Source organism: Adiantum capillus-veneris, chromosome 18 (assembly GCF_014529385.1).
Source record: "Adiantum capillus-veneris isolate H3 chromosome 18, ASM1452938v2, whole genome shotgun sequence".
Taxonomy (NCBI): Eukaryota; Viridiplantae; Streptophyta; class Polypodiopsida; order Polypodiales; family Pteridaceae; genus Adiantum; species Adiantum capillus-veneris.
This window is the reverse complement of record NC_140948.1, coordinates 128184572-128328750: the sequence shown is the minus strand read 5'-3', so window position 1 is coordinate 128328750 and position 144179 is coordinate 128184572. Positions and strand designations below refer to the sequence as shown.

The 144179-nt window shown below is 44.9% G+C and overlaps 1 protein-coding gene and 1 pseudogene across 1 annotated transcript; one reads left to right on the top strand and one right to left on the bottom strand.

Moving 5' to 3' along the window:
- Positions 1-24543: 24543 nt before the first annotated feature.
- LOC147436387 (uncharacterized) lies at positions 24544-25087 on the bottom strand (annotated as a pseudogene).
- A 16832-nt stretch (positions 25088-41919) lies between these two features.
- Positions 41920-119797, top strand: LOC147436386 (ER membrane protein complex subunit-like protein (Protein of unknown function DUF106, transmembrane)). The gene is made up of 8 exons (XM_086489296.1): positions 41920-42150; positions 42237-42330; positions 118004-118123; positions 118219-118267; positions 118346-118445; positions 118532-118593; positions 118680-118750; positions 119393-119797. Exons 1-8 carry the CDS (start codon positions 41999-42001, stop codon positions 119498-119500), a joined length of 756 nt encoding a protein of 251 aa, XP_086345422.1. The 5' UTR covers positions 41920-41998; the 3' UTR covers positions 119501-119797.
- Positions 119798-144179: the final 24382 nt, after the last annotated feature.

Below are 144179 nucleotides of genomic sequence, written 5' to 3'. Positions count from 1 at the left end.
AAAGCTCTCTGAGGGAAGTCCTTTTGTAAGTAGGTCAGCAAGATTTTCTGTGGTGTGAACTTTGACGAGCTGAAGTTGCTTATCCTCGAGCATTTCCCTGATGAAATGATACTTCACATCCACATGCTTTGTCTTTGAGTGATAAACTGGATTGCGAGCCAATTCTATAGCACTTTGACTATCACAATATAACACAGGCATCACTTCTTTGATTCCCAAATCTGTTACTAGTCGATTAAGCCAAATTGATTCTTTGCATGCCTCTGATGCTGCAACATATTCAGCCTCTGTAGTAGACTGAGTAACACAATCTTGTAATCTAGAACGCCATGATACTGCTCCACCAGCCAATGTAAAGACATACCCTGACGTAGACCTTCGGTTGTCTAAGTCACTTCCATAATCTGAGTCTGTAAAACCCTTTACACTTAGCTCCTGACTCCCATAGCATATACGCATACTCTTTGTAGCTTTTAGGTATCTCAATATTCCTTTCACTGCCTCCCAATGTTTCTTGCCTGGGTTTGACATGTATCGACTTACTACTCCCACTGCAAATGCAATGTCTGGGCAAGTAGCAATCATTGCATACATCAAACTACCAACTGCAGACGCATATGGAATCTTATCCATTTCAGCCTGTTCTTCCTCAGACACAGGACAATCTTGTTCGCTAAGTTTCACATATGGTGGCAATGGAACACTCAGTGCCTTTCCCTTCTCCATATTGAAACGTTGCAAAACCTTGTCAATATACTCTGTTTGAGATAACCAAATCAACTTCTTTGATCTGTCTCTCTCAATGCGCATACCAAGTATATGACTTGCCTCACCCATGTCTTTCATGTCAAACGATTTTGCCATCTTTGACTTCAAAGCTAAAATTTCTTCCAAGTGCTTGCCAGCAATCAACATGTCATCCACATACAAAATAAGGATCAGCCAACTACCATCCTTAGCCTTCTTTGTATATAGACAGTGATCGAACTCACTACGTTTGTAGCCTTGAGAAAGCATAAACTTGTGGAATTTATGGTACCATGCCCTCGGTGATTGTTTTAAGCCATAAAGACTCTTTAACAACTGGCATACCCAATCTTCCTTGCCTTTCTCAACAAACCCTTCTGGCTGCTGCATGTAAATTTCCACATCTAAATCACCATGCAAGAACGTTGTCTTGACATCCATTTGGTGCAACACCAAATCTAATATGGCAACCAATGCAAGAAAGCATCTCAATGTAGTCATTTTGACCACCGGAGAGAAGACTTCATCAAAGTCAATGCCTTGTTCTTGCTTAAAGCCCTTGGCAACAAGCCTTGCTTTGTACTTTGGCTGACTATCATGAGCGGTGATCTTATACCTGTAAACCCATTTACAGGGTAGAGCCTTTTTGCCCCGTGGTAATTTAACTAGCTTCCATGTCTGGTTTTTATGCAGAGCTGTCATCTCTGACTGCATGGCCAATTGCCAATTCCCGGAGTCCTTCATTTGCACTGCTTCCTTGTAACATGAAGGCTCATTGCAATCAGTCAACATGACATAGTTCATGGATGGAACAAACCTATCAGGAGGTCGCGTGACACGTCCAAATCTACGCACAATAGGTGGCTCAGGCTCAGCCACAACCTGTGGTTCCACTCTATCCTGTCCTTGCTCCTCTTGAGCCCTGACATTTTGTCTTGCACGTGCAGGTCCATCTTCTTGGAAGACAACTCTTCTAATCTCCTCAACCCTCTCTGGTTTAGAATGATATTTGGATTCATTAAAGTGAACATCATTGTTGCGGACAACCTTTCTGGATTCGGGATCCCAAAGTCTGTACCCCATCTCACCAGAATTACCATAGCCTAGAAAGATGCACTTTCTACTCTTTGGCTCAAGTTTGTTCCTAAATTCCTTTGGAACGTGAGTATATGCCTCACAACCAAAGACTCTGAGATGCTTGTATGAGGGCATTTTGCCTGACCATACCATCTCTGGCACTGAATCCTTCTGCAAAACCTTGCTAGGAGATCTATTTACAAGATGAACAGCTGTTGATACAGCTTCAGCCCAAAACCCATTTGGCAGCTGTGCATTAGACAACATACTTCTGACCTTCTCTTGATGGTCCTATTCATCCTCTCAGCAACACCATTTTGAGGAGGATTTTAAGGAGAAGTAAGTTCACGTTTTATACCTTTTGACTCACAAAAGTCCTGAAAGGCCTTTGAAACATAATCTCCACCATTGTCAGTGCGTAAGCATTTAAGCTTCTTGCCACTCTGATTCTCCACAAGTGTCACAAACATTTTGAAAACACTAAACGTTTCATCCTTGTGCTTGAGAAAGTAAACCCATACTTTCCTCAAGTAATCATCTATAAATGTCATAAAGTAAGAAGCTCCCCCTAGAGATAGGTTAGGCATAGGTCCACACAAATCACTATGAACAAGTGCCAACTGTGTATCTCTTCTACTGCTTCTATGCTTATGTGGCTGTTGTGTTTGCTTACCATAAAGACAATGTTCACAGAATTCAAAATCATTAAATGAAAATCCAGGCAAATAACCAGAACGAGACAAGATTTCCATTCCCTTCTTGGACATATGTCCTAACCGGCTATACCACAAAGAAACGTTCGGCTGCTCGGTTACATTGATTACATTTTTAGAGACATTTGATACATAAATCATGTAAAGTCCTCCAGACTTTACTCCATGTGCTACTGTCATAGAACCCTTGGATATCTTCCACATGTTCTGTCCAAAAGTGGTGACGTAGCCAGCATCATCAAGTAAACCTGTGCTGATCAAGCTCTTTGTAATTGCGGGAACATGTCTCACATTCTTCAGCGTGAAAGAAGAGCCATTCTGAAACTTCAATTGAACATCTCACATGTCTGCCCATTGCCTAGCCGAACATGATCTTTAGTGGTCACATAAGAGGTAAACCACTCCTTGTTTGGAGACACATGAAGTGATGCCCCTGAGTCTATAATCCAGTCACTCAGTGCATTTCCATCAGATGCTGTAAGAAGAGCTGAGTCCATTGTATTCTTCAAGAAGTAGATGTCTACTGACACTAGACTGTCATCCTCTGCAACAGTGTTTGTCACATTTATTTCTTGAATCTTCGCTGAGGACTTGTTCTTCTCACCATGGTCTTCAGCTTTCTCTTTGCCTTTTTCTGCTTTCCATTCTCTGGAGTCTCTTTTCATGTGACCCTTCTTGCCACAATGGTAGCATTCTATGTCACTCTTGCCTTTAGCACTGCGGGACTTGCTACGAGACTGATTCCTCTTTCCACCTTTGTACTTTTCATTGGTCCTTCCCCTGACAACTAAGGCTGTTCCTTTGCCTTTGTCCATTGTCTTTCTATTGGTTTCTTCAGTAAGCAGACTTCCTTCTACACCTGCTATGTTCAAACCATCTGGAGGTGCAGAATTACTCAAAGCTGTGCGAAAAGTGTCCCAACTTTCCGGCAATGTGATCAACAGGAACATAGCTCTAACAGGTTCATCAAACTTGACACCTTGAGCTAACAACTGACTGTAGATTGTGTTGAATTCATTCAGATGATTGGACATAGGTGTCCCTTCTTTCATCTTCAAGTCAACAAGCTTCTTAAGCCAGTATACCTGTGAAGCTGCACTCTGCTTCTCATAAAGATCACTCAGCTTTAACCATGCTTGATAAGCCGACATCTCGTCTGCTACATTGAAGTAAACGCTTTCTACCAAAGTCAGCATAATGGTAGAAAGTGCCAATTCATCCATTTCGCTCCTTTCATCTTCGTCCATATCTTCTGGTTTTATCCCCTTGAGCTTTATAGGTTTTATCTGCTTCTTTTGTACCAACACATGCCAAATCTACTTCTTCCACAATGGGAAATTGGTTCCATCCAGCTTCTTGATATTGTAAAGAGCAGTGTCCTGTGATCCAGCCATAGCTACGCTTCACAATAGTTTACTTTCCTAGGAAAAATTCGGCAGAGTTTCCCCTGTAAACTGACCTCTGAACCAATATCAACCTGTCAAATGAACCAAGAAAGCTTCAGATTCTGCAGAAATTTTGGCAGAGTCTCCTTTGTAAAATGGCTCTGGTGTACTAAAAATAGACCAAAAAACATCTCAAAAAACCATTGTCTCTCTGACACTGTAAGCTACGGGTAAACCTGTCCTGCACCTGTATTGTCTCTCACTGTCCTATAAGCATAGACTGCGACAATGCCTCAACGGCAGTAAAGCAAAGATGCAATCCCAACTGTCTAACTCATAGTAAATACATCCTAGTTGCCTATCTAAGGGTGCTCGAGGGATCGCTCCAAGACCAGTATCATCGAAAGGATCTCAACATTCGAGAATCCTCCAGCTCAATAAAACCTCACTCGACCCTCAACAAAGGCTGCAGTAAATCTGACAGTACATAGACTTCCCACAAAGTCATACATCCACAAATTTCCCACTGTATGTTGTAACCGCTGCGGCGGTTGTTTGCTGCGTGACTCACAGCCAGCAAACCCTCAATAGACATACATCATCTCTGACAATACATCCCATGTGGAAGTACCTGCAATGTCAGGATGAAATCTGGAATATCAAGCAGCAAACACAAGCTACCTGATGAACTAGTGGATGTCGCCTATAGACTGTGTGTAGATGCGCCCGTGTCGTATGTGACACGCCTCCAAGAACTGTGAGCCGTCCTTCGATGTGTAGACAGCCACAAATCAACACTCTGGGAGTGTCGATATCCTCAGCACCTGCAATCGTAGGCCGAAAACCCCAAATTTGCACAGTCGGATCTGCACCCGCCGAGACCACGTAGTCGAAAATGGCCTGTGCAGACCTTTGTCGAAGCCGAACGGTGGCCGAGATGACCTCATAATGAAATTCTGAGAACACCGACGCCTTTGGGCTCTCCCACAGGATTTGGGGCCGTGTCTTCGCCTGTCGAATTTCACTCCAATCTGAGCTGGTGACTCTAGCCTCCTACAGTGCTGCCCTGAGCCTCGATCTGAGCTCTGATACCAGTTGAAGGAGTACGAGCGGAAGTGCGACGCGAGAGAGAGTGCGAGAAGAAGAGCATGACGATATGGTGAACTCGCTCTACTGTAATGTGTAGAGCATAGTGAGTTCTTATTAGGTTTTTACAAAAGAATATGTGTACATACCTGGCGGCCCGCCCACTTACCTGGGTGACCACATTGGGCTTTATACCCCAACATGCCTTAGGTTCTTAATCCGATTTAGGCAGCATTGTGTGAAATGTACTAGGGCTTTCTAGTGGGCTTGACCCTATTGACCTTTACCTTAAGTATTATAAAGGGAGTTTACTAGTGTGATGAGCCTGCGGAGGTGTATCAGTGTTATATGACCCCCCAAAGTTGCAAAATTAAAATGATGAAAATGAACAAACAAAAAATCAAAGTGCCACATTGTAAAATCTTAAGCTGGAAGAGAAATCTCAGCTTGATTGGGTACTTCACTCACATGTATCGCCTATGGTACTAGAGCCCTAGAGGTTCCCAGTATGGGCGCTTTTTCTTGAAAAGCAAAAAACCCAAGGCATACAAAATAAGCACACACATCAAAATTGAATCACTGTGAAAAGAATTTGGGGGGTCAAAGAAAAAGTAATCAGTCAGGCGATGATTTCATGAGAAATTCCTTTTATGGTAGCTTAACTACAAGGTCTTCTAGATATAGCCTCTAGTCAGCCCTCGAACATGAATACTTGGCTCTCGCGATTAAACAACTTAATTGACCACAGAAAATTAAGAAGCTTACCCATGGTATTAATATTCGATCTCTAGTGCCTTTCGACCATCAAATTAGCGACCCCAGACTTGTTTAATTTTTTACCTTTACATCTGTTTATGCATTTGATTACATTGCAATTTAATGTTCATTGCTGACAAATTGTTTGAAATTCTTTTACCAATCAATTTGTCTACCTAAAATTGCATATGCTTTTTAATCACTTATGAGAATGCAATTACTGTGCCAATGTTGTTTGATTTTGCAGTGACTGAAGAAGGCTAAGGACATTCATCTCAAATGCTCTTCCACCTCGACGAACGAGCTTCAACTCAATAGCTTCCGAGGACGGAATCTCCATCAGGAAGGGGGGCATGTTAACCCTCACGGCTCACGGACACCCCATCACCTACAACGGACGTGTATTATGTATTTGGTAGAGTCAGGTACCGGGCTTGTCGGACCAATAGGAAAAGGGTAAGAGTGATCGCCGATGAGAGGCGCACTCTAACTGGGACATTCAAGGGATTAGTTGGCTAAGCATGGGCGCCCAAGTGTGAATGGGGTGAGCTCATATAAAAGCCAACTAAACCTAAAATTCACTTATTCTCTCATTTGTGCAATAGAAGAGTGCTCTTGCTCCATCTCCATCTCCACCTTCTTCTTCTTCACCTCCTTGTGTGTGTGTGTGTGTGTGTGTGTGTGTGAGAGAGAGAGAGAGAGAGAGAGAGAGAGCGCGATCGAGCATTGCGGCGGCACGACGGCGGTGAAGCGGTTGAGCACAACGTAGCGGCATCTCCTTCTTCTTCGCGGCGAGGAATCCTCCACGGCAGGAGCATAGAGCGGTGAGTGACACACCATTGCCCTCTTTTGAGCTTACTAGTTAAGCTAGTTGTGTGCTTGGAGCCGTCTATGGCTCGCACACAGTGTTAGGCAAGGCCCTTGCTTCGACAGTGCGGCAAGGAGCGCACATGCATTGTCAGTGGAAACAAGAGGAAGGCCTAAGGAGAGGTTCAAAAACCAAAAGGGTCGTTATCGCTCAAGGCGGAGTAAGTCACGCACAAAGTCAGTTCTTGAATGTTGGCACTGCGGCAAGAAGGGCCACGTGAAGAAGGATTGCTGGTCCAAGAAGAAGAAGGAGACCGAGTCTCAAGAAAACAAGCCAACATCAGAGGCCAATGTGGCAGGTAAAGTAGAGCAAGATGCTCTAATTCTCTCATTAGACAATGTGTCTAATTCTTGGATAGTAGATTCCAGGGCTTCATTCCATGCGACACCACACAAGCAACATTTCCAAGATTACACCAAAGGTAATTTTGGGTATGTATACTTGGGAGATGATGAAGCTTGTGAGTGTTACCATATACATGTGGTAGTGATGTGTGTGAACACACTAGGATCATCGGGGCATTTTTTCCCTCTTTAGGAGGTTTTTTCCCCCGTGGATTGTATATACGTCCATCACTCTAGGGCTATCTATCTTTCCATTGCACACTAAGTAACATACTCTCTATTGTGTGCCTTGAGCTTCCTTCGTCTTCTCCAAGATGTGTGTGTTTCTCTGCAACCCTAATTCCAACAATTGGTATCAGAGCAGGTCACGTACTCCCAGGCTTAGTCGCCAGCTGCTCGAGCACACGCCTGCTCACTTTCTCCGATTTCAGTGAGCTTTGGTGAGCGTTCGAAGGTCGACAAATATTTTGGGTAAGCTCAAAGAGCTTGGTCTGCTCAGAATTTTGATTTGGGCTCATTTCGGCCTCTGTTTCCACTACAGGCAGTACTGCACAGGAAATTTCATCATTTTGTGCAGAATTTCTGTCAGTGTCGTTTTCTACATAATAGGTGCTTTATAGTCTTCTACAATTTGTGCTATATAGCACAGGTTGTTCCCGCTCCATTTCTCCTATTTTCGGGCAGTTTTCACATCAGGTGCAGCATTTACCATGGCTGACAACAACAACACAGATGTGTTCAAGATGTTTGCTGCTGAGGACAGGTTGGATGGGGACAACTACCCTATGTGGGCTTATATGATGCAGCATGTTCTGGTGTCAAAAGGTGTCTGGAACATTGTGCAGGGCATTGATGTACGTCCTGGTTCTGAGGATGTAGGCGATGTTGAGGATGTTGCAGGTCTTGCTGCAAGGATTGCAGCTGTTAGAGTTGTTTTGCCTATGGCAGAACAAGCTCGTTGGGATGTTAAGGATGCGCAGGCTCATGCATTGATTGCGTTGATTGTGAAGCGCACCATTGTTCCTCACATCGGTTCAGCAAAATCAGCAAAACATGCTTGGGACATTTTAGCAGGTCTTTATGCAAGCCACAATGAGGCTAAAATTGCTTTGCTGCGTAAAGAGCTGGAGTCGAAGATTATGCATGAGGAAGATGATATGGACACTTTCCTTGCTAGTGTCAAGGATATCAATGAACAGCTTATTTCTGCAGGTGAAGTCATTTCAGACAGTTCCCTTGTGCAGAGTGTTCTTGATGCCTTACCAGATTCCCACCAGACTTTTGCTAGTACTTGGAGACTATTGACCCAAGGAAATCCTGAAGTTGTCAAGTTTGATGCATTATGCACATTGTTGTTGCAAGAGTCACTTTCCAGAAAAAACAGGACTAGGCAGCGTGCAGTTGAACATGCTTTTATTGCTTCTCAAAGAAAGGGTGGTAACAGTAATGCAGCCACTTCTTATGGTTCTGCTGCGAGTGGCAAAAATTATGTTCCTAATGCTTCTGCTGGCAGCAATTCGTCTGGAAATTCTGGTGATAAGGGCAAAAAGAAGATGCGTTGCAATTATTGTAAAGCCAATGATCACTTGATCAAGTCGTGTCCTAAGTTGAAGGCCAAAGAGGCTAAGAAGAAAGCGGGTGGTTTCACTGCAAATGCTGGTTCCACTACAAATGCAGCCATTGTTGAGTCTTCTGTGAAAGGAGACTGTGTTGCTGATGTTGATGCAGAATGGGCTTTTAGCGCAGAGTGCACTTACAATCCTGTTGTCCATGATGCATGCTTGTCAGTTGTTGCTACAGATTCACATGTGTGGTATTTCGATAGTGGTGCTACAAAGCACATTACCTCACATCGTGAATTGTTTACCTCTCTCGAGTCTGTCCCTCATGGGAATTCAGTCACTTGTGCCAAAAACGCCTCTTATCCAGTTCAGGGAGTTGCAAAGATTGTGCTCACTGCTGCTAATGGCAATTCCTTCACACTTGTTGATGCACTTTATGTACCTGGGATCAAGAAGAATCTCTTGTCTGTATCCGCACTTGCTAGACTTGGACTTGTAGTCAAATTTGTGGATGACAGATGTACAATTCATGATCTCAGTTTTGGTGATGAAATTGTTGCATCTGGCCTTTTGTGCCGTGGGCTGTATAAGCTCACTTTGTATGACAAGTGTGGACAAAATTTTGCAAATGCTGTTGCAGATTCAAGGGCTATTTTAGATGCAAATCTTTGGCATGCCCGTTTTGGTCATCTGAATTTTGCTAGTTTGCTGCGTTTACATAAATCTGATATGGTTGCTTCTTTACCGCCTCTTGAAGCACCTGTCAAACATGCTTGTGAAGGCTGTATTTTTGGTAAGATGCAGGGTTCTAAATTTCCAAAGGATGGTTCAGTTCGGGCCACATGCAGGTTGCAGCTTGTGCATAGTGATGTTTGTGGGCCCATGCAAACTCCGTCCTTGGGCAATTACCTGTACTTCGTGACTTTCATTGATGATTACTCCAGGCATGCTTGGGTATTTCTGCTTAAAGCGAAGTCCGAAGTTTTTATGTGCTTCAAACAATTTATGGCTATGGCTGAAAATGTCTCGAAATGTACTATAGGCACCCTCCGTTCCGATCGAGGGGGGGAGTACATGTCTCATGAATTTAATGCATTTTTGGCTAGTCGTGGGATAAAACACCAATGTACAGTGCCTTATACACCTCAGCAAAATGGTTTTGCTGAGAGGAAAAACAGGTCACTGACGAAAATGGCACGATGTATGGTCAAAAGTCAAGCTTTGCCGCATTCTTTTTGGCTTGAGGCAATTATGTGTGCCACTTATGTACTTAACAGGTGTCCTACGAAAGCCTTGCAGTCTATTACTCCATATGAAGCATGGCATGATAGAAAACCTTCTATTGAGCACATGCGTGTTTTTCGCTGTTTGGCATATGCTTTGGTGCCACAAGTGTAGTGCAGAAAATTGGATGATAAGGCTGTCAAATGTATTTTTGTTGGTTATAGTGCTGAAAGCAAAGGTTACAGGTTGTATCATCCGCAAACAAAACGTTTTCTGGTTTCTCGGGATGTAGTGTTTGTGGAAGATTCTGTTCAGCCCTTGCTGTCATGTACTAGAGACAGTAATGTAAGCTCACAAGACATTTATGACACTTTGTTGCCTCTTTTCAGTGGTGAAAATACGAATGTAAGTTCCAATCAGGCAAATGTACAGCGTATGGGGGTTTCTGAAAATGTTTTAGATCAGCCTATTACTGATGCAGATGTACATCATGTACTTGATGAGGAAAGGGCTGAAAATGAGCAGGCTAGAGGTATGCCAAAATGGCTGGTGCACACTTTGTGTGACAGTAAATTAGATGCACCTTTGTCTAGGCGTACTCGTTCAGGCTCTCGCCATGCATCTTATGCATCAGATTGTTATGCTTTGGCTGTGTCTAGTTTACATGATGTTGAGGAGCCTCTGTCTTTTGATGAAGCACAGAATTCAGAAAATTGGATGGCTGCCATGCAATCAGAATATGATGCACTTATAGAAAATGACACATGGACTTTATGTGATTTGCCTCCTGGCAAAAAGGCCATTGGCACGAAGTGGGTTTACAAGTTGAAACGCAAGCCGGATGGTGAGATTGATCGCCATAAGGCTCGACTTGTTGCAAAGGGTTATGCACAGCAAAAAGGCATAGATTATGAAGAGACTTTTGCTCCCACTTGTCGTATGACTACTGCGCGTTTTCTATGTGCATTGGCAGCTCATTTTGGTTGGGATGTACATCAAGCAGACATTGTTACTGCTTTCTTGAATGGTGACATATTTGAGGAAGTTTATGTAACGCAGCCTCGCGGTTTTGTCATAAAAGGACAAGAGCACAAAGTATGCAAATGTAACAAGGCTTTGTATGGGTTGAAGCAATCTCCTCGTGCTTGGTATGAGAAATCTGACACTCATTTGGTCAAACAAGGCTTTTGTAACAATCCAACAGAAAGCACATTGTATGTAAAGCGTGAGGGTGATGTATTTCTCATCGTGGTTCTTTATGTTGATGATTTGCTGATCACTGGACCAAATGAGAGACATATTGCTGAATTTAAGGCTGATTTGAATGCTACTTTCAAGATGAAAGATTTGGGGCTGTTGCATCATTACTTGGGTATACAGTTTAAGCTTTGTGATGGTGGTATTGCCTTGTGTCAGAAAAGTTACATAGAGACATTGCTATGTAAGTTTGGACTTGAGGATTGCAAACCTATTGCCACTCCCATGGAAACAGGTTTGAAGTTGAGTCTACATGATGCTGGCAATCCTGCTGATGCCACTCTTTACCAAACTGTTGTTGGCTGCCTCATTTATGTATGCAACACAAGGCCGGATATTCAGTTTGCAGTCTCACAGGTCAGCAGATTTATGCATAGCCCAGGGTCTAAGCATTGGCAGGCTGTCAAGAGGATTTTCCGCTACCTTAGTGGCACTTTACATCTTGGTTTGTTTTATCCCAAGGGGGGATCATTGCCGCCAGACTTACATGCTTTTTCGGACTCAGATTGGGCTGGTTGTTTTGACACGCGAGTGTCCACAAGTGGTTTTTGTTTCATGCTTGGAAGTTCATGTATATCATGGTTGAGCAAGAAGCAACCTACTATGGCCACTTCGAGTTGTGAGGCTGAGTACAGGGCAGTCTTCACAGCTACGGTTGAGTGTGTATGGCTCAGACGCCTTATGGCTGATTTGGGTGTTGGACAGGACACTGCCAACACTATCTACACTGACAGTCAGAGCCTATTGGCAGTTGTGAGGAACCCAGTTTTTCATGCTCGCACAAAGCACATTGAGGTGCATTACCACTATGTCAGGGAGAGGCTCTCAGCAGGAGAGATCAGCTTGGCTTATGTGCCAACACAGGACAACCTTGCAGATCTTTTCACAAAGGCATTGTCTCGTGAGAAGCTTGAAGCTTTCCGCAAAGCTTTGGGCTTACTCCCCTTTGTGGACAGATCCTGTCCTCAGGGCATGGCACTTCCCTTTACTCATGTGCCAGCTCTCGTTCACCGCATCACTCCAGGGGGGATTTGTTACCATATACATGTGGTAGTGATGTGTGTGAACACACTAGGACCGCCGGGGCATTTTTTCCCTCTTTAGGAGGTTTTTTCCCCCGTGCATTGTATATACGTCCATCACTCTAGGGCTATCTATCTTTCCATTGCACACTAAGTAACTTACTCTCTATTGTGTGCCTTGAGCTTCCTTCGTCTTCTCCAAGCTGTGTGTGTTTCTCTGCAACCCTAATTCCAACAGTGAGATTGTCGAAAAAGGTACAGTTTCTATCAAAACTGCTAACGGAAATGAATGGAAGCTTAAAGATGTTAGGCATGTTCCTTCTCTTCGCAAAAATTTGATCTTTACAGTACAATTGGACGATGAAGGTTACAACATTGGATTCGGAAACAAACGGTGGAAGATCTCAAAGGGATCTTTGGTGGTTGCCAAGGGAGAAAAGGTCGATACACTTTACTTGTGTATTGTTAGCACGCAACCTTCAGCTTGTGCAACAACTACAAAAGTTGAAAGTGCGGTGTGGCACTATCGACTTGGGCATATGAGTGCCAAAGGAATGCAAATCCTTCAAACAAAGAAGCTTCTACCAGGTTTGAAAGAAGTTGACTTAGAGTTCTGTGAAGATTGTGTTTATGGTAAACAAAAGAGGGTAAAATTTCACAAATTAGGAAATGAAAGAAAAAATAAAAAACTTGAGTTGGTTCATTCTGATGTTTGGGGTCCTGCAAGTACACCATCACTTGGTGGCTCATTGTACTATGTAACATTCATAGACGATGCGACTAGAAAAACATGGGTTTATGTCATGAAGAATAAATCCGATATATTTTCCATATTTCAAAGGTGGAAAGCCTTTGTGGAGAATGAAACGGGTACCAAGGTTAAATGCCTCAGATCTGACAATGGAGGTGAATATTGCAGCCAAGCTTTTGTGCTAGCAATGGCATTCGGAGGCAAAGGAAAACCCAAAGGACACCTCAACAAAATGGGATTTCAGAAAGGATGAACAGGACAATCATGGAGAAAGCACGAAGCATGCGGCTACATGCAGGCCTACCGCTTGAGCTTTGGGCGGAAGCTGTAAGTACGTCTGTGTACTTAATCAACCGGTCACCCTCGACGGCATTGGATGGGGGAGTTCCAGAAGAGGCATGGACAGGTAAACCGGTGAATTATGCATTTCTCAAAGTGTTTGGGTGTGAGGCTTTCATGCACATAGATAGAAGCCTAAGATCAAAGCTAGATGCAAAGTCCAAAAAGTGTTTCTTCATTGGCTATGGAGAAGGTGACTTTGGGTATCGCCTATGGAATCCTGAAGATGGTAAAATCTTAAGGATAAGGGATGTAATTTTTAACGAAAAAAATATGTACAAAGATTACTTGGAAAGAAAACAAAAAAAAGAAACAGGTGATGAGTACATGGAGCTTGAGGACGGTGAAGACTCAAGGACTGCAAAAGGTGACAATGTGCAACAACGTCAACCAAATGAGGAGCCTCAACCTATTCCCCGAAGATCTACAAGAGCAAGTAGACCTCCAGAAAGGTTTGTTCCTTCCTTCAACCATCTCTTAATCTCAGATTCTGGAGAGCCGGAATCATACGAAGAAGCTATGCAACATGACTCCAAAGAAGAATGGACGAAGAGCATGCAAGTGGAGATGGACTCACTACATCGCAACCAAATATGGGAGTTGGTTGAGTTGCCTAAAGGTAAGCGGGCACTTCAAAAAAAATGGGTGTACAAGGTGAAGGAAGAAGAAGGTGGGAAGAAAAGGTACAAGTCTAGGCTTGTGGTAAAAGGGTTTTCTCAAAAGAAAGGTATTGACTTCAATAAAATATTTTCTCCTGTTGTAAAAATGCACTCAATTAGGCTTGTCTTAAGTCTTGTGGCTGCTCATGATCTAAATCTCAAGCAAATGGATGTAAATACGGTATTCCCTCACGGTGACTTAGAGGAGGAAATCTACATGCTTCAACCAAAGGGGTATGAAGTAAAAGGTAAGGAGAAAATGGTTTGCAGATTAAAGAAGAGCTTGTATGGTTTAAAGCAAGCATCAAGACAATGGTACTTGAAGTTTGATCGATGGATGTTGGATCATGGATTCACAAGATGCAACTCGGATCACTGCGTCTATACGAAGAATTTGGGAGATGGGAAATTCATCATCCTAATGTTATATGTTGATGACATGTTGATTGCAAGTGCTAACATGCAGGACATCAAAGACCTAAAAGAGGAGCTGTCTAAATCTTTTTCAATGAAAGATTTAGGTGCTGCAAAGAGGATACTTGGTATGAAAATATCAAGGGATAGGACGAAGAAGACAATAAAGCTATCTCAAGAAGATTACATCAAGAAGGTACTAGAAAGGTTTGCAATGCAAAATGCAAAACCAGTTTCTACACCTTTGGCTGGTCATTTTAAACTAACGAAGGATATGTGTCCAAAGACACAAGAGGAGATAGCCTATATGTCTAAAGTTCCATATGCTGCAGCGGTAGGTTCTCTAATGTATGCTATGGTCTGGACAAGGCTAGACATTGCACATGCAGTGGGAGTTGTGAGTAGGTTCATGGACAACCCAGGTAAAGAGCATTGGCAAGCTGTGAAGTGGATACTTAGGTATCTAAAAGGGACAACAACAAATGCTTTGTATTTTGGAGGAACTGATATTTTTCTAGAAGGGTATGCTGATGCAGATATGGCAGGTGACAAAGATACTCGAAGGAGCACTACTGGCTATGTGTTCATGGTTGGAGGCACAACAGTAAGCTAGGCTTCAAAGCTGCAGAAAGTGGTTTCACTTTCTACCACGGAAGCAGAGTATGTAGCAATGACGGAGGCAAGCAAAGAAATTCTATGGCTTCACAGATTCTTAGAAGAGCTTGGATTCAAATAAGACGATTGTGTCTTGTACAGTGATAGCCAAAGCGCTATCCATCTAGCGAAGAACTCAGCTTTTCATTCAAGGACAAAGCACATTGAGGTGAGATATCACTTCATACGCACTCTTTTGGAAGAGGGACAGCTAAAGCTAGGAAAGGTGCATACAAGTGAAAATCCTACAGACATGTTTACAAAGGTGGTCAACAAGGAGAAGTTGAGCTTTTGCTCATCTTCAATCGGCATTCAAGGATAAGAAGCCAGGATGAAAACCAGTCACAGGCTTGGTTTGGAGATCAGTCTCCAAGTGGGAGATTGTTAAGTATGGAGCCTGATTTACCCTTGTAATTTTCTGTGGTAAAAGCGTACATTTGTAAGGCCCCCATTATGAGGAGAAGCCATCGTGCGTGAAAGAAAATCACTCACCGGAAACCAAAATTTTCATGGACAAGAATCACGGGCAACTTTAGGGGCCTCGGGGGCGGAGGCCCCCGAGACTTTTTTTTTCCCCTCGCCGGAATATTATGGCCGGCCGGCGGCCGGAAAGTGGTCGGAAAACAACCGGTCGGTTGGCCGGTAGTCAATGGCCGGTGGCCGGTGGTCGAAAGTCAATGGCCAGTGGCCGAATTCAAAAGCGGACTTGTCTTCTCAAGGGCGGCCACACATGGGCCGATTGGAGGGTCCGATTTGGACTTATTCGCACAAGGGCGGCTACACATGGCTACCTCTCATAAGAGAGGGCAGCCCTTTTGGCCTATAAAAGGAGGCCATTTCTACACACATTTCATAGTGTGAAGTTGATGCAACAAGGTGAGTGTGAGGTGTTGAGAGTGAAGTAAGGCAGGAGCTCCATTAAGGGTATAATCCCTTTGTAAACTACTTCTTGTTTTGAAGTACTAAAGCCATTGAGTGGTTGCTTTTCCGTGGACGTAGCCCACATTGGGTGAACCACGTATATCATGTGTACTCTCTCTCTCTCTCTCTCTCTCTCTCTCTCTCTCTCTACTCTATAATCTCTTGTGTGTGAAATCTATCTCTCTCCATTAAGTAATCTACTCAAATATCTATTTAGCTACGTCTTATTTCCTAACAGAAACAATGGGAGGAGTAGGGACTACATGAGTACGAGGACCCATGGGTGTATATGATTGGTACACACTTGTAGGTACTATTGCAGGCATTGAGCTACCATGTAGCGGTGCTTTACTAACAAATGAGGTCCATGGCATGTTTCTTGGCATGCCCATCATTGGGTAGGCATGGTAGTCGTGGTGTCATCAAGGGAAAGATGAGCTAGACTTAGAAAGGTAAAGCTATCACTTGTGGGCTCAGATTGCACTGAGACCCCTGGAGAAACAACATATGGAGGATCTATCGGACTTACCGATGGAGTCTCCATTTGCGATAAGGTCGGTTGTTTAGCCTTTCCTGTATCCAAGAATCTCATGAGATGCGTTGAAGGCATGTTGATCCCCTTGTTCTGTCTCTCTAACTCAATGACCCTATGGATGACCTCACAAACTCTTTGTTGTTGATCCTACACACTAGTAGCGCCCATTGTGGATTGTAGGACGTCTAACCAACCCACGTGATAGGTGTGACCTGTGTATAGGTCGGTCAGAGTTTTTGTTTGTAATTCGTACTCCCAGTTCTCATTTAAGAACGCTCCATCTAGGATTGAGGTGCTAGGGGTGTCCTTTGAGCTAGACGCAATGTTGCTTTCTAGGGGTTGGCCCTTAGCGGTTGCTAAGTCAGGAGCACTCGATTGCTCTCTTAGCAAGGATAGTGACATAGGGGCTTTTAATTTTAACTCTCTTCGTTGCTCTGCCTTGCGTAAGCTCTCAATTTCCTTTTCCCTCGCTGCAAGGATATACCGCTCAACCTCTTGCACTTCGGCAAGGCTTCTACCATCGGGTAATATGATCTCGGGGGGAAACAACTCTGAAGAGTCAGGAGGTGCAGTGAATGAAGTATTCACATGCACATTCTCTAAGGGCATAGGGTCTACTTTGTTCATGAGTGGATAATTTACTTCCCCGCCCCCCTCATTTACATCATTAGCTCCATGTTCGGAGCGAGTGGCTCTACTAAAGGTTTCCTTCAAGCGGCTAAGCACACTCGGCCCGGACCGTGGGCCCATGGCATGCATGTCTTGGCTTAAGCTATCAGGATTAAGCATTGGGAAATCCTCCATGACATCGTAGTCAGATGAAGTGTCACTAGCCGCTATGTTCAGGTCTTGGTTTGTACTACCTTGGGTCCCCGTCGAGGGCCCAGAACCTAAGGTAGGTGGATATTGAGAACTCGCGTAAGTTGAAATTCTCTCTAGTTGCTCCGTCTCTAGCACACGACTAGAGCGCAGATGCATGTGCCTTTGGCACCCTACAAGCGTCGACGAATAACCTCGAAGGTTAACCGCTTACTTTTTTAGGCATTCGTCTTCACTCGTTTTTTTATGTTTTTTTTATATTTTTGAATGATCGGTTTTTTATTAAAGTGTGTGATAGCTCAAAACGAGCGTATCACTCAGAGGGTCGCGGTGTGCTTTACAACACAACGTTCAATCACCTGAAACTCCGTTGGTCCTTAAAAAAAAGTCAATTTTTAGCTACGTGTGAAGCTAAAATACGTGATTTTAAAGGGGACTGAGGTCTGAGCCTAAGCGTGAGCTTGGGCTTCGGTCTAGGCTTGGTTCTGAGAGATATTCCCGATCCCAGTCCTACCTTTAAAATATATATATATTTATTTTTTTTTGGATAAGGTCGCCGCAGCCTCTGCACGAGCACACACACACTCTACCTACCTACTTCCAACTAATACACCTATTGTTACACACTAACACACTCTATTAGCTCTCACAGATCTACTTCCCACTTACTGTACTTTATATTACACAGAACTAACAACCTTAATACTAACACCTTACACAGAGAAAAAACACAGTACCTTTGAAAACTCCATTAACAAAAAAAATACACAGTAGCAACACAAAATCCTTCTTCTCAACACACACATCCTCCTTTCTTACCTTTCCTACAATTGAAATTGCACCACAAAAGAAGCACAGAGTGCCCTTCAAGCTTAGTATATGGCATTCCCCGGCAACGGCGCCAAAAATGTGCGCGTATGTTGCACGTGTCAATGCAAGAAACTTGCCGATACACTGTGTGCAAGCCACAAATGGCTCCAAGCACACAACAAGCGTAAACTAGTCAGCTCAAAGATGGCGTTGGTGTGTCACTCACCGCTCTACGCTTCTTGTCGTGGAGGATTCTTCGCTGCGAAAAAGAAGGAGACGCCGCTACACCACGCTCAACCGCCTCACCACCGCAATGCTCGATCGCACTCTCTCTCTCTCTCTCTCTCTCTCTCTCACGCATACACACACACACACAAGGAGATGAAGAAGAAGAAGATGGAGATCTAGCAAGAGCACTCTTCAATTGCACAAATGAGATAATGAGTGAATTTTAGGTTTAGTTGACTTTTATATGAGCTCGCCCCATTCACACTTAGGCGCCCATGCTTAGCCAACTAATTCCTTGAATATTCCAGTTAGAGTGCGCCTCTCATCGGCGATCACTCTTACCCTTTTCCTATTGGAGTGACAAACCCGGTACCTGACTCTACCAAATAAATAATACAATGTCCGTCGTAGGTGATAGGAATGTGCGTGAGGGTTAACAGGAAAAAAGGGCAAAAGGATATAGATTAAGCCTATTTGAATTCTAAAGTGTAAGGTCCCCGTCCTAAAAGATCGGGGCGACTTGGAAGATAGCCTTCTTTATCCTCTAAATTTGTTGACTACACCCTACTCCGATAATGTGAAGCAAGGATATGAGCAACGAAAGAGAAGAAGACTTCCACCTAATGTGTTCGTAGTTGCAAGACCCTACGCCACAAGCCAGGTCGATGAGGTTAAAGGTTCTATGGACTCTAGATCCTACATTATAAGAGAAGAAAATCCCTTTCACATATTAAGGATCCAAAAACAACGCATTTTTTCCCGCGTTTAAGAGGCACGGCCGCCATCCTTAAATACGCAATATGACATGAGATAAATCTCTAACTAACTAAGACAAAGTGAAAAGTACTCGACTAATCGAGTCCACCCATCCTTGACCGGCAACCTGAGCCGGTCCCCACTTTCCACACCGCACTCACCCGTTCTTTTAATGTTATCTAATTACTACCATGATATATACAACAATGCTCCTTAATTAGTTTCTATCACAAGTTCTTTAGTACCATCCTTTCAAACATCATCAAACAATTCTTTCATAACAGGAGTTAAACAATTCTATAATCCGCAAAAAACAAGAGTCTTTAGTTTCTATACAAGTTTTACCGCTAACCACGGACTTTCTCTGTCTTACCAACAGAGCCTTTGCAAAGGTTTTTCTTAATCGCTAACCGCGAGATGTGCATACTTCCCTATTGCTAACCGCAAGGGACATCTTGCTACCCGCAAGGCATCTTGCTAACTGCAAGGTAAAAAAAAGGAAGTTGATGACCTCAACTTTAATTTCCGCTAATTGCGGATTCCTCTCGCTAATCGCAAGTTCCATCTGCAAATTTTCTTTCAGTTTTTCATATTCTAAATGTTTCTTTCAACAATATCAATCAAAATCATATTCTCAAACCATAATCACTTATCAACAGTATTTCTTTATCAAACAATAACAGTTTATAAAAACAATACTTTTACTACTTTATGAAACATATGCTCGTTTCATGTGATTGAACAATCACGTTTCCGGCCGGTTTAAGGTAAGGTCTAAGTTCATCTTACCGGTCAACATGAATACTATCCATAATTATAAATTTGTCTTACCGAATTTGGAGCGCATGCAGCTAACTCCTGTGTTGGAGGTTGGACGGCTTCGACTTATTCTTCAGTTGATGCCTCCCCATGAGATACGTTCGGAGTAGACACTTTTCTTCCCACCTTCCTTGGTGGTGCAATGGCATGGAAATCCTTAGAACTTCGCGTTACACGCTTCGGAGCCATAGCTTCGGAATGGAGAAAAGAAAAGCGCATTGTTGGAGAGAGAGAGAGAGAGAGAGAGAGAGAGAGAGAGAGAGAGAGAGAGAGAGAGTGTTCACAAATCGGGTGACGGCACGTCGACAATTGGAGATGGAAATGGCTTGAAGGTAAGAGGTTAAGAGAGAGAGGCTTCCTCCGGCGCATCGTTGTAGAAGAGCTTCCGCTTTCGTAGATGTGTGTGTCAAAAATGAGAGGAGAAGGGTCCTTTATATAGGCCCTAGGGGGTGCTAAGAATACTTAGAGGTTTCAAGGATAGGAGAAGGAAAAGCTCGTGCGTCGTCGCGGCTCTATCTTTATTTTTATTTTTTTATTTATTTTTTTGGCGTTCGCGAATCCTATGCGCGATTTTTAAAAAGCTCTATACTTACAAGTTCCGATTCTATCTTGAGAGAGAGAAAGAAAGAAGTATCCTAATTTTGACTCACCTCTCTTTTTTTCCTAAAAATACTATCTCTAAGCTTTTTCTTCACTCATAGATTAGGTTCCCATATAAACCTATTGTTCCACATAAAGAAAGATCATAAATAAATAGATTATGAACCCGATTTTCAATCCGATTGCTCTTATAAACTCATGATGACTCACAAAATTGATTATCTCAATTACTTTGCAAAATAACTGAAATGACTTATATGGATAAATATCTTCTTCAGGGTAATCCTACCATTGAACAAGGTGTTCTCTAAGGATTCTATTCCGAAGAATCTTCTCTCGGGACTCCAGAATCCTGGATGGTTGGAGTTCTAAGATACTTTGGGTAGGCATGACAATCTGTTCATCATTTAGAAGTTGATCATCACTGGGGATATAGGGCTTCAATAAGCTCACATGAAATACATCATGAACTTTAACATGTTCTGGTAACTTCAACTTGTAAGCTTGAGTACCGATACACTTGATCACTTCATAAGGACCACAATGACGTGGGCTAAGCTTCTTGTACTTTCCAAGCGATAAGCTACTTCTCTTTGGATGAATCCGAAGAAAAACTTTGTCGCCTTCTTTGAATCTTCGCTCGGACCTCTTTCCATTTGCATACTGTTTTTGGCGATCCTGAGCCGCTTGAATATCCCTCCGAATGGATTTTTGTTTGGCTTTCCATTTCTTCAAGCATCTTCTTAGAGACTTCTACTCTTATGGTAGGATCTGAAAAATTAAGCGGAGAGATATAATCCTATCCATATAAGGCACAAAATGGGGTCATACCAATGCTTTGGTGATAAGAAGCATTGTAGGAATACTCCACTAGAGGTAAAAATTGAATCCATCGCTTAGGTTCCCTACTGCAATAAGCTCTGAGAATATCTTCAATGACTTGGTTGACTCGTTCGGTTTGTCCATCTGATTGAGGATGGTATGCGGTACTAAAGTTCAATTCTGTTCCAATTGCCTTGAAGAGCGAAGTCCAAAAATTTAAAGTAAACTTCGCATCTCGATCGCTTACAATTCGCTTGGGTAATCCATGCAATCTGAAAACCTCTTTAACAAATAGTCGTGCAATATCAGAGGTAGTAAATGTTGTCTTGACTGGGATGAGATGTGCAACCTTCGTGAGTAGATCAACGACCACCATAAGTGAGTTGTACCCACCTTGTACTATAGATAATCCTGTGACAAAGTCCATGCTTATACATTCCCACTTCATTTGTGGAATGTCCAGAGGTTGAAGTTTACCGGGAAGTTTAAATCTTTCAACCTTAATCCTTTGGCATGTTGAGCACTGGCGAACATAGCGTAGTACATCTGCCTTCTGTCCAATCCAATAGAAGCTTTTACGTACTGCATTGAGAGTCTTTCCATAACCTGGGTGTCCTGAAGTAGGGCTATTGTGGGCTTCAAACAAAATAGCCTTCTTTAAGTTAGGATCCCTCAGTACACATAACCTATCTCTGTAATAGAGACAAAGTCAATCTTCTGAGAAGTGTATCATTGAAGGTATAGTCTTTGACTCTCCAGATCGAACAAGGTTAAGCTGCCTTTGATACTCTGGATCAGATGATGCAGCTTCCTTAATCCTTTCAATAATCAGGTTTTTGGGTATAGATATGAGTCCCACAAAAGGTTTCCGACTCAATGAATCTGCAACCATGTTTTCTTTCCCAGGGCGGTAGAGAATATCAAAGTCATACTCTTGTAAAAGCTCCACCCATCGCCTTTGTCGCATATTCAAGGTTGCTTGGGTAAAGATCCACTTTAAGCTCTTATGGTCGGTTATAAGTCAAAACTTCCTTCCCAATAAATAGTGTCTCCATAGCTTTGTATCATGAATGACTGCCAACAGTTCGAGATCATGGGTCGGATAGTTCTTTTCATGAACCATAAGCTTACGTGAGGTGAAAGCTATTGGTCTGCCTTCTTGAGTTAACACTCCTCCAACTGCTATTCCACTAGCATCAGTGACAACTTCAAGGCTTGATTGAAATTTGGTAGCTTTAGACATGGGGCCGTAATCACATATTGCTTGGTCGAACCTTTCTTGATGTATTGGTTCCCAATTGATCCTTGCTCCTTTCTTCAAAAGGTCTGTCAAGGATGCAACGATCACTGCATAATCTGTTATAAAGATTCTGTACCAGCCTATGATTCCCAAGAATCCTCTAAGCTCACTTACATTAGTTGGCCGAGGCCATTCAACAATGTCTTGAACTTTAGAGGCGTCTACTGAAATTCCTTCTTGTGAATTAATAAATCCCAAGTATTCGATCCTTGGAGAGAAGAATGAACACTTGCTCATCTTTGCGTATAGCTTATGTTGTCGAAGAATGTCTAACACGTTCCTTAGGTGAGCTTCATGTTCTTGTTTATCTTTTGAGTAGATTAGAATATCATCAAAGAAGACAAGGACAAAATGACCACAATGGATGCTAGCCTGATTCTTAGATAACCAATCCATCCCAATAATCCCATCATACATTCCAACTGGTAGGGTTCTAAAGAAAGCCGAAGTAGTGTGCCCTCCTAGTTCAAAATCAAAGATTCCCACAGAATGTCAAGATACTACGGTTTTCCCATTAGCCAATTCTATTGTCATAGGTTTATCTTGTTTTTGGTTTAGGTTCAACTTTCGTAAACATTTTGGGGATAGAATAGAATGGGTACTGCCACAATCGATGAGGAGGTTAAAAGATTTACCTTGATGAGTGGTTGGGGTTTGAATAACAACGAATTTCCATTGAGCTCCAGGGTTGTCAATAGCTGCATAGATAGTCGCTCTTTCTTCTTCTTCACCAATGGTAGGTTCTTCTATGGTTACATGTGCATGTGCATTCCTACCTTGACCTCTTCCAAATGCCCTTGATGCTCTTCCTCGCCCTCGTCCACGTCCACCACCTTGTCCAGTGTTATTTCCAATAGGGTGGTGTCTTCGGTCTGCCTCCATTGCTACTGCTTCTCTGTTAGATAAGTGTGGACATTTGTTTCGGTAATGTCCCAGTTCTCCACACTCAAAGCATCAGACATCCAATCTTGCAGGGTTTTGCACATTTGCAACATAGGCTTTTTGTGGCTGCCTGTCATTATTGGGAAATCTTACTGGTCGTCTAGCACCACTCCTCCTTATGCCTTGCTCCTTCATCAAAGGTTTGGCTCGCAATAAAGCATCTTGCACAGTGGTAGGTTTCATGGCTTCGCGAGCTAATTGGTTCTCTTAAACCTTGGCAAAATCGAGCTCCTTGTTGCTCTATCGTCATTGGTGGTGCATAACGCCTAAGATTTACGAACTTGAGTAGTACTCTTCCAGGGATAGGCTGTATTGCTTCAAACTAAAGAACTCGTTCATCTTTAACGCTTCATGGGCAGGGGGTAAGTATCTTTCCTTCGCTGCTTGCTTGATTTTCCTCCAATTCTAGGAATTTTCTAACACTCCCATGTCACGGCAATGTTGTTTCCACCATAATTTGGCTTCACCCGTAAGGCGAAACATCCCCAGCATCGCTTGGTTTGCACGTGTAGTCTTGGCAGCTAAGAAATAATTGGCCATAGCTTCAATCCAAACTTTTGCATCCTTTTCTACATTGGCGCCTTCGCTCTTAAAAGAAGGTGGTTGCATTTGTTTGAGCAACAATTTCTTCTCCTGAACTTCCATGTATAAAGCATCGTTCCGAGGATTCTCCACTATAGGAGTAATTTAAGGGTTCTCCTGCAAATTTTAACACCAATGCTTATAATAACTTAAGTCATTAAAGTATTGGGCTTATCTAGTCCTTTAGAGTTGAACACATGATTCAATTAATCATGACTTACCCAGTCCATCAAACTCAAACACATGACTTATCCAATCATAACCTAATCCAATCACATGACTTAACCAGTCATGGCTTTTCACCAACACTTAGTCAATGACTTGACCAGTCAATCAATTATTTTGAACAAAACAACTAAGTTTATTATTTGCAGCACATACGCATTAACAGGCTTTCTATCCATAGCACTAGTTGCATCAATTACTACCATGAAGCATATAGGGATCACCAAATCTTAATTAAGCTCAAGAGTAAATTATCTATCAAGAGTCAGTTTCTTTTCCAAAAAAAATCAATGTCTTCTATTGATGTAAGAATACAAATGCCCTTATTACAAAATGTTATAGTAACCCTCATCCTCAGGTGTATATTTGAAGTCGTGATATTCTTGGGCACTCTTTAGGAAGAAGCGCGGAGGATTTTGTATTAAGGGCTAATAATCGATAAGTGGCAGGGAGTTGTGGTAATCCTGTTGTCCATCCCTTGCCCAAGAAGTGGCTAGTTCTTCCCATAACAACCACTCGGTCTTTTGGAACAACTGCAATGACCTTGTCATAGACCCACCGATTGAGGTTGACGCTTCCATCTGCGGCCATTGTTTTGACATCGGTTGGCCAAAAGGTATAGTAATGCACCATCCTTAGCTCCTTGCACCATTTGATACGGCAGAGATCATTATTCAAATTCCCTAAGCTTCCAGCCCTGATGGTAACAGCACTCCCTCGAGACCACCAGGCTCGAGACCATCCTCGCTGGGTTCGAAAATCCGACGGAGTGGTCAATATCTCAAGGATCCTCATGACTGATGCCCGAAAATCGTAGTCGTTTGATCGGCACGCGGACATGTGCATGATGTTGAACAACTGAAATCGCATGTATGTCTCATGCTGACCCTGAAACGTGTTATATATATAAATACGTAATAATATAAGGTCAATTTAATAGAGTAATTTAGAAACAAAAGCAACAATAGTGGAAAAAGAGAAAAAAACACATTCTTCCCCTACATTCCCCTCTTAACGTTGGGTCAACCTCTGTTTATCCTTGGCTCTGATACCAACTGTAAGATTCCCATCCTAAAAGATCGGGACAACTTTGAAGATAGCCTTCTTTATCATCTAAATCCATTGACGACACCCTACTTCGATAATGCGAAGCAAGGATACGAGCAACGAAAGAGAAGAAGACTTCCACCTGATGTGTTCGTAGTTGCAAGACCCTACGCCACAAGCCAAGTCGATGAGGTTAAAGGTTCTATGGACTCTAGATCCTACATTATAAGAGAAGAAAATCCCTTTCACATATTAAGGATAAAAAAAAAACGACTTTTTTTCCACGTTTAAGAGGCACGGCCACCATCCTTAAATCCGAAATATGACATGAGATAAATCTCTAACTAACTAAGACAAAGTGAAAAGTACTCGACTAATCGAGTCCGCCCATCCTTGATCGACAACCTGAGCCGGCCCGCACTTTCCACACCGCACTCACCCGTTCTTTTAATGTTATCTAATTACTACCACGATATATACAACAATGTTCCTTAATTAGTTTCTAGCACAAGTTCTTTAGTACCATCCTTTCAAACATCATCAAACAATTCTTTCATAACAGGAGTTAAACAATTCTATAATCCACAAAAAAAAGAGTCTTTAGTTTCTATACAAGTTATGCCGCTAACCACGGACTTTCCCTGTCTAACCGACAGAGCCTTTGCAAAGGTTTTTCTTAATCGCCAACCGCGGGATGTGCATACTTCCCTATTGCTAACCGCAAGGGACATCTTGCTACCCGCAAGGCATCTTGCTACCCGCAAGGTTTAAAAAAGGAAGTTGATGACCTCAACTTTAATTTCCGCTAACCACGGATTCCTCTCGCTAATCGCGAGTTCCATCTGGAAACAAGATTTTCTTTCAGTATTTCATATTCTAAATGTTTCTTTCAACAAGACCAATCAAAATCATATTCTCAAACCATAATCACTTATCAAGAGTATTTCTTTATCAAACAATAACAGTTTATAAAAACAATACTTTTACTACTTTATGAAACATATGCTTGTTTCATGTGATTGAACAATCACGTTTTCGGTCGGTTTAAGGTAAGGTCTAAGTTCATCTTACCGGTCAACATGAATACTATGCATAATTATAAATTTGTCTTACCTGTGGTGGAGGTTGGACGGCTTCGACTTCTTCTTCGGTTGATGCCTCTGCATGAGATACGTTCGGAGTAAACACCTTTCTTCCCACCTTCCTTGGTGGTGCAACGGCATGGGCGTCCTTAGAACTTTGCGTTACACGCTTCGGAGCCATAGCTTCGGAATGGAGAAAAGAAAAGCGCGTTGTTGGAGAGAGAGAGAGAGAGAGAGAGAGAGAGAGAGAGAGAGAGAGAGTTTACAAATCGGGTGACGGCATGTCGACGATTGGAGATGGAAATGGCTTGAAGGTGAGAGGTTAAGGGAGAGAGGCTTCCTCCGGCGCGTCGTTGCAAGAGAGCTTCCGCTTCCGTAGATGTGTGTGTCAAAAGTGAGAGGAGAAGGGTCCTTTATATAGGTCCTAGGGGGGTGCTAAGAATACTGAGAGGTTTCAAGAAGAAGAGAAGGAAAAGCTCGCGCGTCGTCGCGACTCCTTTTTTTTTTCTTTTGGCGTTCGCGAATCCTATACGCGATTTTTAAAAAGCTCTATACTTACAAGTTCCCATTCTATCTTGAGAGAGAGAAAGAAAGAAGTATCCTAATTTGACTCACCTCTTTTTCTTTCCTAAAAATACTATCTCTAAGCTTTTTCTTCACTCATAGATTAGGTTCCCACATAAACCTATTGTTCCACATAAAGAAAGATCATAAATAAATAGATTCTGAACCCGATTTTCAATTCGATTGCTCTGATAAACTCATGATGACTCACAAAATTAAGAATCTCAATTACTTTGCAAAATAATTGAAATGACTGATATGGATAGATGTTGGGTACATTACATATAGGTTTATTGAGCAGTGACCAGGGCTCGATAACAAGCACGTTCAATGCTAATTGTATGCCAGATGTAGCTTTAAAGGGCCAAAATGCTATGTTATGGTTCCTGTCAGAGGTGCATGGTTGAAAGATGCAAAGTGAAAAAATGGGAGTGCCAAAGGTGGTCCTTAGTATGTTCTACAAGTTGGCCTAAACGGCTCTTCAAATGGAGCTACAGTATGAAAGTTACGACAGTTTGAAGTTTGGAGTGGTTTGTAGATCCATAATGGATTGGACAGTCGCAGATGATGGGGCAAATCGAAAGTGAGTGCATGTGCATGAAGTCTTTTCAAATCAGCGACTGTCTTTTCAAATGGTGCACGTTAGTCTTTTCAAATCAGCGATCGGAGTACAAATGGCTCATACACGATCAATTGCAGTTTCATTGGCGAGGCCTAGTCCTCTTCCAGTTTGGTCGCCTCGATCGGTGTGCCATTTGAGGATTGTTCAGCCTCACAAGGGTTTGTATGCAAGTTATATGGTGTATGAAGGCCATAGAATTTGTCGGCACGTCAAATTGGAGTCCTGATTGACAGATACAGATGGTTAAAGTCGGTGGCACTTGCCATCGGGGTGATATTAGATGACTTTTGTCGAGTTTGGTAGCCTCTATTTGCGAGGTTGGGAATCTCATAATGCGGTGCAGATTCAAGAGGTCAAAGCCTAGAAGTGGGAGTTTTAGGGACATTTCACAACTTGGGAACTAGGGTACTATGCACCGAATGGAAGAGATTTGAATGTGGGGGGAAATTTGATTTTGTCACAAGTTTTTTGAAGAATTTGTTGAGGCCTTGAGGGGGAGGTACTCTCAATGTTGCCAAGTGGCACCTACAATAACCCACATGCACGAGCAAGTAGTAGGGCTTTGGGGTATATGTACAAGAGTGTGAGCTCACAATAGGCAAGCAAGGGGGGGAGAGCCCTTGGGAACTCAAGGCTATGCGTGAGGGGCACGGGCATTGTGCGGGCGTCTGTGGTGGTCGACCGACGTTGCTTGGTGATGTTGTGCGCGTTCGAGCGGTACAAAAATCAACATCGATGCTGACGTGGCAAGCGGGCCTCTTAGGGGCTTGTACACGTGAGCCTTAAGGATCCCCTTTTTATTGACAAACAACACCCCCCCCCCACTAGCGTTAGTGCTTGGGAGGGGTGGGGTGAGGACATATGGAAGAAAAACAGAGAAGTCAAGCCAAGGAGATAAGAATGCAAAATATCCAAAGTGAATGGAAGACACATGTCGGTGAAAGAGGACTTACCAAATTGAATGGAAGACACATGTTAGTGAAAGAGGACTTACCAAAATTGTAAATTACCCTCCCTTATAAGGGGATTTTTTTCAATGTTGTTGTTGGTTTTTTTTTTCCAGGAGAGGACAGAGGGGATCAAGAGAGATTTCATTCTCTTAATATCTTTTATTATCAAGATTTCCATAGCCGGTTTAAACCTTCTATTAGCCATACTATCTTTCAATCTTGCCCCCCCACTACCGTATTCTCTCCTAATCTCTTGCCTATAGCCATATACTTGCTTAATCTGTACCATTAATCCTACTTAAACCTCTTGTAAGAGGTTTAAACTCCACAACTCTTGGTTATTCTAAGTTTATGGGGCCAGTAACGGTTCACTCGTAACCAAGTGCTTTATCAAGTTTATATTCCAATCTTAAAGTTTACAAACACCAATTTATTTACTGTAAAACAGTCTTTTAATTCAACTGATAGGTGTCGTGCGTCTTTCTCTCTCAAATTCCCCACAACAAGAAACTCATCACTGACCTGGCCCACTTTGCAAACCCTTTAACCCTGACAACGAGATTAACAAGTGACTCTGGTTTATCTTGCATCTCATGTGACAGACTCTCAATCTCTTTGGTTATCTCACCAACAAAGGCCAACATGAGAACTCGTTTCTCTTGCATCTCTACTGACGAGCAACCTGTCTCTTTAGCCATCTCCTCGAAAGTCAAATCCTAGTCATTTGTCTTTAGTTTTGGCCTGGTATCATCCACAACTCGAAGTAATTCTATCAAACACTCTACGTTGGTTTGGTTTTTGACATGGTATAACCTACTAAGAGCACCAAGCATGAGGCAAAGATTGCATACGAAACTAAGGCCAAAAAAAAACTCTAGATAGAGAATTCATTCTTGATTGCACATGGTTGACATGTATTTTGATATGGTATAGCCTACTAGGAGCACCAAGCATGAGGCAAAGGTTGCATATAAAACTAAGGCCAAAAAATCTCTAGATAGAGAGCTCATTCTTGATTGCACATGGTTGACATGTATGCAAATTTTGTTCTTGTTTCTAATGCTTATGAAGAGCACGCCAATGCAGAAGCTGTGCAATGTGGGTGCATGTGCAGTGAGTGTAGAGTGATAGACTGTGTGTGGGTAGAGTAATCACTATTAAATGAGTGAGACCCCTTTTTTTAATGTAGATAGAATACGGTCAATGGTCAGTGAAGTCAATGGGCAAGTGGACAATAGATGTTTGTCCTTGAGGCAAGACACATGCCCTTTTTACCCCAACATACTCCCACTAAAAGGCGAATGTGATGATAAGTGGGTCCTACTAGCTAAACTATTAGTATGTATAAGATAGGTGAGGGACTCTCTCACCCTATGCCTAGTGGCTTGCTCACTCAATCTACATGCAGTTGTATTAGCTCTAGTGATAGGCGAGCATGCAAATCCATGCTAGAGCCTATATGCAAATCTCGTAGACATCTTTGTATGGTTTGCATAGCTCCACAATGCATCATGATGGTGTGAGTCATCGTATGATTGACAATACCTACTGTAAATGCTCCCATTTAAACTGCTTGGTCGAGCCCCAACATTAGCAGGTCGTACATGAGATGCTCAAACATTGATGAAATCTGTGCAACCCTGGCTATACTAGCCTTCTTAGTGGTATTTGTATACACTGCCATAAGCACTACTCATCACATATGGATGTGTCATTGTTGACATTGGATGGCTTCATCTCTCTCATCCATAGGTGGAACTATGTGTCTTGGCATCAATTCGTGAGCCCCTAGTATGAGCATATCAAAGAACTCTCTGTTTGCCATCTCTCCATGTGCCTCCAAGGAGCAAACCCGCTCTACATTTGTCTGCACAGAATCTGACAACACATGTTGTGTCTCACTAAATCAATCTCGCTCCACCTCTTTCTTTGCAAAGTCCACTAACATGTCTTGCATAGCTATATGGACCGTCTTCTAAGCATATTGGAGCTCACTTGCAAATGAGACACGTCTTGTCTCTCGCATACCACATGTCAATGATGCAATCAAGACCAAACCATCTTGGACCTCTAATACATCCAATGGAGCAAAGAAGCCATATCTAGATCCTCTAGTAATCACAATCAATCACAACGCAGTTGGAAAGGCTGCTCTTGAAGCAATACATGACAACCACAATCTACTACTTGTCTCAATGAGATCAATTTTTGCATGATCTCAAGAACATAGCACATGCTGTAGCGTAAAAGATGCACCACTAGGTAATGACAAGCATATATCTCCTGCTCCTGCAATGTCAAAAGTCAAATCATCGACCAAGTGCACATGGTCAAGTCTTTCACTATAGAACGTACTAAGCTACTCACAACCTGGTGTGATGTGGAATACTGCATCCTCATCTAGCAACCAATGAGAAGAAATGTCACATGTGCTAGACATGTAAGCATGAGGAGCACTAGAGGTAAACATGACATCAACGTCACTAGCATATTGAGTTCCCTCTCTAGCACGTGTCAAAATCATCTTTTATATTGCATACATTGTTGTTGTTGCCTCATATGTCGAGAAGAAAAATGCCTAATGTGCCTTGTATGACCACATTGCCAACAATGCAAGTATCGGCATGAACAAGATCTCCATTTCTCACAAGTCATCTCTGCAGACTGTGAAACATCAAACATATATGCAAAATGGATGACAAGAAACCAAAATCCACACATGCATCAAAAGGTGTATGGCGAGAAATCCGACAATCTCTCTTGTAAACTGAGCAAAATCTCAACCATAAACCACATCAAAGATGCGGAAGGGGGACATCACCTCGACCACTACACAATCTGAAACTATGATCAATGCATATGCAACTTGTGGCTCAACATAGCTCTACCAAAGAAATGTACAGAACTTGTAAGTTGTGACTACTCGTAACCTATAAGGAGTAGATTCACGATCCAAATATCCTATGATAAAAAATAGTGCATAACCTTTAAAGTGTAACCAGAACGAGCATATACTACAACTCAATCCTATGGGAGTGGATACAAGAACACTAAATCTATGTTCGAAAGCGACAAAAAACTTATCTAATTAGTAGGAGTCTAACTCAATCACTGTCAAGGTGGGAGTCACACTCGACCACTAAACCATCATAGAGTGGACAACGAATACATAGAAATGATGGCAAGAACTTGGGAGAAATCTGATGGAGATTCCCGTGTAATTTGCAAAAAATCTCACCAAAAATCGGCATACACAAAACTTGTGATGCCAACTAGGCTATGTGCATAAACGGAGATCAAATATCTCACCCACAATCTATCATACATCAATTCAGACTGATTAAAATAACTCCAAACATGATGGAGAGAAGCAATACAAATTGATGGGTTGAACAAAGCACGTAAACCTATTAGAGACAAAAACTCACAAACCCACATGTAGGCGCACATAAACCACCAAAACTATGGCAACAAGCGCAATCCAGCATGAGTAGCTCTTCTGACAACTCTATCTATGTGTAAACTTGTATACCTATGAATTCATATCACATGTGAGTTGTAACTATCTCAATCTGTATGTGCATATACATAGATAGCCGAGAAGCACTAAAGCAGGTGCTGCAACCTCTCTAAAAGTCCACACTGTCTCAATGCGCACAAAATTGCATGCAGATGTATATCAATCTAAAATCCACACCCCAAATCAACATGTGCATACACATTTGCAAGGTAAATCAACTCCCAAATAGTACCACAATGTGACAAACATATTTAAAGATGCAAACTACATAATGCTTTTTGCAGTGTAGAAGTCCAATTGTTAAAGCGCCTATACATAGAAGTGGTTGCAAGAAAATCAACATTCAAAATTTCAAAATTCTAATATTGCTAAAACTTCTATAACATTGAGAAACTCGTGGGTAGACTCTTAGATCATATATATCTGAATTTGACTGTGAGAGAAACACCAAAAACAACGTTTTGCAGCCTGAAGGTGCATAAAATTATAGCTACACATGTTGTAATTTTGAATAAAATTTTAATAAAAACCTTGCAATCGAATTTGGAACATGTCAAAAACCAGCTTAGACTCCTGGATCATATCCATGACAAAGATATGCGAAAACAAGTGTTTCGGCGCCCAAAAATGGCAAAAATGAGTTGCAAAAAATCATGTTCCTGCTTTGTCTTTGCTCTCCGTGATGCAATGTCAAGGTTGCAATCACCACTCCCCCTGTGATCTAATACCAGTTGAAGAGCATGCCATTGCAGAAGATGTGTGGTGTAGGTGCATGTGCAGTGAGTGTAGAGTGATAGACTGTGTGTGGGTGGAGTACTCATTAATAAATGAGTGAGGCCCCTTATTCTTTTATGTAGAAAGAACAAGCCCAGTGGTCAGTAAAGTCAGTGGGTGGCTGGATGCTGGACGTCCGATCTTGAGGCAAGGCACATGCCGCCTTTACCCCAACAGCTTGGGAGGTTTTCCCTATCTTTTTGTCAAAGTTGTAATGCCTTGGGATGCATTTCTTATTAGATACACCCCTCTTGGTGCAAAAGAAAGGACACCCTACATATGGGTAGAATTTTCTCATATGTATCAAATGCATGTATAGGTGCAAACTCAAATCACACACCCAATTGTGCACACATTTCATCTCCATGTTTATAGAAGTTTGATGCATTTCTTGCATGTTGGAGCTTTCTTATTGTATGTTATGTTTGGCATGGCCAATCAAAACAAGCTCTCTTAATTTATGCCTAAATGTAAAAGAATATCCATTGCAATGACCACACCCTTTCTTCTTGTACTCCATGCATGTTTACATAGAATCAAGGAGCTACACATGGAAGCTGCAAGATAAAGCTAATATAATGGAAATACCACCCTTATGGATATGTACATGAAACACGAGTTGCCTTTAGGATACATGAAGTGTTCAACATGCTTCCTACATGAATTTTAGCATCTTGGAACACCCTTTTAGTAGCTATGCTATGAATGGCCTCAATAAGAGGTACATTTCAATGAATTGTAGTTTGGATGCATTTTGGCTAGCTATGCCACATATTTTTGTAACTTTAAAGCTCATGGGAGGCTAGGAATAATGGATTAAGGTCAAGTGCTCATGAAGAGATTAATATACAAGCCCTAGATGGTGTGCTCTTTGTTGATAGTGCCATGGGCTTGTAGCCAAGCTAAGGCTGTGTTTGGGACATTGGTGGTTTGCAATGTAGTCTCACAAAAAGCATGTAGTAGTGAACAAATGATTATCCTAGAAAGAGCCATTCATATTGCAGTCCTTAGGGAGAATCAAGTGGGAGTTCTAATGTTTGGTAGTGCATTAGTAGATGTGGATGTTAGTTGTGGCTTCCTTGACAAAGCTTAAGAAGCCTTAGACACACTCGTGGTGTGAAATGTGATGTTGTTTATTGCCCTTAATACTGGTTACATAAAAAATGAGGCTAGTTCAAAAGCTCTAATAATTTTGTTTAGATGAGATTTAAAATTATTATGCCCAAAGCATCCACCTTGGTATGCATTTGAAAAGCATGCAACCTTTAAAAAAATATAGGAGAGGTCAAGTTGTACATTCCACTATTAAATGACATGTATTCCATTTGTGATGTTCTTTCGGGTGCTCAATATGTTTTTGATTGCCTTTGTATCATACATGCAACGACTAGGAATGCATGGTTTATTGGTAGCACCTATGTAGATAGTGAATTTGTCTTCAACTCTTTTGACAAGCTTGGCAAGAAAGGTCATACCTTGTTTGAGGATTCTTTGTCTCATTAAGTGTAGTCAGACAAGTTTAGGTGACTTTGGCAATGTATTGTTCAAGCTTATGCATGTAAAGCCAATGGTACTGATTTCTCACTAGTAATATAGCCCATTGCAAGAGTTATTAGTGATCATCATGGTAATGTTATTTACTCATAGTTTTCTCAAATGGCATGCTATGCTTGGTACAATTAGAAATCCACTAATGTAGAGCTTGTACAATATGCTTTTTAAGTTGGATAAGCGAGAAACCTCAACATATCTTTATAGCCAAAATGGGAGAAGATGCTTCATGCATTCAAACCATGAGGTTGGAAAACATACCAACGGAGTCCTTTTCCATTTTTACAACAATTCATTTGTGCCAAAAATGAGAAACCAAACAAGGGTGGAACTGCATGCTATGCAAAAGAAAAGCTTAAGGGACCTGATAAATGTACACATAATTGCAAGTGAATGAAGTTGTATATAAAAAATTGATGTTACTCATAGCAAGCTAGTAAGGACAAATGTAGTCTTGAAGCGTTAAGTTGACATTTAGTGGCGAGTCATTTGGCCATGCACCTCTTGGTCCACAATTTGATTTTGACATCATCGCATCAAGCTTGCATGAATAGTGACTAAGCAACATCTTTTCAAGCTATTAGACACCTTAGCTTAACAAACACCATGGAGACTAGACAAAATGATTTTTCAAGGCAAGAAATATTATATAATACATCTTCTTCTACCCTATTGAAATCATTCCCTCATAGTAAGAGATATCTAAGGCAATCATCTTATAGGTCATGTAAGATAAGGGAGCTCTAGCCTAGTGATAAAAATCTTTGTAAGAGTGTGTGTAGAATTGAGCTTTATTCCCAATGGCACTCAAGGTATACCCAACAAAGGAAAAATATATATGTACCTACATTCATCTAAGAAATTGAACAAAAAAATATATCAAGGAATACAATTAATAAAACTGACACCTTAGTTTATTAGACCAAAGATGGTATCAAACAATAGAGTGTGATGAAACGGTTGTCGGAGGTCAAGTAGTAGATAACATTCACATAAGACATGGATTTTTTCAATAACTAGACGTATCTACATGAGCACTCTAAATTGAGCAATTTAAGAAGGCTCTCGACAAGCTTGAGCACGATATGGATGCTAATGCCCTCGTTCCTAGTCCTCCCTGGTGTGCAACATTCAATCTGAGATCAAACAAGCAGGGCCTCTAGTAAAAACAGTTCAAGAGGACACAAACAAGGAGCTGAAAGAAGAAGTAGAGGAGCTCTCCAAAAGCATGCAAAAAGGAGAATCCTCGGAAGAAGAGCACAAAAGATGGCTTGAAGCCAAAGCGCTTCTTGCTGAACTGCAAGCTGAGGAGATAAAAAAGACCCAGTTGCTAACTAGAGAGCTCGTCCTCTCGGCCAACGAGGCTCATTTCTTTAAAGCTCTGAAGGTCAAAAGTCATCACTCCTTTGATGATTTTGGAAATCACCTAGGACAATGAATAACGTTGCTAACCTCGGTTAAAAGAAGAGTTGTCATGAACAACATCATTATAGTAAATGATTACAAGGCATTACACTCGAAAGATAAGAAAACTTGACTTGTCATGCTGCTTCACCTAGCCTTTTCTTTCCTTTATCCCTTCTTCCTTGCTCTCTTCAATTGAATGATGTGCTCATTGTATCAAGATTAATCCCACAATCTCAGAATGTTTGAAGGTGTACGATCCCCAATTTTTGTGTCTCTTTTAAAAATAAGAAAATTAGCTTTCAATATCTATTTTGTCAAATTTTGATTTAAAATGCTTAATTGATAGTATTGGAAGGTTCTAAAGTAAAAAACAAGGCCGTTTCCATGTTCCAGTAGGTTAAACGGACGTTTGGTTTAGCTTTGAAAAAATCCGTTATTTTTAGCTTTTTCATGTTTTTTATGCTTTTGAGTGCTATTTCGCAAAAAGCAAGGTCGGATCCTTGATCTACGTGTTTCGACGAAGCTATGGTTCAATTTTGTAAAAATCTGCTTTGTGAGTGCTTTTCGCGGCTTTTTAAAATTTTTAATGCTTTTTAGTGAAAAGCGAGTCCGCTTTCTTATTCCAGTGGACGAGGAGAACCTGTGGTTCAATTTTAAAAAATTTTGCTTTTTACATTATTTTGACCTTTTCGTGCTTTTCGGCGTTTTTGAAAAGCAATGTGATTTTTATGATGACCTAAACATAAAAATAATCATTTTAGTCTCCGTCGGAATTAAAAGTGATCACCCGAAGCAAAAACAAGACCAAACGGGATTTTAACGGGAATAATTCTTATAGAAAGCGGTACCATAAATGCCGGGGCAGTATGGGAAAGTCATAATTATGTCGGGACATTACGATGCGGCATAGTCTAGCTAAGGTTCCACTAGTTGGCCGGATACTGTTCAATTGGCCAATTTTGCTGTAAAAATTGAATGGTAAGTGGGAAAGTTGACCACCAAAAGCAAAGGCATGTTTTTAGCAAAGTTCCCAAAAGCAGGAAGCTATTCCTGGCTCAAAAACTAGCTCTACCTTATGGCTTGGACATCACTCTGGCCTGTTGCACTTACCTATAAATAGCCAGTTAGTGCTCAGTTTTTAGTGCCGTTTGTTGCGTTTACTACCGCAAGGCTAACGTTTCTATTATACGGAGTGGTGCAAGCTCTTCATCACTGTCTCCATAAGCTCTTCTCTCTTGTATACGAGAAGAAGAAAATGATATTCTCTTTCTACTTGCTTACTATCGCCTCTCTTGTTTCACGGTGTACGCACTCTCCAAAATCTCTCGTGGTGGATACCTCTACGTAGCTCTCATCATCGCTCTCTTGTGACAAAGCAAGAAGCCTTTTGACAGCCCCTAATCGATTCTAAAGCACGGTGAGAAGCTCTAAACTCTGTATTTATCATAATCTCTCTCTATGTCGTTTTTCTTAGTAGTCACCCTCTCGGTGATTGTCTTTTTGTATACGAGTGCATGTATGGATTAACCAAGTAGTATGAAGTTGCCCCATGATTATTCCATCATGTTTAACACACTGATTTATGCACATGATGCGTTTATAATCACGTGCATGCATAAAAAGCGCTTTTCCTTTCACGTCATAGAGGCAGTAGGAACACTATTTTGGTCATAACTCACAAACAGTTATGAATCAGCCCGAATCCTTTACGCCAGAGATAAAACACATCATTTAGAACATTTTCTCTCCTTGGTGTTATGTGAAAATCACGCATGAGCTAAGAGATATGGTCAAAAAACAACTTGTTGTCTACTGCACAACCTATATAAAAATATAAAAAAAACTCCAAGCTCTTTGGAGAACCACTATATAGATTCACCGGATAGGCAAACCCACTTGACCAATTGAAAAGCTTGATGATAAATGTATTTAGGTCTCTGTAATCAACTCGAAAATGCGAGTTATTAATCGTTCCATAACCAGTTTTACCTACACGTGTAGGGGTGCTACCATGGGGGAGTACCATATGACGTTGTGAGTTAAGCGAGTGTATGATTTATGGTTTGTTTTGGTGAGGTAATTTCAGTTATTAGATTCCCATAAACTTATATGATGATATATGGTTAGACAACCATAACCGCATAGATAGATATGATTAAAGTGGCTTTCTTTTTGGGTTACGGTTTGTTGCGTGAGAACCATATGGGTGAAGTGATGTGATAGAGTACTAGTCTATATTATGGTGCTGAGCTTGATGCATTGGTTTGAGGTCAAATATGTTCATTTGCATCTTATGCATACTCTTGAAAATGTCGAAAAGTTGTTTTTTGCATATGTGTGAAATTATGGTTTATGGTTGACCTAAAGGTCGGAGCTGTTTTGCATCATGTTTATGGTGATGGAATGTTATCATATAATGTATGGAAACTTATAGATTGATATGGATGCCTCATATGCATGATTATGATTGCTTTCCACCTTTCTAGGTCAAAACTAGCTCTATGTGCTAGGGAGGTGAAGTGCAAATGTGATGCATCAACTTTGCATGGTTGGATGTTGTCAAAATTGGATTTTTATATCATAATTAGTTGCTGGTTGGACTCTTTTTATGCATGAAAGAATCTTGTCTTAAGAGTCAGATGTGTATGAACTCCGATTGACTGTAGGGAGATATGTCAAACTCCAAGTGTGGGAGTTGGTTTAGTGCGATTATGATTAGTGGTTAAGGGTTGAGATTCCTCATGGATTATGGTTGAAGCCGATGTGGCTCATGGTTTTTTTTCTGAATATGATTATATTGCCAAAATTTTGCAGCCATGTTATGTTCAAAAGTGGTTATGCAGGATTGGTTGTGCCTCACCCAAGTTGGGTAGAGTGCTCAACCGTGTGATGTGATTGGATTATGGTTTATGGTTTTGGGATTGGATCATGAAGTGATCTAGATGGTTTATGGTAGACGTGTAAGGGTAGAGACCCTGTACAATCTAACTGCTTGGAAAAGATTGTTTGTACATATGAAAAGTGCTATTGTGATTGGACTCACGTGTTATGTTTCTCATGGCAGCGTAGCTATAAGACTAGGATCACCTACATCGCTTAGTCTTAGACTAAAGGATTGTTGATCTGGGGCTTTGCTGCATCGGGGGTGTTGCCTAGGTCTTCTTCTTTTTGTTAGGCTCATCTATGCGGGTTAGTGCGTCGAGGGTTGAATGACCTACACGATTAATGCGACAGGGATTTTGCCTTGACTTTGCTTGAACACCCTGTGTTGGGCATCGAAGAGGTGTGGCGTTTAAACTGGTATGGTTGGTGTTGATACCTTACCACCTACTGGTACTTGGGATCCTTTCAGAGCTCGGGTTCATGGAGGGAGGCGAAGCGGCCTCATCTTCTGTCTAGCTCAGGTAGGTTGGAGGTGTTCTCGCTTGCTCCGGACGAAGTGAAATTCTCTTTGTCCATAGTAGAGAGGATGTGGATGGATGGACCAGTCGATCCCTACACAAGGTCTGGTGCTCTGCTAGTTATTTTTTCATAAACTTTTTGATGTTATGGTATACTCAGATTTTGTCATTGCATTAATACATGGTTGCCTGTTTCATTTAGACGGGGCATTTAAAGATTCTATGTTGTCATTTTCTTATGTCTCTGTGCACTCTATTTCACCCTCCACTATATTCTCTCTCTCTCTCTCTCTCTCTCTCTCTCTCTCTACCCGCAATACGGTGTACACATATATTCACCCTCCACAATGTTATATTTTTCTTCAATACACTTTCATTCATAACACTTATTCAGGGGTAGCACTAGTCGCTAGGTGCCTCTGGATGCAGTCCGGCTCATGGCCTAAACTCCATGCTTGGTCGGGTACTGAGAGCTCCTCCCCTATGCAAATGCTTCCGCAACTCTGATGTATATTGAAAATTGTATAAAGGTGTAAATTGTATATTTTGTGCATAGACCCCCGGAGAGGGGTATCTCTCAGAAGGCTCGAAATTGGGACATTCTTGCACCTCCTTAGGAGAATATGGAAACTCAACCAACAATACATGTATGAATTTTTTAATTTAAAACTAATTAGTCGTCTTGAACCGTTAACCAACTCCCTCTCAATCAATAATGGAGCCCATTAATAAATATTAGCTTGGGAACACAATGCGAACACTGTAGAATCAACACAATGCTCTCTCTCTCTCTCTCTCTCTCTCTCTCTCTCTCTCTCTCTCTTCCCTGCACCCCCAGAAATAAATAAACAAATAAATAATTCTAACCACCTCATGCCGACTCCTAGTTATCCTTCCAAAATATATATTTATTCCTTTGGATCTTAGTTGCGGCTTAGGTTAAAACTTCAAATGTGATCATGAAGGCTGTTGTCAGACAAGTCTGCACAGACTAATATGCACATGAGTTGTGGAGGGTGCTCATTGACTGGCTGTGTTGTTCATCGATGGGCGAATCAAACCAGCTTGGACCCCTTGCTCATCTCTACATTGCATTGGATACACAAAAAAGCTTTGGTGGGAGCATCATTTGTTCCCCTCGCATTAACGATGTCACGCTCCACCTTCTCAATTTTGCTAGATGGCATACCCCATTTTGTTGTCGCTACATAATTAAATTTAATTAGCTTGTCTACCCAAGTGTGACACATTAAGCACCCAACCAACCCTTTTTGGGCTTACTGTCCGTGCGTCCGTGTCTAACATGGGCCTAAGACAATGGCTAGACCAATGGTCATATGTATATGAGGCTTGAGCCAAATACCTTCTTTGAGCTGGATCTCACATAACTCAGTGACTTTTGTGACTGTTCTTTTATAGAATAGAAGACACCCTTCCCTTCGAGTATTTTAGTGGTATGAGGGGACAACATCCATTAAAATAGAAGGGTAACTACGAGTTCCCCTCGCACTAAAAAAACTAGCGGGTTTATTGGTGTCACACACACAAGTGGATTTGTATTAGTGAGATTAAATTTATCAATCCTTTGAATGTCGGCTCTTTTTGACCTTTGATGCTACACAATTAGACACACAAAGCCTAACAAATAAGGTGGTTTAATCGTGAACGATGACTCCTTAATCTCCTTAATCCTCACTTTTTTGAGTATTTGCAGCACTCCTACTCTTAAGTGAATTGATGAGTGCAAGTTGCACTTTTTCCTCGTTTCGAGAAATTTATCATACCACTAAACTCACTAATACAGAGTGAGGCCTAGCTCTAATGCACATTTACTTTTTTGTATTGGTAGTATTTTTAAGATACCAACCAATTGTCAAGGTCCACGATCAAGGGACAATGGATTTGAGCTGTTCATCCATTGTCCACTTCCACTGCATCAACTCGGATCACTGCTAGTCAATAGGTAAAAACTCCGTAGACGTACAACAAACGTATAATTCTTCCATGCGACACATCAACATGTGGGAGCAATGATGGTGATAATAGAGCCCCTGTTTGGGTGACAAATTAGCATCCATAATAGAATAATTTCCTTCCTCTCTTTCTGCGAGGTAGCAACCTGACAAGTTAGCAAACGGAATGATATTCTACCCCCTCCCGTGGACTATTGACATCCAATAAAAGACCTCTGGTGTCCTTTCCTCTCCCACTGTAACTCCCGAACTCATCATGTGATTGCAATTATTATGGGGAAAAGGACTCTAGTGAACCTACTAGTGTCCTTTCCCTACAAATGAGCGTCCAGAATAGAATAATTTCCTTCCTCTCTCTCTGCGAGAGTGGCAACCTGACAAGTTAACAGACGGAATCATATTCTACCCCCCTCCCGTGGACTCTTTACATCTGATAAAAGACCTCTAGTGTCCTTTCCTCTCCCACTATAACTCCGGACCTCTATCGTTCGTCATGTGATTTGGGGGGGAGGGGAGGACTCTATTGAACCTACTATACTAGTGTCCTTTCCCTACACCATAATTCCGTCCTTGAAAGTAGAGTCTTACCTGGGACTCGGCTTCGACAGAGCTTATGGAGATTTGGTGATGGATACGGCAATTCGCGACTAGGTGCTTGTGCCTCTCTCTCTCTTGTCATGGTGTTAAAGACCTCTAGTGTCCTTTCCTCTCCCACTATAACTCCGGACCTCTATCGTTCGTCATGTGATTTTGGGGGGGGGGGGGTGGGGCGGCGCGGGGGGGACTCTATTGAACCTACTATACTATACTAGTGTCCTTTCCCTACACCATAATTCAGTCCTTGAAAGTAGAGTCTTACCTGGGACTCGGCTTCTACAGAGCTTATAGAGATGGCTAACGATTTGGTGCTGGATACGGCAATTCGCGACTGGGTGCTTGTGCCTCTCTCTCTTGTCATGGTGTTAATTGGTGTCCTTCGTCACTTCGTTTCCAAGCTCTTGCGCTCGACCAACACGCCCGATCTTAAAGCCGTCAAGGAAGGGTTAGTCTCTTTGATATATATGTGTGTGTGTGTGGGGCCATTGTTTTCTTTTTGAGCTCGTTTTTAATCCGAATGCTTTTATGCAGACAGCTTGTTGTCCGAGCCAGGTATCTCAGAGCTGCTGGAAACTTCATCCCAGCCAAGGCATTCAAGTCCCGCCGAAGCTACTACAACAATGAGGTTATTGCAGTTGCCTTTGATGAAAAATATTTGCTGCACATGCCAGAATGCTTTAGTGCCCATTCCAGGTTCGAAAGCAGATGCTACATTAAGCTTGCTTTGTCTTCGATAGCTTGATTGAGAAGGAGAGGTACTTCAGTGCATGAGAAGCTTTGCCTCTTATGGGGATTGTGCATCAGGATCTTTGGTTAGTGGTAGGCTATTGACAGCCATTGTAGGCTATCAGCGTATTTTCATGGATTACAGTTTTGCTGCCTTTCCTTCCTGACCCCTTATTACCTACTAAGCTTGTCTCTAGACTTGTCCTTCCTTCCTCCTCCCATTCTTGCTTCATAGCCTAGGTTCACTTCCCACTTTTTTATGCCCTTTCTACTCGGCAGTTACTTTTTGGGCTCTCCAGAGTGAGTGAGAGAGTGGGAAGGGGGTGAGGGAGGTACTTGCAGACTTTGTAAATGAGAAAGGTAGGGAAAACAATTGGCTTTTCAAGAATGTGAGGCCTTGGTTTATGTGAAAGATCTTGAATGCGCTTGGAATCAGAGTGAGAAGGGGGGGAGGGAGGTACTTGCAGACTTTGTAAATGAGAAAGGGAGGGGAAACAATTGGTTTACAAGAATGTGAGGCTTTGGTTTTATGTGGGAGACCTTGAATGCGCTTGAGATTAGAGTGGGAAGGGGGGGAGGGAGGTACTTGCATTTTTGGAACCCTCTTGCATAAATGGTTTGCACATGCGTTTTGATAGATGTTAATACATTTCCATGGGCATTTGGCATGCGGTGCATGTAGGTCTAGGCTAGAGGAATGTGTTGCTCTAGTTCTTTCGTCAAACGGTCCATAAGTTAGTGAGTTATGGCCATTCTATTGCCTGAAACTTACATGCGCGCATCCACAAATTAGTGAGTTATGGCAATTCTATTGCTTGAAACTTACGTGTAGGCACATTTGCACATTTTCCCGACCTTGGCACATTTTTTCGACTTGTCACCCAAAAAATCGCTATAAAAAAAGTAGCAAGGTCAACGTTTTTCATAAGCTTTGGAGTGCCAGTTATAGACCAGCCTAGCGTTTCTGTCTCCTATAGTCCTGCAACCATAAGTCGGATCAGCCAGGATTTTTGTGTTTTCGCTCTGTTTCCTTACCGGAAAAGCCTCGCATCCGCTAACGCTAGATCCCTGTTGCAACCTAGACTTTTCGGCAGCCCATTGAGCCTCTTCTCGGCCATTCCCTCACCGCACCGAGTGCTCCCATTGCTGTCCATCATCTGCTCGATCATCAACTGCGTTTTCAACGCTGCTAAGCTCTGCTGCGTTTTTGCAGCCAGCCATCAGCCCTTCATTCCTCTCTCATCGGGAGTGCAGTTCAACCCTAGATCTACCCCTTGGTGGTTATCTGCAACCCCACATGAGACGGATCCAAAGATGTATCAAATCAACCCCAGAGGTGCTTCATATTGAAGAGTTACCGTGGTGACATTCTCCATTCGAATCAGTAGAGTCTGCATTTGAGGTATTGCATGTGTGTGCATTCCATTTACGCAATCAAAAGCAAGTACCACATCGGCAACGGTGTGGGGACCCTTGAGAGGGTTGGTTGGGAACCCATTAGGTGTCGTTCTCTCTCTCTCTATACATCTCTACCTCATTCTCTCTCTAAAAGGAACCATCATTCGTGCTACGTAGCACCTGCGAAACGCGTTTCGGTCGGGGTGAAACGTAAAACGCCTGAAACGCCTGAAATGTTTCAACATGCAGGTGAAACGCCTCTGCTGAAACGCTTGAAATTTTTGGGGGTTTTTAACATGTGCACACCTATTATGTATATATATATATATATATATGTATATATATATATATATATATATATATATATATATATATATATATATATATATATATATATATATATATATATATATATATATAAAATACTATATACACCCAAAATTGGTGTTTCAGTCATACGTTTCACCGAGGCTTCTCTCTTGGGTGAAACGTTTCGAGTGAAACACCCTCGTTTCGGGGTGAAATGTTTCGCGGTTACGCTGCGTAGCACACATTCAAGCAAAGAAGGAAGTAAAGTTGTGGACGTGTAAAGTCTAGATCTTGTTAACCTTTTCAAGTCCGTTGCACTTTGACGGAACGGTAAACTCGAATTATGCTTAAATTAGGGTGGATTCAACCTATATGTTAGTAGAGAGCCACACACACTCATTACTCCAAGTAGAATCCTATTTAGGGATGCTTTGCAATGATGCTTAAGTCTTAAGGTGCGGTCATGACTCATGACATGAATCCACCATTCACATGACACAGAAGCATCTTGATTCTTCATAGAAAGGACATTAACTTAACTTAAAATTAAAAGAGTCCAGACTCCACACAAAAGCTTGGAGCAAAACAATGATACTAGATAGATCATGACGATGGCTTACAAGGCCAGCCAAGGCGCTACAAAAAGATATAAGGAGCAATCAGTCATGACTCATGAGTCATGCTTGAGAAGAGCCTCCTGCCTCCCAATCTGTAGTGGTGTCCTTGATCTCATGAATATCATCCCAATCCTCCTGCATAGGCTCATCCTCATGTGTAGATGCTGCCGCCTCTCCAAGCACCTCTGTCTCTGCCTCCATCTCCCACTGTAGGAAAGGGTCTGTCACTTTAGATGCTGACTTGCAAAGCATTCGTAAGTTTGCACTGACAAAAACAAGGTCATTTGCTTTCTCCACTCCAAGTCGGTTCCTCTTTCTAGATGCAATGTGGCTGTAAACACTCCACAATTGCTCCAAGCAAGAGGAGCTAACCGCTTGGCTGAGAATGCGGATAGCAAGTCGCTGAAGATCGGGACCATGTGAACCATTTTCTTGCCACCACAAGACCGAGGAAATCTTGGTGCGATCAATTTGGGCATCGGCAGTCCCAAATGATCCTCGCATATCCCTGTAAAATGCAAGCTGATCCTTGATTTTGCGCTGCATGTCTCTATCAGGGTGAAGCCTCTTCAAAATAGTGTTCCAATGTGTATTTACCTCTGAATCATGCTCCTGTCTTGCACCTTGGAACTCTGGATCCAACACAAAAGCTGCATCATGAAGAGGTGAACTATAGGAGTTCCACCTGCTGCTGCATAGGTCTTTGATTTCTTCAAGCCTATCTGGGTCCTTCTCAAGATCTCCAAGCGCCTCCACCATGCGATCCATTGCTTCATAAACCTTGCCAACACAAGGTTGTATACCATCTATCACTCTAAGCAAGTGAATCACTGGTTTTACCATTTTGTCAAGAGTCTTGAGAGACTCCCAGAACTCTGGATCCTCTACCTTCTCTGTACAAATGATCCCTGTTGCTGTACGTGCATGGGAAGTCTCAGCAAACTCTGTACTGATGAAGAGCTGCCGCACTGCACTCTGACACTCCACAAATCGGCCTACCATAAGAAAGTTGTAGGCAAAGCGGGTCTCACAATAATTGAGAAGAACTTTCCCCCCCGACCGGTTCAAGAACTCTGCTCGAAGGACGTTGTGGTTGTTGACAAAAGAAACCACTTTGGCTGTAGAGGCAAAGAGAGGCTCTATCCAAGGTAGTTTGCCGAAATCCTTCAGGAGGCTGTTAAGGCAATGCGCCATACAAAAGGACACCGTGATGTGGGGGTATGTGCCTTCTAAAATAGCCCTGGCTGCCTTGTTCGATGCCTCCCTATCAGTGACTAGCCCTATCACAAGTTCGGACCCAATGGTCTCTATGGCGGAGGCCCACTCTCCTGCAAGGACATCGGCTGATTTTCCTGTTTCTGTAGCATCATGGGAGTGGGCAAAATACATTTCCCCTTTGGAATAGGCAACAATGCCATGAATGGATCTCCTCCTGGTGTCGCTCCATCCATCCGCAATGAGGGTCACTCCATACTTGGTCCATTGCCTCTTCATGTTAAGGGTTGCCGTCTCCACAACGGCCTTCTCTCTATCGAGTAGAGTAGTGCGGAGGGCCTCGGAAGAGGGTGGCACATATCGTGCCCCATACTCTCCTATCCTTGTGCACATAGTCTTGAAGTACTCCGACCTACACATAAGAGGTAACACATAGGTATTAGGATTCAAAGTTAAATTAATAAACTGGTCAATATATCTAAATCCAAAAATGGAGGAATGTCTTACCGAGCCTTTATGAAGGGAATGTGGTCATGATAGAAGAAGCGTGCAACACTTGCATCCACATCCTCCTTCCTTTTCGGATCCCAAGTGGCATGTAGAGTGCGTTGGTGCGGCTTGGGAGTGGAGACCGGCGTAGTATTAGGGGTTGAGAATGGCGATCGAAATGATGTCGCCCCCGTCTCCGCCGTCGCCGCATTACTATTACCACCGATGGATGAAGAAGGTGTAGAAGAGGGAAAGAGCAAATCGTTGGGGTCGATTGCGGGGCGCTTCGGCTTGGCCGCATCCTTCTCTTCCTTGTTGGCTTTGATGGCGGCATCCTTGGCTTGAAAGACCTTCAACAAATGCTCGTTGACCTCCTTGCATATTGCCACTTGTTGTCCCTCTAGCTTAAGGAGGTGAGCGCGGACTTTGGTTGTGCCGGATTGCCTCTCGAAGCCGCATAGTTTGCACTTCCATGCACGGGCACCACCGGACTTTCCCAACACTCGGGAATGCACTTCGTCCCACCATGATACTTCCTCCTCCTTCTTCTTCGCACCCAAGGGCACACGTTCACTTGATGCGGAAGCTTGCGCCATGTGAGACTCGAGAGAGGGAGGGAGCTTGAGAGAGAGAGGGAGAGGGACTCCGGAGAGATAGGGAGAGGGAGAGGGAGAGATGGAGTGATAGGGAGAGAGAGATGAGGGAGATATGTATTATGGAGAGATGGCGAGCCGTGAGAGAGAGAGGAAAAGGGAGAGATGGAGAGAGGGAGAGTGAGCTTTCACTTGAGCCTTGAGGCTTAAAGCCTTGAGGCCCAAGGGAGAAGGAGAGAGAGCTTGAAGCCTTGAAGGTTGAGCCTTGAGGCTTGAGGAACTTGGAAGAGGCTAGAGCCGACGTAGAGAGCTTGAGCCTTGAGGGAAGGATGAGGCTATGAGCTCTCAACCTTGCCCTTGAGGCATTATATAGGAGTTAGAGTCTACCCCTCCCTCAAACGTTCAAAAACAGTCCCTAAACGCCCCCTGTTTTTTTAAAAAAACGGTCATTTTTTTCAAAATTTGAAATCTGCCGTTCCTGTTCCGTTCCGCTCACGTGTTCCCGTTCCGGTTCGTCCGTTCCCTGCCCGTTCCGCCCAGCTGTTCCGGTTACACCCAGGAACGGAACGCCATTCCGTTGCCGTTTCCGTTTCGGGACCCAAGTTGGCCGGGAACGTGTTCCGGGAACGGGAGGGGTCCGTTCCGCCCGTTCCCTGTTACTCTGCTTTGTGGAAGATAGGGCAAGTGTAGGCCATTTCTTGTCGCACCATGAAATTGCTCTTGAACCAAATGAAAAGGTGTAACTTGTAGTTGTGTGACGGGTTTTAAGGTTAGGGTTTTTGCGTCGAGGTCATAGACGCATCGATCCAATGCGTTTGTTTGACCCGCCCTAGACTCACTCTCCCTGGGCCATCTCTCTAAGAAGGTGGTCCATGCCAATCTCTTGGTCAAAGCTAGAATCGTGTGTGCGATGATCAGTTCTCTCTGTATGGTATTTGCATCTGATAGTCATCTACATGGTGCTAGGACATATGAGTGAACTTCTGGTCTTGGACTAAGTTGACTGAGTTTTTGCAGGAACCGGCCGAGAGGCCTAAAACCTAGAAGAAGAAAAAGGAACAGAAGAATCTCCAACTTATGGAGTCTTGCCGAGTGGCCCAAAGGGTTAGGAATTAACCCTACCAACTTACTTACAATTGCCGAGGGGCCCAAATTAAAATAAAGCCCCCCCCCCCCCCCCCCCCCCCCCCCACACACACACACACACACACACACACACACGGGGACAAAACTACCCGTAGCTCCAAAAGATGACGTGGCAATTGCTGTAGAGAATTTCTGCGATTTGCGTTGCAATATGTACGGATTTTCGCGAATTTCGCTTGCAGATTTTGGAATTTTGGGCGCTAGCTTTTAGATGCATATGTTTTTGGGAATCAAGTGCTTTTAGGACTTAAGATTTTGTGCTTTGCTGTTGGGAATCCTTTGTAAATTTATAAGTGTCCTAGGGGCCACTCCTTGAGAGCACGTGGATGTAGAGTCTCGGAGAGAGTCGGATCCTTGGGAGTTGTACTTTGCAAACAATAATAATAAAGAAATACCGAAAGGGGCATGAGTTTTTGGGACCAGTATGGCTTGACTTGGAACTCTGCCGAGTCGTGTCGTCTACTCTCGCTTTCTTTCACAGTTATTTATGTGTTTTGAAGTGGTAAAGTGTTGCCAAGTGTGTGTAGATTGTAGCGATCTCTATGTTTTCGCTCGATCCCTCGCTGGAGGTGATTACAATGGTATTAGAGCACAGCTCCTGTGCAAATTGGAGCATGATTCTGTCGACATGGACGGAGCATTGGGAGATCACACTGTTGAAGGAGGAAATCCACCTGGCCCATTCACTTAGAGGCACCTTGATGAGACGCATGCCCAATATGTGGTACGGTAATTGGTATATTTAGCCGAACGACAAAAACAGAGAACAAGATGGACTTGGAAGCTTTGCACAACTATTTGAGCACCTTGAATCCACTTGCTAACCTTGTTATGCCACCCAAACCCTCTCAAATTTACTCTTCTCGAAATCACCCGATCACTTCTTCACGGTAGAGCTTTGGAGATGTCTTGAGTTTTTGGGAGGCATTTTCTGGTCCACTTGACCCTTCTCGAAATCACCCAATTACCTCTTCATGACAGAGCTTTGGAGATGTCTCTCAGTTTCTGGGAGGCATTTTCAAGAATATGGCTTTAAGAGAATGATCGCATGTGGCTTCCGAAGTACCACTACCGTTGCACCTTGCATCTCCGCCCTATGTTCACCACCACCTACTGCACTCTCCTATTCATCAGATGGGCACTATCACCACTACTATTATTACTTGGCACCTCCGGTGGCAGATTCAGGCCCAAAACCCTTCAAGGATGTGTTAAAGTTTAGGCATCTCAAGTGAATTGCCCAATGTGATTCCATTATTTAGTTTGGCTTTTAGGTATTTATTTTACTTATTTGTCGAAGTCTTGGGTAGGGTAATTTACTGGGCTTGCTATATAAGCAACCCCTTGCCTCCATTGTATACACATTCAATTATTCATTGCCAAGGTTGATTGGTTCAAAAGACTCTCTCTCTCTCTCTCTCTCTCTCTCTCTCTCTCTCTCTCTCTCTCTCTCTCTCTCGTGCTCATTCCCCTTGGTCTCTACGCTTCCGCATCGTCGACTTTGACATGGTATCAGAGCTTTGTGCTCCTTGAAGGCCTTGGTGTGGAGAAATCGCCCGGAGAAGAGCAAAGAGGAGAAGAACTTCGTCGCAGGTGTCCAAGCCCTCTCACACGGTGTCGTGAGCGTTTAAAAACGCTAGGCAAACCTCGTGTTGTCTCTCCCATTGCAGGTTGTAAAGCGTTGCTGGAAGCGTTCTAAAGCGCTTGTTGCAAGTGCCCCAGCCATGGCGTCGAAGGCCTCCCGCTTGTGAAATCCTCCACGCGCTGAGCGTTTTGAGACGCTTTGTCTCTTGGCGGCTCCAGTAGTACCCTACCCAGCGACTGCGTTCTAAAACGCTGCCCCCAGCGCTGTCGGAAATACCTTCTCCCCTTGCGTTTTGAGACGCCCTAGGCAATTGGCGCTGTTGCTTGTCGTGACCGGCAAAGGCGAGGCTCCAAGCCCCCGACAACGTTTTGAAACGCTACGACCACGTCCCCCCCCTCTCCACGACGGCTCCATTATGAAAATGCTACAGCGTTTTAAAACGCTAGTGGCAGCCTTGCTTTGAGGAGTAGCTTTGGCTCGGGAGAGAGGGTGTGGAGCGACTTGGAAAGCGATTTCGACGAGAGCTTTGCGGAGCGGTTTTGGAGAAGGCAATAGAAGGAGAGGGTGCGGCGAGCATTGTACGTGGGAGCTGCTTCATGCCAATCTTGCGGCTCAGGAGAGGCGACCAGTTTGGAGCTTAAGGGCGAGTAATTGGATTGCAGAGGAGTGGATCGGCATCAGCTTGGAGTTCTTGCGGCTTGGAATTTGGAGCGGTGAGGAGATTTTTTGTGGCCTATTGGAGTGCGAGAAGATACGAAATACCAAGTTTTGCAACTTCAACGAGGCACCCCCTTGCTTGAGCGCCTGCGACGACATCGACCAAAGAGAACCAAAAGCTATGTATAATGGATCGTCAACCGTCCATTTAATGGCATGTACACCGGCACAGTTCTCAAGGAACCCGACAATTTGCTTAGCTCGAGTTTGTGAAGTCAAAAGCAAATGGCAGAGTTTGCTAGAGGACAATGGCAAAGGTCAGTTGGACACGGATGGCAGTACCAGTACTCAATTAGCTGCCTCGGTACCCGGGAGGTACGACCACAATCATGGTTGTGATTCGACGCTTTCTTTGGCTCGAGAGTTTGAAGCCAAAGGCAGAAGCAGGAACTCATAGATAGACAAGGACAAAGGCAAGCTGGACAGAGATTACGGTAATAAAGATTTGACAAAGGAGATCGGCATGGCACTCGTGGCGGTGGCCACAGTGGCCTCGACATCAGATTTCTAGTCAAATGACAGGTGTCACCACTAGCTTCAGCCAGAGAGAGGCTTGTGAGTGGCAGAGAGGGGCAAGCATTGCTCCCTATAATTAGTTTGGACCCTTGTGTCGGAGTTCAAGTTATTGGTGTTTGGACCCGAAGGTTGGAGTTCAATGCACATGCATGTGGCAAGCAACCAATCAGACGTCTAAAACACCATGGATGGGCACGCCAATTCATTGTTGTTGGTCAGATTATGGACAGGATGTGTTCCAACAGTTCATTATCTTGGAGTTTTATATTTTGGACGTGATGTGTTCACAATTCACGAATGGGGATTATTGGATGTAGTATGGTCTACAATTCAATGTTTCTACAAAGGCAACCGATGCTCAATGGCATTACTTTCAGGTACAAAGTTGGGGAGAGCAACACCGAGGTGTATCCAGTTGGTGGCCACTTTCTGGGGTGTCCATGGTAGCTTCTTCATTGACTTGGTCTCACTATTGATGTCCACTATGAGCTACAGAGAGGGTACAATGGAGGCAATTTACTTGGCTTGCTATATAAGCAACCCCTTGCCTCCATTGTATACGCATTCAGTTATTCATTGCCAAGGTTGATTGGGTCAGGAGACTCTCTCTCTCTCTCTCTCTCTCTCTCTCTCTCTCTCTCTCTCTCTCCCCTTGGTCTCTACGCTTCCGCATCATCGACTTAAACAAGATGGTGGTGCTACGTTTAAATTTTTCACCTTCTTGGCGTCCAAGATTCTCACAATGCTCTCAAGTTCTTTTAGTAACGAAAATTTTATAGAAGAATCCAAATTGCTATGAGTGACCTCTTTTCTCAAAGACAGTCTTTAACATGGTGGCCATATCTCGCGTGAACTCCTCTGATGAGTGCATAGGTGTGTCCATAGCAAACCACAAGTCACCACCCCCTCTAGAGTGTGCAACCGCCGAATGATGGCTGGAATGGATGGGTCTCCCAAGGATCGTACGCTTGTAGATGATCAAGCCGATGTTGAAGATACCGTGTAATGCAGTAGTCACTGAGAGACCGCACGTGTAAGGTGCAACAGAAGTGAAAGTTGAACTTTGCTCAAGTTGAGTTCTCCGAATTGTGCTCAAGGTTCCTTTTACTTACGAAAGGGAGAGCCTTCCGTTCCTTTAGTGAGAGAGTGCAATGGACACAAACAAAGTGGTGAACACTGTGAATGAAGGTGCTGAGATTGAGAGATAGAGAGAGAAGAATACGACACCAGAATGTTGTCAAAACCCTCCTACGAAGGCCCCACTCTCTATGGCGAGAGCGGTCTACTATTGATTGCACAAATCTCTACAATGCTTTGGACTTGCCGACGCTATCGACGACGATGAGAAGGATGACGACGAGACTGGCTGAAATCTGAAAACGCTAATGGCGAAATCTGCAAATCTATATTTGCTGAATTTTGACTATGTCGGTGACGACGATGCAACGACGACGCGTTGAAAACGCAAATGCTGAAATCTCCGTTTGCCGGGCTGAATCTGCAAACTACGTTGATCTGACTGTGTGGCGAGGATCTGCTGCGGGAAGGTGAGATTTGCGAGGTTCGAGACTTCTACTGCGGTGTCTGACTGTTGAAAACTGAAAACACTGAAGCCTCTTGTGGTCTTTTCGCGACGAATCTGCAAAATGCTAGGGGCTTATGCTGATGCAAAAACGCTAGGCTGATTCTGCTATCTAATGCCAAAACGCTAGGTGTTGTGCTGTTCTGCTACTGTTGGGAGGGTTGTAGGGGAAAAACGCTAGGCTTTGCAAGTTGCAAACGCTAGGTTTGCTGAGGGGGGGGGGGAGTCTTGCTGAGAAGGTGCCCGTTGAACCTTGGTTCCTGTTGCCTCTTCTGTCAGAAAGTGCTAGCGCTAGGTTTCCTTATATACATGCTTGCTCATTTTGCCCTACCCAGTTTCCCAACAAAAGTCACTTAACAATGATAAGTGAAAATTGGCTAAAATAGGGAAAATAGGTCCATGCACTGTAAAAATGCTCCTGATGGGTTCTGATGGTAATCTGATGGTCATGCTGTGTGCAACCAGAGGATATGCATCTACTCTAAGTGTCTGGACATGCACGGTCTGCGAGAATAGACTCACAAAAGTGCCAGAACACTTCTTAATCTAGGCTGATTGAACTGAACTGAACTCTTGCCATGAAGTAGCTTGTCGACGTACACAGAGGGTTTGATGTGCACGTGACATCCCCTCCTTTTCAAAGTGAGGTACTGGTACCGAATTGTATGGCGTCGAGGGAGATCGCCAACAGCGTCTGGAATACTGAGAAGGACTCTTCGCCGGCCCACTCTGATGCGTGGGTCATGCGATACTTAAGCTTCATAAAGGTCTGCAACGCTTGCTTCTCTGGGCCGCGCCGAAAGCGACACAAAGTCTTCTGTGGCTCCTTCGATGCTTCAACTTCGTCGATAGTCATGCGTCTACCTTCTTCAAGAATCTCAGAGGATGAAAATTCTTGAAACCACTTCCAACACAAAAACATGAATATACCCATTCCATGTAAAGTGACTGGAAAAATACTAATCCTTCGAAAAAACTGTGCATGCAATGCAGATGAACAAACTGACGTAGTGCCAAACCGTTCATCAAACACACGCAAACAATGGGGTCGAATCTCGACTTTTCGATCTAAATCAATCAATTGTGGCAATACACAATGGAAATGCCGATGCTTGATGCTCAATCTTTCTTGTGCTCTTTCTGATACTGTGTCATGCCAAAGAAGAGACATGGAATGTGAATTCTTTGAATGCAACCATTTCATCTTTTCATGAGTAATCCGCATACATCCGTGCTCATTCATGAGTGAATCGTGCTCATCGTACAATATGTCATGAATGTGAAAAGGGATCACATAAGGACAATGACTAAAATACAAGAAAGCATCACGAATGAAACACTAGAATAATGCGTGCTGACTAATCATTCGAACACAGAATACTTTCTGTGGGGGTTCTTTGGACCTCGACTCGAGAGCCAAGATCGGTTCTTCGTGATTGATTGAATCTTCTTGTGGGGGTTCTGTGGACCTCGACTCGAAAGCCAAGATCGGTACTTCGTGATGGATCGATTCTGCAATGAGGTTAGCTTCGCTAGAAAAAGCATCAACCAAACCATCATCCTTGTGAACAAATCACATCTTTTTCTTGCAAATCATCATGCTTGTGAGTAATCACATCGTGATCTTGCAAATCATCATGCTTATCATTATCATGCAAATCATGTGTGTCATGCTTTGGAAAAGAAGAGACTGAGAGAGTCTCCTCTTCCTGGTTCTTTGCAATCTTCGCCTGCCCATTAGAAATGAGAGATGAAGAATGAACAACTTGCTCTCCACGAATGATAAGGGGAGAGTCACTTTTGGCATTGAAAGTGAACGTATTTTCCGCCTAATCAATGAGAGGGTTATGCTCACAAAACCATCAAATGCCCAACATCATATCACATCCTAAAAGAGGAGAGACTACAAATTTTCTTCGGAAGGACACTTGTTGAATAGTGAACAAAACATCAAGGCACTCTTGCGTGATGAGAGAGTTTATACCGGGAGAGAAGCTTGACACGATGTCTTGCTAACCTCCAAGCGGGCTCTTTCGACAAGAGAGTCGCTAATCAAATCATGCATACTGCCTGGGTCAAACAATATGACAAAACGCTGACCCTTCACATGACCATAACACTTAATGAGAGACTTATCAATGGGAGGATCATGAGAAACTTGGGTCACACTCGTGTTCTCATTTATTGCATTGACAGAGGAAGTGGGTTCTGTGGGTTCTTTAGTTTCATTAGATTCAAGCTTAGGATATGTTCTTTTTATGTGACCCTTGATGTGACAATGAAAACAACGACCTTCCTTAGAATAAATGCTTTGTTCTTCCGACATGATGTATCCTCTTAAAATTCCTTGTTTTGCCTTTTCGTATGGAGTGAGCTTAGGTTTAGCAATTGTGTTAGCTTTACCCTTAGGTTCATTTGGAGAGTTCTTTATTGAGAGACTATTGGAAGATTGGTTAGAAGAGTTACCGTTCTGGGAGGTACTTTGAGACGACTTGTTCTCCTTAGGCTTGCCCTTGTTGTGCTTCATCTCTTGGGAGAGAGCAATAGCTTCCGCCTTGTTGAGATCCGCGGGGTCGAAGACTTCTACATCAAACTTGATATATTCGTCCAACCCAAAAAGGAAAGCCTCTTTGCGCTCATCATCCGTTTTGCGTAATTGGGTGCCGAGCTGCAAAACACGGATAGAAAAAGATATGACTGGCATACCATTCTGCTTGAGATTGCACCAATCATCTTTGAATCGTGCTAGGTACTGAGGAGGCGTAAACCGCGCCTTGAGCTTGTCTTGGAAGTCGGCCTAATTGAAGGAAAGGGGCACGTCTTCGTCGGCTTCTTTTAGGTGCGCGGCCAACTGTGCCTCTTGCCACACGTGGTACCAATTGATGACATCACCGGCAAGGTACATAGCTACCGTCAAAACCTTGCTATTCCCTGTCTTCTTAGTTCTCGCAAAATAAGCATTAATTGATGCAACCAAGAATGAATAACACTAGCATCCATCTTACCATCATACTTACTGAACGTGACCTTCTCTATGACAAGGTTGTTGGAGTCCGAATCTTGGCTTGCGCCACTTGATGAACTGCCAACATCTTTGGCCGGCTCGTGTTTCGAGGTGAGAACTTGTCGAACGAACTCTTGCATTGTAGTTCTTTGTGTGCCTCACGCTTTGCCTGTCTTTCTTCGGCTGCCAAGCGCGCTTGCTCGATGGTTGCCTGTCGTTCTGCTTTTCTTTCTTTCCGCTCTTCGGCCGCCAAGCGCGCTTCGCGATCCAAGGATTCGTGTCTTTTTTGGCGTTGACGCTCCTTGGCAATGCGATTCGCTTCTTGTTGTGCCATCATGTCCATCATCGACTTGACCAAAGCTTCCATAGGATTTGGTGCAAACCGTGGCGTAGATGGGGAAGAGGGAGGGTCAGAAAAACCTCCTGGCGGGGAAAATTCTTCTTCACCTTCTTCATGCTCATCACCTTCATGCAAAGTATCCATTCCGCTTCGGGTGATGACCATACACTGAGATCTTTGGTTCTTAAGTTCACGAGGAACTTGGGTTCGTGTGGGTCTTGGGTTCTTGGGTTCTTGCGGGTCTTGATGTTCTTCTTTAGCTTGCAATCTGTGTCAGAGAAGAATCTTCTCTTTACCCGAGCTCTTCTCTTTTACGTGGGCGCACCCCTTGCCGGCCTTGCGCTCACACCAAGGTTGCTTTTTCCCACCTCACGCTGATTGGCCGGCCGCGAAGTGCACGGTCCGCTCTCAATGAGTGAAAAGAGAAACAAGGGGAAGCTGGACAAGCCCTTCTTTCTTGGGTTTCCTGTCACTCTTCAAAAACACGAATAGGAATCGACACGCCCAAGGGCCTTGTGTTACGTGTGACCGCAACAAGCAAAAAAATTTTCAGTGGTTCTTGTGGTTCTTTCCTTGAGTGATACAGAACACTGCCAAAGCTCTGATACCAATGTAAGGTGCAGCGGAAGTGAAAGTTGAACTTTGCTCAAGTTGAGTGCTCCGAACTGTGCTCAAGGTTCCTTTTACTTACGGAAGGGAGAGCCTTTCGTTCCTTTAGTGAGAGAGTGCAATGGACACAAACACAGTGGTGAACACTGTGAATGAAGGTGCTGAGACTGAGAGATAGAGAGAGAAGAATATGACACTGGAATGTTGTCAAAACCCTCCTATGAAGGCCCCACTCTCTATGGCGAGAGCGGTCTACTATTGATTGCACAAATCTCTACAATGCTTTGGACTTGCCGACGATGTCGATGACGATGAGGACGATGAAGAGACGGGCTGAAATCTGAAAACGCTAATGGCTGAAATATGCAAATCTTTATCTGCTGAATTTTAACTCTATGTCGGTGATGACGACGATGCAATGACAACGCACTGAAAACGCAGATGCTGAAATTTGCGTTTTCCGGGCTGAATGTGCAAACTATGCTAGATCTGATCGTGCGTTTTCCGGGCTGAATGTGCAAACTATGCTAGATCTAACTCTATGTCGGTGATGACGACGATGCAACGACGCGCTGAAAACGCAGATGCTGAAATTTGCGTTTTCCGGGCTGAATGTGCAAACTATGCTAGATCTGATTGTGCGGTGAGGATTTGCTCTGCAGCAAGGTGAGATCTATGAGGTTCGGGACCTCTACTGCGGTGTTTGACTGTTGAAAATTGAAAATGCTGAAGCCTCTTGTGGTCTTGTCGCGACGAATCTGCAAAACGCTAGGGGCTCATGCTGATGCAAAAACGCTAGGCTGATTCAGCTATCTGTTGCCAAAACGCTAGGTGCTGTGCTGTTCTGCTACTGTCCGGGCTGATCTATTGTGCAAAAACGCCAGGGTTGCTGTAGGGGAAAAACTCTAGGCTTTGCAAGTTGCAAACGCTAGGTTTGCTGAGGGGGGGGGGGGAGTCTTGCTGAGAAGGTGCCCGTTGAACCTTGGTTCCTGTTGCCTCTTCTGTCAGAAAGTGCTAGCGCTAGGTTTCCTTATATACATGCTTGCTCATTTTGCCCTACCCAGTTTCCCAACAAAAGTCACTTAACAATGATAAAGTGAAAATTGGCTAAAATAGGGAAAATAGGTCCATGCACTGTAAAAATGCTCCTGATGGGTTCTGATGGTAATCTGATGGTCATGCTGTATGCAACCAGAGGATATGCATCTACTCTAAGTGTCTGGACATGCATGGTCTGCGAACAGACTCACAAAAGTGCCAGAACACTTCCTAGTCTAGGCTGATTGAATTGAAGTGAACCCTTGCCATGAAGTAGCTTGTCCATGTACACGTAGGGTTAGATGTGCACGTGACAGCACGGACCACCACTGGATGGTGTCCTGGCAAGAGGTAACTTCATCCTCTGTGAAAGACACAAGCCAAGAGGCTGCTGTTGTAACCGGCCTGTTCAATCCAAAAAGGGCGGTAGACTTTACTTTAAACCTTGATTTAGCTTTCACCCATTATTAGTCGTCTATTTTACCTGTACTTTCACGACACAACAAAGGGGAGAGGGATACAGGCTGCTAGATTGCACTTGTATGAGTAGACGGACACCAGATTGGCCCCTAACTTAGGCGCCCCTTTCGGTATTTCTTTATTGTTCAAAAGAGGGAATAAACGCTGTGGTTCCCTACAAGCTGCCCCGCACAAACTCGGCTGAATTTACACTGTTCCAGCCCAATTTCGGTAGCATAACTGTACTAGAACCCTTCACAGTCAGTATTCCCACGCATTGACCGACTTTCCCGACGCATACGGGCACTTTGCAAAACCTGACGAGAATCTGCAGCACGCTGAATTCTCTGTTTTCAGCCCTGAAAATGCGCCAGATCACCTGTACAGCGGTCCCCTTGTGTCCCCGAACCTCCTGGGGGTATTAGGGTCCGTTTAGGGCCAAAACCCTAAACCTGCAAAAATACACAGCAGGCTGTAATTTGCTGTTTCGGGCTCCGTTTCGCGTGCCAGTCGCATCCGTAGCAAGTCCTCGAGCTCCCGCACCTGTAGGGCTACTTGCCCTTTGAATCGGACGAGATTTCTGGCGTGAAACCTCTCCGAATTCACCTGTACCTGCGGGGGATTAGCCGCTAGCTAATCCAGTACTTGTGCAAGAGGCTCTTGCCTCGGCAATCGCGCATGAACCCACACAAATGTACATTGGTCAAATGAAGAGCCCACTAGAGGGGCATAACATACTGCCAAAGGGGAGAGAGAGGGCAGAGCGTAGCGTGCAGGGCATCACTCCTGGCACCGCACTGTGCATAAGAGGGAAAGCAAGCACTCCATAGCTCTTAACCTGTGACAAAAACTGAAAATGAGGCTCTCCCCTCTTCAAATTCAGCGCCACTTCTTGTTGCATGAGGCAAGTGCACCAGAATGTGCCACTTGGCACATTTACAAGCATTTTCCCGTTTCGGGGTTGCCGCCTAAAAATATCCCAACCGGTTGCCCAGTTGACTTCACGGCAGAGTAAGAAAATGTTCCCTTTGTCATTCCGGAGGTAATGACGTCAACACATTTTCAGGTCCCAAAATAGCAGTTCCCTAAATTTTAGGAGATGCTGCCATTGTATCTTTCTAGGTCATCCGACCCTCTTTGTACACTGCGGGCACATCCAGAACTGAAATGTAGCCTCTGTAGCAAAGGATTCCACTTTGGCTAGTCAATGACCCCACTTGGCTAACCATAGTCCTTGTCCAACCTTAGTGCTCTCTTGCCCTCAGGCCTGGACTCCCTCTGGACAGTTCCACACTAGCTATGCAATGCAGGGCAGTTAGATTTCCCGAGGGGTGTTTCCAAAAAGTGAAAGTAAATAGATAATAAGAAAGAAATCAACAAAAAGGATAGATAGTAGTCACACGCTGGGGACAGCTGTCCACCCAAAAACACAACTGCGAGGTGATGAAAACGCTGCTGTCCGTGAATTTCAGCGTGCTCGTACGCTCCCAACATGGTCCGGAGTAGTGCAGAGGGTCTGGGGATGGTGGGGAATCAATTTCACAGCCTCTTATAGGCTGAAAACAGAGAAAACAGCAGTAGTATATGACACCGGATGGCGAGCTGGGTCGAGTAGGCAAGATCCTGCTGCAAAAACGCTGCAGCTGTTGAAAAATGCCAGATTTGGCCAAAAACGCAAGTAGAGGGAGGGATGTTCCGGTGACGAAAATGCCTTCTATTCTACCTTCGTTTTCAGCATTGACCTGCGTTTTTTTGGTGGAGCTGTCCATGAAGAAACCAACAGCGTTTTCAGCAATTGCAAGGCAAGAACATCAGCGTTTTTGCACCACATGCACAGGAAGACCCTTGATTTTTTGCTGAAAGGAACAAGATCTGCGTTTTAGGGCTGAATTGCTAGCGTTTCTGGCAAGCAAGTCAGGGTTTTTGCAAGAGGGGGACAGCGCTATCCAAACTCCGAGAGATCTTGCCTTCCACACCGGCTTGGCATTTGTCACAAGACGGGCACCACGTGCCAATAGAAAAGAACAAACTGAACAGACTTTTAGCACTTCAATAATAACTGAACAGAGAGAGAGAGAGAGAGAGAGAGAGAGAGAGAGAGAGAGAGAGAGAGAGAGAGGACACGCGTCATGGAGTGGCGGAATTCCACTCCAAAGAGTATTGGCCCCACACCTTGGCTCCCCTTTCGGTATTTCTTTATATTGCATCAACACAGTACAAGCCGGTACTCCAGACTATGCACCTTCTCCAGGAAGCATGCCAGAGAATGAGCCCATGGCCTCATATTTAAAGGCCCTAGGCCCCAAAAGCAGTTTACATATTTAAACTCAAAAGCTTCTGGTCCAAAGGCAATTCTAGAAAGCTGCCAGCATAAGTCACGGAATTCCGTACAACTACCACATAAGCAGTCAGCGCAAAACGCGGAAATCCGTATAGTCTGCCTCTTCATCATGTCAGCGCAATTTTCGGGTTTTTTCGTACAGCTTTCACGTCATCAACTGCTACGTAAGTCTTTCAGTGTGTGTGTGTGGGTCGTGCTTTATTTTAATCCTTTGTCACTTGGGCCCCATAGGACGGGGTCCCATAAGTAGGTAGGACTTCTTCTTTTGTTGCTTGTTCTTCTTAAGGTTTAGGCCCCTCCGTCGTGATCTGAAGGTTGGCTCTGCTCTTTACTAACTTGACTTGTCAGCAGTTTGTGACAGCTTTGGTAGACTTACACCACTCTGCTGCTTCACATAGGTCTAGGGCATACTTGTATGGCGAGTATGTCTCCGGGCTGGCCACCCATAATCTAGGTTGTACTAGGTCCGGCCGTTCGAGTTTGGGGCCGGCTGCCCACCTTGTTCGAGGGCCCTCATATATTTCATTTTTCTGTTGGGGCGTGGTGATTTTTATTAGGCCTTGCCCTACCTCCCCTTGGGCACCTATATATGGGGCCAGGGGGGTATCCACTTCTATATCTCATCACACGGAGATCATCTGATGTATTGATTGGGTCTTCTACTCATGGTAGTCATGGGGCTAATCGCCCCCTCTTCACCATATCAGCGTTTTGGTGGTCTACTCTCTCTCTCTCTCTCTCTCTCTCTCTCTCTCTCTCTCTCTCTCTCTCTCTCTCTCTCTCTCTCTCGCGCCCGCGCACTCACAGGGTATCAGTCCCCAGCAAGTAAATACCATTGCGATTCAGCAAACCAAGGCTAGCGCTAGCATTTCTGCACAATTTTGTCGTGCAAAACACACAAGCGTTTTTGCATTGTTTAGTGTTTTCAGAAACCATCAGCGTTTTTACACCTCAGCCTTGCGTTTTTGCATCTATAGGCATTGATCTCATCCTCCCTCTCTTGGCGCCCCCTCCCTGCAGCAAAATGTAGCAGATTGGCATCAAATTAGCCCTATGTTTTTTTGGGACCAGATCTGTGTTTTTCAGCCCTTGCTGCGTTTTTTGTGGTTGCTGCATTTTTTTGCAAACCGCTGAGCCCTTGCACATACAGGAGCAGCCAAGACATTTACGGGAGTCTCCAACATTGCTTGGTACTTGCAAATCCATCCCCGCGGTCAGGTGTCACAAACTGTTGACGTGTCAAAGCCCTGAAGAATGGAGCCAACTTGCAGATCCCGACTGAGGGGCCTAAACCCTAAGAAGAACAAGTGACAGAAGAAGAAGTCCTACCAACTTATGGGGACCTTGTCCGATGGGGCCCCAATGACATAAAGGAGTTAAAACTTAAAATAAAGCAAGATCCACACACACACACCAAGACTTGCGCAAAAATTGATGATGTGGCAGTCGTATGGACGCTCTAGATTTTTTGCTGGTTGATGACGTGGCAGTTGTATGGAATTCTGTGATTTACGGTGGCAGCTTTTTGGCATTGCTTTTAGACCATAAGCTTTTGAGTTTGAAGGCTTTTCATGTAAACTACTTTTGGGGCCTAGGGCCTTTGAATATATGAGGCCATGGGCTCATTCTGTGGCATGCTTCCTGGAGAAGGTGCAGAGTCTGGAGTATCGGCTTGTATTGTGTTGATGCAAATATAAAGAAATACCGAAAGGGGCGCCAAGGTTTGGGGCCAATGCTCTCTGGGGTGGAATTCCGCCACTCCGTGTCGCGTGTCGTCTCTCTCTCTCTCTCTCTCTCTCTCTCAGTTCAATTGTTGTTGAAGTACTAAAAGTCTGTTCAGTCTGATCTTTTCTATTGGCACGTGGTGTGCGTCTTGTGACATTGGTATCAGAGCATCAGGCGTGTGCTTTTCTCGGCCCTACAAAAGAGCAGATCAGAGATACTGGAATTTTACTTGAAGTATCTTCGGGTTCCGACCCTGGACTTATTAGACACTCCCACCCTTACTTCATCGCGCATCCGGTGTGCGCCTGTCTTCATCGCTCTGTCTTACAGGGCATAAGCCATAAAGAACCCAAGACATGGAATTCATGGATTCAACATAATATTTCAGTTTCTGCTCAATGAGCTTCACGACATTCTTTCGTGGCATCCTCAGTAGAATCTTCCGATGCTGCAAAGTTTTCAACAATTTTTGAACTACATGTTTCCCCTTTGATGCCCTAGGTGGTACCTCCTCCTCCGACATCAGAAAGTATGAGAGCTTTTAACCGGCAACCTTCTCAGCCGTCTGTTCTGATTGGGGGAGTCTTCAGGAATATGGTGCAGCCATATTCTGACCTTGATCTAGTGCAACCGCCATTGCCCCCACCTCCACCGCCACCATCGCCACCAGGCTACAATGCTTGGAGCCCATATGGATACCCTTATTATCCATACCCGGGATATGCGCCTAACCAACCCAAAGATTTTAAAGATGGCGGTATGACAATCAAATTTTTCACTTTTTCCGGGGTGAAAGATCGCAAGAAAGCATTGCAGTTCCTACAACAATTCGACAACATCTATGCTTTGGGGAACTATACAGAAGAATCCAAGATTTCTCGAACAACGGGATATCTTAAAGATAATGCTATGCAATGGTGGAGTTCAATTGCGACACAACCGCATGCTCCAAGGACCTGGCAAGCTTTCAAGATAGTTTTTGCATGTAGTTACATGACTTCGATGTTACCTCACCGGCCTTGTCTGACACACCGTCAACGCGACGCCTTGTTACAAGAAGGCCGATGCTTCGAATATTTCCAAAGAGGGCATTGGTTCAATACATGTCCTGAGCGTGCCTCGACGTCCTCAGTGCAGCCTTCTGCTCCCACGCCAGACAAATCCCCGGGGCCACCTCCGGCCAAGAGGGCTAGACCTGCTATTGGACTAGTACCCGATATTTATGGTATACACTTTGAAAGTTTTAATGAATTATGTAGAGCATATGGAAAAGTCATCAGCTTGAAAGCCCCTATTTTCTTTGACCCCGAGCTGTGGAGAACTTTATCCATCCAGAATTCTTGAAGCAGATGCACTTTGATTATGATGCAGAGGGTCGAGAAATTGAAGTTGAGCTAGCCACGGGGAAAACTAAGAAAGTGGTACCGCTCATTGGTGCTCTTCTAGTGACTATACAAGATTATCATGAAAAAGCCGATTTCCAATTGCGACGGTCTCTTGGGCATGCCTTGGCACGACAAGAATGATGCAACTCTCTAGGTTCGGAACCGAACCATAACCGTTATGCAGAAGGGCAAGCCAGTGTTCCTCAAAGTTCGGTTGTCCGAACAAAGCCTTAAATGACCTCTCTAGTTGTTTTCTAGTTAGATACTTTTAAACATTGTTTGAGAAAGTATTGTTTGAAATTTGTTTGAAATGGATGCTATCTGTTTTAAACCTGTCTTGGTACCGATTTGAAGTGTTTGACTCTCGTTTTAAATACTGGTTTCAATGAGTTGGTGATTCTACTCTCGGGTGGAGAAGTGAGAAATACCGTTTTGATATCGTTTGAACCTCGGAACGATGCAGGCCGATGCTTGGGGAGCGTTTCGTTGTATGTTTGAAAGCCTCGGAACGGCGCAAGCCGATGTCTGGGGAGCGTTCCATTGTATGCTAGAAAACCTCCGAACGACGCAGGCTTATTCCTAGGGAGCGTTTGGTTGTATGCTTGAACCTCCAAGCAACGCAGATTGCGGTGTTTGGTTGTACAGTCCTTTGAGCTCATGGCCCGGACCTTTTTAGGTTATTTGCGGGGGGAGTTGAAACCGGCCTGTACTTTCAAAAAGGGCGGTAGACTTTAGACTTAAACCTTATTTGCTTTCACCCATTTAATTTGTCGCCCACTTTACCTGTACTTTCAAGACACAACAAAAGGGGAAAGGGATATAGGCTGTTAGAATGCACCTGTATGAGAAGACCGACACCAGATTGGACCCTAACTTAGGCGCCCCTTTCGGTATTTCTTTATTGTTTAAAAGAGGGAATAAACGTTGTGGTTCCCTACAAGCTGCCCCGCACAAACTTGGCTGAATTTCAACTGTTCCGGCCCGATTTCGGCAGCATAACTGTACTAGGACCCTTCACAGTCAGTATTCCCACGCATTGAATGACTTTCCCGACGCATACGAGCACTTTGCAAAACCTGGCGAGAATCTGCAGCACACTGAATTCTCTGTTTTCAACCCCGAAAATGCGCCAGATCACCTGTACAGCGGTCCCCTGGCGTCCCCGAACCTCCTGGGGATATTAGGGACCGTTTAGGGCCAAAACCCTAAACCTGCAAAAATACACAGCAGGCTGTAATTTACTGTTTCGGGCTCCGTTTCGCGTGCCGGTCGCATCCGTAGCAAGCCCTCGAGCTCCCGCACCTGTAGGGCTACTTGCCCTTTGAATTGGACGAGATTTCTGGCGTGAAACCTCTCCGAATTCACCTGTACCTGCGGGGGATTAGTCGCTAGCTAATCCAGTACGTGTGCAAGAGGCTCTTGCCTCGGCAATCGCACATGAACCCACACAACTGTACATTGGTCAATTGAAAAGCCAACTAGAGGGGCATAACATATTGCCATAGGGGAGAGAGAGGGCAGTGCGTAGCGTGCAGGGCATCACTCTGGCACCGCACTGTACATAGGAGGGAAAGGAAGCACTCCATAGCTCTTAACTTGTGACAAAAATCTTCAAATGAGCTCCTCCTCCCTTCAAATTCAGCGCCACTTCTTCATGCATGAGGAAAGTGCACAGAAATGTGCCACTTGGCACATTTACAGCCTATTTCCCGTTTCAGGGTTGCCGCCTAAAAATCTCCCGATCGGTTGCCCGGTTGACTTCACTGCAGAGTTGTAAAATGTTCCCCTAGTCATACCGGAGGTAATGACGCGGACACATTTTCAGGTCCCAAAATAGCAGTTCCCTAAATTTTAGGAGATGCTGCCATTGTATCTTTCTAGGTCATCTAACCCCCTTTGTACACTGCAGCCACACCCAGAATTGAAACGTAGCCTCTGTAGCAAAGGATTCCACTTTGGCTAGTCAATGACCCCACTTTGGCTAACCATAGTCCTTGTCCAACCTTAGTGCTCTGTTGCCCTCAGGCCTGGACTCCCTCTGAACAGTTTCACACTAGCTATGCAATGCAGGGCAGTTAGATTTCCCGAGGGGTGTTTCCAAAAAGTGAAAGTAAATAAATAATAAGAAAGAAATCAACAAAAAGGATAGATAGTAGTCACATGCTGGTGCAACCCAAGTTGGTCCGTGCTGGGAAGTGTGATATGCAGTGCAAAGGGTGCTAGCATGCGCATGGCAAAGGGCTAAAGCAGGTATGAAGGCCCTGGGCAGGTCAGTGGCAGCGGAAATGTATGCTTCAAGTGGTTTTTTAGGCCAGGGGGGCCTCCAAAGTGAGATAACGATGACGGTAGGTCACGGTGTTCGAGATGTGAGAAATGTGCCCCAAAATGTGGTATTCGAAATGCTTTAGAAGCTCGTCGAGACAGCTCGTGAAACGGAGCCTGGATGTGTAAGATATGGCAAGTTGAAGTGGGATGCGTTCGCAGATCCTCGCCAGATTGGGCGGGCACAGATGGTTTGTCAAGGCGGGTGTGAAATGATACACGGGAAGTCCTTGAGTTGTGGAGCGTGCCGGTCTTTTCGGATTGAGAATCGGGCTTCTGGATGGAAAGTTATGGACAGTCAAGTTTTGAGGGGCCAGTTTCGAGGCAGTTGGGGGCCGCATTGGGAAACGCGCCATTTGGTGTTTTTTCGAGCTCGACAGGTGTCTGATGGGTAGTATGCAGCATGTGATGCCAGTCGGAGTCAACGACACTTGAATCGGAGTCCGGAGCATGGAGATATGCTTGGCCGAGGTCGGCAGTTCGTAGGGAACGTGGATGATCGGATGCTTTTTCCGATGCTTTGGACACGCCGTTTGAGGCCGTCGAGGCATCATGATGCGGAGCCAAGAGGTAGATCTCCCATGGCATGATCGAAGAGCTTATGGGCGAGCCCGAGCATGTGAAGCACTTGCATCATGTGAAAGGAGTGCAAAAGAATCCCTTGAGCTTGAAGTGCAAAAAGAAAGGTTGAAGTGGAGTTTTTGTTAAAAGTCTAATGAAGCCTCCAAAGGCTAGGGTGGATTTTAAGAAAAAGGAACGAAAGGCTCGGAGCAGTAGCGCCAGGCGCTATTGCTCAAAAAGAAAAGAGAGACTTTTTTCTTGGCCAAAAAAAGAAAAGTAGAGAAAGAGGGAAAAAGAGAGGGGCGACATTTTTTCGAGGGGTGGAGAGTTTTTTTCTTCTTGCTGAGGAGGGAGGAGAAGGAGAATTGGAAAAAGAAGGTGGTTTCGTGCGCGTTCGGCGATCGAAGGCAACACACGCTGTCTGTGAAGCGGCTCAAGGAGGTCGAGCGCCTTGCGGAGAAGGCGGCTAGCGAGGGCTATCAAGACACGAAGTTGTCGTCGATGCGAAGCGAGTGATGAATTTTCTCGTCGAAGTGTGTGCTGACGTAGTCGAGTTTCGAGGGATGTGTGTGCCCCTCGGCACGGATTGGTGATGGCCATTGTGGAGCTTAGAGCACGGTTTATGGAGTTTGTACAGGGTGCTTTGAAGGAGAAACTGTCATTGCCGGATATTGGTGTCGTCTTTCCCCCCTTCCCCCCTTTCTTCTTTGCTCGTCTCCAGGGTGTGTGGTGCCGGTGTGTGAGCGTGTGTGCTCCTCGTGTCCCCTGTGTGTGTGAGAGAGAAAGAGAGAGGTGTTGAATTGTGGAAGTGCGAGAATGGTTAGAAATTCTAGCCCCAACAGAGACAAGATCGGTGTGGTAGTTGTTTGAGCATTGTGCAGAGTGTTTGTGCGTTGGGCGAAGTGCAGGCGAGGCCCTGCTAGTGTGAGTTGCTTGTTTTGAAGGTGTTTTCGAGAGGATAGGGGTGCTGTGAATACCTTGAGCTATATAGGGGTCGTTGTTTGTGTGTCGGGTGTGTTCCCCATTCCCCCTCTCCATCTTCTGGTGCCCCCACTGAGGAGCACACTGATGCTCCCGTTTGAAGACAAAGCGATGATTTTGGTGATGCCAAAGGTGCGGCTTTTGAAGAGCAGGTGCTACTAGAGAAGTATTGGCTTGGACGGGATTTCCCATTTTCACTGGGGTCGAAGATGCAGGAACCTGGCTCCAAGACTATGGGTTGTTCGTGCTGGAAAGCGGTTTGTCGAGGGAAGAAGGTGCGGTACATGTGTTTACTCTACTGGTTCGTGGTAAAGCGAGGCTATGGTTCGATGGCTTGCCTAATGAGGAAAAGGTGGATCATGAAGCACTGGAAGCGGCTTTTCGAAGCAAATATGTTGCGGGTACGCAGCTAGACGAAGTGAAGAGAAAGCTAGACGGTTTGAAGCAGAGCTTGGAAGGTGATTTTCAAGCGTTCCTATGGAAGTTTGAAGTCCTTTGAGGAAAGCTGATAAAGGTAACTGCTGCTGAGAATGTTGGGTTTTTAAAGTTGAGCAAGTTTTTGGATTGCGTGAAGAAGTAAGAGACAAGGTGGGGATTGATGGCCCGGTGTCGTACGAAGAGGCTGTAGCTCTATCGAGAGAGCGAACCAAAAAGATATTGAAGAAACGGGAAGCTAGGCAGGTTTCCAGGTGTTGTGATGCCAAAGCAGGTTGATGCGGTGGTAGAGCCAAGGATTGTGCAAACAGAAGTGCATGTGCGAGAGGAACCGAGGGTTCTTTGGCTACAGAAAGACAGGGCGGTTCTTATGCCGAGGATGCCAGCTAGAGCGGCTCCGATTGTGGAAGATATGCAGGTGGTTTCTGATCAGGCAAAGGATGTGTTGCCAAGTCGAGGTATGGCGGTAGAAGCTCCATCAGAGGGTGGTAAAGGTTAAAGGGTTCGGTTTGTAGATGAGATTGAAACGATGAAGCTAGGGGAGATTCCCGAGCTTGAGACAGAGAGCGAGGTTGAGCCAAGTGAAAGTAGCTCTATAGACGTTGATACAAGTTGGGAGACTGAGTCCTCTCAGTCAAGGTATAATGAGTTTGATCTTTTGCAAGTGGGTAGAGATACAGCGAATGTGTGCGAGGAGTAACGAGCAGTGCATACCGTTATGCTTGATGGAGACCAAGTGGAGGAGCCCGAGCCTACAAGTGATGATATGCAGGTGAAGGTGATGTGCGGTGCCATGTCAATGGCCATGCTGATGAAAGTGGCAGTGGAGTGTGCCGTGGTGGTGCATCAGGTACAGGGTTTTGCCAAGAATGACAAGGTTGCCTTGCTTATGGATGAAGATCAAGATGAGGATAATGCGATAGAGAACGAGTTTCTCTCTTCCTTGATGGAGCATGATGCAGCAGTAGAAGAGATGCTTGAAGAGCAGGTGATGGAAGCCGACAGGCAGGTGGTGTTGGTAGACCTTGAAGGGCCGATTGATGAGGGAGATCTTGATGATGTTGGAGTTGAGTGCATGGCAGGTGTGAAGGTGAGTGTGGAGCCAAGGATAGAGGTGCTTTCTATGATTGTGTCCGAGCTTTCCAAAGGGATTTGTGAGTGGTGGTTAAAGGGGATGCTAATAAAGGCAACTGTGCCGTGTGCCGTTGAACAGGTACAGGATCTGCTAGACGAGGATCTAGCTTTACATGGATGGGAGGGCGGGTCAGGTATGTTAGGTCTGTTTGGTACGGGTGATGGTGCAGGTATGTCTTTGGATGGTGAGCACGATGGTGCTCTATTTGGTGTTCTTGGAGGTGCTTTGTTACAAGCGGGGAGTATGCCATGGGGTGCATGGAATAATAGAAGTATGTTGATGGCAGTTTGGCTATACAGTTGGCTATGTGCCCAGGTATGGCACTATGCAAGGGTGTTACAGGTGGACGGAAGAGACCAGTACATGGTGTTTGACCTAGGCGGTTGATCACAGGTAAAGCAGGGGGTTGGGCAACCCGCATGAACAAAGGCAGTGGGTAGCCAATGCCAGGTTTTGTACATATGTTAGGTGGTTTTGTGGGGTGCAGAGAGTTTGTTTTGGTGGGGCAGTTTTTTTAGTGCAATAAGCTTGTTTGTGGTTGAACATGAATGTTCAACAAGGGGGTGGGCAATGATGGTGCAACCAAAGTTGGTTCGAACTTCGTACTGGGAAGTGTGATATGCAGTGCAAAGGGTGCTAGCATGCGCATGGCAAAGGGCTAAAGCAGGTATGAAGGCCCTGGGCAGCTCAGTGTTAGCGGAAATGTATGCTAAAAGTGGTTTTTTAGGCCGGGGGGGCCTCCAAAGTGAGATAATGATGACGGTAGGTCACGGTGTTCGAGATGTGAGAAATGTGTCCCAAAATGTGGTATTCGAAATGCTCTAGAAGCTCGTCCAGACAACTCGTCAAACGGAGCCTGGATGTGCAAGATATGGCAAGTTGAAGTGGGATGCGTTCGCAGATCCTCGCCAGATTGGGCGGGCACAGATGGTTTGTCAAGGCGGGTGTGAAATGATACATGGGAAGTCCTTGAGTTGTGGAGCGTGCCGGTCTTTTTGGATTGAGAATCGGGCTTCTGGATGGAAAGTTATGGACAATCAAGTTTTGAGGGGCCAGTTTCGAGGCGGTTGGGGGCCGCATTGGGAAATGCGCCATTTGGTGTTTTTTCGAGCTCGACAGGTGTCTGATGGGTAGTATGGAGCATGTGATGCTAGTCGGAGTCAACGGCACCTGAATCGGAGTCCGGAGCATGGAGATATGCTTGGCCGAGGTCGGCAGTTCGTAGGAAACGTGGATGATCGGATGCTTTTTCCGATGCTTGGGACACGCCGTTTGAGGCCGTCGAGGCATCATGATGCGGAGCCAAGAGGTAGATCTCCCATGGCATGATTGAAGAGCTTATAGGCGAGCCCGAGCATGTGAAGCACTGGCACCATGTGAAAGGAGTGCAAAAGAATCCCTTGAGCTTGAAGTGCAAAAAGAAAGGTTGAAGTGGAGTTTTTGTTAAAAGTCTAATGAAGCCTCCAAAGGCTAGGGTGGATTTTAAGAAAAAGGAAAGAAAGGCTTGGAGCAGTAGCGCCAGGCGCTATTGCTCAAAAAGAAAAGAAACACTTTTTTCTTGGCCAAAAAAAGAAAAGAAGAGAAAGAGGGAAAAAGAGAGGGGCGACATTTTTTCGAGGGGTGGAGAGTTTTTTTCTTCTTGCTGAGGAGGGAGGAGAAGGAGAATTGGAAAAAGAAGGTGGTTTCGTGCGCTCGCGTTCGGCGATCGAAGGCAACACACGCTGTCTGTGAAGCGGCTCAAGGAGGTCGAGCGCCTTACGGAGAAGGCGGCTAGCGAGGGCTATCAAGACGCGAAGTTGTCGTCGATGCGAAGCGAGTGATGAATTTTCTCGTCGAAGTGTGTGCCGACGTAGTCGAGTTTCGAGGGATGTGTGTGCTCCTCGGCACGGATTGGTGATGGCCATGGTGGAGCTTAGAGCACGGTTTATGGAGTTTGTACAGGGTGCTTTCCTTTGAAGGAGAAACTGTCATTGCCGGATTTTGGTGTCGTCTTTCCCCCCTTCCCCCCTTTCTTCTTTGCTCGTCTCCAGGGTGTGTGGTGCCGATGTGTGTGAGCGTGTGTGCTCCTCGGGTCCCCTGTGTCTGTGAGAGAGAAAGAGAGAGAGGTGTTGAATTGTGGAAGTGCGAGAAGCGGGCAAGATCGGTGTGGTAGCTATCTGAGGATTGTGCAGAGTGTTTGTGCGTTGGGCGAAGTGTAGGCGAGGCCCTACTAGTGTGAGTTGCTTGTTTTGAAGGTGTTTTCGAGAGGACAGGGGTGCTGTGAATACCCTGAGCTATATAGGGGCCGTTGTTTGTGTGTTGGGTGTGTTCCCCATAGTTACCGGGGAACGCCCCCTAGCCCCCGTTCCGGCGTTCCGGGGGGCAGTTCCCTTCTCGAACGTTCCGAAACGTCCCGGAACGTCTGACGTTTCGGGTGGCCAGTGCAAACCGGAACGGCCGTTCCGGAACGTTCCGGAAAGCCCCGGAACGTTCCGGAATTCCCCTGGAACGGCCAATGGCTACAAACAAAATTGGCAAAAATTGAAAAAATTGAAATAAATGTTTGGGCTTCTTTTTGAAGTGTGCAAGGCCTCAAGAACTCATAAAATGCACCCCCTCCCCCTTTCTCTCCACAAGCTAATCCTCAAGGCTCAAGCTCTCTCCCTCTCACTCTCAAGATCTCTCCCTCTCAAGACTCTCTTTCTCAAGGCTCAAGGCTTTAGGCCTTCAAGCTCTCTTCCTCTCCCTCCCACTCTCTCAAATCTCTCCCTCTCCCTCTCACTCTCTCGAGTCTCTCTCTCTCTCTCTCATCATCTAGTCATAGCAAGGTTGAATGGTCTTCAAAACGAGTTTTTTGTGAGTATTAAAGTCAAAGCACTCTAATACTCCTTGTATTTAAACACAAGGAGCTAAAAAATGCACTATTTGGGTGTTTTTTATACCTCCCGTTCCGCACCGTTCCTGTTCCGGACCCCTAGCCGTTCCCCCGTTCCGCGGGGATCCCGTCGCCGTTCCCGTTCCGCGTTCCGGGTAACTATGGTGTTCCCCATTCCCCCTCTCCAACGCAGGTGACATACCCCCCTCTTGAAATCTCAAACGTTCTCGTTTGCATCTATGTCGTACATGCTCATTGTCAACCCTGGTGTATTCAACACCTCGTCGACACATGTATTGCCTGCGTGTGAACCCTGTACCAATGACATAGTGGTAGCTTTGCACTCTGCCATTGCTTTGAGTCACTAACTTTCCAATGACAAAATGGTAGCTACACATTTTGCAACTGTCTTATAGTACACGTTGGATCCCGTAACACTTTCGAGCATACCCAAACCGACAATTTAAGAATGCAGTTACACATGTACCCTTTAAGAGAAGCAATTACTGTATCCTTGACAAACTGACAAGAAATACTCACTTCTATAGCACTAACCAAACTTTTGGACATTCCATAAGAGCAATTGCCAAACTGACAATCTGTACAGCTCCAACATTCATGTAACATGTATTTGATTTGAGCTCACTTTAAATACCATGTACATCATTTCTTTCAGAAGCCATTGTCACATTGACAATCCATGTAGCTTTGAAACTCAAGGGGTCAAGGTAGGTAGCAAATCGAAGGCTTCAAGGTAAAGTGATAACACAGTTGGTGACTCCGCAAGTTCACCTTCTTCCATCCACTTAGCATCCATTGGTGGATAGTTTCTGAACTTTACAAAGTAACGCCTAGCAACCTTGCCTTTCACTTTTCTTTCTTTATGTGCCAAAATCTGTTTCGGGACCAAGATCTCGTCAAGTTCCTCGACTTCCGGCTGATCTTCAGTTGGCATATCTTCTGGCACATCACCCACATAGGGTCTGAGAAGACTCACATGAAACGCATTGTGAATCTTCCAACTGTCAGGCAATTTTAGCCTATATGCAACATCACTATTTATGTCGCACACTTGAAAAGGCCCATAGTAACGCATGCTGAGCTTCGAAAACAGTCTTTCCTTGCCCTTCATCTTCTTTAACCTTGCCTTTTCAAAGCGTAGAAGCACCCAATCACCAAGTGAAAATATCACTTCACGACGGTGACGATCAGCTGCTTTCTTTTGCTTTGTCTAAGTCTTTTCTAAGGCCACTTTGACCTTCTTGTACATTTCATCCATGTCCTGAACATACTTATCTGCTTCAAATATCTTGTCCTTTGTATACAGTATGGGAGGAACTTTCTTGCCACCTTCAACTATCTCATAAGGTGCCTTGCCAGTTGATGAATGCACTGTATTATTGTATGCATACTCCACCAATGGCAAATACTGCTCCCACTTTCCTTTATGCTCTGACACATAGCACTTCAACAGATCTAGGACAATAGAATTTGCCTCTTCTGACTGCCCATCTGTTTGAGGATGAAATGACGAAGAGAATTTGAGCGTTGTGCCCATATTCTCAAACAGGCCTCTCCATAACAAACTTGTTATCGTGGATCACGGTCGCTAACAATCGACTGTGGCATGCCATGATACTTGAAAATATTGCTCATCAACAAGCGTGCCATCTGATCTGGCTTTATCTTCTTCCTGACAAGAATAAAATGAGCCTGCTTGCTGAATCTGCAAATGATGGTCCAAATACCATCGTTTCCTGTATCAAAGATAAAATCCATAGCAATACTTTCCGATGGTTTATCTGGAATAGGTAGTGGTTGCAATAACCCTGGTGCCTTTTGCCTGTCAAACTTGACCTTCTAGCAAATTAGGCATTCTCGGACAAAGGCATCCACATCTCTTCTCAATGTAGGCCAGTAGAAGAATGTCTCAACCGCTTTAACTGTAGCATCGATACCACGATGCCCTGCATACGGTGGGACATGACTCTCTTCCATAACTTTGCGTCGCAATGGCTTTGTGATACACAATCTGCCATGCATCATCATGAACCCATCTTTGAGAAGATAGTTTTCATGACGTTGTCCATCCATTAGCTGCTCGAAGACCCTTGCAAAATCTTCATCATTTGCATACTGTTCCCTCATATCATCAAGTTCATGATGATAAGGAATTGACACAGCTGAAATTTGTGGCTTCCTTGACAAGGCATCAGCCACAACATTCTTCTTGCCTTCCACATGCACAATCTGAAACTGTAACATGGACAAGATATTTGCCCATCGCATATGCTTCTCAGATAACATTGCCTGTGTCAAGGAGTATCGCAAGGTCTAATGGTCCGTTTGGACAACAAAGTCTGCACCTAGCAGGTAGTGTTTCCAATGTAAGAGCGCATGAATCACGGCTTGCAGTTCTTTTTCATAGACTTGCATAGTCTTTTCTGGCCCTTGCAAGATTCTACTCTCATAGGCTACTACCCTGCCATCTTGCATTAGCACTGCACCAATGCTACTCCCGCAGGCGTCACACTGGACCACAAATGACTTCCTAAGATCTGGCAACACAATGAATGGATCTGAAGTCATCTTCTCTTTCTGTGTCCATCTAAAGGTGACTGCCTTCTTTTGAAGAGCATGTAAAGGTGAAGCAATCTCAGCGAAATTTCGGATAAACCTTCTGTAGTAGGAGCATAGTCACAAGAAACTTCGGACATCGTGCACCGTCTTCAAATCTGGCCATGACTTGATCGCTTCAACTTTTGCAGGATCCATTCTAACACCATCCTTTGAGACAATCTGTCCCAGAAAGTGAATCTCTTCCAGAAAAAATTCACTTTTCTTTGCATTGATGAGCAACCTATGATTGTGTAGCTCTTTGAACACAATGGCCAAGTGATGCCTATGCTCCTCTTCATTCTTTGAGTAGACTATCATGTCATCAAAGAATGTACCAACAAACTGCTGGTGTGGACGGAAAATTCTGTCCATCATCCTATTGAACGTAGCAGGAGCATTTGTGAGACCAAAGGGCATCACTAAAAATTCGTAAAGGCCAAACGTCGTTCTAAAAGCAGTCTTGTGCACATCCTCTGATCTAATGCGGATGTGATGGTACCCACTCTTTAGATCTATCCTGCTAAACATAGTTGCTCCTTCTAATTTGTCCAGAATATCATCAATTCTAGGTATAGGGAACCTATTCTTGATGGTATTCTTGTTCAGTGCACGGTAGTCGATGCACATACGCCATGAGCCATCCTTTTTCTGCACCAACAACACTGGAGAACAGAATGGGGATGAACTGGGCTGAATCAGCCCCTTTTCTAACAGCTTCTGTACTTGGCCCATTATCTCTTTCTGCTGAGCCGCACTAACCCTATACGGAGGCTTATTTGGTGGGTTACTGCCTGGCACCAAATCTATCGCATGGTCCTCTGGTCTCTCTGGCGGTAATTGAGACGGTAATGAATCGGAAAAACAGTCACTATACTGTTGTAAAAACATTGACCTTTCTTTATCTAGCACAGATAAATCTGGTACCCCATCTCTTCAGGTCTGATTCCCAACTTTGAAGCCAATTCTGGGGAAATGAAGTTGGCTTTGGCACCTGGATCAAAGAAGATAAGCACTGTTTGATCCCCGACCTTTCCCCATGCTCTGCAAAGCTCACTTGCATCTGAATTTGGCTTGTCGCCCACCATATTTGGCACTAGACCAGCCATGGGCTTCTTTCCTTTCCTGTCCTCCTTGTCTTTATATCAACTGGCCTTTTCTTTGTAGGACAGTTGTAAGCAATGTGGCCAGGTTGCTCATAGATAAAGCATTTGTTCTCTGACCTCAGGACCTTCTTTTGCTCTTCCGACTTGCGATGAAAACGTCTTTTCCATTTCTTTGTTGGTCTCTTTGCTGATTCAGCAGTAGCTTTGCCTTTCCCTGCGTTGGCTGGCTCCTGAGTCTCTTTAGGAACCTCATTGGGAACGTGCTTCTTCGCTGAATTTTTCTTGGCTGATCCTTCCTTGACGCGGATATTGAATTCACAATCTTCTCCCTTGAGCAAACCATTGCCAGTGTTTGCTACCTCGATGAGCTGCGTCAAAGTACTGACTTTGGTCTTCGTGCAGTACTTTCTCAATCCTTTGGGTAGGCCACAACAATATTTTTCAATCTGTTCTGTCAATGGCACAAACCTATAGGAAGTTACTAGAAGTAGAGCTTTCCAAAACTTCCGATTGTAGTCATCCAGATTCTTGCAAGTGGCAGCATTAAGCTGGTGCCATTCTATCATGACATCTGCTTCAAAGTCATCAGATAACCATGCTGTTGCAAAAATCTGCTTGAAGTAAATCCATGTGGACGGAGCTTGCCCTTGTAGCAATAAAGTGGTCCACTATTGTCCCGCATTCCCTGTCAAGAAAGTGGCTGCCTTGCGGACCTTTGAAGCCTCTGTAAAGTTTCCCCCTGCATAGGCCTTGTCAAACTGCTGGAGGAATGAGAGAGCCTTCTTCCTGTCATCAAACCCTGTAAACGTCGTGAAAGTCACACCTTTGCCACCTTCTTTGTACGGAGTTGGCCTCTCGAGCGGCGTTAAATTGTCATATGGAAGTGACTGAAACATGGGAACACTGACCGCAATTAAGTTGTGTTCCCTGACTGCAATTAAGTTGACCTAGAAATGCCATATTTGGCTGCTGATTTGTAATTCCAGCCATAATAAAATTTGCCTGTGGCATCCCAAATTGGCCCTGAGTGCTTTGAAACCCTGGTAGCATGCCCGTGACACCATACATGGGGTTAGGTATCATCGTTTGAGCACCCCCGAACACTGTTCCTGGCGTGTAAAACTGATTTCCAGGTGCATGACCAGCCATGCTCTGGAATACCGATCCACCTCCAAAATAGCCAGGGTGTACTGAAGGTGGTGGGAAGACTTGTTGGATAGCCTGTAGGTTGCTTCCCTGTCCATTAGAACCAGCTATAGGCTGCTGAAAAGTGGCTGGCTGAATTGGTACAACTTGAAAGACTGGCATCTCAGCACCTGTTCTTGCACCTTAGGCACAAGTTGTGGTGACTGCATGTTCTCCGTCAAGTGTACAGGTGTTTCCATTGACTCTGCAGTATGAATCACCTGTGTTCGAGCCTTAACAGGCTTTTGAATATGTTCCAGTGACCCAACTTGTTGAGACGAAAGAGGAGGTTGCAGAAAGGCTAAAAACCTCGGGTTCTGCATTACTTGTGTGAACATAGCCATAGCAGTAGCCAACTGGGTCCTGAATATATCATCATCCGTCTGTGGTGGTCTTGAAGACTCACCCACTTCATGTGTCCGTTGACCCTGTGGAGAGGAAACCTCTTCAGTCACATCATCTGGTCTGTCAGCCATAATTGCAATTCCTTGTGTCTGGTCTATGGTCCCCTGTGTCTTCAAGCCCAACCTGACCAAGGCTCACTTCTATGGGAAAAAGTGATTTAATCCCGCCGATGGAACCATGAAACCGGCCTGTACTTTCAAAAAGGGCGGTAGACTTTCGACTTAAACCTTATTTGCTTTCACCCATTTAATTTGTCGCCCACTTTACCTGTACTTTCAAGACACAACAAAAGGGGAAAGGGATACAGGCTTCTAGAATGCACGTGTATGAGAAGACCGACACCAGATTGGCCCCTAACTTAGGTGCCCCTTTCGGTATTTCTTTATTGTTTAAAAGAGGGAATAAACGTTCTGGTTCCCTACAAGCTGCCCCGCACAAACTTGGCTGAATTTCAACTGTTCCGGCCCGATTTCGGTAGCATAACTGTACTAGGACCCTTCACAGTCAGTATTCCCACGCATTGAATGACTTTCCCGACACATACGGGCACTTTGCAAAACCTGGCGGGAATTTGCAGCACACTGAATTCTCTGTTTTCAACCCCGAAAATCCGCCAGATCACCTGTACAGCGGTCCCCTCGCGTCCCCGAACCTCCTGGGGATATTAGGGACCGTTTAGGGCCAAAACCCTAAACCTGCAAAAATACACAGCAGGCTGCTGTTCCGGCCCGATTTCGGCAGCATAACTGTATTAGGACCCTTCACAGTCAGTATTCCCACGCATTGAATGACTTTCCCGACGCATACCGGCACGTTGCAGAACCTGGCGAGAATCTGCAGCACACTGAATTCTCTGTTTTCAACCCCGAAAATGCGCCAGATCACCTGTACAGCGGTCCCCTCGCGTCCCCGAACCTCCTAGGGATATTAGGGACCGTTTAGGGCCAAAACCCTAAACCTGCAAAAATACACAGCAGGCTGTAATTTACTGTTTCGGGCTCCGTTTCGCGTGCCGGTCGCATCCGTAGCAAGCGCTGTAGGGCTACTTGCCCTTTGAATTGGACGAGATTTCTGGCGTGAAACCTCTCCGAATTCACCTGTACCTGTGGGGGATTAGCCGCTAGCTAATCCAGTACCTGTGCAAGAGGCTCTTGCCTCGGCAATCGCACATGAACCCACACAATTGTACATTGGTCAATTGAAAAGCCAACTAGAGGGGCATAAGATACTGCCATAGGGGAGAGAGAGGGCAGTGCGTAGCGTGCAAGCCATCACTCCTTGCACCGCATTGTACATAGGAGGGAAAGGAGGCACTCCATAGCTCTTAACTTGTGACAAAAATCTTCAAATGAGCTCCTCCTCCCTTCAAATTCAGCGCCACTTCTTCATGCATGAGGAAAGTGCACAGAAATGTGCCACTTGGCACATTTACAGCCTATTTCCCATTTCGGGGTTGCTGCCTAAAAATCTCCCGACTGGTTGCCCGGTTGACTTCACTACAGAGTTGTAAAATGTTCTCCTTGTCATACAGGAGGTAATGACGCGGACACATTTTCAGGTCCCAAAATAGCAGTTCCCTAAATTTTAGGATATGCTGCCATTGTATCTTTCTAGGTCATCTGACCCCCTTTGTACACTGCAGCCACACCCAGAATTGAAATGTAGCCTCTGTAGCAAAGGATTCCACTTTGGCTAGTCAATGACCCCGCTTTGGCTAACCATAGTCCTTGTCCAACCTTAGTGCTCTCTTGCGCTCAGGCCTGGAGTCCCTCTGAACAGTTCCACACTAGCTATGCAATGCAGGGTAGTTAGATTTCCCGAGGGGTGTTTTCAAAAAGTGAAAGTAAATAAATAATAAGAAAGAAATCAACAAAAAGGATAGATAGTAGTCACACGCTGGTGACAGGAGTGACGAGGTAGTCGTTGAGTAGCTTCATACCGCAGACCGTTTGTCTCGGGGGAGTGCTCAGCGGCGCTGTTTGTTGTGTCTTGTAACATGCATATGTAAGCATTTGTGTTGCATTGTGATGTGCCATTTGCTGAATGTTCCTGATTGGATGAGATTGCCTGGGTATGTATTTTTAGTGCATCAAAACACCCGTGGAAGATCAATGCGGTCTCGGTGTGATGGCTAATTTTACTAGGCCGGAATATCAAGAGTTCCGATCTGGACGAAAGGAGATGCCAACCTCTTGATCAAAAGAGCCGAAAGGAGAAGCCAACTCCTTAACAAAAAAAAAAGAGCAAATTGATTCTGCCCTGGAATGTCCCTTGGAATGACCCTCGGAAATTTTTGAGCTAACTTGAGTTGTTTTGCAGATATGCTGTAATCACGTATGATTACTTTCTTTTAAGAAGGGGGAATGTCACAAACTGTTGACTTGTGAAAGCCCTGAAGAATGGAGCCAACTTGCAGATCGCGACCGAGGGTCGTATACCCTAAGAAGAACAAGTAACAGAAGAAAAAGTCCTACCAATTTATGGGGACTTTGTTCGATGGGCCCCTAGTGACATAAAGGAATTAAAATAAAGCAGGAGCCACACACACACACACTAAGACTTGTGCTAAAACTGATGCCGTGGTAGCTGTACGGACGCTCCAGATTTTTTGCTGGTTGATGACGTGGCAATTGTACGGAATTCCGTGATTTACGCTTGTAGGTTTTTGGCATTGCTTTTGGACAAGAAGCTTTTGAGTTTGAAGGCTTTTCATGTAAATTGCTCTTGGGGCCTAGGGCCTTTAAATATGAGGCCATGGGCTCATTCTCTGGCATGCTTCCTGGAAAAGTTGCAGAGTTTGGAGTACCGGCTTGTACTGTGTTGATGCAATATAAAGAAATACCGAATGGGGCGCCAAGGTTTGGGGCCAATACTCTCTGGGGTGGAATTCCACCACTCCGTGTCGTCTCTCTCTCTCTCTCTCTCTCTCTCTCTCTCTCTCTCAGTCAGTTGTTATTGAAGTACTAAAAGTCTGTTCAGTCTGTTCTTTTTTATTGGCACGTGGTGCCCGTCTTGTGACATCAGGTACCTACACGAGATCGACATTTTTTGGCATTTTTACTTGCTGTCTTTTTCTCTATTTTCACCCCCTCGACGGCCGAGAAGTGCGAGGGCCCCCTCATTTGAACCTCTGTGACGCTCCCATACTGATTGGTGGCGTATATGCACGCTAAAATTTCTGTTACAACAGCGTTTTCATGCACCCTTTGCAACGTGTTTTGGGCGGACATCAGGCTGAATTTTTGCCTATTGCGTGCTTCATCACTCCATTGCTCGTCAGGACACCATTTGGGGAGAAAAGTCTTCCTAAACGCAGATTGCAAGCAGTACCAAGTACCCCAAGAACCCAAGTACCCAAGTATCCCAAGTACCCAAGCACCCAAGTACCCTTAGAACCCATGTACCCTAAGCTCCCCAAGTACCCAAGTACCCCAAGTACCCCAAAAGCCCAAGTACTTAGTGCATAGTCATCACCAGAAGCAGAATGGATACTTTGCATGAAGGTGATGAAAGCGGAATTGAAGAAGAAGTCGTCCGTACACCAGGAGGACCTTTTCCAGATCCTCCTCCATTCCCATCTATGCCATAGATTGTGCCAAATCCTATGGAGGCTTAGGTAAAGTCTACGATGGAGATGATGCTACAACAAGAGGCTTTGTTGGCCGCCATGGAAAGGGAACGCGAAGAATGGAAGGCAGCTATGGAGCTAGAGCGTGAGCAAGCACTCGCAGCCAAACACACAGCGGCCAAAGAAGAGAGGGCAACTATGGAGCAAGCATGCGAAGCTCAATGCATAGCGGCTGAAGAAAGGAGAGACCAACTCATGCAAGAGTTGGTCTTACAAGTGCTATTCTTGGAGAGTGAGCCACTCAAGGAGGCTGGCGAGTCATCATGTAGCCTAGTGAAACCGGCCTGTTCAATCCAAAAAGGGCGGTAGACTTTACTTTAAACCTTGATTTAACTTTCACCCATTATTAGTCGTCTATTTTACCTGTACTTTCAAGACACAACAAAGGGGAGAGGGATACAGGCTGCTAGATTGCACCTGATGAGTAGACGGACACCAGATTGGCCCCTAACTTAGGCGCCCCTTTCGGTATTTCTTTATTGTTCATAAGAGGGAATAAACGCTGTGGTTCCCTACAAGCTGCCCCGCACAAACTCCGCTGAATTTCCTCTGTTCCAGCCCGATTTCGGCAACATAACTGTACTAGAACCCTTCACAGTCAGTATTCCCACGCATTGACCGACTTTCCCGACGCATACGGGCACTTTGCAAAACCTGGCGAGAATCTGCAGCACGCTGAATTCTCTGTTTTCAGCCCTGAAAATGCGCCAGATCACCTGTACAGCGGTCCCCTTGCGTCCCCGAACCTCCTGGGGGTATTAGGGTCCGTTTAGGGCCAAAACCCTAAACTTGCAAAAATACACAGCAGGCTGTAATTTGCTGTTTCGGGCTCCGTTTCGCGTGCCGGTCGCATCTGTAGCAAGTCCTCGAGCTCCCGCACCTGTAGGGCTACTTGCCCTTTGAATCGGACGAGATTTCTGGCGTGAAACCTCTCCGAATTCACCTGTACCTGCGGGGGATTAGCCGCTAGCTAATCCAGTACTTGTGCAAGAGGCTCTTGCCTCGGCAATCGCGCATGAACCCACACAACTGTACATTGGTCAAATGAAGAGCCCACTAGAGGGGCATAACATACTGCCAAAGGGGAGAGAGAGGGCAGTGCGTAGCGTGCAGGGCATCACTCCGGGCACCGCATTGTGCATAAGAGGGAAAGCAAGCACTCCATAGCTCTTCACCTGTGACAAAAACTGAAAATGAGGCTCTCCCCTCTTCAAATTCAGCGCCACTTCTTGTTGCATGAGGCAAGTGCACCAGAATGTGCCACTTGGCACATTTACAAGCATTTTCCCGTTTCGGGGTTGCCGCCTAAAAATATCCCAACCGGTTGCCCAATTGACTTCACGGCAGAGTAAGAAAATGTTCCCTTTGTCATTCCGGAGGTAATGACGTCAACACATTTTCAGGTCCCAAAATAGCAGTTCCCTAAATTTTAGGAGATGCTGTCATTGTATCTTTCTAGGTCATCCGACCCTCTTTGTACACTGCGGCCACATCCAGAACTGAAATGTAGCCTCTGTAGCAAAGGATTCCACTTTGGCTAGTCAATGACCCCACTTGGCTAACCATAGTCCTTGTCCAACCTTAGTGCTCTCTTGCCCTCAGGCCTGGACTCCCTCTGGACAGTTCCACACTAGCTATGCAATGCAGGGCAGTTAGATTTCCCGAGGGGTGTTTCCAAAAAGTGAAAGTAAATAGATAATAAGAAAGAAATCAACAAAAAGGATAGATAGTAGTCACACGCTGGTGACACCGAGGTAGAGAAGACGACTCCAACAATCCAATCCTTGAGAAGTTGACGTTCAATAACTATGCCAATAAAATGGATGCTTCTGTGATTCGTTCTTGGTTGCATCTATTTATGTTAAATTTACACCACTCTGTTGCTTCACATAGGTCTACGCCATACTTGTATTACTAGTATGTCTCCGGGCTGGCCACCCATACTCTAGGTTGTACCTGGTGCGACCGCCCGAGTTTGGGGCCGGCCGCCCACCTTGTCCGGGCGCCCTCATACTTCATGTCACGTGCACATCTAACCCTGTGTGTATGTGGACAAGGTACTTCATGACATGGGTTCAGTTCAGTTCAGTTCAGTTATATTAGGAAGTGATCTGGCACTTTTGTGAGTCTGTTCGCAGACTGTGCATGTCCAGACACTTAGAGTTGATGCATATCCTCTGGCTGCACACAACATGATCATCAGATTACAGTCATAACCCATCAGGAGCATTTTTAGAGTGCATAGACCTATTTTCCTTATTTTTGACATTTTTCACTTATTATTTTTAAGTGACTTTTGTTGGGAACTAGGTAGGGCAAATTTAGCAAGCAAGTATATAAGAAAACCCAGCGCTAGCACTTTTTGGTAGAAGAGGCAGCAGGAACCAAGTGCTCAACAGGCACCTTCTTGGCAAGATCCCCCCCCCCCCGGGGCATGATCACCTAGCGTTTTCAGCCAAGAACAGCCCAGCGTTTTGCAGTCGCAACAGATCAACCCAACGTTTTGCAGTTGCAGTAGCCTGGCGACAGTAGACACAACAGCTCACTAGCGTTGTCTGCAGCAGATCACAGATCAGCCCTAGCGTTAGCAGAAACAACAGAATCAGCCCTAGCGTTTTTGGACAGCAAAACCCTTAGCGTTTTGCAGATTCATCACGATAAGACCAACACATGCATCAGCGATTTCAGTTTTCAGTAGTCAGATCCCGCAGTAGAAGTCCCAAATCTTGCAAATCTCACCTTCCTGTAGCAGATCCTCGCCGCACGCTTAGATCCACCGAAGTTTGCAGATTCAGCCTGAAAAACGCAGATTTCAGCATCTGCGTTTTCAGCGCGTCGTCGTCATCGACGTCGTCACCGACATAGAGTCAGAATTCAGCAGATACAAGATTTGCAGATTTCAACCATTAGCGTTTTCAGTTTTCAGCCCGTCTCATCCTCGTCGACATCGTTGGCAAGTCCAAAGCATTGTAGAGATTTGTGCAATTAATAGTAGACCGCTCTTGCCATAGAGAGTGGGGCCTTCGGAGGAGGGTTTGACAACATTCTGGTGTCGTATTCTTCTCTCTCTATCTCTCAGTCTCAGTACCTTCATTCCAATTGTTCATCACTTTGTTTGTGTCCATTGCACTCTCTCACTAAAGGAACGGAAGGCTCTCCCTTCCATAAGTAAAAGGAACCCTTGAGCATAGTTCGGAGCACTCATCTTGAGCAAAGTTCAACATTCACTTCAACCGCACCTTACACTGGCATCAGAGCCTTGATAGTGTTCTGTATCACTCAAGGAAAGAACCACAAGAACCATAGACTTTTTTTTGCTGGTTGCGGTCGCACGTAACCCAAGTTCTCTTGGGCGTGTCGATTCCTAATCGTGTTTTGAAGAGTGACAGGAAACCCAAGAAAGAAGGGCTTGTCCAGCCTCCCCTTGTTTCTCTTTTCACTCATTGAGAGCGGACCGTGTACTTCGCGGCCGACCAATCGACGTGAGGTGGGAAAAAGCAACCTTGGTGTGAGCGCAAGGCCACCAAAAGATGTGCCCGCAGAAAAGAGAAGAGCTAGGGTGAAGAGAAGATCCTTCTCTAACAAAGATTGCAAGCGAAAGAAGAACCTCAAGAACCTCAAGCACTCAAGAACCCAAGACCCACAAGAACCCAAGTTCCTTGTGAACTTAAGAACCCAAGACTTTAGTGGATGGTCATCACCCGAAGCGGAATGGATACTTTGCATGGAGGTGATGAGCATGGAAGTGGCGAAGAAGAATTTTCCCTACCAGGAGGTTTTTCCGACCCTCCCCCTTCCCCATCTACACCAAAGATTGCTCTTGATCCTATGGAGGCTTTTCTTAAGATGATGATGGACAGAAAGTTAGAACGCGAAGAAAGAAGAGCTGAAAGAAAGGCAGAATTGGATCGTGAACACGAAGAAAGAATGGCAGCCTTAGAGCGTGAGCGTGAGCAAGCGCGCTTGGCGGAAGCGAAGAGAGCCAACACATGAAAGAGTTGTTGCGCCTTTTTTCTAATGTGCAGGCGCAGATTGCAAAGGATCCGGAGAAGGAGACTCTCTCAGTCTCTTCTTTTCCAAAGCACGACACACATGATTTGCTCGATAATGATAAGCATGATGATTTGCATGATCAAGATGTGATTATTCACGAGCATGATGGTTTGCATGATCAAGATGTGATTTTTTTTTTTTCCGAGAAAAAGATCCTTCTATTAGTTAATGAAAACTGCCCATAGGGCTACATCCACCTCTGCAAGAGAGGGCTACACCAAGCATGATGGGGAGACTCTCCCAATGAAAAAACAGCATATATACAATGGGCCTAAATCAAGAGATGGGAGGAGGGAAGAGCCACACAGGTGGACAGTAGTGCCATCTGAGCACCCCTTGGACCATGGTGTAGAAAGGCCAAGGGCGCAAGAGTCGAAGGAAAGCCTTGCGGCGCTCCCGCATGCGGTCGGAGCTGCCCTGTAGTCCCTCAAGCTGTCCTCTGAGAGTATGTATCAGCTCTAGCCAAAAGTCACGAACAGTCTCTGTTGGTGGCACAGGGCGAGCCTCAAAGATGCGGAAACAACGGGCCCGCCAGATGAACCAGAGAGCTAGGCCGCTGATGAGCTCCCAACACTCCTCTCTCTCACTGTACCACTCTTGTGGAGTAAGGTCTGTAGTAGGCTGGAGTGTAGGTCGCCCCCCCTGTATCACTATCATCCTGCTGGTGGAAGATAGCTCAAACTGAAGTGCCGGGCCCGTGAGGGTGGACCAAGCCGCTGCCCCCCAAGTGTACTGTCGAGCCGTGGAGAGGGCAGGCATCAGCCGAAGAACTCGTAGCCATACCTGCTGGGCCGAGGGGCAGTCCCAAAGACAGTGTCGCTGACTCTCCACCAACTGGTCACAGGTTGTACATGCGGCCGAGAGACCACTATGCTCAAGCCAGCTCCCTACTACTGTGGCTCTGTGTGCAACCAACCACTGGAACAAAGTGACGCGCCTCGGTTGTCTGGAGTCCCATAGCCTCTGCCAAAAAGCTGCCAAGAACTCAATTGTGAGGCCCTCCTCCTGCCAATGACGTGTTGCAGCGGGGCGGGCCTCTCTCTGTGCTGCAAGTATATGACGTCCAAGCCCAACAGTGTACTAAAAGAATGGGACTCCTGGGCGGTCTGCAGAAGAGAATGGGTCCCTCCAAAGCCACTCACCAGGATCCCACTGTACTCGTGCCAGTGGACAGCACTCCCAAGCCCATAGCCTCCAGTGTCCTGTCTCAAGAGTTGCTGGGTCAGAGTCTATGACGCAAGTCCTCCCACAGATGCCCACAATTCGGATCCTCTGGAAACAGCACTCTGCTACCTGCGGGGCCTCTACTGCAACTCGTTGTAATCGTCCCCCACCCTGAAGCTCGAAGAACAAGGCTGGGAGAGTCTCAGAGCAAGCCCCGACTGAAATGAGAACCTCCAGTTGTGTGAAGGCTCCCATCCACCGGGGTGCTACTGGCTCGAAAGGCGTGAGTCACTCAGCTGGAACTGACTCTGAGATGTCCTGACACATGTTCTGAACCCCTCTCATGCCCTGTAGCTCGACAGCCTGCACCTCCTTTGACAAACCTGTGAACTCTAGCCAGTCACCTAGAGAGCGCGCTGGACCTGCTGCCATGGGACCCCAAGAAACATGAGGCCTACTCCCAACCAAGTGGCCTCTCTGAGTGCTAACCATGGGGTTCCAGACGAGGGACTGCCGTCGGCGCTCCTCCGTGCACGTCGGTTGTCTGTGCTCTAGGCCACGTCGTAATAGCTCCCAAGAATGCAGCAAACTCACAGCGCATCGGTCCTCCAGTCTCCTGCTCAAACCAACTCGGCGCAACTCTGTAAAGATCCATCTGGTGGAAGGTTGCCAAGGGCCTCCTGACTGAGGCACCCTGGCACGAAGCCTCTGCAGCAAGAACTCCTTCTAGGGCTCCTCGCCTGGAAGAAGTCCTCTGACGACGAACTTCCCAAGAAGGGCTCTGCTGTGCTGTGCTGGATCAATGATCCCAAGCCCTCCCTGCGAACAAGGAAGTGTGATGACCGACCAAGCCACCTTGGCTCGGGCAATCTGAGTGTCGCGACCTGACCAAAGGAAGTTCCTGATCCGCCTCTCTACCTGGCTGATGCAAGAACTCGAGAAGATCCAGCAAGAAGTGATGTACCACATAGTCGCCAACAACACCTGGTTGGCAACTACTACTCTACCAGCCAGCGAAAGTCGTGCTGAGCTCCAATGTAACAGCTTTCTCCTGATGGACAGGAGAAGAGGAGCAATCTGCTGCTCGGGGGACAAGTCCAAACCAACCTGACAACCCAAGTACCGAACTGCAGTCCCTGGAGAAATCCACCTGAAACCCTCTCCTGGCATCCAATCTGGCACAGGAGCACTACCAACCGAGAAAGCCACTGTCTTTCTCCAGTTGATCAGTGCGCCTGATGCACAGCAGAAGGTCTCCAAAGCCTGCCCACATCTGTGTAAATTGGCCTCCTGGCCCTCTAAGTACAAGGCTAAATCGTCTGCAAACTCAGCGTCCAGGAGCTCATCTCCCCGTATAGGGAGTGCTAAGCCTCTCAAACCAACCTGCTGTGACACCAAAAATCTGCTCATCGCCTCCGCATAGAACAGAAAGAGAAAGGGGGCAAGAGGACAACCCTGTCTGACCGATCGTGTGAGCATGAAGCGCTCACCTCTACCTCCTGCCAAAAGCACCTGACTGTGAGCCTGTCTGTATAAAGCTGACATCCCTCTGATCCAAGCATCTGAGAAGCCCATCCTGCGAAGCGTGCCCTCTAAAAAGTCCCAGTCAACTCTGTCGTATGCCTTCTCAAAATCGAGAAGAAGAATCACAAGGTCCTCCCCACGGAGACGTGCCAGGGCAGAAGCCTCCTAGAAAGTGAAGATGTCGTCAAGGATACTGCGTTCCTTGACAAAACCTGTCTGAGTCCCATGTATAAGGCTCTCCAAAAGTGGCTGAATCCTCAAACTCAGAGCCTTGGCAAGAATTTTGTAGGCTGAGTTGAGGATGGTGATGGGGCGCCACTGTCGAATCTCATCCAAGGAGCCACCCTCCTTGGGAATGAGGTAAATCAAGCCCTCACTCATGCTATCCGGCATCACTCCTGTGTGCAGAATGTACTGAAAGGCACTACAAAGATCTGGGCCAAGCAGGTCCCAGTACTCCAAGAAGAAGCTGGGAGTCAGCCCATCCTCACCTGGACAGCTATCACGAGGGAGGGCCCTAAGAGCCGTGTGCAGCTCCTCAAGCTGAAGAGGTATCTCTAGCCTCTGGCGCATCTCCTCAGTCACAAGACAAGGCATCTGTGCCCAAACCTGCTCCCGCTCCCTGCATGCATCCTGTCTCTCTGACTGGGGCTCAGTCGACAGTAGCTCACGGTAAAAGTCAGTAGCAACTGCACGCATATCCTCACGTTCACAAACAACTGACCCATCGGGTCTCCTCAGCTGATTGACCTTGGCATGCGAGTGTCGAGGTCCCACTGTCTCAAAAAAAGCACCAGTCACTCTATCACCCACCTGAGTCCACTGAGATGCCTGTCGGTGAAAGGCAAAATCATGACGTCTTTCCTCTGTGCAAGCAAGCTCCTGTCGAGACTGCTATAACTGCTCCTCCAACCATGGACTGTCTGGATGCTGCTCCTGCATCCTCGGTAGTGAAGCAATGCCTCGTCTGAGACGTTGCTCCTCCTCTCTCGCTGCAGCCCGTCGAGCCAAAGACTCCTGGAGAAAAAAGTGGCTAAGCTGAGCTAGGCCTAAGGCCACTCTGTCTGCAGGAAGAGCCTGGCTGTCCATGCCCTCTGTCCAGAGAGCCTCTACCCTCTCTCTGAGTGTTGAGTCCAACAAGACCCGCTCTGGGATGCGAAGCATCGTGCTCCCACTCCTCTGCTTGTCTGCCACTGTGAGGATCACTGGTGCATGGTCCGAGTAGTATGTCCCTGCCAGGAAGCCCACTGATCCCCCCAAGTCACTGAAGTGGTCACTAGTGTAGAAGCGATCTATCCGCGATAGATTCATTCCTCCCACTTTGCGGTCCGATCTAGAGAAGGCAAGACTCTCTGGCATAGTTACCAGGAACGGGAAACCGGAACGGGAACGGGGAACGGGAACACGGAACAAAATGCCATTCCCTGTTACGGGTACTCACGTTTGAAACACGGAACGGGGATTCGGAACGGGAACTTGGAATGGGAACGGGGAACGGAGACCTGAAAACGGCCATTCCTTGTTACTATGCTCTCTGGAGGCCTCACAAAGCCAGAATGCTGCCATGTATCCGAGACCCTCAAAGTCATACACAACCTCTCCCGAGCTGCTAACTCGACTCCATGTACAGTAGCATGGCTGCTTCCGATCCTGTCAGAGGGGTCCTCCAACATGTTTAAGTCCCCTCCTACACACCAATGGTCAACCTGTGGCAAGGACTCCACAATCTGTGACCAAAACTCTGCACGAGCACTCGCCACATTGTGCGCATAGATGTTCAGGAAGCCCACAAGGCCACCCTGAACCTGCAAAGTAATCCACTGAGCCCTGACTGGCACAATAATCCCTCTGCCCACAATGGCCTTCTGCAATGAGTCCGCAATAGTCATACATACCCCACCTTGGATGCCTCCAGGTCCAAAAGCAGCTGACCAAAAGGTATCATAACGTCCCCGCAAAATCTGACCACATCGCCGAATGCGGCTCTCAGACAAATGGTGCTCCTGAAGCATAAGGAGATCAATCTCTCCTCCCACAAGGCAACGTTGAAGCTCCTGACGCAATTGGCCCCGCTGTCGCTGAAACTGGGGCCCACCTAATCCCTGCACGTTCCACGAGATGATCCTCATGGGGAGCGAGAGAGAAGAGATGCTGCCGCAGCAGCAAGACGGGCTATCTTCGAGGCAAGCTTGGATGGGGAGTAATCCGCATCCGAGCGTCCTCTAGATAGGCGAGCCTGTAGTGAGTGCCTGGCCCAAGCCCAAGCCCAAGCAGAGCGAGCCGTGCGCAAAGCAACCTCCTCTGTCCAGGAGTCCTCATGAATGTATACATAGCAAGGCAAACACTGCGTATCAGCAAAAAAGTACACCACAATGTGCCTACATCCTGCTGAGTCTGGGGGTGTCACCGCAAACTTTGCCAGTGGCCACAAAGTCTGCAGCAAATCTGTAACTCCAAGTTCTCCCATGTGGTGAGAGAACTCGAGAACCTGTGTATGCAACCATCCCACCACTGAGTCTAGGGACCACTCTGTCTCGGTCCGACCACAGAGGGGAAAGGAGAAACCAACTGCTGAGTCCAAGGCCTCTGTCCCCCTAGCGGCGAGGAACAAAGCGTGGACCCTGAAGCAGGCTGCCTCGTGGTCTGCTGCGGAATCGCCGAGAAAGTGAGTGAATCCGTAATTGAAGAAATCCCAGCGGCGTCGGAGGTCAATGCTCGTCAGACCACGAGGGATAGCTGCATGGGAGGATGTCTGAATCTGCAGAGGGGGCCGCAAGAAGGGCTGACCCTCTCTCGCTAGGCGACTCGTGGCAAAGGCACTGCCAAGAGATCTCCTAGCCGCCGGCGAGGGACCAGTCACCTGAGTCGACTGAGGTACTGAAGCGGGAGGAGGGGGAGAAGGAGCTGGGGGGGGGGGGGCGGAGGAGAAGAGAAGCGGGGTGGGACGACAAAGACAGGGGGGCGAGGTGGGGAGTGGGTGGGAGCAGAGGGCGGGGGAGGGGATGAGGAGGAAGAGGGGAAATCTGAAGGTGGGGTGGCTGGCGAGGGTGAAGCGGAAGTGGAGGCTGGCGTAGGGGGCTCCTCCTTCTCAAGAGGACCAAAGTGGTTTCCCGTGGGAACCCACTACTGCTGAGTAGGCACCTGAGGGCCACTCTGAGTGCCATGCTGCCGTTGTGGCCCCTTTTGTCGACGGCCACGGGCCTGCTGCCATCTCTCCTCCGCTGGAGCCCCAGGCTCGGAGGGTGGCTCAGAATTTGTGCGTTGTGCCGCTGGCTGTGGCTGCGGCCCAGCCTTGGCAGGCTGGGGCTGAGGCTGAGGTGCAGGTCGTGGCCTCGTCCGTGGACAGGCCTTCGGCCCATCTGTCTGCAAATGAAGCATTGGTTCGGGAGACCCGAGTACTCTACACTCTGTCTAAACCAACCCCAACTCACCCGAGGCAGAAGGATGATCTTCGGGAGCGTGTGGGTATCTCTTACCAAAACTCGAACTGAAGGGATGCCAGCCGCCTTGGCAGCTACTGATGCTGCCGTACGAGGTGTCTCCAGGACAGTCCCGATGGCGGAGCCAATCCTGGAGAGAAGTGGAAGGTACTCCCTCCGTAAACCCGGAAAGCAGACTGAGATGGGGATGTCTGCCTCCTCTACTAGCACATCCGAAGTCGGGTCAAAACCATGTCGCCACTGTCGAAAGTGGGCACGTGATGCTCGGATGGCCAGTGGACTCATAGCTATGACCTTGGAGGCCATCTCGGAAGTCTCGAACTCGATCTGGTAGTACCCCCGTCCGAGGATCTGGACATCCAAAATCTTGCCCACCTTTGCGAGAAGGCGGGCCTGGAGAAGGTCTCGCAGCTCTCCTCTGCTAGGACTGGTGCCGAGAACCTTGTAGATGACAGAAGTCGCCTGCAAGCGCTCTACCTCTGCGGCAAGGCTCGCTTGCTCTGTCGGCGAAAGAGCAAGTCGAATGGTGGGCTCAGCGGGGTCGGGCGAGGGGGCTTCAGGCGAGTCCCTCTGTGGCAGAGCTGGAGCCTCCATCTGTGTCTACTGCTGAGTCGAAGAAGCGGATGGTGAAGAAGAACTTCAACCGAGTACACCGAACACTAGTCCGAAGAAAAAACGATGCAGAGCCAGGTGCAGAAAACCTTCGGGGGCAATGCGGACGGGGGGGGGGGGCATGGAGGGAAGGATACAGTGGCGAGCGAAGGAACAAAAGGCTGCGGGGGGGGGGGGGGAACAGCCAGGGAATGGGGGGCAGCGGGCGGGTTAAAGGGCAGCTAGGGGTGAGAGCGGCGGGCAGCGGGCGGGTTAAAGGGCAGCTAGGGGTGAGAGCGGCGGGCAGTGGGCGGGTTAAAGGGCAGCTAGGGGTGAGAGTGGCGGGCAGCGGTGGCGGGCTGGGGAGACAGAGCGAGGGCGAGAGGGGGGGGCAGGGGAGGCAGCTCGAGGGCGAGGGGGGGCAGCGCGGTGGGGGCTGGAGGCAGCGCGAGGGCGAGAGAGAGAGGGGGGGGGTGAGGGGCAACAATGGCGCAGGGGGGGGGGGGGGGGGGGGGGGGGGGGAGCGTGCAGCAGCAGCGAGCGTTCGTAATCACTTTTCACTTATATGATCAAGATGTGATTACTCACAAGCATGATGATTTGCAGGAAAAAAATGTGATTGTTCACAAGGATGATGGTTTTGTTTATGCTTTTCCTAGTGAAGCTAACCTCATTGCAGATTCGATCAATGACGAAGAACCGATCTTAGCTCTCGAGTCGAGGTCCACAGAACCCCCACAGGAAGATTCAATAGATCACGAAGAACCGATCTTGGCTTTGGAGTCAAGGTCCAGAGAACCCCCACAGGAAGTATTATGTGTTCGAATGATTAGTCCGCACGCATTGTTCGAGTATTTTATTCGTGATGCTTTCTTGTTTTTTAGTCACCGTCTTTATGTGATCCCTTTTTATAGGGATGACATATTGTACGTTGAGCACGATTCACTCATGAATGAGTAGGGATGTATGCGGATGACTCATGAAAAGATGAAATGTTTGCACCCAAGGAAGTCACATTCCATGTCTCTTCCTTGGCATGACAGAGTATCCGAAAGAGCACAAGAACGATTGAGCATCAAGCATCGGCATGTCCATTGTGATTTGCCACAGTTGATAGATTTAGATAAGAAAGACAAGATTTAACCCCATTGTTTGTGTGTGTTTGATGAACGGTTTGGCACTCCGTCTCTTTGTTCATCTGCATTGCATGCACAGTTTTTTTTCGAAAGAATAGTTTTTTTCCAGTCACTTTATATATTCATATTTTTGTGTTGGAAGTGGTTTTAGGAATTCTCATCCTCAGAGATTCTTGAAGACGGTAGACGCATGACTATAGACGAAGTTGAAGCATTGAAGGAGCCACAAATGACTTTGTGTCGCTTTCGGCGCGGCCCAAAGAAGCAAGCGTTGCAGACCTTTATGAAGTTCAAGTAGCACATGACCCACGCATCAGAGTGGGATGGCGAAGAGTCCTTTCCAGGATTCTAGACCCTGTTGGCGATCTCCCTCGACGCCATACAGTCGGGTACCTGTACCTCACTTTGAAAAGGACGGGATGTCACGTGCACATGTAACCCTATGTGTACGTGGACAAGCTACTTCATGACATGGGTTGGGTTGGGTTCAGTTCAGTTCGGTTCAGCTAGATTAGGAAGTGATCTGGCACTTTTGTGAGTCTGTTCGTAGACCGTGCATATCTAGACACTTAGAGTAGATGCATATCCTCTGGTTGCACACAACATGATCATCAGATTACAGTCAGAACCCATCAGGAGCATTTTTATAGTGCATAGACCTATTTTCCCTATTTTTTGACATCTTTCACTTATTATTTTTAAGTGACTTTTGTTGGGAACTAGGTAGGGCAAATTTAGCAAGCAAGTATATAAGAAAACCCAACGCTAGCACTTTATGGCAGAAGAGGCAGCAAGAACCAAGCGTTCAATAGGCACCTTCTCGGCAAGACCCCCCCGGGCATGATCACCTAGCATTTTTCAACCAAGAACAGCCCAGCGTTTCTGCAAGTGCAGATCAGCCCAGCGTTTTGCAGCTGCAGCAGGCTGGCGACAGTAGACATAGCAGATCACTGGCGTTGGCTACAGATCATAGATCAGCCCTAGCGTTAGCAGAAACAACAGAATCAGGCCTAGCGTTTTTGGACAGCAGAACCCTTAGCATTTTGTAGATTCACCGCGACAGGAGTTTTCAATAATCAAATCCTGAAGTAGAAGTCCCAAACCTCGCAGATCTCACCTTCCTGCAGCAGATCCTCGCGCACGGTCAGATCCGCCGAAGTTTGCAGATTCAGCTTGGAAAACGCAGATTTTAGCATCTGCATTTTCAGCGCGTTGCCGTCGCTTCGTTTTCATCGCCATCGTCACCGATATAGAGTTAGAATTCAGCAGATACAAGATTTGCAGATTTCAGCCATTAGCGTTTTCAGTTTTCAGCCCGTCTCGTCGTTGTCCTCATCGTCATCGGCAAGTCCAAAGCATTGTAGAGATTTGTGCAATCAATAGTAGACTGCTCTCGCCATAGAGAGTGGGGCCTTCGGGAGAGGGTTTGACAACATTCTGGTGTCGTATTCTTCTCTCTCTATCTCTCAATCTCAGCACCTTCATTCAGAGTGTTCATCACTTTGTTTGTGTCCATTGCACTCTCTCACTAAAGGAACGGAAGGCTCTCCCTTCCGCAAGTAAAAGGAACCCTTGAGCACAGCTTGGAGCACTCATCTTGAGCAAAGTTCAACATTCACTTCTGCTGCACCTTACACTTCATTTATTTCTTGTTGGGTCGTGGGGGATTTTTCCATGCATTGCCCTACCTCCCCTTTGGCACCTAGTTATGGGGCCAGGGAGGTACCTAAAACCGGCCCGTGGGGCGGTAGGAGTTGGCTTTCACCCGAAATTCTTTACTTTTTTTTTTCCCGAGAAAAAGATCCTTCTAATAGTTACTGAAACTGCCCATAGGGCTACAACCACCTCTTTAAGAGAGGGCTACAACAACCATGGTGGGAGACTCTCCCAGTGAAAAAACCAGCATATGTACAATGGGGCTAAATCAAGAAATCGGGGGAGGGAAAAGCCACACAGGTGGTCGGTAGTGCCATCGGAGTACACCCTTGACCATGGTGTAGAAAGGCCCATGACGCCAGAGTCGAAGGAAAGCCTCTTTGCGCTCCCGCATGCGGTCGGAGCTGCCCTGTAGTCCCTCGAGTTGTCTTCTGAGAGGGTGGATCAGCTCTAGCCAAAAATCGCGAACAGTCTCTGCTGGTGGCACAGGGCGAGCCTCAAAGATGCGGAAGCAACGGGCCCGCCAGATGAACCAGAGTGTTAGGCCACTGATGAGCTCCCAACACTTCTCTCTCTCACTGTACCACTCCTGTGGAGTAAGCTCTGTGGTTGGCTGGAGTGTAGGTCGCCCCTCCTGCATCACTATCATCTTGGTGGTGGGAGATAGCTCAAACTGAAGTGCCGGGCCCGTGAGGGTGGACCAAGCGGCTGCTCTCCAAGTGTACTGTTGAGCCGTCGATAGAGCAGGCATTAGCCGAAAAACTTGAAGCCATACTTGCTGTGCCGAAGGACAGTCCCAAAGACGGTGACGCTGACTCTCCACAAGATGGTCACAAGCTGCACATGCGGCCGAGAGACCACAATGCACTAGCCAGCTCCCAACTACTGTAGCTTTGTGTACGACGAGCCATTGAAACAAGGTGGCTCGCCTCGGCTGTCTGGAGTCCCACAACCTCTCCCAGAAGGCTGCCAAGAAGTCAGCTCAGAGACCCTCCTCCTGCTAATGAGGTGCTGCTGCGGGGCGGGCCTCTCTTTGTGCTGCTAGTATATGACGTCCCAGTTGAATAGTGTACTGATAGAACGGGACACCTGGGTGGTCTGCAGAAGAGAAAGGGTCCTTGCAGAGCCACTCACCAGGATCCCACTGTACTCGTGCCAGTGGACAGCACTCCCAAGCCCACAGCGTCCAGTGTCCAGTCTCAAGAGCTGCTGGGTCAGGATCGATGACACAAGACCTCCCACAGATGCCCACTACTCGGATTCTCTGAAAACAGCACTCTGCCACCTGCGGGGCCTCTACTGCAACTCGCTGTAAGCGTCCCCCAATCTGAAGCTCGAAGAAAAGGGATGGAACAGTCTCTGAGCAGTCCTTGAGTGAGATGAGAATCTCCAGTCGTGTGAAGGCTCCCATCCACCTGGGTGCTACTGGCTCTGCTGGAACTGTCTCTGAGATGTCCTGGCACATGCTCTGCACCCCTCTCATGCCGTGTAGCTGGAAACTCTGCACCTCCTGTGACAAGCCTGTGAACTCTAACCAGTCACCTAGAGAGCACGCTGGACCCGCTGCCATGGGAACCCAGGAAACATGGGCCGACTACCAACCAAGTGGGCTCTTTGAGTGCTAACCATGGGGTTCCAGACAAGGGGTTGCCGTAGGCGCTCCTCTGTGCAACTAGTCTGTCTCTTCTCCAGGCCTCGCCACAAGAGCTCCCAAGATCGAAGCAAACTCACAGCGAAGCGGTCCTCCAGTCTCCTGCTCAAACCAACTTTGCACATCTCTGTGAAGATCCATTTGGTCGAAGGTCGCCAGGGGCCTCCAGCCTGAGGCACCCTAGCACGAAGCCACTGTAGCAAGAACTCCCTCCAGGGCTCCTCACCTGGAAGAAGTCCTCTGACTATGAACTTCCCAAGAAGGGCTCTGCTCTGCTGTGCTGGGTCAATGATCCCAAGCCCTCCCTATGAACAAGGAAGAGTGATGACCTGCCAAGCCACTTTGGCTTGGGCTATATGAGTGTCACGTCTTGACCAAAGGAAGTTCCTGATGAGCCTCTCTACCTGGCTGATACAAGAACTCGAGAAGATCCAGTAGAAGTGATGTACCACATAGTCGCCAATAACACCTGGTTGGCCACTACTACACGGCAGCCAAAGAAAGTCGTGCTGAGCTCCAACGTAACAACTTCCTCCTGATAGACATGAGGAGGGGAGCAATCTGCTGCTCGGGAGACAAGTCCAAACCAACCTGACAGCCCAAGTACCAAACTGCAGTCCGAGGGGGAATCCACCTAAAACCCTCTCTTGGCATCCAATCGGGCACATAAGCACTACCAACCGAGAAAGCCACTGTCTTTCTCCAGTTGATCAGTGCGTCCGATGCACAACAGAAGGTCTCCAGAGCCTGCTCAACCTGTGAAGGTTGGCCTTCTGGCCATCTAAGGATAAAGCTGAGTCGTCGGCAAACTCAGCGTCCAGTAGCTCATCTCCCCGAATAGGGAGTTCTAAGCCCCGTAGACCAACTTGCTGTGACACCAAAAACCTGCTCATCGCCTCCGCATAGAACAGAAAGAGGAATGGGACAAGAGGACAGCCGTGTCTGACCGAACGTGTGAGCATGAAGTGATCACCTCTACCTCCTGCCAAAAGTACCTGATTGTGAGCTTGTCTGTACAAAGCTGACACCCCTCTGATCAAAGCATTTGAGAAGCCCATCTGCGTAGAGTGCCCTCTAGAAAGTCCCAGTCAACTGTCGTATGCCTTCTCAAAGTCGAGAAGAAGAATCACTAGGTCCTCACCACGGAGCCGTGCTAGGGCAGAAGACTCCCAAAAAGTAAAGATGTTGTCAAGGATACTGCGTTCCTTGACAAAACCTATCTTAGTCCCATGTATAAGGCTCTCTAGAAGTGGCTGAATCCTCAAACTCAGAGCTTTGGCAAGAATTTTGTAAGCTGAGTTGAGGATGGTGATGGGGCGCCATTGTCGAATCTCATCCAAGGAGCCACCCTCCTTGGGAATGAGGTAGATCAAGCCCTCACTCATGTTGTCAGGCATCACTGCTGTGTGTAAAATGTATTGAAAAGCACTACAGAGATCTGGGCCGAGCAGGTCCTAGTACTCCAAGAAAAAACTGGGACTCAGCCCATCCTCACCTGGACAGCTACCACGGGGGAGGGCCCTAAGAGCTGTGTGGAGCTCAAGTTGAAGTGACAGCTCAAGCCTTTGACGCATCTCCTCAGTCACAAGACAAGGCATTTGTGCCCAAACCTGCTCCCTGCATGCATCTTGACGCTCTGACTGAGGCTCTGCAGATAGTAACTCACGGTAAAAGTTAGTAGCAACTGCACGCATATCCTTGGGCCTAGAAGCAACTGACCCGTCGGGCCTCCGCAACTGACTGACCTTGGCATGCGAATGCGGAGGTCCCATTGCCTCAAAGAAAGCACCAGTCACTCTGTCGCCCACCTGTGTCCACTGAGATGCCTATCGGTGGAAAGCAAACTCATGTCGCCTCTCCTCTGTGCTAGCAAGCTCCTGTTGAGCCCACTGTAGCTCCTCCTCCAACCAGGGACTGTCTGGATGCTGCTCCTGCATCCTCTGTAACGAAGCAATGCCCCGTCTGAGACGTTGCTCCTCCTCTCTCGGTGCAGCCCGGCGAGCCAAAGACTCTTGGAGAAAGAAACGGCTAATCTGAGCTAGTCGCGAGGCCACTTTGTCAGCAGGAGAATCTTGTCTGTCCAAGCTCTCTGTCCAGAGAGCCTCTACTCGCTCTTTGAGTGCTGATCGCATGGCTGCCAACATGAAGTTCCCTGAAAGGAGAATTTACTTCACTTACAGGGGAAAGAACATGTATATAGATGCTAGTGAGCGTGGTCGCACTATTCCACTTGTAAATCCTCTTTCTTTTGATAAGTCACTGCCAGAATGCCAACTGACCCTCCCAATTCATTGAAGTGGTCACTAGTGTAGAAGCGATCTATCCGCGATAGATTCACTCTTCCCACTCTGCGGTCCGAACGAGAGAAGGCAAGGCTGTCTGGGGGCCTCACAAAACTAGAGTGCTGCCAAACATCCGAGACCCTCGAGAGTCATACAAAACCTCTCCCAAGCTGCCAGCTCAACTTCATGCACAGTAGCATGGCTACCACCAATCCTGTCAGAAGGGTCCTCCAACATGTTGAAGTCCCCCCCCTATGCACCAGTGTTCTGCATGTGGCAGAGACTCAACTGTCTGTGACCAAAACTCTGCTCGAGCACTCGGCACATTAGGCGCATAGATGTTCAGGAACCCCACAAGGCAACCCTGAACCTGCATAGTAATCCACTGAGCCCTGCGTGGCACAATAATCCCTCTGCCCACAATGGCCTGCTGCAAAGAGTCCGCAATAGTCATACATACCCCAGCCTAGATGCCTCTAGGTCCAAAAGCAGTTGGCCAAAAAGTATCATATCGTGCACGCAAGAGCTGACCACAACGTCTAATGCGGCTCTCACACAGATGGTGCTCCTGAAGCATAAGGAGATCAATCTCTCCTCCCACAAGGCAACGCTGAAGCTCTTGACCCAGTCGGCCCCGCTGATGTTGAAACTGGGGCCCACCAAGTCCCTGCACATTCCATGAGACGATCCTCATGGGGAGCAAGAGAGAACAGATGCCGCCGCCGCAACTAAACAGGCTATGTTCGAGGCTAGCTTGGATGGGGAGTAATCCGCATCCGAGCGTCCTGTAGGTAGGTGTGATTGCAACGAGTGCCTGGCCAAAGCCCAAGCAGAGCTAGCCGTACGTAAAGCAACCTCCTCTGTCTAGAGTCCTCATTAATGGGTACATAGCATGGCAAGCATTGTGTATCGGCAAAGAAGTACACGACAATGTGTCTACTTCCTGCTGTATTTGGAGGTGTCACCACAAACTTGGCCAATGGCCACAAAGTCTGAAGCATGTCTGTAACTCCTAGTTCTCCCATGTGGTGAGAGAACTCTAGGACCTGTGTGTGCAACCATCCCAACACTGAGTCGAGAGTCCACTCAGTCTGGTCCTTGGCACAAAGGGGAAAGGAGAAGCCAACTGCCGAGTCCAAGGCCTATGTCCCCCTAGCTGCAAGGAACAAAACATGGACCCTAAAGCAGGCTGCCTCATGGTCTGCTGAGGGGTTGCCGAGAAAACGAGTAAAGTCGTAGTCGAAGAAGTCCCATCGGCGCCGGATGTTGATGCTCGTCAGACCACGAGGGATAGCTGCAAGGGGAGACGTCTGTACCTGTAGAGGGGGTCGCAAGAAAGGCTGCCCCTCTCTCGCCAAGCAACTCATGGCAAAGGCGTCGCCAAGAGATTTCCTAGCAGCCGGAGAAGGCCCTGTCCCCTGGGTCGACCGTGGAACTGAGGCGGGAGGGGGGGGGGGGGGGGGGGGGGGGGGGGAGGGAGCAAGGGGGAGTGGTGGAGAAGAGGGGCGGGGGGGGGAGCGGCAGAGGTAGAGAGGTGGGGGGAAGAGGCGGCCGGGGGGAGGATGATGAGGAGGGGGGGAACTCTGGGGGGGGGGGGGGGGGGGGGGGAGGGGTTGTCGAGGGTGAAGCTGGGGTGGGGGCTGGAGAAGGGACCTCATCTTGCTCAAGAGGACCGAACCGGTTCCTCGTGGGAATCCATTGCTGCTGGGTAGGCGCTTGAGGACCACTCTGAGTGTCAGGCTGTCGTTGTGGCCCCCACCGTCGTCGACCACGGACCTGCTGCCATCCCTTCTCCGTTGGAGCCCCAAGCTCAAAGGGTGGCTTTGCATGTGTGCGTTGTGTCTCTGTCTGTGGCTGTTGGCCAGCCCTTGTAGGTTGGGGTTGAGTCTGTGGTGTAGGTCGAGGCCTCCTCCGTGGACAAGCCTTCGCAAGATGGCCCATCTGTCGACAAATGAAGCACTGGTTCGAGAGGCCCGAATACTCCACACACTGTCTAAACCAACCCCCACTCACCCGAGGCAGAAGAATGACCTTCGGGAGCGTGTGTGTGTCTCTGACCAAGATGCGAACTGAGGGAATGCCAGCCGCCTTGGCCGCTACTGAGGCTGCCGTGCGAGGTGTCTCCAGGATAGTCCCAATGGCTGAGCCTATCCTGGACAAAAGTGGTAAGTACTCCCTCCGCAAACCCGGAAAGCAGACGGAGATGGGGATGTCTGCCTCCTCTACCAGAACATCCGAAGTAGGGTCGAAACCATGCCTCCACTGTCGAAAGTGGGCTCTTGCTGTTCGGATGGTCAATGGACTCATGGCGATGACCTTGGATGCTATCTCGGAGGTCTCAAACTCGATCTGAAAGTAACCTCGTCCAAGTATCTGTATGTCCAAGATCTTGTCCACCTCTGCGAGAAGGTGGGCCTGGAGAAGGTCACGCAGCTCTCCTCTGCTAGGTCGGGTGCCGAGAATCTTGCAGATGACAGAAGTTGCCTGTAAGCGCTCTACCTCTGCGGCTAGGCTCGCTTGCTTTGTCGGTGAAAGAGCAAGTCGAATGGTGGGCTCAACGGGGTCGGGCGAGGGGGCTTCGGACGAGTCCCTCTATGGCGGAGCTGGAGCCTCCATCTGTGTCTACTGTTGTGTCGATGAAGCGGACGGAGAATTAACACTTAAATACACACACGGCTCGGAAGCTAAAATGCCCCGAGCAGACGTCGACAACCTGTAGGCCCCAAAATTGGCGCCCCTTTTGGTATCTCTTTTTTCTTTAGTAGGGTAAATTACAAAGAAGAGTCTTGGGAATCCTTCACCTGTATCCAGCTAGATACCATATGTTTTGGCCAAATTTCGGCAGCATAACAGCCCCAAAACTTGCGCAAAACCAATTCCCATGCTAGAACTCACTTCCACTGACGTATACCCTTTGATTGCAGCCCAAAAACAGTAAATTCAGCATGCTGTATTTACTGGTTTTTGCCCTGTTTTCAGCCCCAAACAGTCCCCTAGCTGTTCTCTGCCAATGGGGCACGATTTCCAAGGGTTCTGGGGTCCGTATGGCTGCAAAACAGTCAATTTTCTGCGCATACACAGCGCTGAATTTGCACCTGTACGGTGAGGTTATGACCCTCACCGATGTGTGCTTTGGAGTAGCAGCTAGCTACCCCTGTTCCTGCTCAAGGAGGCTCTTGCCTCAGCACAAAGGCATGAACCCACACAACTGTACATAAGTCAAATGAAGAGCCCTCTTGTGGGCCATCGCATAACTGCAGGTAGGGGGGAGAGAGAGCACTGTGTAGTGTGCAGGGCATCACTCCTAGCACCACACTGTACATGAGAGATTGCTGCAGTCACTGAGAGACCGCACAGACCACCACCGGATGGTGTCTAGTCAGCAGGTAGGGTAATCAAGGATGAGGGAAAAGCCAGACTCATCAGTCTACGTTGTGAAGGGCCTCTGAGAAGAAGTTTGGTCAAACCAAGCTGTGTGCACCGTAATCATCCTGTAGATGTAGGTAAGCCAAACTGAACAGTCTGCGTTGTAAGGAACCTCTGAGAAGAGGAAAGGCCAAACCAATATGTTTGTGCCCTCTTGTGTGTATCTCGTGCCTCCAATTTGATAGATTCTTCATCTCCAGATGCTTGGCACCTTGCCTACAGGCTTCACATACATCACGTGCATTGGCCCTTGGTTGTGGGTTGGCCACCCATACACCTGCTGGACATGGATCTTCAGGCACATTTAGGGTTTTGCTCAGCACTTCGCCCGGCCAGACCTATTTTGGTCCTTTTCCATTTTTTGCTCATTTATGGGTTTTTTGTGCATGGTCGTTGGGGCTTCTGGTCTGCCCTACCTACTCCCTATTCTCCTATATATAGGAGGGGGGGGGGGGATGCACTCTCCCATTCATATCTCATCTTGTACACAATAGTTTTTGCCATCTGGAGTTATTGGGGCTTGCTAGCCTTTTCCATCTGTCTCTTGTGTGTCCATCGGCTCTCTCTCTCTCTCTCTCTCTCTCTCTCTCTCTCTCTCTCTCTCTCTCTCTCTCTCTCTCTCTTCACCTTCCGTGCTCACTTTGACACAATCCTCCAGAGTCAACCAAAACATAATCCACGCCAATAATGCCACGAAACCACGCAACTCGGTGTGGCTCTCAATGTGAGTGGCCTACTGCACAGGTTGGGGGATAAGTCAGTTGTAAGGTTACTGAGGGTGAGTGTAAACAACTCTGAAGCATAGTTTTTTCATACTTCAATCGCACGACGGACGCACATGGGTACGGAATAAGTACGGATCAGATTACCCGAAATTCCACACGTCAGTCTTTCGGATAGCCTACTACATAGGATGCTGCATACTACACCACATGGAGGCTTGCAACATGTTTAAAACTTTATACACAAAGACAGAACTATAGAAATTTTAGAAATTAGAATTTAGATCGGGTACACCAAATTCCAATCAGACTTCAATCAATGACAATGTGTCAATCAGGCATGTAGACAGAGAATAAAAAGTGGAGAGATGGTGCCTATAAGTAATAAAGTAACCTCCAAACAAAAAGGAGTGAGGATTGTAGAAGCAGGCCAAAAAACATTCAGGAGTGTAGTCTCCTGGAGTCTTAGGTGCATCGGAATGAATGTTTGAACTGTGCTCAAGATGAGTGCTCCGAACTGTGCTCAAGGTTCCTTTTGTTCTTATGGAAGGTAGAGCCTTCCGTTCTTAATGAGAGAATGCTATGATCACAAACAAAGTGAATGGACACTGTGCGTGCAAGTGTATGAGACTGAGAGATAGAGAGAGAAGAGAGATACGACACGAGAGACGTTGTAAAACCCTCCTCTGAAGGCCCCACTCTCGTTGACGAGAGTGGTCTACTTATGATTGCACAATTTGGTACAATGGTGATGCATGAGACTGATGCAAGTCTAGGCTATGTCGACGATGACGACGGTGAAGACGAAGTCGACCTAAGGGCTGAAATCTGCAATCTTTCTATTGCTGTCCAAAAACACTACGGGCTGAAATCTGTGACTAGTCCAAAAACGCTGATTTGGGGGCTGTTTTCTGTGGGTCTTTGTCGCTGAAAATCTGCAGGTTTAGGGCTGAAAACTGAGGTTCTTCAAGGCTGAAAACTGATGGTCTTTATCGGACTGAAGCTGCTACCTTTTAGGGCTGATCTTGCAGGTATTTCACTGATGAAAAACGCTGCATGCTGAATCTGCACAGGCTGAAATTGGGACCAAAAACGCTAGAGGCAGAAGTTCCCAAAAATGCTAGGCTGAGGTTTTCTGCTGGCGAGGATGCTGATGCAAAAACGCTATCTGCTGGGATCTTCTGGCGATGGTGTGTTGGTGCAAAAATGCCAGGCTATAGTTGATGAAGAAACGCTAGGATGGGGGGGATTTGCTGCTTGGAGGGAAGGTCCAAGGCTTGGTCTTGCTAAGAAGTTGCCTGCTGAGCTTCGCTCCTGTTGCCTCTTCTGCCAAATAGTGCTAGCTCTAGTTTGCTATATACAAACTTACTCAATTTGCCCTACCTACTTTCCAACAAAAGTCACTTAAAAATAATAAGTGAAAAATGTCAAAAATAGGTAAAATAGGCTAAATGCACTGGAAAATTCCCCTAATGGAATCTGATGGGAATGCTTATGATCATGCTGTGTGCAACCAGAGGAAATGGAGCTACACTAAGTGACCGGGCATGCACGGTCTACGAATAGACTCACAAGAGTGCCTGATCACTTCCTATTCTAGACTGACTTGATTGAACTAAACCCTGATCATGCTGTAGCGTGTCCACGGACACATTAGGTTGGATGTGTCACGCGACATCCCTTCCTTTTCAAAGTGAGGTACTGGTACCGAACTGTATGGCGTCGAGGGAGATCGCCAATAGCATCCGGAATCCTGGAAGGGACTCTTCGCCGGCCCACTCTGATGTGTGGGTCGTGCGGTACTTGAACTTCAGAAAAATCTGCAACGTTTGCTTCTTTGGGCCGCGCCGAAAGCGACAAACTCTTCTGAGGCTCCTCCAATGCTTCAACTTCGTCTAGAGTCATGCTTCTTCCTTCTTCAAGAATCTCCACGGCTGAAAATTCCTGAAACCATTTCTAACACAAAACCATGAACATACCCATTCCATGTGAAGTGAATGGAAAAAATCTTGTCTTCTCTAACGACTGTGTATGCAATGTAGATTGGAAATGCCCATGCTTGGCGCTCATACTTTCATGTGCTCGTTCTACGAATGTGTCATGCCAAGGAAGAGACAGGGAATGTGACTTCCTTGAATGCATCCTTTTCAGCTTTTCATGAAAAATCCGCATACATTCGTGCGCATCCATGAGCGAAACGTGCTCAACGTACAATATGTCATGCCTAGGAAAAGGATCACATAAAGACACTGACTAAAATACAAGAAACGATCACGAATGAAACACTCGAACAATGCCTGTGTATCAATCATGCGAATACATAATACTTCCTGTGAGGGTTCTTTGGACCTTGGCTTGAGAGCCAAGATCTGTTCTTCCTGAATGATCGAATCGTCCTGTGGGGGTTCTTTGGACCTCGACTCGAAAGCCAAGATCGGTTCTTCGTGATTGATCGAATCTACAACGAGGTTAGCTTCACTAGAAAAAGCATCCACTAACACATCATCCTTGTGAACAATCACATCATCTTCATGCAACTCATCATGCTTGTGAGAAATCACATCTTGATCATCATGCAAATCATCATGCTTGTCAGTGTCATCCAAATCGTCAAGCTCATCATTATCATCCAAATCATCATGTAAATCTTTGGCATTCAAATCATCATGCTTGTCATTGGCATCCAAATCATCATGCTTATCAATATCATTCAAATCATCATGCAAATCCTGTGTGTCATGCTTGGGAGAAGAAGAGACTGAGAGAGTCTCCGTCTCCTGAATCTCTTGCATCTGTGCCGGCACTTGAGAAAAGAGTCACAAGAACTCTTGCATGTGTCGGTCGCTTTGTTCTTGTCTTGCCTTTCTTTCTGCTTTGTCTTCTGCGTGTTTGCGTTTCATTTCTGCCATTCTTGCTGCATTTCTTGCTTCACGTTCTAAATTCCTTTCCATAAACATCAACTCTAACTCCTCCTTAGGAGTTAGTGCAATCCTTGGCATAGATGGGGAAGAGGGAGGGTCGGAAAAACCTCCTGGTGGGGAAAAATCTTCTTCGCCTCTCTCATGCTCATCACCTCCAAGTGAAGATCTATTGCGCTTCGAGTGATGACCATCCACTGAAGTCGTGGGTTCATGTGGGTTCTTGTGGTCTTGGGTTCTTAAGTTCACGAGGAAGTTCGGTTCTTGGGAGTCTTGGTTCTTGGGTTCTTGAGTTCTTGAGGTTCTTGCGGGTCTTGAGGTTCTTCTTTCGCTTGCAATCTGTGTTAGAGAAGGATCTTCTCTTCATCCGAGTTCTGCTCTTTTCCGCCGGCGCACCCCTTGGCGGCCTTGCGCTCAGACTAAGGTTGCTTTCTCCCACCTCACGTCGATTGGCCGGCCGCTAAGTGCACGGTCCGCTCTCAATGAGTGAAAAGAGACACAAGGGGAGGTTGGACAAGCCCTTCTTTCCTGGGATTCCTTTTACTCTTCATAAACACGATTAGGAATCGACAAGCCCAAGTGAACTTGGGTTCGTGCGACCGCAACAAGCAAAAAAATTCTTGTGATTGTTGTGGTTCTTTCCTTGAGTGATACAGAACACTGTCAAAGCTCTGATACCAATGTTAGGTGCAACGGAATGAATGTTTGAACTTTGCTCAAGATGAGTGCTCCAAACTGTGCTCAAGGTTCCTTTTGTTCTTATGGAAGGTAGAGCCTTCCGTTCTTAATGACAGAATGCTATGATCACAAACAAAGTGAATGGACACTGTGCGTGCAAGTGTATGAGACTGAGAGATAGAGAGAGAAGAGAGATACGACACGAAAGACGTTGTAAAACCCTCCTCCGAAGGCCCCACTCTCGTTGGCGAGAGTGGTCTACTTATGATTGCACAATTTGGTACAATGGTGATGCATGAGATTGATGCAAGTCTAGGCTATGTCGACGATGACGACGGTGAAGACGAAGTCGACCTAAGGGCTGAAATCTGCAATCTTTCTACTGCTGTCCAAAAACGCTATGGGCTGAAATCTGCCAGAAGTCCAAAAACACTGATTTGGGGGCCGTTTTCTGTTGGTCTTTGTCGCTGAAAATCTGCAGGTTTAGGGCTGAAAACTGAGGTTCTTCAAGGCTGAAAACTGATGGTCTTTATCGGACTGAATCTGCTACCTTTATGGGCTGATGTTGCAGGTATTTCATTGATGAAAAACGCTGCATGCTGAATCTGCAAAGGCTGAAATTGGGACCAAAAACGCTAGAGGCTGAAGTTCCCAAAAACGCCAGGCTGAGGTTTTCTGCTGGCGAGGATGCTGATGCAAAATCGCTATCTGCTGGGATCTTCTGGCGATGGTGTGCTGGTGCAAAAACGCCAGGCTATAGCTGATGAAGAAGCGCTAGGATGGGGGAATCTGCTGCTTGGAGGGAAGGTCCAAGGCTTGGTCTTGCTAAGAAGTTGCCTGCTAAGCTTCGCTCTTGTTGCCTATTCTGCCAAATAGTGCTAGCTCTAGTTTGCTTATATACAAACTTACTCAATTTGCCCTACCTACTTTCCAACAAAAGTCACGTAAAAATAATAAGTGAAAAATGTCAAAAATAGGTAAAATAGGCTAAATGCACTGGAAAATTCCCTTGATGGAATCTGATGGGAATGCTTATGATCATGTTGTGTGCAACCAGAGGAAATGCAGCTACACTAAATGACTGGGCATGCACGGTCTACGAATAGACTCACAAGAGTGCTCGATCACTTCCTATTCTAGACCGACTTGACTGAACTGAATCTTGATCATGCTGTAGCTTGTCCACGGACACATAGGGTTGGATGTGTCACGTGACATGAAGGCTGAATCCAAAACATAAGTAGAGACTAGAGGCTAGAATCTAAGCTGTAGAGTCAACAATGAACACCATACGGCATAAGTAAATGTCCAAAACCATAGTCCATAAGCAGGTGGCCATGTGCAGTGAGCTCTAACTCTCACCATAGCTCACATCCTCATGGTCATAAGGAGCATCATCCTCGTCCTCGTCCTCATCCTGATCTTCATCACCACCAACCGAGCGTGATGCTCCAATATGACTTGTACCAACAATGGGAATAGGCTGTATCGCATCTGTAGTACTCTTTGCAATGGCCTCCTGAATCTCTTGCAAGGCAAGCAAGCGGTCCTCATCTTTTTCCTTATTGAGCATTTCCAATGTAACCTCCGTTCTCTCATAGCCGTGCTCTTTGATTCTGGATATGAGCCTCAAGTTCGTGTGTATGTACACAAGCTTCTATGTATGAGATGGGAGTAGCCTATTTCTTCTCTTGGTATGAATGAGAGAGAAGGTGCTCCAATTTCTCTCACATGGAGAGGCACATGTCCCTTGAGAAAGCACCCTCAAAGCAAGAGCTTGCGAAGCGGGTGTGCAAGCCCAAAAAGTTTCCCACCGTTTCACTCCCTCTTGAATCCTATTTGAATCTTTTGCAATTGGATGAGCAAATGACTTGCTTTCAGCTTCATAAATGTCAAACTCATCAATTAGGGTGCCTTGCAAGGTCATATCACCCTGCGTGTACGTGTCCAAGAATGTCATCCATCCTTCATGCAACTCGCCATCATTGTCTTGCCCTCTTCCTCGCCATATAGGATGCAACATGTATCCAACAACATGTAATGGTGTGTGCAACATATTTCAGCTTTCAACGCATACATCCCTAATCTCTCTCATCCTTGCAGCATCAATACCTTGCATGTTTTCAATTTGCTCTACCATGCGATCCGTAAGCTCGTACATAAGCCCCACGGTGGCTCCTTCCTTGTCATCCAGACGGAGAATTTTCAAAATTGGAGCACAAATTTTCAAGATCAGCTTGACCTCTTGCCAAAAGGATGCATTAAACACAATGTTAGAGACCTCAGTAGCCTTTTCAGTCTTGGATCTCTTCATCTTCACAAATTTGTCATCAATCATAAGCTTGCGCATACCTTGTATGCATCTCTCATCCACAAGATTGGCCAACATAATAAAGTAGTACGCAAATCGAGTGGGTGATGGCTTCACCAAGTCCTTCTTGCTAAGTTGGCGAAACAATGCCATCACAGAAGACTTCCTTGTCACAAATGTGACAATCTTTGTTGCATCCTCAAGCACTTTTGAAACCCAACTAATTTGCCCAATGTCCTCAAACAAAAGGTCCAAGCAATGGCAAGCACATCTGGTAAAAAAAAAGTGTTTCCACTCCCTTTCAATCATCTCCCCAGCACCAACACAATTGGTTACATTGTCCATTCATACTTGTACAACATTTGTTGGGCAAACCTCTCTGATAACCTGTTTGAGATGCTTAACAATGAATTCCGATGTCTATTTCCTCAGATGTATCTACAGCTTTCAAAAACACTGACCCACGAATAGAGCATGCAAGAAAGTTAATGATAGGCCTACGCCTAGTGTCAGACCATCCATCACACACAATAGAGCATCCGTATCTTTTCCATTTCTCGCGCACACCCATGATCTCAGTCTTTACGCATTTGCCCAATTCAATTCTGTGGTGCGCGAAGCATGATAAGAAGGGGGAACATACGAAACCTGCTTGTCCAATAGCTTTCACCATCTGCAAAAAGTAAGGGCTCCTTACTTTGCATGAAGGAACATCTTCAGCATTAAAAAACCTGCACAAGGCTTGGTTTGCTTGCTTCCGTGTTTGCAAGCCAATGCACTTGCCAAACCCCCTTGAGCAGCCTTTCTCTTCTTGCTTGAGGACCCCACATTGGACTTGGAAGAGGCACTTACATTAGTCGTTCCCTTAGCATGCTCATTGTGTACTCATTGAAGCACCTCCTTGAGCTTGAGAGGCATCTCCTTCCAAATCATTGACCAATGCATCCACAAAAGCAGCTTTGTCTTCTCCCTCTGACCTTGCATCTGCATGCAATCTTCTAACAATCTCTACAACATCGGCTGGAGCCTCATCACATGGGCCTCCCACACCATGGCCAGCAATGCCCAAAATATGTGCACGGATACGCAAAGGACCACCGTCCCATGAATGAATGCCAATAATAATTACATTTGCAAGTCCATTTTCCTTTTGGGAGGCACTTCACTTGCTGCATATATTGCCACTTGGTTCGGCCCATTTGGATTCTGCGATGTGTCTTGGCTCTCGCTAGAAAACGTCATGCCACGTGATGGTTTAGGGCCCTTTAGGCTTTGTGGGCGCGGGAGAAGATGATGAAGGACCAAGGTGAGCAAGAGAGCAAGAGAGGGCTTCGTGTCAAATCTCTCCTACCCTAAGTCTCTGCAGTGCCTGCATACTGTATACAGAGCTCTGCAAACATAATACAGAGGAGCGAAAACTCTTCGCACGGCCAAGTAAGTGAGTTGGCAAATTTTTGGACCTTTTTTTTCTTGCGCTGCCTGGCCATACGAAATCCCTTTCCGTACTCCATTCGTACTCGTACCCGTACGGCAGTATGGCTGCTCAACCAGACACGTCCGAAAAAAACTATGCTTTGAAGGTAGCAATCCAAATGATGAGGAGTGTAGAAGAGCAACTTCTCTACCATCCAAGCCGAGCTTCGAGTGACTTCGGATGTAAGTGTGATGATGCCTGATCTCCCGCATCTCGCGGGTAAACTCTCCAAGAGAGTCCTAAGAATTGAAGTCCCACTCCAGTCTGTAGATCCAAGCAATGAACTTGTCCAAGAAGGGATCCAAGATCCTCTCCCTAAGTCCATGTAGATGCTCCTTTGTAAGCAAGCGATCTGACATGTCGAGGTCAAGTGGTAAGTGTTTGTCCACCAAAGATGGTGGTGTCTTCTCTGGGAATGTCGGAATCCCATATGCCATGAGCATGGCTATATCTCGTGTGAACTCCTCTGATGAGTGCATAGGTGTGTCCATAGCAAACCACAAGTCACCAGCCCTCTGGAGTGCGCAACCGCCGAATGATGGCTGGAATGAATGGATCTCCCAAGGATCGTACGCCCGTAGATGATCAAGCCGATGTCAAAGATACCGTGTACTGCAGCAGTCACCAAGAGACCGCACGGACCACCATCGGATGGTGTCCTGGCAGGAGGTAATTTCATCCTCCGTGAAAAACACACGCAACAGTGAGGTGATGAAAACGCTGCTGTCCAGCAATTTTCAGCGTGCTCGTCCGCTCCCGGCATGGTTCGGAGCGGTGCAGAGGGTGCGGGGAGGGTTTATCTCTCTGTGCACAGCCGTCGGAGGGCTGAAAACAGAGAGAAAAGCAGGTGTTTATGGCTGAAATCTGTAGCAGATGAAGAGGAACAAGACTGGCACCGGATGCCAAGCTGGTGGGGCAAAGATCTAAGTGGGCTCATGCTGCCGCTGCCCCCTCTGTTGAAAACGCAAGGTTATACACCAAAAACGCAAGTACTCCCCAAAATGCAAGGGGCAGCAAAAAACACAAGTGATCTGGAGGGGTTTTCTGTGATAAAAATGTCCAAAAATGGCTGGCGTTGGCAACCAGCAGGTGATTGCCAATGGAGGAAGCAAAAACGCAGGTGGAAATGGGGATTCCCGCGACAGAAACCTCTCCAGATGTGGTCGCTTGCCTGGCTTTTTGCTGATTGTTGGCTGACGTAAAAACGCTGGCTGACTCTTGTAGAAAACGCTGCTGATGTGATCGCTTGGGAAGAGGTACCTAATGCGAAGATGCGTCGAGCCTGAAGTTGCTGATACCATGTGAGTGTTGGTGTGTGGAAGCGTGAGAGAGGGGATGTAAGGTGCAGCGGAAGAGAATAAGGATTTGCTCGGATCTAGTACTCTGCGCACAAACACAAGGGACACTTTACTTCAGTTGAAAGAACTGAACTGAACTGAAAGAAAGAGACAAGAGAGAGAAAAAAGACGACACAGGGATGTTGGGTCCCAACCCTCCAGGGCCCCCTTGCTCTGTTGCCAGAGCAAGTACTTTCTTTATTCTTGCACAATGTTGATACACTGACTAAATGTTGAGATGCTCATGCGAAGGGGTACTGATGTTGTGGTACTTGATGACGACTATGCCGACGATGACAATGACGACGATGACGACTGTGGCGATGACGACGATGGTGTCGTCGTCAAGTCCGGGATTTGCTACGATGGCGACGAAGATGTCGTTGTCAAGATAGGGATCTGCGATGACGATGACGAAGGTGTCGTCGTCAAGATAGGGATTGTGATGACGATGACGATGACGATGTTGACGACGACATCAATGCTGAAAATTGAAAACGCTAGATATTCTGCTATGGATCTGCTACTGTGGTGGCACTACGGCTTGGATCTGCAACCGCCGAGTCACACTAATTTTGAAATGCAAAAACGGTGGCTGATCAAGCGGAATTCTGAAAACGCTAGGTTGATCTGGTACTAGATGGGGAATCTGGCGAGGATTTGCAACCAGAGGATGTGGGTTCTCGCGAGGCTAAGGCTGAAAACTGAAAAACGCCAAGCTGATCTGGGCCTTCTTCTTGAGAAAAACGCTAGGGCTCCTGCTGAGGTGCTGCCTGACTGCTGGGTGCCTGCCTCCTTGTGTCCTTGCTTCTTCTGCTTCTACTGAGTGCCCATGGGGTTTCTTTTTTAGGAATGATATGCTGGGTAGGGCAAGCTTCCCAACAAACTTACAAAAAGAATTCCAAAAGTCACTTTTAATAAAATGACTTATAAGAGGCGGTTAACGCAGTAAAATGCTTGCTTGATGCAATGACCGTTCTTGTGCAAGTGTGACCGGCTTGGGCATGCACGTCCTGCTAGAGGCTCACAAAAGGCCAGGCTCAGTCCTACGCTAAGATTGACGCTAGACTATGGTGGAAGCGTGTCTACGTGACGCAAGTGAAGTGCGCACGTGACGCGAGAGAGAGAGAGAGAGAGAGAGAGAGAGAGAGAGAGAGAGAGAGAGAGAGAGAGAGAGAGAGAGAGAGAGAGAGAGAGAGAGAGAGAGAGAGAGAGTGAGAGAGAGAGAGAGAGAGAGAGAGAGAGAGAGAGTCCACAAACCATAGTTACCCAGGACGGGATTTTGGAACGGGAAACGGGGAATGACAACGGGCATGAAACGCCATTCCCTGTTACGGATACTCATATTTCGAACACGGAACGGGAACGGGGAACAAAGACCTGAAAATGGCCATTCCCTGTAACTATGCTACAAACGCAACATATGGTAAAGAGGGGGCGATTACCATGAGCAGAAGACCCAATACAATCAATATGATCTCTGTGTGATGAGATGTGGAAGTCGCTACCCCCTTGACCCCATAAATAGGTGCCCAAGGGGAGGTAGGGCAAGGCTTGATAAAAATCCCCACGACCCAACAGAAAAATGATATATGGAAATATATGAGGGCGCCCGGACAAGGTGGGCGGCCGGTCCCCCAAACTCGGGCGGTCAGACCAGGTACAACCTAGACTTAAGGGTGGCCAGCCCGGAGATATACTAGCCATACAAGTATGCCCTAGACCTGTGAAGCAGCAGAGTGGTGTAAGTCTAACAAGAACCCACACACGAACCCACAGGTGCCACATCTTCTGTTAGTGTCATACATGAGAAAACTAATGTGCCCCAAGTTTCTAATGATCATCGAGTCTCTCATGAAGTGTTATGGTCATGTGTATGGTCAACTTATTGTGATCTTGTTTGATTTTGGCAGTATGCATGATGTGATTAGTGATTCTCTTGTGAAGAGCGCACGGTAAGAAGCTATTCTGGTGGATCCCATTGTGGTCTCTCCCTCTACAATGATTCTCATCTTTTGTTAGTGTCATACATGAGAAAACTAATGTGCCCCAAGTTTCTAATGATCATCTAGTCGAGTCTCTCATGAAGAGTTATGGTCATGTGAATGGTTAGCTTATTGTGATATTGTTTGATTTTGGCAGTATGCATGATGTGATTAGTGATTCTCTTGTGAAGAGTGCACGGTCAGAAGCTATTCTGGTGGATCACATTGTGGTCTCTCCTTCTGCACGGGCGAGGCGATTCCACCCAAAAGGTAATGAGTTACTTGTTGGGGTAAATGCCCAGACGTTATCTGTGAACCGTTTCCACCGTGTAGTTGTGATTGAGAGCTTCACAAATATGTTTTGTGTATATTTTTAGTCCACCATCTTGGGCCTGTACAGGCATTATACTTCATTTATTGGCTTTTAGGCCACTTGGACTATTTTTAAAGGTTTCATAGTGTCCATGTGGCCAAATGGCCCATTTTAATAAAAAGGGTCCCAAAAACCTCATCATTTGATTTTTAGGGACTTCAAGAAATTGCAGTCTCTTCTTGCAGCTAGCGCAAGCTCTCAACGCAGCCTCTCTTTGTCTCTCTGCACTCGACCTGCGTGCACACACTCCGCTGCCCAAACTCACTCAACCTGGGTTTGCAAACCTCCTATTTCAACTAGTATTAGAGCATCGTGCAAATTTCTTGCGAGGAGTTTGTCGCGAACAATTGTGTATTTCAGCCCTACACCCTCGAGAAGCGCTCTCATTTTAGGAAGTTTTTATTGCGGGAAGTTTCTGGCAAGCAAGTTCTCTCTCCGACTCTCTTACCAGAGTTCCTTTCTCTCACAGCAAGTGCATTTCAGAAATTGCACCTCTGACTATGCTTCACTCTCGGGTGGGAGCATGTTTCTTATGTAAGAGGCCTGTGGAAATTGCTGGAAATTTGTGAACAACGGGTGTTTTTGGTCCAATTATGGATAAGTTTTAGCATTTATAGGTCAATGAGACAACAATGAAAATTGGGCGTTTCGATGCACATACTTGTCCCAATGTATCAATTTGTGGATCGCACCTGGAAATTGTGATGCTTCTAAAAGTGTTGTATTACTTTTGTGGCACTTGTATCTACAAAAAGAATCAATGAAATTTCAAGAAATTATCAATTTTAGAAAAATTTAATTTTCTTTCTTTTGTGCACAAAAGTAATAATATGACCTTTTTCTCTTTGGACGTGAAAAATCTTTTCGAAATCAAGAGATTCGAAGACATTGAATTTGATTTATGCAAAGAGAGAATTTAAGACATTCTTTTCTTAAAAGATTGCGATGGTGCATTGCAAGATGCAAAGCATGTAGCTATGACAGATGAGGTGTGGCTTAATCTAAACAAGAAGGCTATTGCGTATGAAATTTTGATAGACCTTAAGGGGGACACTTCCTATGCTGTGTGGAAAAAGCTCAAGGCCACTTATGAAAATAGGAGGCTGATAAACTAGGTGCACTTGATGTGTATGTAATTGGATTCTGCAAAATCTGCAGCCGAGTACATTGATGCTTTTACAGGTATTCTTTCCGAGTTGTTGCAGGATTCTAGTTTGCCCCCTTTTGATGGTAAGTTAAAGGCCATTTCCTTGCTTATGTCCTTGCTTGATTCTTGGTGGTCTCATTGTTGATTGACCTAAACCTTACCTTTGATGGAGTAAGGGGTTCTATCCTCAATGTTGGTCAAAGGAGAAGGAACAAGAGCAAAGAAAGTCACTTGTTACGAATGTGGTCGGAAAGGCCATAAGAAGCCATATTGCAGGTACTTTAAGAAAGAGGAAGAAAGGAAAAAGAATGCGGGGAAGGAGAAGAAAAAGGATGAAAGACAAATGTATTTGATAGTTCCAAGAAGAAGGAGATGGTCAAATTTCAATGTAACCTCCAATGTTGTGATTGAGGGTCCCTAAAACCTCAAGAAAGCGTAGCCTCTTTGTGCAGCTAGCGCAACCTCTCAACACAGCCTCTCTCTCTCTCTCTCTCTCTCTCTCTCTCTCTCTCTCTCTCTCTCTCTCTCTCTCTCTCTCTCTCTCTGCACTCGACCTGCGCGCACACACTCCGCTGCCCAAACTCACCCAGCCTCGGTTTGCGAACCTCCTCTTTCATTACTCCCACGAGGTGTCCCCGTATAATACTAAGGGCCCTAGGTTGGTTAAGAGGAGCAACTTTCAATTATTCTAAGTCCAAACAATAGATTCAATGAAGTCGTGCCAATATCCACGACTTGTAAATAGGAACAGTAGAGTCTACATTGACATGTATCTTGGATAGAATCCTAGTATCTAGTCTGATTTTTTTAGTAGCCATTACAAAACCATTTATCTTTGCCAAATTGAAAATTTGAAAATTAGATGTATAGAAGCCGCGATGGATACAAGAGATGAAAAACCCGGAGTCTAACCTTTGGATGATTCTTCCCTTTCTGAAGTAAGTTTTAAAGAATGCCCTAACCAGATCGATTTATGTATTTCACGTAATGTGGTTGGCTACATGTTTTTCATAGCATCTTTTATGTAGAATGAAAAACTTGCAATCTAATTTTGGATGATTCTTCCCTTTTTGAAGTAAGTTTTAAAGAATGCCTTAACCAGATCGATTTATCTATTTCACGTAATTCGGTTTGTTATGTGTTTTTTATAGCTCCTTTATGTCGTGCTACAAAGGGATAGATTACCTAAAATCAATTGAATTCTTAAATTATGAAAGGAATTTTCACACGATAGTGTTGAATGGAGCGAATCATCCACTTGAGAAGAATCTGATGTCGCTTTTAAAGAATGCTTTGATACTAGTGTATCCTTTCTATACTTGAGCGTTTTTGGAGCATCGTAATCGTTGCACAGAATGGTTAAAACCTTAAATACCTTGGGATTGCTGGAGATGAATACTTCCCATACGTGTCCTCTAGGAGATTAGTATCTTATGAATGCCTAAAGAAGAGAATCAATACTTCCTCTTTTATGGAAAGGAGTCCCAAACGCTTCAAAGCTTTCCCTTGCTATATCGTCGTTATCATTGTTTTGGTAATGTTTTGCGACTAAAAAGCACGCATTGAGGTAAAATAATAGACAAAGAAGCACTATAGTAGGTGGAAGGGGCTTAGTTTAAAAAGCAAGCCGGTTAGTCTAGTATCAAGAGTGGATTCCTCTTCTTTTTTCCTTCTATCGAAACCGATGCGAGTATCTCTGGATTCTGATACACACACATATTCACCGTTTTATATCTATTCTTTGAGATACACACCCACCTTTTGTATATGTACCCCGCATGCTCGACACCCACCTTTTATAGCTCTAGTAATAGTAATGTTTTTGTTTAGTTAGTTTCTTTCTTTTTATCCAGACCTTGTATCAGATTCACCATGATGTAACTCTTTGTTCTTGTAGGCCTTTAGAAGACGTTAAAATAACATTTCATTTCATTTCATCTCTCTCTCTCTCTCTCTCTCTCTCTCTCTCTCTCTCTCTCTCTCATGGATCTCTCACTGTTTTTAGGGTTTCGCCACTTTTTCTTTGCTGTTTTTAGGGTTTCGAAATTGCCGTTTGGCTGTTTTTAAGGTTTCGTTACTGTTTTTTGGGTTTGAAACTGTTTTTTTTGTTGTTTTTTAGGGTTTCGTCACCGTTTCTTGCTGTTTTTTTGGGTTTCGCCATTGTTTTTTTGCTTGTTTTTAGGGTCTCAAATATGGGTTGCTGTTTTTTAAGGTTTCACAAGCGTTTTTTGCTTTTTTTCTCTTTGTTCTCGTAGGTCATTTTGGCCTTTAGAATACGTTAATATAACATTTCATCTCATTTCATCTCTCTCTCTCTCTCTCTCTCTCTCTCTCTCTCTCTCTCTCTCTCTCTCAGGGTCTCTCAATGTTTTTAGGGTTTCGCCACTTCTTCTTTGCTGTTTTTAGGGTTTCGAAAGTGCCTTTTGGCTGCTTTTTGGGTTTCGTCACTGTCTTTTTTATTGTTTTTAGGGTTGCAAAATTGTTTTTTGCTGTTTTTTAGGGTTTCGTCACTGTATTTTGCTGGTTTTTAGGGTTTCGTCAGCGTTTCTTGCTATTTTTTAGGGTTTCAAATGTGTGTTTTGCTGTTGTTTAAGGTTTCACAAGCGTTTTTTGCTTTTTGTTGTTGTTGATTTAGACTCTCTCTCTCTCTCTCTCTCTCTCAATCATGGGAAGCAGGAGGCTTGGAGAGGATGTGTTTGCAGGTTCAGTTCCACGATCCTCGGACAAAGTTATGGCTCTTTGATACCTTAGTAGCCTCAGCTATGTTGTATGGGGTGCAGACATGGGGACCTTCTGTAGGCCAGGATGGTTGGAGACGTATGGAGAGGCCCTTGGTATCTATGATCTCTCGTTTGATCAGAGCCAAGAACTAGACGGCCACGATTGAGGAGAGGGGCTACGCAGCATCGACGGAGACTACAGCAGAGGATTCGAGCCGTACTCTCTATATCCAGAGTGCAGATGAGGATGGATTCTAGTAGTAGTATCTAGTTCTTTTGTACCCAGACATGGTATTAGATTCACCGTTTTGTAACAGATTCGTCTCATAGGTCATTTTGGCCTTTTGAAGACGTTACTATAACATTTCATTTCATTACTTTTCTCTCTCGCGGAGGGGCTCATCAAAAGGTATCCTATATTAATTGGCAGAAGAACGTGGAATCAGTTGCTGAAAAGGGTTCTTTTAGCAGTAATGTACATTCATTGTAAGTCATGGTCTTGAGGCTAAGTTTTAGGGTGTCTACTTTATACAGGTGAAAAGTAGGTTTATGTGATATTGCATATTGAAAGATACATTTCTTGCTGTAAACTGCTGACAGTCCGAAGTCAATGCATATAGAATCAATCAGGGTGTTTTTACAAAGCAAAATGGAGGAGCAGTCATTGACATTTTCTTTTACTTGTCAGGAAAATGGATTGCTACATGTTCCAAAGTCGCAGGCACAGAACATGCAAGCACAAATGTTTTCAGATCCTAATATGGCCATGGACATGATGAAAAAGAATTTGTCCATGATCATTCCTCAGGCAGAGTTTTCCTTTCTCTATGTAGTGCTGGGGTGTAAGAATAGCCTTTATATCTTTGTCGCTCACATGTTTTGTGGTTCTGCTGCGACTTGCAGACTCTTACTTTTGCATGGGTAAACTTCTTCTTTTCCGGTTTCGTGGCAGGTACCTGATTGATCTTCAATAACTTGAGTTTTATGCTAACATAAGAGTTCGGATTCACTGACTCTTCTTTTTGATCAGCAAAGATTCCCTTCCCTTTAACTCAGCGCTTCAGGTCAATGCTGCAAAATGGTATAGATTTGAGCTCTGTAGATGTAAGCTATGTCAGCAGCCGTTCTTGGTAAGCAAAGGCATTTTGCTTGTTTTTGAGTGGCATGAAAGCTTCACAATGTGCAGTTTATAAGGTTATGTTTTGGATTATTTCAGGTACTTTTTGAATTTGTTTGGATTAAGGGGATTTTTTAGCTTGATTCTGGGTGAAGAAAATGGTATGTGATACACAACACATTTTACGTCTGCTTTCCATGTGTGCCCCTGGTTATCTGACTTAGCAATGCTTGTCTCGTCTTTGCAGCCACAGATGACACACAGAAAATGATGCAGATGGGAGGTCAAATGGGTGGATTTGGTGTTGATCCTTCCAAGGTAAGAAGTATCATATTTCCTCATAGAAAGCGGGTCACATAAAGTTTTTTCATGAAACTTCGGTAAAAGGTAGCAGAAATATAAGCCATGCAATATTTGGAGAGCAAAGACTACCCATCACCCTCGACACTTGAGTGGCATGTTTTCATCATGGCCGCACATTTAAGTTTTGATACCGAAATGATGCAGCAAATCTTGAGAAACAAAGTAGGTCTACGTCCTCAAGAGCTTTTAGTGGTTGCTTAAAGAAGGATTTCCTCATTTATTATAGTTCTACTAACCTTTTAATGCTGATCACTCCGTTTCAGAGATTTTAATGGAGAGCAATAAAAAGGTCTGGTTAGAAGTGTGGGTTTTGTGTAGCTTCTCTAGAGACTCCCACTGATTAACATCCATTTGGTGTCTTTAATAACCTAGCAATTCACGCCAGACTGTAGTACAACGTTGGGGTAGGTCTCTCCTTCCTAGATCTTTCAACCCATGCATCAGGATAGGGGAGCTGTTACCGGCCTTCATGGAATATTAGTGTGGCTAGCACATTCAAGGTTCAAGTGTTTGCATCTGTTGTATCATACATTTTGAATTGCAGTTGAAGTTACTTCTAGTCGATGCTTCTAATGGCTTTACTTTATGGTGGCTTAGACCCTCACAGCAGAGAAAGATGGGCTCGAACTTATTCAGCATGATTGGGCTCTACCCAAGCTAGAACAGCAGGCTGAGTCTGTACTGAGGCAGATACTGTCAAGATAAGTCTGCAGCTACATGGCTTGAAGTCAGCGTGGTAGAAAGAGGATGCTTACAGAGATGGTATTTCCAAAGTGATCTCTTATATAGGAATTTTGTCCACTGTATTTTGTGTTTTGTACTTCGGAACCTTAAGGAGACTGTGGGGATGACAACAAAGTGAGCATGTCCCCTAAAAGCAAAGGTTATGGGACCGTTACTCTCGTCTTGTCATTCATTGAATTATAGTGATTGGGACATCACATGAAATTGCGCACAATTTTAGGCTTATTAATTATAGATCATCAATCTTGCAAATGCGAATCAAGGTCTGAGCATGCTAGCCCTTGCTTGAGCATGTTTTCTTGCTACCAAGAAGACTTATGGTGTTTTTGTGAACTAACCTTGGATTGACATACTCATGGGAAGTACACTGTTTAGGATGTCTTGTAAACTGTACAATTGTGACGATCTCTTGAAACACCTTCATGGAACTTTTTGCTTTTATTTGTGGTGATCTTGCCACAGGGACCAAAAGTGTCTAGTCAATTCTGAATGATTGTGAGTGTTCGTGTATATTTGGTGTGCGGATGTGGTGTCCGTCGACACGGAGGTGTGGGCTGGTGGGGTGCTTGTTTGTCCTTGTGAGTTTGGGTTCTTCTCTCCCTGTACGAGGAGCGCAAGTCTGTGGGATCGAGTGAAGGGGCCTGACAGCCTCAGGGCGTGCTACAGTATTTCTGCTTTGCCTCTCCACTGTTTGCAGTTTGTTGTGCCCTTCCTTGTTGCAAGCTCCGAATTATTTTCCTTTGTTAGTGGTTGCATTCCCTCAACAGTGGGATTTTCTATGATTCTAGCTTTTTGTTTTGTTTATTGTTTATTTGTTCTCTCTATTTGGGGGTGGGGTGACCAAATTATCCCGGGTATTCAGTTACCGATTTCCTCTTTGCATGGCTCCACGATTCCCTCCTTTGTTCTCTTACTTGAGCTATTGGACTGTCCTATATGGGTCTTCCTCGTGGGTGGGTTGTCAGAGGCTTGGACTTTCCAAGCAAGAAATCAATAGCAACGCACAAGCAAATTTTGCACCCCAAATTCTGGCGCCCCTTTTGGTAATTCTTCATCAGTGCTTCGCAAAGGTAAAACGCCCCAAGGGTCCAACTCGAGACTTTGCGTCCATATGCTCTCCAAAGAGTGGCCCATGGGTGATGTCTAAAGGCAGAGCCCCAAGAGTACTTTCTCTAAAAACATTGAGCACCAAAAGCATATGCTACCAAAAGCTTGGTGTAATATTGCCAAAATCTGTTAGTGCAATTTGTAGAAATCCGTACAGCAATGTGACATTCGCATGTCGACCATTTTTATGGAGATTTTAGTCAAAGCTATAAGCTTTTGAGTTTTAGGGTTTAGGTCCTTGGGTTGGTGCTCCATAAGTTCTTCAAGTTGGTAAGGCTTTAGGTTTTCAAATCCTAACCCTTAGGCCTCTCAACCACATCTTTAGCGTTCAAATCTTATGTGTTGAACTCAACCCCTTCTCCTCTCGGCCAATCCTTCCAGTTGGGCGCACCACGTTACAAACTTATTATGTTATCCCTTGAAATAATTGTAATAGCCCTTGTCTATGCTTGCAAAATAGCCAAAGTATATAAATTTTCTTCAGTAGGCTCTAGCTTTATGTAGCCATGCATGAGACTCCACAAATCTAGCATACCTACGAGGACATCCATCATTGATAAATCACGTTAATGTCAAGGGTCTCATATACAAATCATGATCATTGGAACATATTTAGCAATCATATCCAGATCGGGTTGATCTTTTCATGGATGCCTTCATCTACTAAATCTCGTTAATACTATGAGATTCATATCCTTTTCTTTTAACATTTGAAGCAAACCATGTTTGTGACCATCCCTACAAGACAATACATTCACAAAGCATGGAATTCATACAAAATCACAAACTTAGTTCACACTGAACACTGTGTTTGAATCATTTAGTATAGAATTGTTGATACCCCTTGATCCTTGTGTCTCATGAATTTAATGCATTTCTAGTTAGTCATGGAATAAAACACCAATGTACAGAGTCATATACACTTCAACAAAATGGTGTTGCTGAGAGGAAAAATAGGTCACTTACGAAAATGGCACGATGTATGGTCAAAAATCAAGCTTTGTCGCATTTGTTTTGGCTTGAGGCCATCATGTGTGCCACTTATGTACTTAACATGTGTCCTACAAAAGCTTTGCAGTCTATGACTTCATATGAAGCCTGGCATGATAGAAAGCCTTCTATTGAGCACGTGTGTGTTTTTGTCTGTTTGGCATATGCTTTGGTGTCACAAACATAGCGCAAAAAATTGGATGGTAATGCTATCAAATATATTTTTGTTGGCTATGGTGATGAAAGCAAAGGTTACAGGTTGTACCATCCGCAAATAAAGCGTATCTTGGTTTTATAGGATGTTGCGTTTGTGGAAGATTGTATGTAGTCCTTGCTATCATGTACTAGAGACAGCAATGTAAGCTCACATGACATTTATGACAGTTTGTTGCCTCTTTTGAGTGGTGGAAGTTCGAATGTAAATTCAAATGAGACAAATGCACAACCTATGTGGGTTTCAAAAAATGTTACAAATCAGCCTATTACTGATGTAGATGCACATGATGTACTTGATGAGGAAAGAGCTGAGAACGAGTAGGCTAGAGATATGCCAAAATGGCTGGTGCATACTTTGCGTGACAATAAATTGGATGCACCTTTATCTACTCGTATTCGTTCAGGTTCTTGCCATGCATCTTATGCATCGGCGGATTGTTATGCTTTGGCTCTGTCTAGCTTATGTGATGTTGAGGAACCTTTGTCCTTTTGATGAAGCACATATTCAAAAAATTGGATGGCTGTGCTCTCATGGAGGTGTGTGCCTATAGAGCCAATTGCATTGTGAAGCCATTGGTGTAACAAGGAGGCAATGAGGGCTCGCCTCCATGGGTTGTTCTGCAAGGTGAAGCCTCCAATGTACGTTGTTTGCCAAGCTGGCCATGGTTTTGGCGCTCATGCCGATGTAATGGTCTTTTTTTGATGGAGTGAAGCCTACATTGCCTGGTTTTGGTGTTGATTCTCGCCTTTCCCCCTTCTCTTTCTCCCGTTCTTGTTTGGTGTTTATGGTGTCAAACTATGTGGAGGTGTGTGCATACCCAAACCAACGGTTCTCGTGTGTGGAGAGAGTGAGTTAGAGTGTTGTTGTGTGTGTTGAGAGGGTCGAAATGGGAAACGGTGGAATGTGAGTGCAGTGTGGTATTCTATTGGACGTGTGCACGTTGGGTTATGTGCAAACGGTGGTTTGCCGGTGTGAGTGTGTTACTCAAAGGTGTTTTCTAACAGGATAGGGGTGCTGTGAATACCTTGGGCTATAGAGATGCATTTTTGTGTGTGCTAGGTGAGTTCCCCATTCCCCCTCTCCATCTTCTAGTGCCCCCATGGAGGAGCATCTGAGTGCTTCTATTTGAAGTTGAAGCATTGGGTTTGGCAATGCCAAAAGTGTGAGTTTTAAAGAGCAGGTGCTACTAGAGAGGATGTGGTCTGGTTTTTCATATTCACTGGGGTTGAAGATGTAAAAACCTGACTCCAAGAATATGGTTTGTTTTTGCTGGAGAGCAGTGTCTCAAGGGAGGAAGGTGCAATGCAAGTGTTTCCACTCCTAGTCCGTGGAATAGCAAGGAGATGGTACGATGGTCTATGCAAAGAGGAGAAAACAGATTGTGAATCCTTGGAAATAGATTTTTGAAGTAGGTTTGTTGCGGATGTGCAGTTGGATGAAGTGAAGAGAAAGATAGATGGATTAAAGCAAATCTTGGAGTGTGATTTACAAGCTTTTGAGTGGGAGTTTGAAGCCCTTTGGGGACGGCCAGTCAAGGTAACTACTGCTGAGAATGTTGGTTTTCTTAAGTTGAGAAAATTCATGGATTGCTTCATGAAGAGATGCGAGACAAAGTAGAGATAGATGGACCTGTGTCCTATGAAGAAGCGGTGGCTCTAGCAAGAGGGCGGACAAAGAAGATACTGAAGAAGCTCCAAGCTATGTAGATTGGTGGAGTCAGCTGATGCCAAACTAGGTTGATGTGATGGTAGTCCAGCCAATGTTGGTGCACAGGGAAACGCCGATGCGAGAGGAACCAAGGGTCCTATGGTTACAAAGGGATAGAGAGGTTTTGATGCCAAGGATGCCAGTTAGAGCGGATCCAATTGTGGAAGAAGTGCCAATGGTTCTAGATCGAGCAAGAGATGTGCTACCAAATCAAGGTATGGTTGATCAAGCTCCATTGAAGTGTGTTGGAGATCAAAAGGTGCAATTTACAAATGAGGTCAAAGCAATGAAGTTAGAGGATATTATAGATCTCAAGACAAAAGAGGAGATTAAGCCAAGCGAGAACAATTCTATGGATGTAGATACAAGCTGGGAAACTAAGTCGTCTCTATCAAGGTATGAGGAATTTGATCTCTTGCATGTGGGTAGAGATGCGATAAATGTAAGGAGCAAGGTGAAGTGCAAGCCGATATTCTTGATGGAGACTAAGTGGAGGAACCCATGCCTACATGTAATAACATGTAGATAAAGATGGTGTGTGGTGCCATGCTAGTGAAAGTTGCAATGGAGGGTGCTATGGTGGTGCAACAGGTACAGAGTTTTGCCAGGAAGGACAAGGCAGATTTCCTATGGAAAGAAGACCATAATGATGATGTATGGGGTGAGTTCTTTTAGTCTTTGGTGGAGCATGATGTAGCAGTGGAACAGGTGGTTGAAGAGTAGGCAATTGAATCTCACAAGCAAGTGGTGCTGGTAGTCCTTGATGGACCTATTGATGAAGAAGGGCCTGGTGATGCTGGGATTGAGTGCATTGCAAGTGTGAGGCAAGCATGGAACCAAAGGTGAAAGAGTATTCACTGCAGCAAGTATGCTCTATGGTAAGTAAAGGGAAATCCTAGATTGGGTCCAAGCTTTCCAAGGAGGCATGGGAGTCATGGTTGAAAAGGATGTAGGTAAGTACATCTGTGCAATGGGCTATCAAGCAGAGATAGGGTTTTCTTGAGGAGGATCTCACTTTACTTTGGTTGGGAGGGTGGGTCAAGTATGTGCCGTGAGATTGATGGTGTGCTTGATGATGCTTGGCTGGAGGTGAGCAGTATGCCAATGGATGCTTGGAGCGGTGAGGGTATTCCATGGACAACTTGTGTAGCGATGGGTAGCAGAGGTTAGGTTTTGTATATATGGTAGTAGGTTGTGGGTGTATAGAGTGTTCAAGTGTGATGTGGCATTTTTTTTTAGTTCAATAAGCCTATGTGTGGTTGAACATAAATGTTCAACTAGGGGGTGGGCAATGATGGTGCAACCAAGGTTGGTCGGTGCTTAGAGCAAGCACAAGCATGGGTATGTATGTTGACAGGTGCATGGCTGTATGCTAAAGAAAATGTGGAAGCCCTAGGCAGGTAAGTGATAGCGGGCATGTAGGTTCAATGTAGTTTTCTAGGCCAAGAGAGCTCCAAAATGGACCAATTGGGTTGGTAGGTCTAGCCGTCCAAAGGACTGAGTTGATGCTTCGGGATGTGGCAAGTGGTTTATGAGCTTGTCTAGATGGCTCCTCAAACGAAGCTATAGGGTGGAAGTTATGGTGGTTCAAAGTTAGAAGGTTTTGCAAATTTTTGACGAACAGGTTGGCCAAATCTGATGTGAGTGGATAGACGTAAAGTGCTTGTGTTGTGGAGCTTACGAGTCCTTTTGGCTTTTCGATAGGAGTCACGAAGGCCGAGATACAAGTAGTTGAAGTCGACGGCATTTGCCAGCCGACATGAGGTGACATATGATATTTTTATATTTTTACGACCTTGGTTTACGAGCACAATGAAGTTCAAATGTAAAGGGGGCTGTGCGAAAGGGATTCGGAAATTGAAACTTTTACAGGGGAGTTACGACTCGACCGTCGGCTCATAGAGAACCAATTGGAAAAGACTGGAAGTGGATGGGTTTTTGTTGAGTTTTTGTTGATGATCTTGGGAGCATTGGAGGATGGCCACCCCAAGGGTGCCATGTGGCACCTCAAAGAACCCATATGCAACTGTGCAGTATGAGAGTCAAGGGTATTTATGCCGTGTGGTGGCCCATTGGGGGTGTATCAAAGGAGTTAGGGTCTCCTTGTGTGGTTGGCCATGGCAGATTGAGTGCCGATGGTGTTGGGCTTTGCTTGTGGCGTATCTACTAGGAGGTGCTCAACCGGTTTTGGTGCACGGTGGTGGTGTGGCACCCTTGGACGACAACAATGGAAATTGATGATGTGGCATCCCAATAGCAGGTGGGTTCACATGTCTTAATAGGGCCCTTTTAAATTGAAGACAAGGAGGCACTAGTACCCCCCCTTCTCCGAAGGGAGAGTGTGTGGAGTGAGAGAATTACAAGTCAACCAAAGGGTTTCAAACTCGCCCAAGCTACTAAATGGAGCATGTGCAAGGACCAATGGAAATGGAGATTCTAAAAATGATCGATGGGGCATATAAAACCAATTTTTTCTTTTTGAAGGGTCCTTCTTAGACCAAAGAGGGTCTAAGGTGTGTGCCTGCGGAACCAAGTGCATTGTGGAGCCATTGGTGTAGCGGGGAGGCAACGAGGGCTTGCCCCCATGGGTTTTTTTGCAAGGTGAAGCCTTGAATGTGTGTTGTTTGCCGAGAGGCCATGGGTTTGGTGCTCGTGTGGTCTTTGTTTGATGGAGTGAAGCCTAAATTGCCCCGTTTTGGTGCTAATTCTTCCCTTCTCCCCTTCTCTTTCTCCCGCTCTCGTCTTGTTTCTGCGGTGGGGGCTATGTGGAGGTGTGTGCCCACCCAAACCGACGATTCTCGTGTGTGGAAAGAGTGAGTTAGAGTGTTGGTGTGTGTGTTGAGAGGGTCAAGATGGGCAATGGTGGAATGTGAGTGCGGTGTGGTGTTCTATTTGGGAATGTGCGCGTTGGGTTGTGGGAAAATGGTGGTTTTCCGATGTGACTGTGTTGTTCAAAGGTGTTTTTCTCGAGAGGGCAGGGGTGCTATGAATACCCTGAACCTGGGCTATAGAGATGCATTTTTTGTGTGTGCTGGGTGTGCTTGCTATTCCCCCTCTCCAACGGCACAAATGTGCAACCCCTCGACCTTGACAAGCGAGTGAAACCTACTTTGTGATCTATTGAAAGTACAATTTGGTTGTTTGCAATGGTAAACATATGCTGAAAAATAGTCAATTCATCTTCAAAACAAGAACTGTAAAGTTTTTGCGGATGCAAGGAAGTTGGAATGCTACATTTTTCTTGGGAAAAAGATATCGTAGTTAAACCACATTGACATTTATATTCACGAAGATTGCATATCATTTTTTTTTGTCCAAAGATTAAAAAATAAAACACATAATTAATTCCATCTTTTTTTTTTGAAAAACTCACAATGGTGAGTAGATGGAATTAATTTCTAGCAAAGATTCTTCAAATTAATTCCATCTTTCAAGAAGAAGAAGGATCTCTTCCACCGTAAAATCTTTCTTTTTTCTTATTCATGTGCATGTTTATATGCAAGAATAAGACCTTTAGCAAAGTATTTGCATTCTTTTCAAGACACAATATGGGATACATCTTTTTGTTGACCTCAATTTCTATACTACCGCCAATGTATGCACTAAGCTATTAAAGTTCCCACTAGAATAAGAAATTCCCAATGGAGAAGTCTCAAAGAAATGCCCATGAAATTCTTAAGAACTTAATGCTAACATTAGGAGATGCTACAAAATCAAAACTCTAACGATAAGGCTTTGGATTCTCAATCTACAGGTTGTGGGTTCAAATCTCCCATTGGGTTCCCTTTAGAGGGACACCTTGTGCACATGCTCACTTCACGTTCACGTTGCTAGGGCTCTTGCCCTTGAACCCTCGAGTGCTAGAGGCCAACCAATCGGAAGAGGGTGGTGGACACACTCTATGTTAAGTATGCAGCTTGATTTACCTTTTGTAACTTTTAGTCTTAAAAACGCACATTTGTGAAGCCTTTGTCATGAGGAGAAGCCATCGTGCGTAAGAAAAATCAATTGTTGAAAAACCAAAAATTTACGTCCGTCGGTCAAAATATTCTTTTTTTTTGTCAGAATATTATGGTCGGACGACGGTCGAAAAGTGTTCGAAAAATGGTTGGTCGATTGGTCAATTGGCCGCTGATGGAAGTTAATGGCCGATGGCCAAATTCAATGGTCAGTTGGCTGATTTCTAGGCGAACTTGTCTTCTCAAGGACGGCCATACATGGGCATATTGGAGAGTCCAACTCGGACTTGTCTACACAAGGGCGGCTACACATGACTACCTCTCATGAGAGAGGGTAGCCCTTTTGGCCTATACAAGGAGGCCTTTTCTACACACATTGTACAACATTGTGGTGCATTGTGAAGTTGATGCAACAAGGTGTATGTGAGGTGGTGAGAGTGAAGCAAGGTGGAAGCGTCATTAAGGGTATAATCCCTTTATAACCTACATTTAGTTTGAAGTACTAAAGCCATTGAGTGGTTGCTTTCCTGTGAACGTAGCCCACGTTGAGTGAATCACGTATATCGTGTGTGCTCTCTTTTTGTCTCTCTCTACTCTATAATCTCTCGTGTGTGAAAATTATCTCTCTCCATTAAGTAAACTACTCTAATATCTCTTAGCTAACGTTCTATTTCCTAACAACTGGTATCAGAGCAAGGTTTGCTCATAGCTAAAGTATCTCAAGGAAATAATTCCTTGAATTGAGTTGGAGTAATTGCGAAGGAAGGTAAGCTCAAAGTTGAGAAGTTCAACGTCAAAAACTACTAACACTGGAAGATGCAGATTGAAGACTATCTCTACTAGAAGGACCTTTATTTACCACTAGCAGTCTTGCAAAGAAGCTCACAACAATGGCAGATGAACCATGGATTGTCCTTTAATGAAAAGGCATTAGAAAGAATTTGGTTAAGCTTGACGTCGCCGGTGGCCTTCAAATTTTTGGAGATGAAGACCATAGAGGACTTGATGGAGTTACTCGACGACCTCTACGATAAACCATTGACATCCAATAAGGTATTTCTCATGAAGCGCTTGTTCAATCTAAAAAGGGTAGAGAGTGGTTCATTTGGAGAACACCCAAACAACTTTAATATCAACATAAGTCAACTTCAATCGACGAAGGTTAATTTTGAAAACAAAGTGCGAGTCCTCATTATATTATCATCTCTAATGGATAGTTGGGACAACCTTGTGATGGCTATAAGTAACTCTGTCTCTGATACAGAAACTCTTAAGTTTAATGATGTTATGGGTGTTCTCTTAAGCGAGGAAATGTGAAGGAGAAGCACATGTAAATCATCAAGTACTACACTGTCATAAAAAATGAGGGGAAGATCGAAGGAGAGGTTCAAAAATCAAAAGGGTCGTGATCACTTAAGGCGGAGCAAGTCACGCACAAAGTCAGTTCTTGAATGTTGGAATTGTGGCAAGATGGGCCACATGAAGAAGGATTGCTGGTCCAAGAAGAAGAAGGAGTCGAAGTCTCAAGAAAAAACAAGCCAACATGAGAGGCCAATGTGTCAAGTAAAGTAGAGCAAGATGCTCTAATTATCTCATTAGACAATGTGTTTAATTCTTGGATAGTAGATTCCGCAACTTTATTCCATGCGACACTGTACAAGCATCATTTCCAAGATTACACCAAAGGTAATTTTGGGTATGTATACTTGGGAGATGATGAATCTTGTGAAATTATCGCAAAGATACAGTTTGCATCAAAATTGCTAACGAAAATGAATGGAAGCTTAAAGATGTTAGGCATGTTCCTTCTCTTTGCAAAAATTTGATCTCTACAGGACAATTGGACGATGAAGGTCACAACATTGCATCCAGAAACAAATGTCGGAAGATTTCAAAGGGATCTTTGGTGATTGCCAAAGGAGAAAAGGTTGGTACACTTTACTTGTGTACTTTTAGCATGGAATCTTCAACTTGTGCAATAGCTACAGAAGTTGACTGTGCGGTGTGGCACTACCGGCTTGGGCATATGAGTGCTAAAAGAATGCAAATCTTTCAATCAAAGAAGCTTCTACCAGGTTTGAAAGAAGTAGGCTTAGAGTTCTATGAAGATTGTGTTTACGGTAAACAAAAGAGGGTAAAATTTCAAAAAACAGGAAATGAAAGAAAAAATAAAAAACTTGAATTGGTTCATTCTGATGTTTGGGGTCCTGTAAGTACACCATCTCTTGGTGGCTTGTTGTACTATGTAACATTCATAGACAACGCAACTAAGAAAGCATGGGTTTATGTAATCAAGAATAAATTGATGTGTTTTTTATATTTCAAAGGTGGAAAGCCTTTGTGGAGAATGAAGTAGGTACTAAGCTTAAATGCCTTAGATCCAATAGCTAAGCTTTTGAAAGCTTTTGTGCTAGCAATGGCATTCAGAGGTAAAGGACAACCCCAATGACACCTAAAAAAAAAAGAATTTCAAAATGGATAAAAAGAACATTATGGAGCGAGCACGAAGCATGCGGCTACATGAGGCCTAGCGCTTGAGATTTGGGTGGAAGCAGTAAGTATGTGTGTGTACTTAATCAACCGTTCACCTTCAACGGCATTGGATGGGGGAAGAGGCATGAACATGTAAACGGATGAATTATGAATTCCTCAAAGTGTGGGTGAGAGGCTTTTTTGCACATAGATAGAAGCCTAAGGTCAAATCTACATGCAAAGTCCAAAAAGTGTTTCTTCATTGGCTATGGAGAAGCTGACTTTGGGTATCTCCTATGGAATCCCGAAGATGGTAAAATATTTAGAAGTAGGGATGTAATTTTCAACTAAAAAAATATGTACAAAGATTACTTGGAAAGAAAAAAAACAAAAGATATAGGTGATGAGTACATGGAGCTTGAGGACGGTGAAGACTCAAGGAGTGCAAGCGGTGACAACGTGCAACAACGTCAATCAAATGAGGAGCCTCAACCTATGCCCCAAAGTTCTACAAGAGAAAGTAGATCTCCAAAAAGGTTCATTCCTTTCTTCAGCCATCTCTTGATCTCAGATTCTGGAGACCCGGAATATATGAAGAAGCTATGCAACACAAATCCAAAGAACAGTGGATGAAGAGCATGTAAGTGGAGATGGACTCATTACATTGCAACCAAACATGGGAGTTGGTTGAGATGCCTAAAGGTAAGCGGGCAATGTAGAACAAATGGGTGTACAAGGTGAAGGAAGAAAAAGGTGGGAAGAAAAGGTACAAGTCCAGGCTTGTAAAAGGGTTTTCTCAAAAGAAAGGTATTGACTTCAATGAAATATTTTTTTGTGTTGTAAAAATGAACTCAATTAGGCTTGTCTTAAGCCTTGTGGATGCCATGAATTAAATCTTAAGCAAATGGGTGTAAATACGACGTTCCCTCATGGTGACTTAGAGGAGGAAATTTACATGCTTCAACCAAACAAGTAAAGGGTAAGGAGAAAATGATTTGCAGATTAAAGAAGAGCTTGTATGATCTAAAGCAAGCATCAAGACAATGGTATTTGAAGTTCGAGTGATGGATGCTGGATCATGGATTCAGGAGATGCAACTTAGATCACTGCGTCTACACAAAGAATTTGGGAGATGAGAAGTTTATCATCCTAATGTTGTATGTTGATGACATGTTGATTGCAAGTGCTAACATGCAAGATATCAAAGACCTAAAAGAGGAGATGTTTAAAATCTTTCTCAATGAAAGATTTAGGTGCTGCAAAGCGGATACTTGGTATGAAGATATCAAGGGACAGGACAAAGAAGATGATAAATCTATCTCAAGAGGATTACATCAAGAATGTACTAGAAAGGTTTGCAATGCAAGATGCAAAATCGGTTTCTACACCTTTGGCTAGTCACTTTAAACTAACCAAAGATATGTATCCAAAGACACAAGAGGAGATAGCATATATGTCTAAAGTTCCAGTATGCTACAGCAGTAGGTTCTCTAATGTATGCTATGGTGTGGACAAGGCCAAACATTACACATGCAGTGGAAGTTGTGAGTAGATTTATGGACAATCCACGTAAAGAGCACTGGGAAGTTGTGAAGTGGATACTTAGGTATCTAAAAGGGACACCAACAAATACTTTGTATTTTGGAGGCACTAATATTATTTTGCAAGGATATGCTGCTGCAGATATGGCAGGTGATAAAGACACTCAAAGGAGCACTATTGGCTACGTCTTCACAATTGGAGACACAATAGTAAGTTGGGCTTCAAAGCTGCAAAAAGTGGTCTCACTTTTTGGAAGCAGAATATGTAGCAATGACGGAGGTACGCAAATAAATTCTGTGGCTTTATAGATTCTTGGAGGAGCTTATGTCATTTTTGGGGTTGTTACACTTGCAAAGGATCTTGCGTGCTAGCTCATATTGCATGAGTCAACCGCTGACAATATTGGTAACATATATGGGTTTTTTCTCTTTTAGATAGACAAGCTATCAATAGTTTCCGTTTACTAATCTTCCTAACTTAGGCTCATTTAGTGTTTTTCTCATTAAACTCTGGTAGGTTGATATTCGTAAGCCCAAATAAATATGAGAATGTTGATTTGGCTTGCCAAAAGCTGAGGTTTTTTTTTCTTTTCAAAAAATGGGATGTATCTATATTTGGTATTGAGGACACTTTATGGCTTCATGGTACTTAGTAAAGCTAGTGAAATTGGTGCCTGACAAAATTGGTAAAGTTATTCTGGTATTGGTACATATCTCAAGCTATTAATTGGGTTACTTTATGCTTTATGGTACTTAGGAATTTGGGCCTGACAAATTGGTAACACAATATCTGAAAAACTAACCTATGGGTTAGAGTAGGACACTTGAATCAAAAGGGGTAATGGCCTTTTGATCAAAATAATATATATGTTAAATATCTACTTAAAGGTCTTATAAAATGTTGGGCTATAAAGAACCCTTACAATTACTGACATTAAATGAGATAAATAAACTTTTTTTCACTTAAAGAACTGAAAGACATAAACATTTTGGACAGTGGTTTTAAGTTAAAAATTTGGACATGGATAATAACTGATATAGTCCATTGACACCTGTAATACACATCCAAGGCTAACAAATCTGTTGTCTTGTTTGGATGAATGCAGGTGAGGACTCTATTCTTTCTTGGAATTTTTTTATAGCTTAAAGCTATTGTCTATCAGATAGTTCACATACTCTTACCACTTGGGAAGTAATTCTTTATTGGATCACTATCATTGTATACTAGAATGAGGATTCATTCGCATATGCCATGTACAAAGATAATTCTAAGACTGAGTTGTTTTTTTTGTACTAATTTTTTCCTTTCTTTGAAGCCAATTGTCTTTTGAATGTGAAAGTTCATTTATGTCTTATTATATAAGTTAAAACAGCTACACACACGTCCAATACATAAGGTTTTTTCATTTTTTTGAAAAAATCGGGACGCTAGCTTTAGAGACTATCTTGAATCTTGGTTCTATGCTTGGACCCACTGCCTATAAATCCTTGATTGGTTGGTTGGTGTTAGGTGGTCCTACATAGGCTAAGATTCTGGTTTCCTACTCATGGCTTCCATGGTTTTTGACCTTGCCGATTTAAGGATTGCAGGCCCAAACTACTGGACTAATCTTATATTTTCCTTCTTTCAGGATCACAAACATATTAAGTTGACAGCTCGCATGTGGGTAAACCATGACCTGAAGAAACATACAAGGATTTTAGAACAAATTAGATTTTACCTAAAGGACTAGACTCCTAAAAGTACCCTAGTTGTTAGAACTAGACCTTTTTTGGCTAGACGGGCCAAACATTATATTACTTACTACCACAAAGAATCCATGACCTACTAACTAATTTTTTATATTGCAGACCCTTGCTCTCTCGCAAGGCTTGGAACTATATTCTGAACCCCTTTCTATGACTACCTCTCTTGTCCTTAGATGTATTGGTAGTCTGGATGCTTCTCAATTAATATATGATTCGACTCAAGACAAAATGTTGTCTATCTTACACTTGCTGTCCTTTAATGATTGGGTCAAAATTTTGGCTACCTTGGACAAGGACTCCAAAGATGGGGTGAATATGATATCCTAGTACATAGCCCAATTGCCTATTCTTTCTATATAGTATCAACAAGAGCTTGCCCTATTTCTTCTTCTGGAGTAGATCTATCTAACTTTTTGAGAAAATTGTGTGGGCTCAGTCCATCTTTTATGTGCCCCTGTTGCCCCTTCTATTCCTCAAACCGGTGGAATATTTTGTAGAGATAGCGCAACACTTGATGCTGTCAAAGAATTCCAAAACAATCTTTGCTCCCTAAGTGACTCTAACCTTTTAGAAATGGTATCCAAGGTATCCAAGGTTTTTCCTTTCCTTCCTGTAAAAATATTGAAATTGAATCCTTTGTTGTGGACCATCAGCTTTAGGTTCTTCCTAACAAAGCTTTTTTGGTGCCTATTCTTAGCGAAACTTGGGTATATCTGGCCAACCTCCCAGTTGCCACTTTTGACGATTGTAGACTCAAAATTCTGAAAGGTGGCCAGTTCCTAGACAAAGAAGAACTCATAAAATCCCCCGTCAAATTTAACTTGATAGACCACTCCAAGTGCTCATCTAATATAGGTCTTTACATACGGACAAAAGGGAACATGTAGTTTGCTAAAAGTAATCCTGATTTCTACACAGAATTCATAAGGTGGAATGTCTTTTGACCTTATATTAAATGTGCTTGTAAATTAATTGATCCTAAAGCCCCATGTGAATCCCACATTATGTGGTTTGACCATGCTATCTAGTTTATCCTCAATCATTTGGACTAGCTTTTTCTTGAAAAACCGGTGGACTTTCATTCTCATTTGCTCTTGGCTAGGTGGCTAGGCCAAACAATTGGTTATTGCTCAAATTACTTTCAACATTTTTCAAAGAATTGAAAGCTGATGAACCTGGGACTTATTTAACTAGCTATGCAAATTACAAGGGGGTTAAGATTATCACCAATCTTCTTGAGCCTTGTATTGATGAAGATGATTCCCCCTCACTGAAAAGACCCAACTCTCTTGCCACCCCTAATTCTTTCACTTCATTCCTAACTCCGAGTTCCTCCTCTAATTTTACTAGAGGAAAATATCGTAGCTTCACTAGGGGAAGAAGAAGGAACTGTAACATTTAATGGTCTAGTAACTTGTGTGCAGCGGAAAATAACATAGACATAGTGAGCATTTCATTAAGAATAGATTCCTAATGAGCATAGGAAAAGTGCTTGGATGGAGAGAACAACAAAAGCATAACACCTAGTTAGATAGGCATGAACAATACTTCAAAAAAGAGAGAGAAATTAAGCTACTGACAACAGTTGAGGACTGGATTTACATGGATCCGGTCCCCCCTCCAAAAGGATTTGTATTATAGGTTTCCCCCATCAAGGGAGACATTTTACAATACAATACTTTGTGTTCCTTCAATAACTTACTGGTGCAATGAAGATGGAAGCTTCAAGCACCAAGCTTACACTTGAAAACACAACATCAATTCCCTCACGGTCTCAGACCCAAGACCTCACACACCTTCGAAGATGGTGAGAGCTAGTGGGGTATGAGAGTAGATGGAAAGGAAGAAGAAGTATTCTTACGAGAAAGAAGTATGTCTCCTCACATAATCCCTCTTAATACCTTAGCATAGCTTAGTAATTAGCATGGTAGAGGAGATGAGCATGCATTGGAGCTTGGCTCTTGGTTGGATTTACATCACAAAGCCAAGAGTTGTTGGTGTAGGCCTCCCTTCTCACAAGATTGGAGTAGATGATGAGCTGTCCATTAAAGCTTGAGAAGGAGATAGTCTTCTTTACTTCACACATGAGCTTGTGTGAAGTGTGTGTGTGATAATTCCTTGCAAAAATCAGCCTCCTCTCTCTCTCTCTCTCTCTCTCTCTCTCTCTCTCTCTCTCTCTCTCTCTCTCTCTCTCTCTCGGCCGACCCCTCTTGCTATTTTCTCTTTTTGGTCCCTCATTGGCTCATGCCAGGCTTAGCCAATAGGAAATTAGAAGCATAATTGCTAGCCTTGTGACATGTGTCCACCTTTCCTCTTTTGTGAGAGATTTAGGTATTTAAATAATTCAATTAAACTCTCATTGGACCTCTTAGTCTTTTGGCCAATAGGAATCAGGCAATCCATTGGGTTGCTGAATGCTCATTGGACCCCTTGGTAGACTGTCCAATAGTCTTCTAGAAAGCTTAATTTCTATTGGTTTTTTTATCAAGCGTTTTTAAATGAATTAAACTAAATTTACTCTAGCCTAATTCTCATTGGTCCACCTCTATGGCCATCCAATAGGATTTGAATGCACCTTGGGGGCAACTGGGCTAGGAACCTGACATGTGTCCACTACACCCTTGTGTAAAGGGAGCTTGGAAGTGTGTGTGTGTGTGTTTCTCTCTCATCCCCTACAAAAATGGATCGCCCACTCCTTGATAGGGATGTGGGTAAAAGCCTTTCACAAGCATCCAAATTTCCCTAAGGTTTGACCATTGAGCATTTCATTTATTTTTGGAACCTAAGCTTTTTGGAAGTTTAATGGGATGAACCTTAGGGTCTTTGAAGCCCATTGATGCACATTTGTCTTTTGCAGATGGTCCCCCTTTAGATCCCTATTTTCCCTCCTTTGGATCCCTACTGTGACCAGTGTGCTAGCCTTACCAATATTCTAGCTTTTTCTCCCCTGGTTCTTCCCCATATTAAATGATGAGTTTAACATGAAAAAAATCATTTAGGAGAATTAGATATTAGTTATTATGACATTACCCTCTCTTGAAATCATAGTCGTCCTCGACTATGAGGTAGAGAGATAAAGCCTAGTCATTAGTCCTTTTGCTAGCGGGTAGAGGATCCCTATTTTACCCTACAACATCGTTCCAGAATGGATGACTAATCCATTTGGCACTTGAGAGCCTAAGCTGCCGCAAGCATGTCTGCGCATTAGTCCTATCAATCTTCCATAGTAGAGTGAAAAGCTCTACTTGGTGTTTGGGAGACGTCGTCTCCTCAAACATGATCCTAAAGCATGCATACTTCTTAACATTTGTGCACAATAAAGAAAAAGAGAGTCTTATAAGACAAAAAATTTGTTCGTTTAAACATTTCTACGTTTGCTTACTCTAGGGAAGCATTGTAAGAATTAACAAGGTTAGGTTATGCTTTAATTGTATGCCTTGCATCCATCTAGCATCTTCAAAAGGATAGTTCTTAAACTTAATAAAATACCATCGAATAATCTTACCGCCTCTCAATACCTTGTATTCACGTCGGAGAATGGACTCGGGCTACAACACCTCTTCTTGGTCCTCAATCTCCGGTGGGTCTTCAATAGTTGGTTCTTGAGGTGGCTCTCTTTTGTAAGGCTTTAGTAGGCTCACATGGAAAGCATTGTGTATGAGCCAATGACTGGGAAACTTGAGTTGATAGGCCATCTCATTGATTGGTCTAAGAATCTGGAAGGGACCATAATACCTTTTTGCTAACTTAGCATTGTACTTTTGGTGTCACAAATTCTTGCCCGTTGTGTGCCTTAATCGAGCCTTGGGAAATTTAAGCAAGACCCAATCATTTTGTTTAAAGGCTTGACCTCTTCTGTGCTTATTAGCAACACCTTTTTGCCTTTGCTGTGAGATAGAGATAGCATCCTTAATATTTTGGAAAGATTCTTGTAGGTATCGGCTATACTCATCTGCAACGAAGATCTTCCCATGTACCTTAAGTAACAAGAGACTTTTGGATCTTCCTTCAATGACCTCGAAAGGTGCTTTTCTCGTGGAGGTATGTACAGTATTATTGTTGGCATACCACCTACGGTAAGTACTTCTCCCATTGGGACCTTTGGTCTACTTCTGTTACATAGGCTTGTAGTGAATCAAGGATTGTTAGGTTAGCTATTTCACTTTGGCCATCCGTTTGCAAGTGATAGGACGAAGAAAAGTTTAGCCATGTACCTAAATTCTCAAAGAGACCCTTCCAAAAACTACTGGTCATTCTAGGATCTCTATCCGACACTATGGACATTGGCAAGCCATGGTACTTGAATATTTGTGATATGAAGAGGGTTGCCATTTAATGGGCTTTGATAGTCTTTTTGACAATTATAAAATGAGCTTGTTGCTGAACCTGTCTACTATCGTCTAGATTCCCATATTCCCATGGTTAGACTTAGGCAATCCAAAGATAAAATCCATGGATATGCTCTCCCATGATGAATTAGGGATTGGCAAAGGTTGAAGCAATCCGCGTTGCTTCTCTCTATCAAACTTCGTCTTTTGACATACCACACATTTTGAAACATACTCTTGTATGTGTGCTTTCATGGTAGGCCAATAAAAATATATTTCTATCCCATTTAGGGTAGACTGAATCCCTCTATGCTCTGCATGAGGAGGAGCATGAGATTCATACATTACTTTCTCACGTAGTGAGTTAGTAAGGCATAGTCTATTGCCATAGAGAAGATAACCATCATGTAGGGTAAATGGTTCTTCTTTCTTCCCTAGTGCAAGGACTAAAATCACATCTCTAAAATCGGGATCAATAGCGGACTCATCTATCATAGAAGATAGATCATTGTGAGTTGCTATGGAAACCACATTCACTCTCCGTCGTCTTGAGAATGCATCGGCTACTTGATTATGCTTGCTAGCAATGCGAACAATATGAAAATGAAATTGCAAAAGGAAATTTGCCCACCTTATTTGTTTGTTGGAGAGCTTGGTCTGCGTCATGAAGTACCTAAGGCTTTGGCGACCCATCCGAAGAATGAAAGTAGTCCCCAATAAATAGTGCTTCCATGAGTGTAAGGCATGTAGAATTGTGAGGGGTTCCTTTTCATATATGCCTAGAGCTTGCTCAACAGGGTCGAGCCTTCGACTTTCGTAGGCTATGGTGTGCCCTTCTTGGAGCAAAACAGCTCCAAGGCAATCACCACAAGAGGCGCATTGGACCTCAAATGGTTTTGAGAGATCTGACAGTCTAAGCATAGGTTGAGAGATAAGCTTTTCTTTAAGCCTTTTGAAAGCATTGTTCTCCTTGGCAGACCATGTATACCTAACGTTTTTCTTTGTTAGGTCATGTAATGGTCCCATGATTTTTGAGAACTTTTCTATGAAGCATCTACAATATGCACACATACCTATAAAGCTTCTTAGTTCATGTAGATTCCTTGGATTAGGCCATCCTTTTATTACCTCTAGCTTTGATGGATCCATTTGGATGCCATCTTGAGAGATAATGTGACCTAAATATTGAATCTCTTGTAAGAAAAATTCACTTTTCTTTTGGTTAATATAAAATGTATTCTCTTGTAAGACATGAAATATTACCTGAAGGTGTTGCTTATGTTCGTCTAGTGAGTTAGAGTAGATGATTATACCATCAAAGAACACTCCAGTAAAGGTTCGGTGAGGCCTGAATAGCTTCTCCATCAAGCGGTTAAATGTGGCTGGTGCATTGGTCAAGCCAAAAGGCATGACAATGTACTCGTAAAGACCAAACGTAGTGCAAAATGCGGTCTTTACAATGTCTTGATCAACTATCCTTATTTGATGGTAGCCACTTTTTAGGTTAATCCTACTGAAGTAGGTTGACCCTTGTAGCTTATCAAATAGGTCTTCTACTCATAGAACGGGAAACCTATTTTTGATAGTGAACCTATTTAGTGCTCTATAGTCGACATCATACGGTATGTGCCGTCTTTCTTTTGCACTAATAACACTGGTGAACAAAATGGAGATGAGCTAGGCCTAACCATGCCCTTCTCAACTAACTCATGCACTTGCCGCATAATCTCCTCTTGTTGAGCTTGAGAAACTCTATAAGGAGGTTTATTATGTGGTGAAATTCATGGAAGAAGTTCAATTGCATGGTCATCATTGCCTCCTTTAGGAGGAAATTCACAAGGGATGTCGTCAATAAAAACATTTTGAAATCCCTTGAGAAAATTGGATAACTCTAATTCCTTGTGATTATTATATTTTCTTTTGATAAAGCATTAGGTTCATTTTGAGAATCTTTAACAAAAATCATGTACATGGAAATAGAGCTCTTATTGAATTATTGAAAGCTTGCTTATGTACAATGGGTATGGTGTTACCCAACTCTTTAGCATCTATGTACATATCTTTTTCCTTGAACCTAATGTAGATTTTCCTTTCAGGGAATTTAGCATTGGTAGCCATGCGATCAAACCATGGTGCCCCTAGGATTACATCCTTGTGCTTGAGAGGAGAGATAAAGCAGTACTCCTCCACATAGCTTTGGACACGGAGCCTCAATTTCCCAATTAAGGGAGTGGCTGAGGCTTCTTGCCCCTTGAAAGCACCATCGGCAGATAGGATATCTCCCATCTCATAGGCTTGGATGCCTAGCTTGGTGGCCAACTCTATGGATATGAAATTGTGAGTAGAACTAGGGTCAAAGAGAATGAAATCATCATGTTCTCTTACCTTTCCCCAAGCATGGCATAGAGGAGATCCTTTGTGGTGAGCATCCTCTTCTTGGATTTCGACCAAGGTAGCTCTAGGAGCCTCATTTCGTGTATTCTTATATATGGGGACAAGCATGATAGGCATGCCCTTGCTCCCCGCACTTGAAAGAACGGTCATCTTTGCCATAACGCTCTAGCTCTTTAGGAGAGAGTTTATTTTTACCTTTATAAACTCATTTTTCCTTAGCTTTGTTGTTGTTGGTGTTGCCTTTAGGAGACTTTTGGACATTGTCCTTCCCTTAGGCTTGTTACGGTACTTGTTTTTCGTGGGCTTAGGATTTTTCTTAGCCCCTTGTTGGAAATTGATTCGGAAGCCACCATGGTATGGTATATGACCGTATATATGGTGTGTGGCCTTTGGGAGTTGACATACTCCACCTTATCTTCAGTTAAACCTGCACAAAATTGTTGTTTTTGCTCTCCAAAATCCATCTTTTTGACGATAGTGGCTTTGAGATGTAAATCCCAAAACTTGTCTACATATATGTGAATAGATTCATAGGGAGAGAGCTTCAAGCTTCTCCATTTCATGAGTACTTTGTCTTTGGCATCGGTAGCCAAAAACTTCTTCATGATGGAAGCTCTTAAAGCTTTCCATGTTCGTGGAGCTTCACCGTTTGCCCATAGGCTAGACCACCATTGCTTGGCAGACTTTTGAAAATACATAGCTACATGCCGTAGCTTAGAGGACTCCGTGAAAGCCTCATCTCCAAACTCCGCATCAAATTGTTGGATGAAGGCCAAGACTTTGTCCGTAGCATCAAAAATGCCATCGTAGGTAATGAAAGAGATGTTCTTTCCTCCCTCTTTGAACTTTTTGAGCTTGGATGACCTCTTCCATGCGGTATAAGATTTCCTATGGCCTCTTCTTTTAGGTGGTTCAAGAGGTGCACCATCACTTTCTTTAGAAGAGGAAGAGTATGAGGAGGATGGAGAAGAGGGTGACATCTTTCTCTCCTTTTTCTTCCCTTGTTCCTCCTTGTTTGCACCATCACTTTCTTCAGAAGAGGAAGAGGATGAAGAAGATGGAGAAGAGGGTGACCTATTTCTCGCCTTTTTCTTCTCTTGTTTTCTCTCGTCCCTCTTTGAATTATGGTGTAGAGAAGTATGCGATGGTCTTCTCCGTTTACCGGGTGTTGGAGAGCGTTTTGCCCGTCATCTTTGTGGAGCCATCTCCATCGAGGTGGCAGGAGACTCACTTCTTTCTTGTTATTTTGGTGAGGGATCTTCTGTTGAAATTTGAGTTCTCCTTTGGGAAGGAGATATGTCGTCAAGTAGTAGATTTGAGCACTTCGTAAGGATCCTCTTCTTCTTCCCTTATCAAAGAGAGGCCTCTTTTGGAAATATCACAAGGAGGCTTCCTAGGTACTCTCTCTTCTTAGTGTGGAGTTTGGAGAATCCCATGAGTACGTAGCTGTCGTTGCACTTCACCTTGGAGGGATGGATTGCCCATGGCTTGTTGAAGCCTAGTAACAAGGTAATTGACAAGCATAGGGGCATCATTAGTAGCCTATTCATTAGCAAAATCAAAGCTATCAACATTAATTTCACTCTCTTTACTATTGTCAGCCATTCTAACAAATTTTCTGTGTAAAATCTTGAAGTGTACTTTGGCACTTCAAGCCCTAGTTGCTACTCCTCTTAACCCTTTAGAAAAGCACTCAAGATCCTGTACCCGTGGCTCGAATATCATTAATTCCAAGGAGTAGAAGAGAGGATCTTTCACCACCAAAACAACACCGGCTCTTGTTAAGCTTCTAATAGCTCAATAGTGGTTAAGCCGTAGGCAAGCCCTGCAGGACTCCACTATTAAGACCATAGCTCCTTCTCAACGGTGATGCCTCGTTATCTCCATGAAGAAGGCACACTGCAAGGCTGAAAAATCCCTATTCTACTTACTCAATTGCAATTAATAATACCAACCATTTATAGTCAGCTTGAGGACCTCTCTTCTTGAGCAAGAAAAGAGAAACCTTGTGCTCTGATACCAATGTAACATTTAATGGTCTAGTAACTTGTGTGTAGCGGAAAATAACATATACATAGTGAGAATTTCGTTAAGAATAGAACCCTAATGAGCATAGCAAGAGTGCTTGGATGGAGAGAGCAACAAAATAATAACACCTAGTTAGATAGGCATGAACAATGTTTTAAAAAGAGAGAGAAATTAAGCTATTGGCAACAATTGAGGACCAGATTTAATGGAGCTGGTCCCCCCTCCAAAAGGCTTTGTATTATAGGTTTTCCCCATCAAGGGAGACATTTTACAATACAATAATTTGTGTTCTTTCAATAACTTGCTGGTGCAATGAAGATGGAAGCTTCAAGCACCAAGCTTACACTTGAAAACGCAACATCAATTCCCTCACGGTCTCAGACCCAAGACCTCACATACCTTCGAACATGGTGAGAGCTAGCGGGGTATGAGAGTAGATGGAGAGGAAAAAGAAGTATTCTTATGAGAAAGAAGTATGTCTCCTCAGATAATCACTCTTAATAGCTTAGTAATCAGCATGGTAGAGGAGATGAGCATGCCTTGGAGCTTGACTCTTGGTTGGATTTGCATCACAAAGCCAAGATTTGTTGGTGTAGGCCTCCCTTCTCACAAGCTTGGAGTAGATGATGAGCTTTCCATTAAAGCTTGAGAGGGAGATAGTCTTCTTTACTTCACACATGAGCTTGTGTGAGTGTGTGTGTGATAATGCCTTACAAAAATCAGCCCCCTCTCTCTCTTGGTGGATCCCTCTTGCTATTTCCTCTTGCTGGTCCCTCATTGGCTCATGCCAGGCTTAGCCAATAGGAAATTAGAAGCATAATTGCTAGCCTTGTAATATGTGTCCCCCTTTCCCCTTTTGTGAGAGCTTTAGGTATTTAAATAATTCAATTAAACTCTCACTGGACCTCTTAGTCTTTTTGCCAATAGGAATCAGGCAAGCCCATTAGGAAGAGGATGGGGTGTAAGAGGGCCTCTTTATTTGCCATGGGCTTATGGAGGTGATTAACATTTTGACGAATAGGTGTACGCCATGTGTGCAAGAATGGTGGGTGTGTAAGAGTGGTCAAAGGATGCACTTTTCCCTCCCAAAAAGGAGGGGAAAAGTTTTATGATTTTCAGCCTTCCATAACTCCCACATATGATCTCCAATTTGAGCAGAGATCATAGACCTGCAATATACACATCAAGCTCTTTCCATAGATACCCTATATGATATGATTTTTCCCTAGATTTTAAATTCCATTTTAGGGGGAAACTTTGAATTAAAATAAACTAGCCGTTTTGCTTGTTTGAAGTCAAAAGCTGTCTTTTGATTACTTTCTTAATACTAAAGGTTTGAATTTCTTAAACTGCCAAATAAAGAGGCCCTTCTATACCCCATTCTCTTCGTAATGCATTGGGCTGTTGAATGCTCATTGGACCCCTTGGTAGACTGTCCAATAGTCTTCTAGAGAGCTTAATTTCTATTGGTTCTTTTATCAAGTGTTTTTAAATGAATTAAACTAAATTTTCTCTAGCCTAATTATTATTGGTCCACCTCTAGGGCCATCCAATAGGATTTGAATGCACCTTGGGGGCAACTGGGCTAGGAACTTGAGATGTGTCCACTATGCCTTTGTGTAAAGGGAGCTTGGAAGAGTGTGCGTGTGTTTCTCTCTCATCCCCTACAAAAATGGCTTGTGCCCTCCTTGATAGGGATGTGGACAAAAGTCTTCCCACAAGCATCCAAATTTCCCTAAGGTTTGACCATTGAGCATTTCATTTATTTTTGGAACCTAAGCTTTTTGGAAGTCTTAATGGGCTAAACCTTAGGGTCTTTGAAGCCCATTGATGCACATTACTCTTTTGCAGATGATCCCCCTTTGGATCCCTATTTTCCCTCCTTTGGATCCCTACCGTGACCAGTGTGCTAGCCTTACCAATATTCTAGCTTTTTCTCCCTTGGTACTTCCCCATATTAAATGATTAGTTTACATGAGAAAAATCATTTAGGAGAATTAGATATTAGTTATTATGATAGGAACACCCCCATCATGCACCTTCTTGACTTATGATCACTTATGATTGTGCAGGTTGCTGTTGGCCCTTGTGGAAGGTTATCTCTCACCAAAAAGGCGTCTGACAAAAAGTTTATTTACGAACATTGTC

Bases quoted from the DNA above. Each gene is read 5' to 3' on its own strand.
- LOC147436386 (XM_086489296.1), top strand. From the start codon at position 41,999: ATGGCTAACGATTTGGTGCTGGATACGGCAATTCGCGACTGGGTGCTT. The intron at 118,268-118,345 runs GTACCTGATTGA...CTTTTTGATCAG, and splicing joins CTTTTCCGGTTTCGTGGCAG to CAAAGATTCCCTTCCCTTTA. The intron at 118,446-118,531 runs GTAAGCAAAGGC...GGATTATTTCAG, and splicing joins TATGTCAGCAGCCGTTCTTG to GTACTTTTTGAATTTGTTTG.